The following is a 144,179-nucleotide window of genomic DNA, read 5'->3' on the forward strand; positions in this document are numbered from 1 at the left end:
TTGCTTATGCAAATTCATCACCACTGTTTCCAAAAGAGAAAGCATCTCTTCCCACCTTAAGTAAACACATACCCTTTGTTGGCAAATTCAGCAACTGTTCTTTTAGAGAACAATTAAGATCAGAAACTTTGAAAATTTGTATCATGTGCTAGCATTTGGCCTTTGTTTACTTAAACATTGTTTCACCTAAGTGTAAAACACACTACTGGGGCCCTTTTAATATTTTTTTTGTTAGATTTTAAATTCAACAATAAAGGCAATCCAAGTGAGAAACTTCAGTACGTTGATTTTGTTCTTTGAGTCATTGCACTGTAATTAGTTGAGTTTAAATGCAGCACAAGAACATCTTTCTTGTCTGTTTATGTCAGAAAAAAATGGCTAATGAGCACTTATCAAAAAGATGAACATTTTTTCATTAGATTAAGTAAAATCAAAACAGATTTATAATGTACTATTATGTTTCAGCTTGGAATAAATTGAGTAAAATAGCTAATATCTTCATAGCTTCCTGAGAATTTCTTTGCATGGCAGAATCCTCCTCCACTCCCCTGTCCCCCACACACTTAGACTTCAGAAAAATGCCCATTTGTGGCAACTTTCTTTGTGGCATCAAAGCGCATTGCTAAAGGGTTTGGAATGGCTTTAATGTTATTTGTAAAATCTGAATATTTATGAAGCAGATGTCAACATTGATTTTCGATAGATTATGCCAATGAGCTTTGCTACTTGATAATACAGTTCTTTCAAATAGTTTTAATTATTAAAAAAAAATTGTTTGTTTATTTATTTATTTATTGAGATATAGTCTTGCTCTGTCACCCAGACTAGAATGCAGCGGCATGATCATAGTTTACTGCAGCCTCAAAGTCTCAGGCTCAAGCTATCCTCCTGCCTCAGTCTCCCAAGTTGTTGGGGCTACAGGTGTGCACCACCACGCCTGGCCAATTTTTCTTACTCTTTGTAGAGACAGGGTCTCACTGTGTTGCCTAGGCTGGTCTCAAACTCCTGGGCTCAGTGATCTTCCTGCTCCAGCCTCCCAAAGTGCTGGGATTACAGGTGAGAGCTACCATGACTGGCCTAAAATACGTTTCGAAAACAACCTCCCTCTACTTTCTAATAGTGGTCAGTCAAAATGCCACCCAGTACTCAGCATTGTCCAGAGTTTTCTTTTCTTTTGAGGTTGTTGTATGTGTTCAAGTGGATGAACATGAGCTTATTTGTTACCAAAAGATACAGATAATGAGGGCTGATTCCTTAGGAAAATTTATGGTAAAGATGTAAAAAGTTTAATAAACTTCTCATTTTAAGTGTCCTTTAGATGGCAGGTTATTGCCAGGTCATCAAGGAGTCTTACTTGCTCTTCCACTATGAGGAAGTCAAGTCCGTCTTCATCCCAGCGCCTATTTGTGTCTATATCATGTGTGTTTATCTACAAAGCAACTATTGTAACAAGGGTTTATGTGGATAAAGAAGAATCTTGTCTTCCTCAAGTTTTTTGAGTTTGCATTAGAGTGAATGGACAAGAGATGAATTCCCTGCATATAAAAAATAGGAATGGTGATTGTAGACATCCTTGTCTCACTCCCAATATCAGGAGAAAAACTCACTACTTTATCATTAATGTAATTACTGTAGATTTTAAAAAACATATTTTTTATTAGTTAAGGATGCTCCCTTCTCCTAGTTTGTTAAGATTTTTAAAAATCATGAATGAGCATTGAATTTCATCATATACTTTTTTCTGCATCTATTTAGTGAGTATATAACTTTTCTTATTTAGTTAATGGAATAAATTATACTGATTGATTTTCAAATGTTAAGCCAGCCTTGTATTACTGTTATACATGGACTTGGTTAAGATGTATTCTTTTTATATATCACAAGATTTGATCTGCTAATATTTTTATTTGATTATGGTAAATTATTACATTTTTGTTCATTAGAGAGATTAACCTATATTTTTTCCTTTCTTGTAATAATTTTACTTCAATGGTAAGTTTTGGTATCAAGGTTTTGTGGGCCTCACAAAACATGTCAGAAGTGTTCTCATTTTATCTATTCTTTGGAATAATTTGTGTAAGATTGATGTTAGTTCTTGAAATATTTAAAGAATTTACTGACAAATTCCTTTTGGGCTGGAAGTTTTCTTTGTGGGTAGGCTTTTCATTACTGATTCATATATATAATAAATTTAATGATTTGGATTTTTCTATTTCTCCTTGTATAAGTTTTGGTGAGTTAGTTTTTCTAAAAATGAATTTGTCTATCTCATTCAAATTATAACATTTATTTATCTAAAGTTAGCCATAATATCTCTAATCTTTTAGACCTTTAACATCAGTAGTGATGTCCCTTTTTAAATTTCTTATATTGATAATTTGTGTCTTCTGTTTTTTCTTTACAGTCTTACTAAGTTTTTATCAATTTTGTTCTAGAAATCAATGTGTGGTTTTATTGTATTCCTCAATTACAGAGATTGGCAAAATATTGCTAATGGGTCAAATCTAACCCACCACCTGTTTTGTAATGTAGTTTTATTGAACATAGCCAAATCCATTCATTTATGTATTGTCTATGTCTGCTTTTGTATTAAAATGGCAAATTTGTGTAGTTGTGACAGATTTTATGACCCACAAAGTCTAAAATATTTACCTTTGTCCCTTTATAGAAAAAGTTTACCTATCTCTGCTTGGTTATATATATTTTTCTATTTCACTGAGTTTTGTCTTTATCAGTGCTCTTTTTTACTTTTTTTTTTAGTTTAATTTGCTGTTCCTTTTTCATGCTTCTTGAGATGTATCCTTAGATCATTGATTTCCATCCTTAGATTTTTATTTAACCATTATATTTTCTCTAAGCACACATTAACTGATCCCACAGTATTTATATTCATATTTTCATTATCATTCTTTTGAAAATATTTTCTTATTTCCCTTGTGATTTCTTATTTAACTCATAGATTATTTATACCTTGTCTTAGTCTGTTTGTGTTGCTATAAAGGAATACCTGAGGCTGGGTAATTTATAAAGAAAAGCAGTTATTTAGCTTATGGTTCCGCAGGCTGTACAAAAAGCATCTGTTTCTGGTGAGGGTTTCAGGCTGCTTCCACTCATGGCGGGAGGAGAAGGGGAGCCCACATGTGCGGAGATCACTTGGCCAGAGAAAGCAAGAAAGGGAGGGGAGCGGGAAGCCAGGTTATTTGTAACAACCAACTCTGGAAGGTGCTAATAGAATGAGAACTCGCTCATTATCTCCAGAACAGCAGGAGGAGGATTCATGAGGCATCTGCCCCCATGACCCAAACACCTCTCACTAGGCCCCCACCTCCAACATTGGGGATCAAATTTCCACATGAGATTTGGAGGGGCCAAACAAACCAAACTATAGCACAACTTTATTGATTGAATTATTTTCTGTTGACAATACTCTTTATAACAAGGAGTCATATTTGGGGGTAAATTTTCCTGAGCTCCTTCATCCTCCATTTGCTTTACCATCCTCCCCTCCCTGCACGTATAATCCACCCCCCCCACACACACGTTATTTCTTTCTGAACCATTTGACAGCATGTTGCAGATATCATAACTCTCTGTTCCTAAATTGTTCAGTTTATATTTACTAAAAACAAGAAATTTTTCTTATGTAACCATAGTAGAACTATCAAAATTAGGAAGTTTAATATTGATTCTGAAGGAGAGTAAATGTAACTTTTTTCTCAACCCTCATAAGTTAGTTGTTGGAACAAACTCTTATAACAAAAGACAGATTAACCAAAGAAAAACTAGAAAGTTTATTAACCTAACCTAAGCAGTGCATACCATGTGGGAGAAAAGTTACTTAAAAGTGGTAGCTTAGAGTCCTGGTTTATATAAGATTTTCAATGAAGAGCAATAAATACATTTTAGAGAAGTGACAGGATAAAGAGGAAAGTATTCCCAGGCTTCCAAAGGCAGGAAACCTGTGGGAAGGAGTAAAGTTTGCCACTAGATTCTTCTGACACTGTCTCTGACTTGGTAAGTGCTGTTTGTAATAAAGGAGAATTTACATCCTGTTTTTAGGTGAGAATGGGGGTAAGGTTGTGTGTGTGTGTGGGGGGAGTGTAGAAGGTAAAAAGACCTTTTGTTTTTGTAAATCTCTGCCCTGCTTTTAGCCAAACAGACAGAAGAGGCAAAGAGCTCCTCTGAGTTTTAGTTGTCTTTAGCTCAACAATCCTTCATATTTTGTGGAGAAAGCATTCTGATTTCCTTGGATACAATACCATTATCTGATCCATAGGCTAAATTCAAATTGTATCAATTATTTGAATAATGTCCCCTATAGCTACATATTTTTTCCCTATCACTTATTTCCTGTATGTAATCCAGGATCATTTAGTTGTCATGTCTGTTTCGTCACCCTTAATTAGAACAGTTCTTCAGCCTGTGTTTGTCTTTCATGATCTTGATATTTTCCAAGAGTACAGAACCGTTACTTTATAGAGTGTCCCTCAACTTTCATTTGTCTGATGTTTCATCACGATTAGATTCAGATACTGCATTTTTGGCAGGAATAACATAAAGGCAGTATTGTGTCCTCCTCAGTCCATCCTGTGGGGCTGCACATGATGTTCATGTGATTCATGATTGGTGATATTAGCTTTGATAACTTGGGTAAGGAAGTGTCTGCTCGCGTGCTCTGCCATAAAGTTACTATTATTCATTTGTAATGAATAAATAATTTGTGGGGAGATACTTTGAGACAGTTTAAATATTCTGTTCCTCAGCAAACTTTTCCCCACTATATTTTAGCATCCATTGATGATGCTTGACTGAATCAGTTTTTATTCTGATGTTTGCATTATGATGATAATGATTATTTTCTAAGTCCATTATCCTTTCTACCTCTATTACTTGGCATACTTATGTAAAGAATAACTTCTCTTTCAACCCCATTTATTAATTTAGTGAGTTGCAGGAATTCTTATTTAATTAAAAGGGTTATAATCCATTGATCTCATTTTTAAGTGTGATGCTCAAATGTTCCAGAGGTAGCCGCTGGGATCCCACCTGGGAACTTTGGGCATGCCCCATCATTCTTGGAGCATTTCTCTACTTTCTGGCATGATAAGATATTCCAGGATCATCTTTTTCTTTCTCTGCTCCAATGTTGGAACCAGTCTGAAGGAGTCCTGATTCTTTTTTGTGAAGAATGGTATTCAGAAATTAAAATCTGGGCATTAAGTGTGCTCATTTTGCTACTGGAGTGCCACTATATTAGGCTCAACAGAGCTAGGAAATCTCTGTCTATATCTCTCTCTCTAATCTATGAGTTCATATCGATACTGCCAAATCCAGTCTAACACCAGAAGGTTCATTTCAGTCTTTCTCCTTCCTGTATTTGTAGGTCTCTTCTCCAGGGAAGAAGCCTCCCACTATCCTCATTGTATTTACTCATTTGCCCAGGCTTAGATCCACAGAAAGCACATTGAGAATTGCTAAACCTATCACCATTAAAAAAATACCTACTAACCAGTGTTCAATATTTGTTAACAGATCTTTGTGTCTTTAGACTGTGAGTGTAGAGTCAAAAATAGTAATATTTTCCCCCTTCGGTGTGATTATGTTATTCACTTGAAATATACTTAGGTTTATTTATTTCTGTTTATATTCCATTTTAGGTTCCCCCATCATTATTATTTTAAGATCATCTTTATCATCATCACCTCCATTGTCATTTTTTGTGAGTGTATGAAACATTTACATGGTTCAGAACCTCCAGTCACACAAATAGATACCTGCAGAGGAGTGTTACACTCCTTTCCTCATCCCACCTACCTTGGCAATGCACTCGCATTAGTTTTTGGTGTAATCTTCCTGGGTTTCTTTTTGTAAATATAAATAAATACATTTATATGATTTCCATTTCTTTCTTACACAAAAGTAGCATACTATCTATGCTTTTTTACACTTTTATTTTTTTGGTTGGCAACAGATACCTCCTGGAAGTCTCTCCATATTGCATCTTCTTTAGTTTTTATCTACAGCTGCTTAGTGCTCCATTGTGTGACTGTGCCCTAGTTTATTCGTCCAGTCTGCTATGTATTGTTTGTTTTTTTTCCAGTATTTTTCATTACAACCAGTGATGTACCTTGTCCATAGGTATTTTTGTATTGTTGAGGCTATATCTCCAAGGTACATTCTTACATGTGAGTTGATAAACTTGTGATTTTGTTAGATATTGTCAGATATCCCGTAATGTTGGGGACATTTCTACCAACAGTCTATGAGAGTGTCTCTTTCCTCATGGCCCTATCAAGAGAATGTGCTGTCAAGTTTTGTAATTTTTACCAATCCGATAATTGAAAAATGGTATCTCAGCATAGTTATATTAATAATTTGCATTTCTCTTATTATGAGTGATGTCCATCTTTTTATATGTTTAAAGAGCATATGAAATCTTTCTTTGTGAATTGTCTGCTTGTCATTTTTGCTTATTTTTCTATTGTCATTTTGATCTCTCTCCCTCAATTTTAGAGCTCCTTATGTATTGGGAATGGATATTAGCCCTGTATTTGTGATGCATGTTAATCATAGTTATTTTAAAGTCTAAGTCTAAATCTGTGGGACTGTTTTTATTGTCTTTTTTTAAAAAAAATTCTTTTGGGTTTTGATCAAATTTGTACCCATTTCCTGGTAGGCCTTGTAGTTTTTGATTGAATACCAGACTTTGTTTATAAAATGTCCCAGCGGCTCTGGAGACAGTATTTTCCTCTGGAGATAATTTAGTGTTCTACTGGCTGACAGGTGATTTGGGCAGATCATGTTGCTCAGGGCTGGTCCGTTTAAGGTTCTCCTCACTGTAAAGGAGTAGCCCTCGTTAGATCCCAACTGAAAGTCTGGGGTTTTTGCCTTCCTCCTCGGCAGCCCTGAAAGCTAATATTTGTACCCTGAGCATTATGGGATTCCTATTTTCTTAGATATTTAGCCTCACAGCAGCTGCTTTCTGTTGGTTTCTCTGTCCTAGTCAAAGCAGGTGCAGTTTAGGAGTCCACAGACGCCTTGAGGCAAAGTTGTATTAGGCTCCTTTCTCTGCAGCTCACTGCCCTCCAGGATGTTGGCCTTTCAGTTTTTGTGCCTTTTTCCAGCACAACAAGAGCATCACTAGCTATAGGTTGCTGCTGTGTCTTCAGCCTTTACTTCCCATACAGTGAATTTGCAAATGCCCCATGAGAAAGAGCAGGGGGCAAATGCAAAGCTCACCTCAGTGAGTCACTCTGTCCCCAGGGTCGAAGCCTCTGTAGAGTCCTGGTGCCTCAATTATTTCCTGATACCTTCCAACAGCTCTTCTTTTACATTTTTATCTACCTTTTATAGTTGTTCTCAAACAGAGGAGTTAATTTGATACTAGTTATTCCATCATAGCCAGTAGCAGCCGTCATCTTTCCACTTAGCACATTTTATTAAATTTGTATGGAAATGAGAAAACAGTCAAATTGATGAAGCATTTTAAAATTGACAGGGAAATTGGCTTGCTCATACACTGGTGGGGAAGGGAGAAATTGGTACCACCTTTCTGGAGGGCATTCATTTATATCAAAAGCCTTAACATTTCATTTCCCTTTTGACCCAGCAATTCTGCTTCTAGAAATTTATTCTAAGAAAATAATCATGAATATGTGGGGAGATTTATTTGTAAAAATTTCTATCCCGTGACCAAAACTGGCATCAAAATCCTAAATATGCAACAATAAGGGATTTGATAAATTGTGTTGCTTCATTGCAGTGGAATATAATGGAATTCAAAGTTGGAAATGATGTTGAAGAATATTTAAACATATTGGTGATCTATTGTTAAGTGCAAGAGATTATAAAACAACACATACAGTGTAATCCCATTTCAAAATGTATTCACAGATACATAAGACTAGAATAATGGCACGTGGAAGTGTTAATAGTGGGTATCGTTTAGTTGTTGAATTTTCTCGTGTTTATCCATATTTTTAAAAATTTCTGTAGGAATGATGTTTGTTCTAAAAAAATTAATATACTTTAAAAAAACACTTAGAGTTGGTAGGCCCAGTTGAAAATGTTTTCTGGCAAACATTTTATTTTATGCTTGGTTGCCTAAGCTCTATCTTTATACTCCTAGTAATTTTATATTTCATCAAAAACAGTACTCTCCTTGAAAATACTTTGTGGAATAGAAGACCTCCACACAAACATACTTTAAATGCCCACTAGTCAGACTCAAACAAAGCCTTCACCTCTTCCTGGCAGTCTGTACCAATACCTGTTCAGTAAGGAGTCCTTTAAAAAATATATACATATATATTTGTGAAAAAGACTTGAATTATAAGGGAAGACTTGTTTCTTAGGGAAAAAAATGTAATTTCCTTTTGAAACCAGTAGCCAAAATTTAATGCAGTTGCCTTTGTAAAGCTAAAATCATGATTTCTGAAGAATGTTCTCATCCACTGTTGCATTTTGTATTGAAGGTACTCTCTTCAAAGCAGAGTCAGTAATGATATGACCTCTTGGGTGTTGAGGCGGTTTCCTAGGAATGCCTGTTCCTTGGTTACATCACCAAAGAACCAGCGAGTTGAGGATGGTCATCTGCACCAGGAGGCCTATGGGTACTTCTTGCCTATCCAGACGAGGTGGCAGGACAATGACCAGTACAGCCACGTGAACAATGCCGTGTACTACAGCTACTTCCGACACTGTTATCAGCCACTACCTCATCAGGTAGGCTTGGGTCTGTCGCCCCACACCCTCCCTTTGGCTTTTGGGTGCAGCCTCCGTTGTGAGTTCCTGTAGAGCGTCCTGGGAAGAGATTCCCCCGTGTGCCTCGGCTAGTGTGGCTCTGCTGTTGAGCCGACTGAGCGCCAGAGTATTCCAGAGCAGAACAGGAGAGCTGACCTGTGAGTGAGGAATGGGTCGCCCTGTTGCTCCCGCAGTCTCAGGTGTTCATATATCTTGGTCCTTTGCACTAAATTGTCAGCAAATGTGTAGGCTTTGAATCTCAAGCCCCTACACAGCAAACCACATAATGTTCAGACCCTGTGCAACTTGAGCAGACATGAACATCAACCCTCGAGGCTTTTTCGGGAGAAAAGCAGCTGCTTCCCCCACAGCGGGCTCATGAGGGGGAGGAGAGCGTGCAGATGTAAAGATGTTTATTACATCCTCTGAATGCAGTGGCGACATGATTGCCATCTGATCGTATGTTTGCGAGATTGCTTGGTGTATATTTGGTCAATATAATTCTCTCTATGTAAGATTGTATCATATAGAGATCTGTGTAAATCCTAGCTCCACCTTGCATTAGCTGTGCAGTTTTGACCAAACTGTGTAACCTTATAGAATCTTCTGTAAAAATAACTCACATTTATCAATAGCTTTCTCTGTCTAGCACTATGACGCATTTTACATAGGTTTTCTTGTTTAATCCTAAGACAATGCTATAAGAGGGTAGCAGAGGTTGTCAGTGCACTGCCTGAAATTTTTTGCCTTTACCCTTTAGGGGCACACTGGCCTGACTCCCAACTGCCAGCACTTTGCTGAAGGGCTTTCTCTGACCACCAGAGCCCCTTTTGCAGGCAGGCTGGAAGTGCCAAGAATTAATGCCCCAAGAAGCAGTCTTCAATTACTGGCTGACAGGAGTTGTGTATTGATACCCCAACTTCCTCTGCTCTTGCTTGAGATAATTCTGAGGTGCAGACTTTACATGGGCTCCCAGGTTTCTCTAGTGGAGTTAAGCTCTAGTTAGCCATATTAGTAGCTTTTTTTTTTTTTGAGATAAAATTATAACATACAGTTCAGTATTTTAACCATTTTGAAGTATACAATTCAGTGGTTTTTAGTATATTCACAATGTTGAACAACCATCACCACTAATTCCAGAACATTTCTATCATCCCCCCAAAAAAACACTGTACCTGTTAGTGGTCACTTTCAGTTGTCCTCTCTCCCCCTCCTCTGGCAACTACTAATCTAATTTCTGTCTCTATGGATTTGCCTATTCTGGACATTTCGTGTCAATGGAATCATTAAACGTAATAGTCTTTTGTGTCTGGCTTCTTCCACTTAGCATGATGTTTTCAGGGTTCATCCATGTTGTAGCAAGTATCAACCTTTGTGTGAGTGAATAATATTCCATTGTATGAATATGCCACATTTTGTTTATTCAGTTCATGGACTTTGGGATTATTTCTACTTTTTGGCTGTTACGAATAATGCTGCTGTGAACATTTTGTGTACAAGTTTTTGTGTGGACATGTTTTCAATTCTTTTGGGTATATACCTAGAATGGAATTGCTAGGTCATATGGTAACTGTTCAACTTTTTGAGGAACTGTCAAACTGTTTTCCAGTGGCCGTGCCATTTGTATTCTCACTAGCAGTGTAGGGGGGCTCTGATTTCTCCACATCCTCATTGACACTTGTTATTATCTATTTGATTATAGCTATCCTGAGTGTCCATGAAATGACATCTCATTCTGGTTTTGGTTTGTCAACCAAACTTCCCTGATGACTAATGCTGTTGAGTATCTTTCCATGTTGGACTTTGGACTTTGGTATATCTTCTTTGGAAAAACATCTATTCAAATCCTTTACCTATTTTTTAATTGGGTTATTTATCTTTTTATTGTTGACATGTAAGAGTTGCTTATATATTCTGGATACCAGACCCTTATCATATATATGATTTGTAAATATTTTCTCTCATTCTACGGGTTATCTTTTCACTTTTTTGCTAGTGTCCCCTAGCACACACAAGTTTTAAATTTGAGCAACACTGGTAACTTTTTAAATAACAAATGCTTTATTGGTTACTTTCCTTTCCTGTCCCTCTGCGCTTTCCGTAGGCTTGCTTAATCTGCAATAAGTACCTTTTAGTTCTCACTCAGATTGCAGATTCGCTATGTTAGGCAATTTAAATTTCTTCTTTTTTCTAAAAGATATGTATAAAACAACTTTCATTTTGACAGTGCCTGTTTCTCACATGTGCTATGTGGTCCTGAATCTTTACACTAATTTTACTTTACTTATAACTTCCAGTAATTCCTCTAGAAGTAGGTTGTACTTGCTTACTTATGAATAATAAACTGTCTTTTTCAATCTTCATTTGTGCTTTTAGAAGAAGAAGGTATGCTTTATACTTTGAAATCTGCAGCAGTAGGTAAAAACTGTATCTGAGGTTATTTGTAATTTCCCATCATTTTTCACAGAGAAACATGGCAGTGAATTTTCCAGCTCGCTCAGAGCTACCCACTCTTTCTTAGAAAGGGTCAGCCTGGTACCCTTTTTGGGTTGACTCTTGAGTTACCTCAATACAATTGAGACCTAGTGGTGTTGGCTTTAGTGGCTTTTGATTGTCTCCCATTTATAAAAAGGCTTCTGGAAAGATAATGTGCAGTTAATAATGGTTGAATCCTTTATCTGGTGGAGATTGTGTCTATATGGTCCTAATTTGTTATAAACTGCCTCACCCAAGGTCAGCTTCTGCCAGTTTTGGGGGTGCAGGTAGAGTTGGCAGCATGTAAGGAAGAATTCCTGGCAGAATAATGTCCTGTCTCAGATAGAAGTTTTCGGTTATTACACATGGACTCTTAAGCTGTGGAAACACTTTTGACTATTGTGCCCAAGGACCTTCTAGTCATGATTTCGTAAAGAAAATGTATTTACCTTTTTTTTTGAGTCAGAGTCTCACTCTGTTGCCTGGGCCAGGGTGCCGTGGCATCAGCTTAGCTCACAGCAACCTCAAACTCCTGGGCTCAAGCGATCCTGCTGCCTCAGCCTCCGGAGTAGCTGGAACTACAGGCATGTGCCACTATGCCTGGCTAATTTTTTCTATATATTTTTAGTTGGCCAATTAATTTCTTTCTATTTTTAGTAGAAAGAACTTGCTCAGGCTGGTTTCGAACTCCTGACCTTGAGCGATCCGTCCACCTCGGCCTCCCAGAGTGCTAAGGAAAATGGATTTACCTTTAAACTGTTTCTAAGAGATCTAAGGCTTGTTTTATAGGTTGCTCTTGGACTGGCAGAAGCAAAGCGGCACCCCACAAGGGTGTGAGAAGGTGGGAAGGCCAGACGGGGAGTGGGGAAATTGCCTCATTCCACTGGAGCGCGCCAATGAGAGGAAGAGCAGCTGTTCAGGCCACAGAGATTTGTCCCAGCCCGGGGCACCCTGTAGCCTACTTTTCTCCTGGCCTTCTAAGGGTGGTCAGCACCGTACACGTGCCAAACACCCTTGGGATTATCAACGAGCAGCATCCTCGCCTAGAACATTCCTTCTTTGAGGCGGCTTCCTCCAGGAGAGGGCACCAGGGAGGTGGGCAGGACGCGGCGGGGGAGGGCGAGAACTCAGCGGAACAGGCCGCTGCCCTCCCAAAGTTCCCATCACTTTGACACGCCGAAGGGGTTAAGTCATTCTTGAACAGTTTATCGCTCATCAATTGTAATTAAATATGTTTATATTAAATTATGTTCTGTAATTAATGTAAAATCCTTTAGCCTATGCTGTTATTAGAACCAGATGCTGAAGTACCAACAATATTTCAACATGACTGTGCTGCCTCGCCAGCTGTCTAACTGTAATTACTTTAATCTCAGCTTGTTATCTAATTATCACCTTTGTAAAGGGAAAAGTACTCTCTAATGCTTACTGATTGTTTCAGATGATGATGAAGAGCGGGGAACAGCTGTCAGAGAGCGTGGGCCCTGTTTATCACAACCGAGGAACTTATCCTGAAGTGTATTCAGGGCCAAACTGCTGAGAAAAAAGATGTGCCAGGCGGGAACTGGGGACTGGCCAGCAAGGGGAGACAGGTGGCGTGGTGGCTAAGGGTGCAGCCCCGGTGGGGAAATTGTCAGGTGACACCTGCCTCCTCCAGCCATGCCTGGGGAGCCAGTTTCTTAATCTGCTGAAGACTCAGTTGCCTCATCTGTAACATGGAGACAGTAATAATACTAGAATCATCCTCAGAGGGTCGTTACAAGGATTAAATGAGATAAGGCACAGGAAGCTCTGAGCACAGTGCTTGGCAACATGCACACATTTAATTCATGTTAACTGTTCTTCTTTCTTTTAAAAAGAAATCAATGTTGGTTTCCTCCATTTCCGTCTTAGCCTTGATTGCTAAATCTGAAACAATTAAAATGGGCATCTCAATGCCAGCAGCTTGGCGTTATCACTTTGTTCTACAAACTATGTTCTCTATCTTTGGGATTGAATTTTACCTCCACATTGCTTATTAAAAAATAGTTCACCAAACCAGTTGAGAGTATAAACGAGTGTTGTTAGGGAAATCTTAAAGCTTCTTGGGAGATGAGACTGTTTTGGAATATCCTAGACTGTGTATGTATTTGCATGTCAGCCATTGATGTTGTCACTGTAGTTTGCGCCTAAATAATCATTAAAGCAGATTCCCTTAGGATGTTTACTAAGCTTTTAATATCCTCTCATATTTTACCTCTCAGGGCCTGCACTTCCATCCGAGGGGAGTTGGCACCAGATCTCCCTGCCATGCAAATGGCAGAATGCTAGACCACGTGGAGAAAGATCTGTAAGGGGGAGAGGGGAGAACTAAGGGGAGTGCACTGAGCCAATGAGAAAAAGGACCATGGGAAGTGGCTGAGTTACTGGGATAAGCCAGACTACTAGAGAGGTCTGAGCGAGTAGAAAAGAACTCCCATCTTCAGGAACCAAGTAGTCAGAACTTAGTCTCTTTGAAGGCAGGAAGTAGGGGGCCTCTTTTAAAAGGTAGACATTTTATTCAGGTAATAGAAAGAGAGAAAGGAATGAGAGACAAGAAAAGAGGTAGGAAAGCACAGATCAAAGAGCCTAGACCCGGCCTTTGCACAAGGAGATGAGAGAGGAGAGAGGATGCAGGAAAGTGAAGAGTGTTGGCTGGTGTCAGAGGTGCCTCCGTTCTGATTCAGACTTGCTCCCTTTAACAACTGTGTGACCTCAGCCTTAGGATTTTCAATTAATATATTTAAAATATTGTCTTGCACTCCCTGTGTTAGGCAGGATAAATTATCATTACTCTTAAAAAGAGTAATGTTGTTTGCAAAGTACATATTAATAATAAGTGATCAGTAAACTATAGACTTTATTACTAGGTAGGACTGAAGCTAGGGAAAGTATGCTCAAGGTAGGAAAATCAGGATGGTGAGGAGGAATCAGTGAAAGTCCTGGAAATAACTTTTCTAATAATTATGGATATAAACACATAGAGCCTGTCATTTGGGGTCCAGTCAGGAAAACAGAAGCCTCTCCAGGTCTTTCAAATGGAAGGAATTTAACACAGGGATTTGGCAACACAGGTGTTAGAAGGACTCAGAGCAAAAAGGGGACAATAATATAATGCAGAGATTAGTAACTGCAGAAAATCTTACTTTCAGGATTGGGGGAACAACAGAGAGGAAGTAATATTTCTAGAGCCCAGAATTATAGAGAATGGGAGCCTGGAGGGTGGTGGAATTCTGGAGGGAAGGGCTGTGCCATGCCAGTGCTGGGAATGAGGAGGGGACGGGAAGTGCTGGGGCTGGGATGCAGGGAGTGGTCACGAGCTGTAGGAAGCTGGAGCCCATGGCTGACTACTGCTGGAGGATTGCTGACCGAGCTGGAAGAAGGAAGAGTCCTTTTGTCCCCTCATCCTGCCTCCCAAACGCCCCCCAACGCTTCCTACTGCTAGAACTAAATCAGAAGTCAGCTACAGGGGAGTATATGAGGATCCTAGTACCCCTAAAATAAAAGCAGAGCATGGAAGGGCAGGATGGGGGCTGAGAGCAAGCAGGCAAATGACCTGCCTGTGAAGGGAGGCTGTCTTGTGTCACAACCCTTTCTCTGCTGCAGCTACTCGTAGTGTCCCTGGTGGGTGCTCTCCAGGCACTGGAAGAAGGAGCATACGTTTGTCTTATGTTGCTGAACTAGTGGCTCTTCCAGACTCTCTAGGCCTGCCACCACCCACAGCCACTCCAGGGTGGCCCATGACAGGTTTATTTTAGGTCCCTCTTCACCTCGGTACCCCAATGTGGTACTTTGGAAGGAGGGTCCGTAAGTAGACTGTTACTGATTTAATTAATATCTGCTTGTTTTTATTTTTTTTCAAGTGAAAAGCAAGATTAGGTTTACATTTTCTTTTCACTTGGCAGCAAACAGCAAGTCTTCCTTAAATAAATACAAGCAAATCTGCTTGCTTTATCTGTAGGAAGCAGCTCTGCTTAGTAGTTAAAGAGCATAGGCTGGAACCAGACAGACAAGTCTTCTGTTCCCTGCTCTGTCACTAATTGTGTGACCCAAGTTCCTTATCCTTTCTTTGCCTCAGTTTCCTCATTTGTTTAAAAGAGTGAATGAGTCTTTTCTTGTGAGGGCTAACTGGAATAATGTTCGTATTAATAAATCCCTTAACACAGTACCTGGCACATGGTAAGCAATCAAAGAATGATGGCCATTATAGAATTAGTACTATTCCTGTGTCATATGCTGGGTCACATCCCCACTCCCCCTGGAGCTAGTCAACAAGTCTTTGGGGAAATCTAGAGGGGGAGCAACACTTGATACTGAATTCTGGAGCGTTAGCATCATGTGCTAAAGCAATGTGTAGTATTCACGTGCAGAAAACAAGAAACCTGCCCTGGAGAAGCCCGTGTGCTCCTTGACAGGTGTCAGTTTGCTCAGCATGGTGCCAAGCTCCAGAGAAAGCCAAAGCTTGCAGAGCGTGGGTGCTGGCCTGCTTACCTGGGAGGGGGTAGCCTGGCCTAGTGCAGATGTTTAGATCCACTTTCTTGGTTTCATCTACATATGGGCACAGTAAAAATGGGTTTATCTGAAATCCATCAACCAGAAAGCTCTGCTAACTGTTATTTCCTCATCTATCAGTTCAGTAGCAACTGATGTTTGTGGTAATGAACCTGGCGCCCCTTGAGATCCCAAAATGTGTTTCAGCTTAAGGCATTTGAGCACCCTGGAGTTCTTTGAAAATCAGACAGATGTGTGTGAAGTCTGGTAATTCTCAGGTGAGCAAACCGTCACTCTGAGCATCTCCCCAGGTGAGACGTGTGCTTCTCAGCTTCTCGGCTCTGCACGTGCCTGGACTGCATCGCCCCCAGGGCCTTCTGGGGAAGCTCTCTGAGCATCCTCTCTCCCTTGAAGCCTTCCCTGAGTTTCCCACAGGAAGAGCTGTTCCTTTCCTCACCCCGTCGCTTGATTCAGGGAGCCATAGGCTGGGCAGCATTTACCCCTTGGAGTGTGGGGCTACTTTACATGTCCCCTCCCTCCCCTGCATTAGACTGTGAGCCCCTTGAGGGCAGAACAGTGCCTTAATCATTTATATATCCTGAGTGTATTACCTTGCCTAGCATGTATTTTGTCTTCAGTGAGTGTTCCTTGAAAGAACTAAACAAAGTAACTCACAATCAGACCGTGCCAGGTCCCCCCTCTACCACCATCTCCTAGGGCCACGTGGCAGGTCTCAGTCTCCCATGATTGTTCTGTCACACGTTACTGGATGCTCATGCCAGGAAACCACACATGCAGGCCTGCAGGACAGACATCATCAGACCACCCAGTGGATCTGACCATGATGGTGACAACTTGGCTGTGGCTGATTTAGCAGCAGCAGGAGCAGAAGACAGGAGCTGGCATATCCCAAGGCAGGCGGAGGGGTGAGTCTTTAATGTCAGGAATGCCCAGATGCGAAGAGGGCTGTTTCAGGAGCAGTGGCTCCCACCGCTTATCAGAAGGACATAAATCTGACCAACTTGACGTAAAGTCTCTCAGTAGAAGGGACACACCAGGCTCTGGGGTTACTCTTTATTTATAGCATCTTTGGCTACTGAAGGAAATATCCTATGATGAGAGGAATAACCCAGCAACAGAGACAGAAGGAAATCTCTGCCTGGAGGCTCGTGTTCCATCACTGTTGCCGCAGTTCCTTCTTCTGCAGTTGTCAACTACCTGTGGCCCCTCCCAGGCAGCACGCTGTGCTCACATCTGTGCCCTCAGTTAAGCTATTGCCTCTGTCTGTAATCCTCCCGCTCCTGTTCTTCAACAGCCTGACTCCTCCTACCTTTTTCTGACTATCCCAGCCACCACCCCTCCAATGAGATTTGTGTCCATCCTCTATTTTCCATAGGATTCCGGATTTTCTGTATTAGCAGTTCACAGACTTTTTCAGTAAACAGCCAGATAGTACATATTAATAGTTTGGGCTTTGTGGGCCATAGGTCCCTGTTGCAACTACTCAACTCTATTAAAGTAGAAAAGCAACCACGGACAATATATAATTAAATGTGTGGCCATGTTCCAATAAAACTTTATTGTCGTTTCCTACTTTTTCCACCGTCTCTGAACTCTTGTATTTTTATAGCTTCAGTCAGTCTTCTGGCTAATTGATCATAAATTCTTGTACATTGTTACTGAGTTTTTGCTCTTAGAATGGCATGTCACCCTAGTCTGAACTCCTCAAGCTAGGAACTGTAGTGTCTTAGCCTTGATTTCCCTCAAAGCAGAGCTGAGATCTTGCATGCATGTAGTTTGTGCATTGATCCCAAAGAACAAGAGTGGGGTGATGGTACTAAAGTGATGGACAGTGTGGGCCCCAGGGGCTAAATTCCATTGAGGAGCCGGGTGGAATGGGCTTCAGAATTGTCTGCCCAGAGGACAGAAATGGGGAGCATCTACTACTGGAACCATCCTCCACTGGCCGCTTAGTGTGGTGTTAACTCCCTCTCTGTCTCCTAAGTGTGTGAAATGTCAGAATCATCAAGCAGATTCCTGCAAATCTCCCATGAGACTGAGATGAGACACTCCCAGACAGAAAGCAAAAGATTCTTCATAGTGCTGTGGCCAGGTGCTGTGGCAGGTCTTACCTGCCTAGGCTGGCTGCTGAGCCAACGCTGGAGTATACAGGGGGGTTCAGAAGTGTCAGGCAGCTTAGAAGAGGCCCCCAACACATGTCACATGCATTGTCATTTGCTGGCACAGTATGTTGCATCTGCTGAGAAGCAGTGGTTAAAAGGGCAGGCTGGGCACAGTGGCTCACACCTGTAATTCTAGCACTCTGCAAGGCCATGGTGGGAGGAGCGCTTGAGCTCAGGAGTTCAAGACCAGCCTGACCAAGAGCAAGACCCTGACTGTACTAAAAATAGAAAAAATTAGCCAGGCATCATGGCACATGCCTGTCTGTAGTCTCAGCTACTTGGAAGGCTGAGGCAGGAGGATTGCTTGAGCCCAGGAGTTTGAGGTTGTAGTGAGCTATGATAATGCCGCTGCACTCTAGCCTGGGCTACAGAGGAAGACTCTATCTCAAAAAAAAAAAAAAAAAAAAAAGGCTGTCTTTGGTGCCAGACTGCCCAGGGTTTAATCCTGGTTCTGCTCCTTCCCATATGTGTAATCTTAGGCAAACTATTTAGCTTCTTTGTGGCCTTATTCCCTCATTGTTAAAGTGCGGATAGTAGTAGTACTTACCTCAGAGGGCTGTTGTGAGATACAACTTGCTTAGAAAAGGACCCAGGCCGTGTGCTGAGCAAATGTTAGTTAATAATGGGAAATACTACTGAAGGATTAACAGTGGCCTTTTGTAAGCCAATGCTTCTGACTTTGCTTATTTTAAAAAATAAAATACTCTTTTTATAAATAAAATACTATTTTAAAAAATAAAAATAAAATACTCTTCTCAAATTGAACTTGAAAATGCCTTGCCAAATATTATGCATTTAAATAAAGCCTTTTCACTAAAAATTGACAAATAAGAAAATAGAAAATAAGAAGGAAAAAGACACAAAACAGTAACCTAATGCTGTTATCACAATTGAGCATGACATTAATCTCTGAGCTTCCTGGCACCCAAGAAAACAAGGGGAACAAGATGAGCTGCGTAATTCTCATTATCTGATAGAAGAAAACAGTATTTTTTTCCCAAAGAAATACTTTTCTTTCTTTCTCACATTAAATTCTAAGAGGAATTTAAAAGAAATTTACCAAGAAGTCTTGAGCAATAAAACCAAAAGAATAGAAGGATCCTGGAAATAGGCTTTGTCTGTTTTGTACCTGACCAGCGCTAGGCACATGTAGACACTCAGTGGATGGATGAATGATGGGGAGTGTTTTGAATAGCAGATTTTTTGAAGCGCCTGCATCCTGCTTCCACTGACTAGTATTAAAGAGTGGCTGTAATGGGAAGGTCTGGGGCCAGCGTGGAGGACAGAGGTGAGCTGGGTCTGCCCTGGGGGCATGTTTGGGGACAGGGGAGCAGGGGAACAGGCTGGAGGTCATTTGCTCCCCTGTTTGCTCAGAAAGCTGGTCTGACCTGTGCCAGTTCTATTGCTTCTTTTGTCCGGTAGTGTCTCTGTCCCTGTCCTTCCGTCTCAAACTTAGTGAACAGATTCTTCCTGCAGCCTCCCCAAGGGAGCAAGCGAGAGCCAGGCTGTCTTCCTGTGGCCCTCAGCCAGGGCAAGGTTGTCCCTGCTGGGGGGTCTCAGAGCTGTCCAGCCAGGCAGACACCTCTCAGGTCTTAGTCCTTATTTCTCCTGCGGAGCTGCAGCTCCAAGACCCCACACAGGGCCACACTCCTCTTTGGGGTGTTTGCATCTGAGGACTCAAGGCAACGTATGGATACCCCGTCAGTCTGAAGGCCTCCGTTAAAATAGCGTGATCCTTCTCCTTGAGTCCAAGGAAATCTCATTATCAATAGAGCAATCGCATTTGCGGTTGTGCTCTATAACCCGCAGGCTCAGGAATATCGGATACAGCAGCGTGCCTGGGAAGTCGGGCTGTCACATTAATACACTGTGTGAAAATTGGGGCCAGAGGTCACCAGTCTCCTGATACACAAATCTCCCTCTGAGAACCTCATTTCATTCAGACTATCAGATTAGAAATACCCTAATTATCCCACTGAAATTAAATTACTTTATGTTAGGGTGATATAATGGACAACCATAAAGAGGATATATACAACCTATCATCTTATTAGTCACAGCAAGACCGGCCCATACACTAAAAGGACCTTACTGAGTACTGTCAGCTGTCCCTGTCACACAAAAGAGGGTGAAGGAAAGAGGATAAAAGCTGTCCTTGTGTTTCTCTTGGACAGGTGCTGGCTTCCTGTTGTGCTCTTGGGCTCAGTTGCTAAGTTTCTCTGCAAAGGTGCCGTCTCGGGTCATTAAGAGAGAGAGAGCTCTGAAACATCCACTGTGTCCTTGACCTTATTCACCGTGTTGTCTCATGGGCCTCGTGACTTAAGGCAGTGGTCCCCAGCCTTTTTGGCACCAGGGACTAGTTTCATGGAAGACAATTTCTCCATAGAATGGGGGTGGTGCCGATGCAGCTCAGGCAGCGATGTGTGGTCTGGTTCCTAACAGGCTGAGAATGGCGACCAGGCTGTGGCCCGGGGATTGGGGACCACAGACTTAAGGGCCAGGGCCAGACATCCATTGCCTCTTCACTTGATCTGCTGGGCACAAGTCACATGGCCTCACCTCACTGAAGGGGAGGCTGGAATGTCGTGTCGATTCCTTTTCCTCCGTGTTCCCTGGAGGAAAAGGAAAGGGAGATTGTTGAACATGTGCCATTCCCTGCCACACTGATAAGCCAAGGACAAGCCCAGGATGCACCACAACTTGAGATTTGGTACCTCCCTTTACTGGCACCTGAGGCCTTCAAGGCTGGTTGGCACTGTGGGTACACAGGGGCCTGCCTTTTTGTCTCTCCACCTTCCTTTGTCTCCCTGTCAAGGATCACCTCTCTTGCCTAGCCCTGATTTTTAACAAAATAATCAAATCCATGCTGATGTGGCTCAAGGCTGCTGCTGAGCTCATGAGCACCCCCTTCTGGGTAACATAATGATGAATTTTTTTTTTTTTTTTTTTTTTTTTTTTTTAGACCGTTGCTCTGTGGCCGGGGAAAGAGTACAGTGGCGTCATCATAGCTCACAACAACCTCAAACTCCTGGGCTCCAGCAATCCTCTGGCCTCAGCCTCCTGAGGAGCTGGGATTACAGGCGGGTGCCACCACATTGGCTAATTGAATTTTTAACTGAAGCAAAGGGTTGGTGGGGACGTGAGCCCCTGGTGGATTGGGCAGAGGGGAAGGGGCAGGTCTCTGGGTGTGCTGTATCTGTGTGTCGTAGTTTCAACAGGGTCATGATAAATACAAAAACATATTGATATCAGTTTAAAAATTAATACTCATACCTTAGGTAGATATTTAAATGATCAGCAAATGTGAAGTAACAAAATGAGCACAATGCACTTTAACTCGTAAGTCAATAAATCACCATAGAAGTTGAGGCCTAGTTCTTGGAATGTGTTCAGACAGTTTGGTCCATTGGGTAACCTGCTGTGTTTCTCATCACCAATACATAAGCACATAGTAACCGGAGGTTCAAATTTAAAATTATTATTATTGTTTTTAAGAGCACATAATTGAACTCCTCTCATAGGCAGAGTGTATGTAGACAGAGAGAGTTGGAAAGAGGCCACCAGGTGGGTGCTGCCGAGCCCAGTACTGGAGTTACCATCAGTGCTGTTGCCTGTGTCCACGGGCGGTTCCCAGAGGGCTGAAGGTGGTGCTGCTAGGCTTACCGACTTGCTGCTCAGGTGACAACATCACACCTTGCAAATTATACTACTAGTAGGTGATGCTGTAGGGGAAAGAGCTTTGGAGTAGGAGGCTGGCGCCCTGCATGCGTGAGTTGGCTGTGCCATTGCCCTTGTCATGCTGGGTGTGGCAGGTCACTGCCAGGGCAGGCAAGGCTATAAACACCTACTTTCCTTAATGGGTTTTTGGGAAACAGATAATGGTCCCTCTGCTCCAATGTGACTTCCGTGCTGCAGCCAGAGACATTTTCCTATCGGATGAGACCACCTTTCCACCCTCACCCCCACCTGCAGCTTTTCCATGGCATGTGCTTTGCATTTCAAAGAAAGATAAAACTCCCACGAGGCCCCACAGGATCTGGCCCTTCCCCAGCCTCGCTTCTGCACTAAGCTTACTGTCCAGGAGCCCTGTCCTCACCCCGAAGCTGTTCCTGTAGGGCAGGGGTCCTCAAACTTTTTAAACAGGGGGCCAGTTCACTGTCCCTCAGACCGTTGGAGGGCCAGACTATAGTTTAAAAAAAAACTATGAACAAATTCCTATGCACACTGCACATATCTTATTTTGAAGTAAAAAAACAAATGGGCAAAAACACCCGCATGTGACCCGCGGGCCGTAGTTTGAAGACGCCTGCTGTAGGGCTTTCTTTGCCTATGTTGTATCCTCGGCCTCAGTGTCTGCCCTTCTCTCTGTGTTTGGTCAGCTCTTCCTTACCTTTTAGTTTCAGCTCAGGGCTCACTTCCTCAGGGCTGTCTTCCAGATGCCCTGACAGGTCTAATTCCCCTCCTCTGGGCTCTCTCAGGAACCCTCACTAGTGTAGCATTATCATAATTGCGATTTTACATTCATCGTATTACCTGGCTCCATCATTTGATCGAAAGCTCCGTGGGAGCCATGACTCAGTCCCGCTCACTGCTGTCACCCAGGGCCTGGCATGGTGTCTGGCACAGAGCAGGTGCTAATACATTCTCCTTCCATACATGGATGAATCATCTGGGCTGTCTGGAAATATTAGTCAATCCGGCTTGACACTGAAATGCAACCTGTTTGATTTGCTGAAAAGCTGCAACAATTTGGAATGATGAGTCCCATAGTCACTAAGAGTGCCCGCGAGAAAGCTAAGGTGGTCAGTATAAACAGCGTGTCATTCAGTATACATCGTTGTCAGCTTGACTTCATCATTTCTATTGGAAATCTAACTGGATGCCCCAAATCTCATAGCCATTTAAAGCCTTTTATTTAAAATGCATGTACCTGGGCAATCCGTTAGCAGCTAGCAACCCCTAGGAGCCTGACTGCGGTACAAAGCATGGTTTGCAGGTGACTAGTCTGGGCTGGGGACTCCAGTGCTCTGAGTGGAATAAAATCCCCAGGTTAAGGGATGGGGGTGAGGTGTCTGTGAATTTCTAGATGTGGAAGTCAGAGGATGGTTCAGCAGCCCCACGAGAGCCTCAGCCTCTTATGATTCATGGCATGTGGCCACCTCTCAGCTCTGAACAGAGTGAGGTATGAAGTCATTTCCAAAGCAGCGCCTATGAAATTCCATTACACGGTGCTTTTCAATTTAAGGGGAAAGACCTTTGCTGAAACTAATTTGCAGTTGCTTTAATCACGGAGCTGGAGATGGCAGGCTTTCCCCATTGCTGTGGCTAAAAAGGCTCATGCTGGTTTTGCAGATTGGGCCCCCTTCCCCCGTTCTCACCTCCGCTCCTGAATTCCTTCTGGGGTTGTTGAACATCCCCTAATTTTTGCAATTTTTGAGACAAAAAGGAAGTAATTATATTCAGTCCTTCTGGTGAATGTAAATGTTTTGGAATCAGAGCCCATTTGAAAACATTCAGTTAAATCATGGCAAATAGGATGCGCTCCAAGAGCGGGATCAGCCCGGGGCTGTTTATTCTCCCCTGCCAGCCTCCCAGGCACTTCCTCACTTTCTCCTGGCTTCCTTTGTTCCCTTAGTCACTGATCCCACTGAGACTTTTCTTCATCTGAAGAAGGCAGCCAGGAATCATAGAAAGCAAAGAACACTTGTTTAGGGGTCAGGAAACTGGGTGTAGTCCTACTTCTATTTACTAAATTTAGTCCCTGGACAAGTTCCTGAAGCCTTTCTGGGCATCTCATTTACCAGATGAAGATGGTAACACTTACCCTGAAGATCACAGGGGCTTTGGGGGAAGATTGGGTGGGATAAAGTGTGTAGAAGCCCATTAAGTTCTGCTCAAAGGTGTAGGGTCGTTGTTAGGGACTTGGTGATATTGTTTTATCCAAGGTTATTTATTAAATAGCAGTTGTCTCAGTCAAAAGACCTCCTTGCTGACCCAACCCCCCCCCAAGGTAAATTTCATAGCAGCTTGAAATCCCTTTGGGTGGAAGCTCCGAGGCTTCTGGAATATCCTGTGAAATAGGAAGATTTAGGAAAAGTCAGACCCTGACTCGCCCATTTTCAGTCATCCATATTCACCATGGATTTATCAGATCACTCTTAGTTTCCCTGGGGAGAGGAATAAAAAGAGACTGGGATGTGGGGACAGGCAGTTTTTGTGGGTGGGAAGTTCTGTTGCGGGGGCCAAGTTGGGGAGTGGTCATGAATATCTTTCCAGCATGGTGTTGAAACATGTGTACAACACAGGCTTGGTAAGCTAAGGTACATGGTGAAGGATAACCCATAAGGTACAGGAATAAATATTTTATTTGTTTAGTGAATGTTAGTCATTCTTCGTGCCTGTCAATAGCTGAACACACTTCCTGCCTCTTCAGGATCCTCCTCCACACCAATACTCATGGTGTAGAAGTGGAATGTACCAGAGAATTCGTTTTCCCAGCTTCCTTTGCAGGTAGGATGCAGGTAGGAGCCCCAGGCTTTGCCAACACACCTGTCCCAGGCTGTGGAGCAGTGGCTGCTGATGGGTTGAGGTGGAGACTGAGCAGAATCTATTCTGGCGAGGGTGGTGGGCCTGTGGCAGCCACATCCCACTTGTGGGGGCAGCTGTGACCATTGCCCTGGTGCCAGTGACCAGAGTGTGTCTGGGGATAGTGGCCCTGGCTTGGCAGAGGTCTCTTCAGGTGCTCTGTGATGTGATTTGGGGTGTTATTCCTCCAGCCCTTCTGGAGATCTGTAGGCTCTTCAAAATCCTTTAATAAGTCCTTTCTCTTCCTAAATTAGCCAGAGTTCATTTCTGTAGATTGCAACTAAAAATCCTGATTAAGACACATATATTATATGTTTTAATCATCACAACACCCCTGTAAGGTAATGTAGCCATAGCTTGCATTTTATGATAATGAAACTGCAGTGGAGGGGTGGGGGGTCATGCCAGGCTGAGTGGCAGAGGAGATATTTCAAAGTAGGACTGTTGAACTCCAGCATCTAGGATCATACCTTCTACTAGGGCAGGGTGAGTGTGAGTGAGGGTGCCGAGGGAGGCACTCGTCTCAGCATTAGCACTGGGGTGGCCTGACTAAGCTGGTGCAGGAGGAAGAAGCACTGGGACAAGGCCCCTCTTGTTCCCCCCAACCCCCAGCAAATCCATACGTTCTTTGCATACTACAGAGGGGGTATAGAAATGCGCGGTACATCAAAAGCCATAAAGCAATAGTGATTATGATAGTGTGCAGTTAGGGAGACTAAAGGCCCCTGTTATTCCAGAGCCTCTGTGTTCCTTATAAAGGTACATTCCACAGGTGCTCTAAAGCAGCCAAAATTTTCTGAGTCCTCTCTAGCCATATTTCTCAAGAGACCTCAACTAAGTCCCTCTTCACTGCAGTGGAAATTTCTGCCTTTTGTGTGTTTCAGTGCCAGCAGCAAAGGGTAAGAGGCATTTATTCCCCAGACGGTTTGCAGAGGTGCCCTGCAGGGATAACCTACCGTGTTTCCCCGAAAATAAGACCTACCTATAAAATAAGCCCTAGTAGGATTTCTAAGCATTTGTGCAATATAAGCCCTACACCAAAAATAAGACCTAATGATGGCATGGCTACGCAGCCTATCTGCACAACCCATGCATTTCGACATGGAGTTGTAAAGAAAATGAGCAGCCCTTCTCATCTGCCCCATGAGAGCTCTAGTGCTCAACATGAGAGACTGGGGCCAATGGTTCTGAAGGAAATAGAGTCGCAAGAAATTCAGGATGGAATTAGGGGTTTGGAGAGTTATGATGATGTTCCAGAAGAAGATGACTTAACTATATTTGAATCAGTGTAGATTGTTGTACCGTACTTAATAACACATTCCCTGAAAATAAGCCCTAGGGTGACTTCTTGAGGAAAAATAAATATAAGACTCTGTCTTATTTTCGGGGAAACACTGATATCTTGATTTAAGAAACAGGATTGGTTTGTGTTACTTTAACAGACTTGTTTAGCATGGCTCATGGCAACAATCCTCCTGTTTTCGAGGATTTGGGAGGTGGTTGTAGTGAATGCTGCAGGGGCTCCTTCCTCCCCCCCCACCACCAAAAACATCCCCCCAGAGTTCACATTTGGTGAACTTTATGGCTATGTAATCAAATATAACCAAAAGGAGTTATAAGGAAGAAAACAGCTGACTGCACAACTGTGGCAGCGGCAGTGAGGAATTCTGTCAATTCTGTAAGGTAGGAATGCTTGGTGTGCTCAGGTGTGCTTCTGCCGTCAAAAATTGTCACATGAACTTCTTTAATAAAAAATATCCAAAGAGCATGGTGCTCTTGGATTGTGTCATGTTAAAATAACCAACAGTCTCAGAAAATATAATTGCTTTTTCCTCACTTCCATTAGAAATTGAATTTCATTCCACCAATTAGCCCATGGGGTTTACTTTTAAAGAAAGATCCACTGGTTGGCTTCATGGAACAGCCTCCTTGGCAATGGTGTCCCAGGCCGTCATCGGGGCATTGAGGCTGTGCGGTCCAGTGGTCTGGACTTGTAATCACACTAGCTGCCCGCCCCCCACCTCGCCGTCCCCAATCCCCTGTGCCTGGGCTCCTGAACAGCTTAGACATGCAAAGTTGGGGCAAGAGGTCCCAGCATAGAATAGTCTAAAGAGCCACTTTGGGAAGGGCAGTTTCTATGGCAAAGATGAATGGGAAACAGCCTAAAAGTAACGTACTTCTGTTATTTTCCACTTCCGTAACTGTTTTCCTTAGTCCTCTGTGCAAAGGGGAGCATACAGATGAAAAATGGTTAAGGTTTCATTGCATTTCTAATATGCTCCTTGTGAGCTCTACATTATGAGGGAGGAGTCAGATAGGGATGTGACACCCTGGGAAATGGGGACATCTTTGTTCTCGCTATGTTGGATGATGGTTCCAAGTTCAAATTCTGGAGCGGACTGTCTGGGTTGGAATCATGGCATGTAAGGCAAAGGACTTAGTCTCCCTATGCCTCAGTTTCCTGTGAATATGAGGGTAATGGTGGGACGAATCTTAAGGGATTCTTGTGCAAAGCACTTAGGAGAATGCCTAGTACCTAGTGCTAAGCAAAGCTGAGCTGCCGTTGCTGTTATTACTACTATACTCACTAGTGTGCAAATAGTGCCAGACACCTGCTGATGCAATTTTGGTGGCCTCAAATGTCCCCCTTTCCCAGTTGCAGGTCCTTCCTCTCCCCCGCTCATTGGCCTGGAAACCATCTTTAGAGGTTTCCTAATAAAATTCCCATTCCCCTATGAAAGGGCCCCCTTTTCCAGCTGTTGCTAGCTGACTCTTCAAGGGGACAGCTCAATCCCTAATGACTCTGTGGCATGCAACAGAAGGACCTGGGCTTGGGGAAGGGGAACAGCTGGTTTGAGAATGAGTAGCTAATGCCGCCACCTGAACAAGGCCAGTTTGCTCTGTGGGTCGGCGTTGGGATAGTTTCCTCTGTGTGGTGTCTGCGTTGCTGTAGATCTCTAAGTTTGTCTTTGTTGTTGCTTCTCTTGACATTCAAGTGGTGAGTTTCATTTTCCCACTACGGTGTCACAGGGTTGTTCTGAGAATTCAATGAGATGGGTATTATAAGAGAGATGGGAGCAAAGTTAGGAGGGAGTAGGGTCACGGGGACAATTTCAAGGAGGGAATGAGAGCAGGAGTGAACGGTGCTGTGAGGCCACAGGCAATGAGAATTAGCTTTCTTGACATGGAGGTTGTTGGAGACACCAATGAGGCCTCTTTCAGTGCAGTGTTGGGGCACACCTCCTGCAGGAAGGGGCTGAAGAGCAAGTGCAAACTGAAAAAATAGAGAGAGATGGCACAGATAGCTCTTTTAAGAAATGTTGTTCTGGGAGGCCGAAGCGGAAGGATTGTTGAGGTCAGGAGTTTGAGACCAGTCTGAGCAATAGCAAGAACCCGTCTCTACTAAAAATAGAGAAAATTAGCTGCATGGTAGCATGTGCCTGTAGTCCCAGCTACTAAAGAGGCTGAGGCAGGAGGATCCCTTGAGCCCAGGAGTTTAAGGTTGCAGTGAGCTATGATGATGCCACTGCACTCTAGCAGGGGCAACAGAGTGAGACTCTTTCTAAAAAGAAAGAGAGAGAGAAAGAGAAAGAGAGAGAAAGAAAGGAAGAAAGAAAAAAAGCAAGCAAGCAAGCAATGTTGTGAAGTGGTTAAGAGATTGGGAGTAAGGGACACTGTGATCAAGGGAGGTCTCAGTATATTTTTATTAAGGTGGGAAAGACATGAGCATGTTAAAATACTGCTGTGGTCACAGTCAAGAGGGAGAGGGTGAATTATAAAAGAGAAGGGATGATTGATAATGAGAGTACCCTGAGGGGCAGGAAGGGACCCAAAGCCCAGATGGAAATCCTGGCCATGAGCAGAAGAGGGACAGTCCTGTGGAGTCACAGCAGGGGAAGGACAGGTGTATGCAGAGGTCACCTGAAAAAGTTAGGTGGTGGAAGCTGAGAGCATTCCCATCTGCTGGCTTCTTTTTTCTCTCTGAAATAAAAGATCGAATCTTCTGCTGAGGGTGCAGTTAGGTGGCCAGGGCAAGCCAGAGATTCCAGGAGAGTGGAAACAATTTACGTATTGAATGGAGAAAGCAAGAGTATTAGCTAGGGTGTTGGCTAGGCTGCTCTAGCAGGAGACTCCCTAATGCAGTGGCTTAAACAAGAGAGAGCTTTATTTCCCTCTCACGTACAGTCCGGGGAGAGGGGCCGCGGCTGCCTGAGGATCTCAGCAGTGTTGCCGCCCCAGTCTCTTTCCTTCCTGCAGCTCTGCCGTCCTTGGGCTGCTTCCCTCACCGTGTGGCTGCAGGTGACTGAGGTGCTATCCCATCCTGCTTCCCCTGCAGGGAGGGCAAGGAAGAAGAGCAGGGAAAGCTCCTTAAGCGGCACATTTCACTTACACCCCATTGCCTGGAATTGAGTCCTAGCTGCGAGGGAGGCTTGGAACCGTAGTCTGTAGTGGGGCAGCCGGGAGTCCAGACGGGGAGGATGGATACTGGGGGGACGGCCCTGCCAGGCTCTGCCACACTGGGATGGAGAAAAGCCGTCAGGCACTCTTTGACTATACTTTCTGGACAAGGGATCCTTTCTCCTTCTCCTTCTCCCCTTCTTTTTTGCTTTTCTTCCTCTCCCCCTCTTCCCTCTCCCCCTCCTCCTTTTTTTTTCTTGCTTATTTGGTTAGTTTGAGATGTTACAGTTGTTCTGGATTCATTTTCCCTTGTTCTGCCCAGGCCATCCTGTTGGGGCCTGGCGTGGGCTCTTGACATTTCTTTTCTCTTTCTGCCACCATACGTAGATGAAGTCAAGTAAACATTAGATAAACAGGACAGCTTGTTGGGTGTAAGACTGGAGATGTGTCCCTGTGGGAACAGGAACGACGTTGGCCCCAGCACAGCCCATCGTGTCCTCTGCCTTCCAGATCAGAGCGTGGACCCTGGGTCTGAACTGCCCGCCCTTTTCCCAACTATAGAACTTACCGACTGGTCTCTACGTGACAATCGCTCCTTGGATATTGCTGTATCTGTGCACCACGGGGCCAAATCTTCAGTTCTAGAGCAGTCATTAGTTTCTGTGCTAGGGGGTTTGAGAATCTGTGCAAGTAGATTTGAGGAGTCTGGGGTGGGGAACCAGAAGAGATTACAGATTTGGAAAATGGGAAATGGGAAAACCTGAAAACTCCCAATTCTTTTTCTACCTCAGGAGGACATGCTAAGGACTAGGACTAAATTATTTGTCATCTTTGTGCCTCTCACAAGTTACACAATTAATTCTTCATAAGAGACCAGAATAAAAAGCAAAACACCTGTATTTTAGTCTTTGTTGGGTCCCTAACCAGCTACAGTACCTCGGCAAGCTGCTTAACTCTCCGGCCTCTCTCCCTAACCTGCGAAGTGTGCTTGGATCAATGGCCTCTCAGGCGCATTCCGACAGCAGGAGTTAGTGAGCCTGAGAATATCGGCTTGGAGATGTTTTGCTTTTCTTAGGGTGAGTGGTGTGATGTTGCTTAAACACAAGAGCAGACAGGATTGGGAAGAGGAAGAAAATGGCACTTTTCTTTTTTTTTTTTTTCTTTTTACTATGAAAGTGGGTAAGAAAAAAATGGCACTTTTCTGAGAATTCCTGCTTAATTCATTTGGGTCTAAGAACTCTCCTATTATAAAATGGGGTAAGGGACACAGTCTGGGGACTGGTGCGTGCATGTGACAACACTCATTGGGCATCTGCAGTGGCGAGACGCTATTATACATGCTAAGACCCAGCACCAGGGGGACGTCCCTGCCCTCATGAAGCTCCTTCTCTAGTTGTCGGGACAGAAAATAACATATAAAGACACGATGAAAGATCCGGTGGTGGTAAGAGCTATGGAGAACTAATAAAGCAAGCTCAGCAGCTAGACAGTGGAGGGGCCGAGGGGTGCCATTGGAGAGAGGGTGATCAACGTCTTCTCTGATAAGGTGGCATTTGGGAAAGGTACCTGAATAAAGTGACCCATGTGAAAACCTGAGGAAGGGCATTCCCAGGCAGTGGGAACAGCAAGGGCAAAGCCTCTGAACATGCTTAGGCAGGTCAGCGTAAGGAGAGCGGCATGAACGAGAGCACTTGGAATAGAAAAGGTGAGGCAAGAGCCAGAGCCAGATCATTCAGGGCCTTGCTGGCCAAGAGAAGGACTTGGGATTTCGGTCTAAGTATGATGGAAGCCACTGGAAGGGGAGTAAAGGAGGCAGAGGTGGGTATCACGAAGGGAGTTGGGGAGGGCACTGGGGAACCCATGTCTTACTAATGTGTAAAAAACTGAGAAAGACTAGGCGCGGTGGCTCACGCCTGTAATCCTAGCACTCTGGGAGGCCGAGGCGGGCGGATTGCTCGAGGTCAGGAGTTCAAAACCAGCCTGAGCAAGAGCGAGACTCTGTCTCTACTATAAATAGAAATTAATTGTCCAACTGATATACATATAAAAAATTAGCCTGGCATAGTGGCGCATGCCTGTAGTCCCAGCTACTCGGGAGGCTGAGGCAGTAGGATCGCTTGAGCCCAGGAGTTTGAGGTTGCTGTGAGGTAGGCTGACACCATGGCACTCACTCTCTAGCCTGAACAACGAAGTGAGACTCTGTCTCAAAATAAAAATAAATAAATAAGATAAAAAGCTGAGAAAGTCTGAAAAGGTCCCCCCCTTTGCCCTTTGAGCGCACGTGAGCCATGGGCACTCACTTGCATGCCCTCAAACGTGTGGACATGTTAGTAGAGAAAGAGAGGAGAGGGTCTGGCTTCCATCTGTGTCCTGAAGTTCTTGCTTCTTGGAGAGTTCATTTCTCAGGGAGCATTACTTTTCATGGTAGGTCCTCTACACAAACACACACACATACACACGCACACACACACACACACATACACACACACATGCACACACACATGCACACATACACACACGCACACACACTGGTTAGGGGCACAGGCTTTGGAATCAGGTAGACTCAGCTTTAAATCCTGGCTATTGCACTTACTAGCTAGGTGTCCTTTGGGAAGTGAATGTGCCTTTTGGAGCCTCCATTTTCTCTGCTATAAAATGGTGATTTGAATAGAATCCTTGCCACAGAGCTGTTACAAAGGTCAAATTAGAGAAAACGTGTAAAGCACAGTTCCTAGTGTGTGGTAAGTGCTCAATAAATTGTAGCTATCATCATCATTATTATGCTTAATAAGTAGTAGCTTCATCATCATCATCATTTACCTTCTTCATGAAATTTCCTTTATTTATTGAAACAAAATGCCAGAACAACTCAAAAGTTACATTTGCGCTTCCAAAACACGTCTCTATTTTGAGCCAGCATGTCTTTTCCTCTCCAGGCCTGACCAGGCAGCCTGGAGTCTGGAGAGGAAGTTATGGGTGACGCTTCCGATGGGAAACCACCTGTCCACCCTTTTATATTCTCCTCGAAGAAATCTGTTGTCCTGGGAAGGATTTTCTCTGGATGGCAATTTGGCTGCTGAAGTGAAGGCAGGCTTCGTTGTGTCTGATCGCATACTGGCTCCGGGGCTCGGTGCGGGGGGCTGAACAGCTTGTCTTTAGCAGGTGATGGTGGAATGTCCTGCTGGGGGCCGCTTCTCCTTGCAGAGCCACGAGAATCCGGGCCGGCTGTTCGTGAGCACTGTCGCGTGTGTGCGCATGTGCGCGTGCCTGTGCACGGTTGTCTGTGTGGTGTTCTTGATAGACTTCAAAGGAGCTGGTCTTCCTCTTATCTCCTACTTTGAGATGCTGGGTGGCTGTGTGTCACAGATACAGGCAGAGTCACCTGCTGTCTGAGCTGCCTTCCAAGAGGTTAGGACATTTCGGTTCTCTTTGAGAAGGTCACAAGTAGCTATAGATGAGGAGTTCCAGGGACTTGGTGACTTGCACTTGCAGAGTATGGGGTGCCTTGGCCAGAAGGCTATCTAGCATGGAGAATAAATGCTTACATTTCTGAATCAGACATTATCAGGCTTGTATCCCAGCTCTAATCCCTGGTGGTTGTGTAACTTTGGACAACTCATTTTTCTGAGCCCCAGTTTCCTTTTCTGTACAGTACATCCAGGCACATAGTAAGTGCTCAATGAACAGTAAGTCATTGCTAAGACCGGGGTTCTTGGTTGTGCCATTAACTCGCTGAGTAGCCTTACCTGTGGTGTTTCACCTTGACCTTCTGCTGGGTGGAAAGAGTGAGGACTCAGAAGCACCTTCTAGCTTAAGGTCCAGTGATTCTACGAAGGGCTCCTCTAGGAGCCGTGGTTCCTTTGGCCTTGCCTGTTCCTCTTGAATTACTCCCTCTCCCCTCTCCAGTGGAATCATTCCTGCCAGTGTAGACACACATTCCACTATCTCCCATCTTTAAGATATTTTTCCATCACCTTTTGCCATGTGACTGCTCTCTTTTCCAACAAATATCCTGAATGCTTTATCTGTACATTTCCTCAGTTTCATAGGAGCAGGGATTCTGGGGGAAGCAGGAAAATGCTGTGGAGAAGAGAAGCTGTGCAGGTCTTACTTCCTCCAGGGTCTTGGCCCAGGGGACACACTCAGATGACACCCGCTCTGTTGCTCCTCCCTGCTCATGATGGTTAATTTTATGTCAGTTTGGCTGGGTCTTGGTCCCCAGATATTTGGTCAGAAATTATTCTTGATATTTCTGTGAAGTTGTTTTGGATGAGATTTACATTTAAGTCAGGAGACTTTGAGTGAGTAAAGCATATTGTCCTCTATAATGTGGGTGGGCCTCATCCACACAGTTGAAAACCTGAATAGAACACCATGAGCAAGAAGAATTCTGTACTTCGGACACATGCTGCAACATTGGCTCTTCCTAGGTCTCCAGCCTGGTGGCCTTTGGACTTGAACTTCAGCTCTTTCCTGAGCTTCCATTATGCTAGCCTTCCCCATCAGATTTTGCATTTGCCAAGCCTCTAAAGTCTCATGAACCAATTCCATAATCTTTCTCTCTCTCTCTCTCTCCTCTCTCTCTCTCTCTCTCTCTCTCACACACACACACACACACACACTCCCATTGGCTCTGTGTCTCTGGAGAACCCTGGTAGAGCTGTGTATTAGTCAGGGTTCTCCAGAGACACAGAGCCAATGGGAGTGTGTGTGTGTGTGTGTGTGTGTGTGTGTGTGTGTGTGTGTGTGACCTTGTACACACACAGCCATACCAAGGCATTAGAGACAGATATATGTCCCCCTCCCATGCATGATTTGCCTGTAGAGAAGGAAGAAGGCCACGCTTTACACAAAGCTCACCAAGAATGGACATTCAGGCACCAATGGGGATGCCACCTCAATTTTCTAGAAAGCTAGATCTGGTAATAGACATAGAGCTAGAAAGAGCTGGCCTGCAGTGAGAAAAAGAAGAAAACGTCACCTGCCTGGTCCAGCCTGCTGGAGTGATGTCAAGGAAAAGGCATAGGCCTTGGCATCTGACGGACTCAGGCTTAAATCCTTTGTCTCTGGGTAAATCTCTTAACTTCTCCGAGCCTCGGTTTCCTTATGTGGAACTCGCAGTTTTAGTATGGCATGAGATTGCTATGAAAAGCAAATAAATAAATATATGCAAACTTCCTAGCACATGTACGAGCTAAACCAATGATGGCTTCTTTATCTTCTTAAGAGAGAAACTTATTTGGAGGTAGACAAGGGCAGTGAGAGTTAAACCTGCATGTGAAGTTGCCGCGAGCATGATACAGAGCACGTCATCTTTCCTTGATGACATCCTGTGTTCTGGGTTTGCAGATGTGCATTTAATTGCAGGAGCAGCAAACCTGTAATGAGAGCTGCTCACTTCTGACTCTCCTCCTGCAGTTGTTTCTGGGCTGATAGGAGCATGTTTGTCATCCCTCATAGACTTTGAAGGAGTCTCTTTTCTTTTTTCTCTGCCACGGATCCCTGAGTTCCTGTGGGTCACTACTGCATTGATCTGAGTAAGATCCAAGGTGCTCTTCCTTCTGTGGTCCCCTTTGGGGGAAACGGCAAAGACATTATGAGAGTGAAGAGTCAACACAAGCCTCAGGAACAAAGACAAAAGGAACTGCATCTTACCTTTCTGCTAGACTTAAAGGCACATCAGTTTACGTCTGTGGGCCTGATGGATAGCTTTTGAGAAATTTCATTTGCTCTGGGCTGTCTAATCCTTTTCTCTAATTCCAAACTGTTAGGTCATATTTTTAAAAGGAAATTCCTTTTTTGCAAGTATCTGTGAAAGTGTAAAGATTTCCAGCCATATATTCTGCCTGCTTTTGACAGTCTTCAGAAAACCTACCTAGTTTGGGGAATGGAGGAACTAGCCTCATCTCATCCTACCTTCAGTATAGATCTGTTTTTTTCAGCACAAGGACTGATGGAAAACCCATATTACCTAATGGTATAAGCCTCCCTGTGCTGACTTCTAATCTCTGGTGCGACTCATACAGTTAGTGAGAGGCTGCTATGGTCCTGGATTGTGTTGGGTGCCATGGGGACATACAGAAGAAAAGAAGAGTTGGACATGGCAACGGGCCCTCAAAGAATCATAATTTCGAGGAAACTCATGCCCTTGCAACATTCACCCAAGGCATCCCAGGACCAGGTGGCCATAAAAAGTATTGTCAGTACTGGGGCATGTTCAAGAGTAAAACCCGGTGCTATTAGTAATTGCATTAGGACAACAAACGTGAACTGAGCAATGCTTACTTAGTACTGCTAAGTATTAAGTACTGTATTAAGTATTAATAATTAGTATTAAGTATGATCTTCTCATAGAACTTATTGTTAAGAACTTACTTAGCATTAAGAGCTATCTAGATGCTTTATCAGTCTCAATAGGGTTAATGAATGAAGGCATTGTATTGGTCAGGGTTTTCCAGAGAAACAGAACCAATATCCATCTATCTATCTATCTATCTATCTATCTATCTATCTATCTATCTATCTGTCTGTCTGTCTGTCTGTCTGTCTGTCTGTCTGTCTGTCTGTCTGTCTGTCATGGGAATTGGTTCATACAGTGGTGGAAGCTTAGTAATCCTAAGGTATACATTTTCAAGCTGGAGAACAGGGGAAGCCAGTGGTATAATTCAGTCTGAGTCTAAAGACCTGAGAACCACGGTGGCCACTGGTACCAGTCCTGGAGTCCAAAGAGTTCTGATGTCAAAGGGCAGAAGAAGATGGATGTCCCAGCTCTAGAAAAGAGAGTGAATTCACCTCTTCTCTGCCTTTTTGTCCTATGTGGGCCCACCGCGGACTGGATGGTGCCCACCCACACTGGGTGAAGCGGATCCTCCTTCCTCATGCAAGTCCACTGATTTGAATGCCAGTCTCTTCCAGAAACACCATCACAAACATACTCAGGAGTAACACTTTACCAGCTACCTGGGTATCCCTCAATTCGGTCAGATTTACACATAAAATGAAGCATCATAGACCTGATCTGTCCCACTCTCTCTGCCTCTCTCTTTCTCTTAAATATTTCCCCCTATTAGTCAAAACCTATCAAAAGTGAGATTTTTTTTCCTCTAATTTCAGTAATTAGACAAGTAGGGATAAAGTATAGTCACAAACCTAGGATTTGATCTAACCATTAGGCCAACTACCGTGTTTCCCCCAAAATAAGACAGGGTCTTATATTTATTTTTCCTCAAGAAGACACCCTAGGACTTATTTTCAGGGGATGTGTTATTTTTTTTTTAAGTATGGTACAACAATCTACATTGATTCAAATATAGTTAAGTCGTCTTCTTCTGGAACATCATCATAACTCTCCAAACCCCGAATTCCATCCTGAATTTCTTGTGACTCTATTTCCTTTAGAACCATTGGCCCCAATCTCTCATGTTGAGCACTGGAGCTCTCATGGGGCAGATGAGAAGGGCTGCTCGTCTTCTTTACCGCTCCACAAAGAAATGCATGGATTGTGGAGATACGCTGCATAGCCATGCCCCTCATTAGATCTTATTTTCAGGGTAGGGCTTATATTGCACAAATGTTTAGAAATCCTGCTAGGACTTATTTTATGGCTAGGTCTTATTTTCGGGGAAACACAGTAGCATCACAGATGGACAAACTCCAATCACTACCTATATCATGATGCATTTTGGACCAAATTGTAGCTGAATTGGAAGAAATTATTCCTTAGCACTGCCCTGGCCTAGAATAGGGAGCCCACAATGAGGATGATTAAAAACAGCAGTGAGCTGTTGTTGCGCTGACGGAAGAACATTTTTGCGCCCGTGAGTTCTAGGAGAATCGGCCAGCAGGACCCTACTCCAAAGTCAACTGGCAAAAAATCTCCAAGACGAGCTCAAGACGAGTTTAACGTGCGGCTGAGCATCTCTCCCCCATTTTTGGATAACAATTTTTATAAGGGACATTTTGCTTCAAAGTCTTGTCCATCCATCCATCCTTGTCCATCCTTCTGTTGCCTTCCCAAGTCAGCAGTGTCCCTCTCCCGGCCCACCTGGCACCAGATGTTCCGCCAGCCACCACGGTGCGTCCCGTGTCCTCCGAGTGGCAGAATGCGAAATCTCAGGCGACATTCACCTGGAAGCGCTTAGCCCTCAACAGCTGCAACCCCTTGATTACCTTGCCCGCCTCGGCAGCTCCGTGCCGCCACCGTATCAATTGCTTGTCAATTCGGTTTAGCGATGACTTTGACTGACTGGGATGAGGGGAGTGGAGGTGGGGTGTAGGCGAATGGTTAAAATTAATTGCTACATAAGAAAAAATTGAAAGATAATTATTCCTGCTTTCCTGTCAGTGCTCGAGGGTAGATGACCTCATTAACTTGCAGCTTGTACACAATTCAATTACTAGGAGATGGAAAATACATTTTTAATTACCTCAGTGGCCTGCGTACCATTCATCTCCATTTGCACGGTGGTTTTTTTTTTTTGGTTTTTTTTTTTGAAACTGTTGTGCTCTGAAGTAGCACCATCTTAGAAAGGTTGCCCTAAAAGCCAGTTCCCTGCTTCTATTATTTCTGTTTAAGGTGGGATATAAAATGTGTGAGATTAACCCCTGGATGCCAGGTGAGGTGCAAGGTAACCCTTGCTGTAGTAAAGTGTTTTTAATTAGCTTGGTGTGGCAGAAAATTCCTGGCTCCTAGTGAGAGAGAATTAAGGAGGAGAAAATTGTGTATTTGCTTTCCAGTCACTGAAAGAAGAAATTAAAAGCCGTGGAAAGCATGGAAATCAGGAAGGTAGGCAATACCAAGGTCCCTGTGGATCCCAAAGGAGAATTCTGGGAATTCTATTTTGATGTCTGTTATTTCACTGATTGAATTAAATGATGACTTAATTATCTTAAGTGTAGCCTTTGGAATTTTTTTTTTTAATTTCAGGCACAGTTTAGGAAACTATCTGTACTGTGACAGTTTTGTAGCAGTTCCTGTGTGTATGTTGGCTGCTGTTGCTCTCAGTAGCAGTTGTGTTCTGAGAGTGCACCCCCTTTGTGTCTCAGTCTCCCATCCCCAAAGTGCCCTGGGCTTGGGTTTTCAAAAACTCTGAAACAAGGTAGACGTGACACCCTGTGGATAAAATCGCCCATATGGGACCTGCTCCTACAGCACCCGGCCACACAGACAAGGATAGGTTGTCCTTCCCTCTACTCTATAAACACAGACCCTGAAGAAAGGCAGGTTTCTAGATTGTACTTGTAAAGTATGTTTAGTCCATATATGTGGAGATTTGGGGGTCCTCTCTATAAAGGCAACTTACTCAGGTGAACTGCTTGGTTATTGTTCATTGGTCTTGGTGGTCATGTGCCTTATGTAGCAGGAGTAACAAGTGTATGTAGTATATCTGGAAAAACATGGATGACCTTTTCCGTTGACTTGCTATTGTGGGTATTTGGATATGGTATCACAATGAAAACATTGCTTCTGAGCTGTACAGGAAACACATGAATATTAATAACAGTAAAACACATGTAAATTCTGCCAACACCAGATTTTTAAAGGGGATCCTCCCTCTCTCTGTCTCAATCTCTCTCTCTTTAGGCTTCAAGGACATTGACTGAACTCTGACTGGGTAGAGGATGAATAAAAGACATCCTGTTTTCGTGGCTCTCATGGGCAACAGGGGAGACCAACATATGAGTTGGTAACTGACAATGTCACACAATGGGCACAGCAGTGAAGTACTCACACATAACGAAAAAAGAGGCTGTGATTAGTATTTTCCTAGGTGTTCAGGAATGCTTTATGTCACAGAAAGCTCATTTTGCTTGTAGGTCTTACTCCATGGCAGAGTTTCTAATTTTAGCAGGTGACCCATGGTTAGCTCTCTGGAAGATGGGCCCAGAGTTCAAATGACCTGAAGAAGTTGGGAATTAGGGCATGTGTTTTCAAGAAGGTACCGGGTCTAAAATATCATTCCCCTGGGGGTTCCATGGGATCATTGAGGACCTTGTCCACAGTTCTGGAAATTTCTGAGAATTTGTCACTAAAAGAGTCCTGTAGGTTGTCCATAGTTCTACCCAGTGGTATGCTTTATATGTTAACACTAAATCTCCAGAAAAAAGTTTATTATAAATTTTATTGATATAAAAGATATATATCTCACAACTTACAAATAATATTAAAATACAGCATATTTTATTGTAAATTTCACATAATTAACTGATTATTACAGAATGCTTTCATTTATTTTTACTGAACTCTTGTATCTGTAGCCAACCTGTGGTTGCAATTCAACCGCAGTGTGACAAAATCAGACTACAGATAAACACTTGATTGCAGTCTGATTCAGCAAGAGGTTCTCGTGTCACTGATGAATGAGCACAGTTCCAACAAGAGGGACACATCAGAGATGCATATTAGAACTTCAATCATTGGTCAATGATGTGAGATACTTCTTGAGTGAGGCAGATAATAGTTTTCAAATACTAAAAGAACATTTCCTCAATTTTTTGTGCTAGTCACAACAACATAACAGTTACAAAGATGGCACAGTTCATGTTTAATCTACATTATTAACATTTTTGTCACTTTCACAAGTTTAGACAATCAGCAAAACAATAAATCAAACCCTGATTTGTGGTGTTTGCTGATTTCCAGGGTGTAAATACTCCACCATAGCCAATTTTAAGCTTTAAATGAGATGTTGTAGAACATGGAGTTGGGAAGAGATGTTCAACAGCACACTATTATATAGTATTTCCACCACACAGGTATAAGTGCTTACTTAGTAGTAAAATGAAGTAAATTAATTAGGAAGTGATGAGTTCTGAGTGCTATGTTTATTATCTTATTTTTAATTTAATTTAATTTCCCAGCATTATTGAGGTATAATTGACAAATAAAAATTATTTATAGTTACAGTATGCAACATGATGTTTTGCTATCTGTATACACTGTGAAATGATTACCATAATCAAGCTAATTAGCATATCCATCACCTCACATAGTTATCTTACCTTTGTTGTTAATGTAATTTATTTGGTTTTCACAGTTGCGACCTATGACCTCATATCCGGCAACTTCCTACATGGAGGTTTTCATCCCAGTCCCAGGTCATTTGAAAAGCCTCTTCTAACACATATGCATTCTCTATAAAAGTTAACAAACCAGTCCCTTAGAAGGACAGAACTGTATAGACATAAAGGTTGAAGACTTTGGAATCAGACAGACTGGGGTTTGAAACCTGGCTCTCTCATAGACTGGTCATGAGTGACTGGGCTGGTAGCTTACTCCTCTGAGCCTCTGTTTCCTTGTCTGTAAAATGAAAATAATGGTACCTAATTTTCACAGTTGTTGAAGGATTAAATGAGATAATTTGAAGGTGCTTAGCGTAGAGTCCTACATGCAGACAATGCATAATAAATGGTAGCTCTTAATATTAAATAATAGCCTACCACACTAGGTAGGAATTGAACTCAAATGCTTTTTTTCCCCAGTTAAATGAAATAGTGATGATGGAGTGGAACAGTTGCGAGACATGTGTTCCAGTGGGCAGGTTTCAATCTCTGCTTCTGATACCTGACCTTTAATGCCATGCCTGGGCATGAGCTGGGCCACTGGAGTCACACAGCCAGCCATGATCTTTGATGCTGGGTGGAAAATTGACTTCTTGGTTTTGTTTTATTATTTCATTTCAAAAGTCATAAATGTTTATTGTAGAAACTTTAGAAGATATATATAAACCCAGATCTCCAATAATTCTACACTCTTCAATAATCACATAACCTCTGTGAACACTTTGGTGTTTTTCTCTGCAGATTTTTTTCTTTTGTAGGGATTGAGTAATACCTACCACTATTTCGGAATTTACCATACTCCCCCGCTTTGGGCTGTCGCTGTTCAGTGCTGTCCTTCTCTCCCTGACTGGAACGTAGAAAATGTGAGCAGGGCTGTGTCTCGATATCTGGTTTGTTTTCATAATGCCGCTGCTAGAACAGGGAGCCTTGCACACAATAAGTGATTAATATGTGTTTATGTAGCAGAAGCGATTGATGGTTGGGGGTAGGTGTGGAGCAGATGTGGTATGGTGCTGTGTTTTCAAATTTGGGGTTTTTAGCAGAGGAACCCTTTGGTTCCAACAAACTCTTACCTGGAGCCTCACTTTATAAAACAGATCAAAATGGATCAATGGGCGACAGGAGGTCGGAACCAGAGCCTCGCTCATAAGTCTGCTCGCCACCCCATCCAAGCGTATCCACAGAACGCTGAGATTCTTCCTGGACATGAACCAGAAGACCTGGCTGTCAAGCCACGCCCTGCTGCGGTGTGACCTTGCACGAGTGTCTCTGCAGGGCGGCTGTGTTAGTTCCTACCTCACAGGGTGCTTGTGAGAACTGAGTAATACGACTTACCAGAAACACGTAGCCCGGAGCCTGGGGCACAGTAAGCACTCGGAAAATGTCACCCGCCTTATTTATTTCTCTTTCTCTCTTGCTTGTATTCTCCCCTCTGTCCCGTTCTCTTTGCTTGGCTGACAAAGGGTCTTAGTGTAGGTTTCTAAACAGAATGTGCCCACCGGATTCAGGTGCTGCCGCTGGCTGGCTTCCTCTCCGCCTCTGCTGCAGGACAGTCCACCACCCACAGGGCCACTCTCCAGCCCATTCTGGTTCAGAGACTCTTCTGTGTCTGATTCGGGGGGTCAAACCTTGTGGTGGAAGCATGCAGTTTCATCTCGGTTGCTTACTGTTTTTAATTTAAAGGCTTACGTGTCCTTTCTGACTTAGAGATCAAGGCCTCCTTAATGGGCCTTGTGTACCAACTGGTACTTCTCTTGGGGGACACTAAGTGTCCCTAACAGTGGCTCTTGTTACTAGCAGGTTGGTGTAGTGGTTAAAGATGGTTTCAGATTGTGACCACCCCCCTTAGATCTGTGTCTTTGGACACATGCCTCAGTGTCTTCATCTGTAAAGCATGAATTAGAATAGTAATGGTGCCAACCTCATGAGATTGTTGTGAGAATAAAATGAGAAAACGTATGTAAAGTGTTTAAAAAATATTAACATTATTTTAAAATTTAATCATGGTTTAAACATGCTCATATAGATTCCTTTTTTTTATTTTAGCGTATTATGGGGGTACAAGTGTTAAGGTTACTTAATATTGTCCATGCCCCCTCCCCCCTCGAGTAAGAGCTTCAAGCATGTCCATCCCCCGAACGTTGCACATCTTACTCATTGTGGTTGTATACACCCATCCCCTCCTACCCCCTCCCACCCTCCCAACACCTGATAAATGTTATTCCTATATGTCTACTTAGGTGTTGATCCGTTAATACCAATTTGCTGGTGAGTACATGTGGTACTGGTTTTTCCATTCTTGAGATACTTAACTTAGTAGACGGGGTTCCAGCTGTATCCAGGAATATACAAGAGGTGCTATATCACCATTGTTTCTTAAAGCTGAGTAGTATTCCATGGTATACATATACCACATTTTATTAATCCACTCATGAATTGATGGGCACTTGGGTTGTTTCCATAGCTTTGCAATTGTGAATTGTGCTGCTATAAACATTCGAGTGCAGGTGTCTTTTTCATAAAGTGACTTTTGATCTTTTGGGTAGATGCTCAGTAATGGAATTGCTGGATCAAATGGTAGATCTACTTGTATTGCTTTGAGGTATCTCCATATTGCTTTCCACAGAGGTTGAACTAGTTTGCAGTCCCACCAGCAGTGTAGGAGTGTTCCTCTCTCTCCCCGCATCCACACCAGCATTTGTTGTTAGATTCCTTTTTGAACCAAAAGAGATCTTTCACCTAACCAGTAGGGGACAGGAGTGGGAGAAGTATACCCAGATGCCTGAGAGGAGGTAGGTCCACGCCAAGGTGTGCTTGGAACAGCGCCTTGCATGTAGTCAGTGTTGGCTATTATTACTCTGCAAATGTTTATTAAGAAATTAATAAGTAATTATATAGTGTAACATAATAAATGAATAGACAATACAATAAATTATTATACTTTATATTATTCAAATATATTTAATAAGATGCAAATAATTGTATAGTGCAGCATTGTACAATAAATAATTGTATGATTGGATTTACCAAAAAGATGCCCAAACTCATTAGTTTAAAAATGGAAATAAAAACAATGAACTGATTTTTTTTGTCCTTTCCCTGTGGCCAAGATTAACAAGGTTGATAGTACTAATGTGGGTGAGGACCAAGAGAAATAGACACGCTTTTGCATTGTTGCTGGGAATAACTAAAACTGACATTAAGTATACCCTTTTGAACTCGCATACTACTTTTTAGAATTTATCCTAAAGAAATGATCATTTTTCTAAGCTGTGATTTCAAGACTTCTCATTGTAGCATTGCGTGTGATTATCAAAAACATAAAACAACTGAAAGGTCCAACAGTAGGAGAATAATTAAGTAGATTTTGATTTTCTAATATCATACTGCCACTAAAAATTATAATGTGAATCTATATTTCTTTATGAAGAAGATTGCATGATTAAGTGAAAAGAGCAGGTTTTAAAACAACATGTTGTGGCATGATTCTTATCTGTTTAAAAATGTATCTAGGGGCATATGTATGTATATGCACATGTATGAACATGCATATGTGCACATAGTAACAATCCTGGAGGGTATATGCTAAAAATTTAATAGTGGGGGAGTTTTAGAAGGTATAATTTATTCTTAAAACATTCCTATAGAATTTGAATTTTTATAATAAATATGTACTATTTTTATAATCAGGAGAAAAGAATCAAATTATTTCCTCTTAAGCATTAAATTAAAAAGGAACTTATTGTTCACGGAACAAATGCTGCCATGTGTGGGTAATTAAGACAAGGGCCTGGCGTCAGGGCTAGAGAAAAGCTATGAGCTATATAATACTCCTACAGTGAGAGCTAAGTGATGAGAGATTTATTCCAACTGTGTGTCTATGGTGGGTAGGCTTCATAGAGGGAATGAATTTGAACTTGGCCTTGAAGGAAGAGACTCAGTGGGACATAGGAAAAAGCATCTGAATTGATAAAGCCAATGGTACATAAACTGTGTATAGTCTGAACTTAAAGTATTGGGTTTTTCCTCCAGAATTGCCCCTCAGAAAAGAAGGAGTTGCCTTATCTTCAAGTTCCCTCATATGATGGGATTCATTTTCAATTTTTATTTTGAAAAACCACATTAGCCTGAAACAACCTAAATCAACATTAGTTTTCTTTTTTTTTTTTTCAAATTAATTTTCAATGGTTATAGAGGTTCCCAGCACTGATTTAAGGATTATTTCTTTGAGCATGACTTCACAACGCCAAGTGTTAGATTTGGTTATAAATGTGCCTTTTAGAAATCATGTTACAAAGCAACGCAGTCAGTGGTTACATAGTGAAGATCATGAATATACCTGTAAGTACAAATGAGGGAAAGACAAATTATAATGGTATGTGAAAATAATATTTGCAGCTTGAGATAAAATTTTTATGTTAGCAACACACAGATTCAAAAGTGCTACATCTCAAGTAACTTAAATGGAGATGAAGATGAAGTTCTTGGGAAAACAGACTCAAAAAGGGCTCTAGAAATGATAAAAACTGATATTAGAATAAAATTACTTCGTGAAAAATAAAAATGGAAAAAGCATGACTTCTAAATCAATATATGCTTTTGTATATACCATGTGATTTTACATGCATACATGTAACTAAATTAAATATTTTAAGTAGACATTTGGCTATTTTGTTTGTATCAGGTTTTTTCCCCTGCTTTTCTCATTGGAAAAACAGGAGATTGGCATTTAAGGGGTTGCATTATATTTGATGGTATGGTATTTCCTGTATTTAACATACATGTGTCTGATATCTCTGTGATGTTCAAATTGTGATATTCTAATAATCAATAGTAACAATAGCTGCCAACTTTGCCTACCTGCTATGAGCTATGGAATGTGTTTTATGTCTTTTAAACTCTATCTTTATTCCTTTATTTTAGCCCTACAAGACAGATATATTAGTTTGTCAGGGTTGCTGTAACAAAGTGCCACTAACTGAGTGGCCTAAAAGAGACAGAAATTTATTTTCTAACAGTTCTGGAAGCTAGAAGGCTGAGATCAAGGTGTTGGCGGGGTTGGTTTCTTCTGAGGGCTATGAGGAAGACTCTGTTCCAGATCTCTCCCCTAGTTTCTGGTGGTTGGTTAGCCACCCTGGGCACTCCTTAGCTTGAGGAAGCATCACCCTGATCTCTGTTTCCATCTTCACATGGCATCCCTTGTGTGTGAGTGTGTGTGTGTGTGTATGTGTGTGTCTCCAAATTTCCCCTTTTGAGAAGGACATCAGGGCCCTAATGACCTCGTTTAAACTTGATTACCTATGTAAAGACCCTCGCTCCAAATAAGGAGGTTCCAGAGGTCAGGATGTCAAGTAGGAGTTTTGGGAGGGACACAGTTCCACCCATAGCAGCAGGTATACTGTTGCCCTTTTATGGATGTGAAAATTGAGAGTTGAAGTTGCCCAACTAGAAAGTGGTAGAGCCAGGAACCGAACCCAGCTTGGTCTGGAGCCGGCTGTTTTGCCTTCTTTCTTCAGCCAGCCAGCCTGCTTCCCCATGGCTGTTGTGTCCCCCGATGGACACCACCTTCTGGAAATTCTCTCAGCAGCCCTGAGGTCCACAAGGTTTTATGTGAAGAGTCGATGCTACAATGAAACCCTTTCACCCCGATAGCTGTATGTTCCATTATGACCCAGAGTACAAGCAGATACTCTTGTCATGTTTGTATAATTAGTCTTCACCCTTAGAAAGCCCAGTAACTAAAACCTAAATTCTTTCCTTTGTTCACTTACTATATATTAGGCACCTGCAGTAGGTAGGTAATGCTGAGAAAATTAAAAAAGACAGGATACTGGCCCTCACCCATTCCTGTTGCTAGACTGAGAGGTGCACAATCAAATTAAAATTTAAAATGAGAAGCCCATATGTGAGCATAAACTTGGCTTGGAAATCGTGGCAGAACTTCGAGTTTTAATTACTTTTAGAAAAACAAACCCAGTTTCTCAGTGCTTTATATTACAGCTTCCTCTGCCTTGATAGCGCTTCACTGAAGAACAGAGATTTGGGGAGAAAATCGTGGTACCTTTCTGGGTTCTGAAACAGCCACCGACTTTTAGTAGTTGTAAACATGGAGGGATAGCAGCCGTTTATTGAGATGCTTGTCCAGTTCTGGGCGTGGAGTTTGATATACATGGTCTCATTTCATCTCGTTCTTGCAACAGCCTGATTTTCTAGGTGCTATTTGCTCTGTCTTATAGATAAGGAAACTAAGGTTGCATGAGGAGAAACAGAGAGTGAGTGTGTTCACTCATTCATCCCACAGCTGTCTCCTGAGCACCCTCCCTTCTCAGGCACTGAGTGTGCAGTGATTTATGGAATAGGCCTCCCCCGAAGCCGAGAGTACAATCTGGCCATGGCCTCCTCCAAAGCCTGTGCTCTTAACCAACATGAAGGGAGAAATGTCGTTGAGGTTAAAAAGAAACCGAAATAGGACCAATCCAAACGAAGCCCCATAGACTGGACAAAAAATTGTCAGACTGGCCAGAATGGCATTAGCTTGCTCACTGTCTCTGCCAACACTGTGACACTACAATCACACACTGCTGCAGTGATATCAGTGGGGTAAAAAAAACTCCACTCTATAGAATACATGGTCACATTATTGCTAGTGAGAGGTGAATGGAAGGCCGGGGTGAGTTTGCTGCCAATTGCTGGTTGCCTTATATCCAAATCAGTGTTAATATGGGACTCGCGACTAGGGTTTCACTGTAATAAATCTAAAATCATGAGCAGTGCTCAGAGAAATATGCATTACCCCTTCAATTTCTAAGACTGTGTCATTGTTGTAATTGTAGTCCCTATATCTTGTTTCTTTTACATTTCCTTACAGGTATAGCCCAGAGTCTCTCAAGCTCAGCACTGTCGACGGTTTGGGCTTGATGATTCTCTGTTGTGGTGGGCTGTCCATGCACGGTAGAGCAGTTAGCATCTCCCTGGCCTCTACCCACTAGATACCAGCAGCACATCCCCCTGCAGCTGTGACAACCAAAAATATCCCCAGACATTGCCAAATGTCCCCTGGGGGACAAAGTTGCCCCTGGGACTGGGGGTGAAGAACTACTGCTCCAGCCCTGTGGTACTTGGCGTTATCAGAAGGCCCACCAGCCAGCCCACGGTTATTGGGTACGTGGTAGAAGGTACTAGCAGCCCACAGCGTGGTGGGAGCCATGTTGGGACATGTCTCCATCAGCCCGAAGGTGAGTGTGGCTGGGCTGAAGGGTTTGGAGGTGAGGGAGAGAACGCTCACGGCCTGCTCGGGGCCCAGGAGCACCGTGTGTGGAGCGGAAGTGGCTGAGAAAGCAGACAGGTGGGTTGGCATTGGAGTGTCTCAAATGGCCACACACAGCCGGAGGGAGCGGAGACTCTCAGGAGCTCTCTTGGGTAACAAGGCGTCTTGTCAGGACTTGGGGTCTGTAGATGGACAGGGACACCATGGGGCTGACCCTCATCCTGGGTGCAAGGTCTCTTCCCCCGCACCTGGGCTTTGCCGTCTTCCCCTCTGTGCTCGCCGGCAGTGCAGACGCTGCTCCTCTCGCGCCCCCCGCCTCTCTTGGGGTGCTTGCTTCTCCCAGCTCCTGGTTCCTGTTGGTTTGCTTCTCTCTGAAGCTTTCTCTTTACATTCTACAGGGAGACTGAGTCTGACTGGCTTAACTAGGCGCCGTTATCCTCACTGGACAGAGCGTTGGTGCTGGCCACATCGTAGGTCACACTCCGCCTGCAGGTGGACGGCATTTGGGTCAGGTGCCCAGCCGTGGTCCAATTCTGGGCCCTCTCTTGCTTGTGGATCAGCCTGGGGCTGCTTCCCACATTAGGGATTGTGACAATGACTGGTACTATGGTTGACATGTCTGGAATGACAACCTGAGGAGTTCGGATTCCAATTCTGTAAACATGGAGCAGGGTGCCCAGGATTCTGAAGGAGTGAAAGCTGACGCCCGAGGGCGCCGTGTTGGAGAGGGGTGGTCCCCTGGGTAAGCCAGGGCTGGTTCAGACCCCAGTTTATTCACTTACCAGCACGTACCTTCAGGCAGATTTAACCACTGTAAGCCTCAGTCTAGAGATTGGGATGATCGCGGCACCTACGTCTCCAGAGGACAGGGACTTTGCCTTTTTGCTGCTGGGTCCCAAGCTCCCAGCACAGTGCCTGGCACGTAGTAGGTTCTAGTGTCTGTTTATTCAATAAGAATAGCAGCATTTGTTGAGCATTAACAACATCCCAAGTGCTGTTCTAAGCACTTTACGTGTGTCAACTCCGTCCTCACAGTGGTGATAGGAGGTAGAAACTGTTATTATCCTCCTTTTACAAGCAAGAAAATTGAGATCCGGAAAAGTTAAGTCATGTAGTGGAGACACCTATGAAACATCCAGGCAGCTGGCCGTGGAGTCCGAGCTCTTTACGGCTGTGTCATGTCCCTTCAAGATCTGTGTTTATACTCTATGAAAAGATAAGCCCTTAACAGATGGCAGCCACTTATAAAAAAATAAAACACTCCCCATTAAAAGGTAGGTCCTAACAACAATGGGAAGTACCTACGAGGTATTACACAAACACTTTTCAGCTGGGCAGTCTGTCTGTCCCTCTGTCTCTCTGGTAGGTTGGTATAGTTCAAAATAACAGTCAATGATGACACAGAGTTTACTGTGTTCTAAGCACTTTATGTATATTAACTCAATTTTTCTAAAGATCCAGTGAGGCCAGCATATAGTATCCTTTCCATTTACAGAAGAAAAAAGAAAAAGAGGCGCAAAGAAGTTAAGTAGTCGCTCAAAGTCACACACCCAGGAAGTGGCAGTGCTGGGATTGAACACGGGGGTCTGGCTCATAACTGCTGGGTATGCTACCTCAGGAGAGTGCCCTGCATGATTATGATGATATGATCTACCTGTCCCGTGCAACTCTGTGAAGACTTTCCAGAGTCTCTCTTTCTACAAGCAAAGGTGAAAGTATTTTAAATCCCAAATGTGTGATTCAGAGTCATGGCATGAAAATGTGCTGCCTAAGTTGGGTGCAATCTCTTTTGTGGCTTTTCAGTGTCTGGACATTTACCTAGATTATCTTGAATACACTGTGAACTCGTTAGGAGCCATTCTCTCATCCAGAGCTGCCTCATACCAGGATCCTGACCAATGGGGCTTCCAAACCCATATGAACCTATTTAAACATGACTCAGAATTGCTTTGATTCACTGTGCTCAAGGCAACATGGAGGGTTCCAGAGGGGGGTGAGGCAAGCTTCTCGGCCTTGAGAACGTGTAATCTGGCAGGGCCAGTCCACTGCGAAAGCAACCAAATGTGTGATAGTAACAGGCAGAGTAAAGAAGCGCTCGGTTAAGGCATAAACTGTGTGTCATGAAAATGCTGCAGATGGAGGGATTAATTTGGCCTGGGGAGGGGGAATATTTCACCTGGATTGAAAGGAACAGTGATCATTCTGTTGGAAAGGAGGGCATGGTGCTTGCAGACAGGTGAGGCGACAAAAGTCAGTTGGGATTAAGTTGTTAGGGGGTCCTAAATGGCAACTGAAGGCGTTTGAACAGTTTTCTGCAGGCAGTGGGGAGCCACTGAAGGATTTAGAGCAGGAGAGTGACATAATCAGCTTATGTTTTAGGAAGATAAGTGGCTCAATGTGAAGGCTGGACGGGGAGGGAGGGACTGGCTGCTGTGAGGCCATCTCTTAGGAGGTCACTCCAGTAGCCCGGATGAAGGATGGTGGGGCCCTATGGGGTCAGTGGACACAGGAATGGGAGGGGGAGACAGCTGTGTATGATAGTGACAGTGAGACGACGTGATCCGGTTCCTGATCAGTCAGAGGCGATGGAGGGGCTGACGTGTGGTTCCCATCAAGACGAGTTTGCCTTGACAGAGCAGCAACAGAGGGGGCCAGATCCTGTCCTCCTTTCCCCTGACTCAGTAGCACTACATAGTAAAAGCCTGAAGCCACACAACCTACAAGTGAAGTATTGGTCCTATCTCCCGAAGAATACCTGATACCTAGAGATCCCAGGCCTTTTCTTCTGGAAGTTGAGTTAATCAGAAGCGGGGTGTTATGCCACGTTTAATTCTACCAGCACCAAACCCACAGCCAGGAAGCAACTGGGATTAGGGGCCGTGTGCGCAGGTCAGGGGGGAGAAGATGTTTGAAGAAGCAAGTTCAGAAATGGGAGAGCCGTGACTCAGGAACATGTGAGATCTGACCCAGGGAACGTGGGAAGGCGCTGAAGTTCAAGCTCACCCATGAGACTTGTAATCCCCCAAAGACCTACCTCTGGTGGGGGGCTCATGCCTGAGGTGTCTTTTTCTGGGTGTCTCAGGTGAGTTTCCCTCCTTCACCTGAGCCTGGCAACTAGGTTAGTATCTGTGCCCGCCGTCCACACTTCCCCTTTACTGTCATTCATTACTCAAAACTGCCCAACCCTACATAGGACAGTGCCATTATTAGGCGCTGGGGATACATGAATGAATTCACACTTAGGCTCTGGACTCACAGACCTCCTAATCCCTTGGGGGTGGAACGAAAGAAATCAAGGGCTGTAAAATTCAAAGGAGAAAGTGATTCATTTAGCCTGGAGGAGGCTAATGAGGGTATACTTTGGTGATCTCCACCCCAGGAGGGACGATGTTGAACTGGATGGATTTTGAAGAATGAGGAGCAAACCAAATGAGGATGTGGGGGCAACAGCTCAAAGCCCTGAAAGCGTCAACGGGGTGTGGTTCTCAAAGGGATAGAAAACAGAAGTAGGGCGAGGAAGGAATTGTCAAAGTGAGGATGAGGATGGAAAAGTAGATCGTGGTGCTGAGGAGTTGAGTGGTGGGAGAGACTCGATCCCGTCGTGCTTCAGGGCTGCAGGGTGGAGGAGAGATGAGGGAGGAGGGGTGGGAGCTGCTGTAGTGTCCCAGAGCAGAGCTGCTGAAGGCTGGCATTCCCAGGCGGGGCACACGGAGGAGGCTGGAAAGCAGCTGTTGCAGACACAGAATTTACGGAGCTTGGTGACTGTGGATGCAATGGGTTTCTAGAAGGAACACACCAAGGAGGTGGTGGGTCTCTGGCCCAACCTGCACCTGCCTGGCTGGGGGTAGGTCTGTGTGTCTCCAGTCTGCCTCGTTCCTCTCAGGATGCCGACATCTCGCAGTGGTCACTGGGAAGACTGACGGCAATCCTGCTCTGTGCTTGATGCGGAGCCGGACAGCTGCCCACAAACACACAACCTTAGCAAAAGCAGCCTCAGGAGACTGCCAGAGGAGGGGGGATTTCATTTTCATTTCACGAATCAAACTTGCAGTTTCAGGAAGGCCAGGTTTTAGTCTGTGGTTGAGTGAGGAGTCAGGGACTGCTTTCGTAGCAAAAAGAGGGCAGCCGTTCAGGACTGGCCCCCTCCGGCCCCTCACGGGGCCACAAGGGGAGGCTTTTAAGAGGATGCTGTTTGGAAAAAAAAGAAATAAAGCAGAGAGTAGGGTGGGGGAGATGTCAAAAATCAGGAACAAAAACGCTCAGGCACAACTCCAAGCCCGGCTGAGGAGTTGCCAGGAGGCCAGGTGCTGCTGCTGGAAGCCACACTTCCCACTTGGCACTGCCGTCTGTCATGGCGGCGTTTCCTGTGCTGGGCCGGAGGCCGTCTCCCCACTGGGGGGGGGCTCGCCGGGGTGTTTCAGAGAGAGACAGACAGAGACAGAGACAGACAGAGATCAGAAGGCCCCGTGAAGTTGTTCCCTCTGAGGGCTCGAGGGAGAGGTGGTGATGGGCCTGCCCTCTCCATTTCTCCCGTGAATTCATTCTCCTGCCCGGTTCTTCCCAGGAACGCCTCACGGTGAAGCTGAGGAAATGCCTTCTTGGTTGGGCCCTTCGCGGCCCCGGCCCAGGCAGATCTCCCCTGCAAGTCTCAGAGCCTCTTCAAGGACGCGGCCCAAATCCTGTTCTGGGACTGGAGCTGTTGTCTTCTAGAATCAGAGCACAGGGCTGTCCAGCCTCCAGGGTGCTGTTCCTTACACGTTTTCCAGCCTCTCCTGGTTCTGTTTCATTCCTGTGGGGAATCATGAGGGAGAAATGTGGAAGACACGTGTCTCTCGACACTAAGAATGCGTCTTTAAGTGGTTGAAATGGGCTTCCTGCTTCTTCCAGCCATGGAGACTAATTCTCACTTTCATCTGGTGATTTTTAACCCAAGTCTATGCAGTTGGATAGGAATGAACTGAAACTAGCCCAGCCAGTTACTCAGCTGACATTTATTGAGTACCTACTGGATGCTGGGCACCGCAGAGGGTGGAAAGCACGCAGTGTAATGAGAGACCACACTGGTTTCCAAAACAGTGTGACTTGGCCTCTAGGGTCAGAGGACCTGGGTTTGAATCATTACTTCTTCTTTTACCAACTGCAAGGCCTGGGGCAGGTTGTTAGCCTCTCTAAGCCTCAATATTCTCATTTGTAAATGAGGAATCATGTACCTACTTTTTAAAAAATTTTTTTAAATTTTTATGTTTTAGCATATTTTAAATTTTTATTTATTTATTTATTTATCTATTTTTAGTGTATTATGGGAGTACAAGTGTTAAGGTTACATATATTGCCCATGCCCCCCTTCCCCCTCGAGTAAGAGCTTCAAGCGTGTCCATCCCCCAAACGCATGTACCTACCTTATAGGACTATGAGGGTTGTATGAGATAGTCCACTTAAAGCACTAATTAGCACAGTGCCTGGTGCATAATAAGGACTCAATAGGTGGCAGATAGACTCCTGAAAGAGGTTAGCACTAGGTAATGTGGGAATGCCAGAGATGAGCCCTGATTGAGCTTTGCCTGGAGGAGGGGACACCTGACCACAACCTTAAAAGGCAAGTAGGAAAGAGGCAACAGGGAGGTAATAGAAAGCTTCAATTTGGGAAAGGTTATGGTTAAAAAGCCACCTTGAGCCCGGTGCAGTAGTGTGTACTTGTAGTCCCAGTTACTCGAGAGGCAGAAGTGGGAGAATCTCTTGAGGCCAGGAGTTCAAGACAAGCCTGGACAACATTGTGAGAGCCTGTCTCTAAAAAATAAAATAAATAAATAAAAATCAAAAGTTTAAAAAGCCACCTTGGAAGCCTTATGCAATGTCAATATTACACTCACTGACCAGGTCTGAGATGGGCATGATGATTAAACATTCTCCAAAGGGTCTTGGGAGTTAAGCTTAGCCTTTAGGGGTTGCAGCGTTTGTAAAATAATGAAAGCACTAAACTGGCACAAAAGCAACAAGCTTTGTGGTGGTATTCTGGCTTGTAATTTGCATTAGACATAATTACATTTCCTAAGCATAAAAGGAAATATTTGTGATCTGCAGAGAGGGGGCCCGAACACACAAAGGCAGGTCTTTCTTGGTTCCCTGACCCATTAAGTGACAATTATGGTACCTGTGTTAAACGTCTTCTAAGTGAAATAACTTGCCATAGCTCTGTTCCGCTAATGCTTGAGTAATAGCATTTCCTCCCTCAGTTGCGTAAATGCCAGCATTTATGATTTTAAATAATAGCACATAAAAGCCCAGAAGGAATCTCTGAAGTATTTGCTGGCTTTCTTTGCCACCCGATTTAGAATTTCAAGTCCTTTTCCTCCTTTATTTTCTCCTCCTAAGAAACTGTTGACCCCACTGTAGCATCAAGGAGTAGGAACGGCTATGTATAGCAGGAAATTCCAAATAACAGGGAATTAAATCAGATTGCAATTTTTTTCATATAAAAGAAGTCCAGAGGTAGGCAGACATGGCTGGTATGACAGGGACCCAGGCTCCTGCTGTCTTTCTGCTCCACCACTGCATGACATGGCTTCCATCCTAAGGCCATGCATGCTTCAGGACGGCTGCTAGGGCTTCACCCATCGTGACAGCAGGAGGAGGAAGTGGGGAAGGACAGGTGAGCAAAACTTGCGGCTGAGCCAGCTTCCCTGAGGAGTTTTTCTGGAAGCCCCACATAATACTTTTGCAAACCACTCACTGGGCAGCACTTAGTCTCTTGACCACACTGTCTGCAAGGGAGGCTGGAAAATGTAGTCTTTTAGTCGAGCCAGTGCGTTGTCACCTGGGATAGCATTGGGGTTCTGTTATCAAAGAAGGGAGGATTGGACACTGGGTAGTAATCACAGTCTAGTCCATACTGTCTTCTTTGAGGCATTTTTATTTATACCACTTGCCTGTAATTTTATGTGTACCTTGCTCAGGAGGGTATCTGTGGTCTCTGTGGGGAAGTGACTATTTTGTCCTCATTTTTGGTCTGGCCCCATGAGGCATCTCAAAGACTGTCTACAGCCTGGAGAAAAATGCCAAGGCTTGTTTAAAAGGAATGTGAGATGGAGACCCAGCATTTCCTACTTTTTTTTTTTTTTTTTTTTTTTTTTTTTGAGACAGAGTCTTACTCTATTACCTGGGCTAGAGTGCTGTGGCATCAGCCTAGCTTACAGCAACCTCCAACTCCTGGGCTCAAGCAATCCTTCTGCCTCAGCCTCCCGAGTAGCTGGGACTACGTGCCACCATGCCCGGCTAATTTATATATATATACTTTTTTTTTAGTTGGCCAATTAATTTCTATTTTTAGTAGAGATGGGGTCTCACTCTTGCTCAGGCTGGTTTCGAACTTCTGACCTTGAGCGATCCTCCTGCCTTGGCCTCCCAGAGTGCTAGGATTACAAGCGTGAGCCACCATGCCCGGCCCACTTCCTATCTTGAATCCCAACCCTTTGAACTTCATTCTTGACTTCATTGTCTTAACTGCCTTCATGTCAGCCTGTTACTTCCTATTATTTAAACAACCGCCTTGACTCTCCTGTTTGATGTACCCACTGGCTACTTACACTACCCAAGCTCTGTTTTCTTTACTGCTGGACTCCCCTATCTCTGAAGCAGAGACATTCCATGGGTAGTCCTTTGGGTAATGTCTCCAGAAGCCCCCTTACCTGTGCCCTGTTTTCAAGTTGGATTCCCTGGGAAAAACTGAGCCCTATGGGGACACCCAGACATTCAGAATGAAAGGAAAGGGTCAGGGCTGTCAGAGCAGCTGACTGTGACCAGGTATGGGGGGAGGAGAGGGCAGAGATGGGGGTAAAGCATCTCAGCTCAGACAGGAAACTCAAGTAAGATAACAGTTCCCTAAAATCTGGAGATCGCATTTGTAATAAAGAGTGGGATAGCCCACAGCTGCATGGTCGAGTTTTTAAAGAAAAAATTAAAAATAACTCCTATTGCCTTTTTCCTTTTACAAAAGCAACACAGCTCTATTGTTAGAAATTTTTAAATTGTGGATTAGTGGAAAGATTGCAATTAAAAAGCACCATGATTCCATTACATAATGATAACTACTGTGAACAAGGTAAATATCCTTCCAGACCTTTCTCTGTACATTCATGTATATACAAATACAGTCATGCACCACTTAATGATGAGGATATGCTCTAAGAAATGCATCAATGGGTGATTTTGTCATTGTGCCAACATCATACAGTGTACTTACACAAACCTAGATGGGGCAGGCTTGCATACCTAGGCTATATGATGTGGCCTATTGCTCCTAGGCTACAACCCTGTACAGCATGTTACTGTACTGAATACTGTAGGCACTTGTAATGCAATGGTAAGTATTCGTGCATCTGAACATATCTAAACATAGAAAAGGTACAATAAAAATATGGTGTTATAATCTTATGGGGCCACTGTCATGTATGCGGTGCATCATTGACTGAAATGTCATTATTTGGCACATGACTGTATTTTTAAATAAAATAAGAATTATATTGCTGATAACTGTTTTTATTCTATGCTATTTTGATTTTATAATATAGAATGGACATTTTTTCCTCTGCCAAAAAATATAATTCTATTTTAGACTGCTGATATTCCCTTGAATGGGTACCATATTTTAATGAATTAATCAATTATTGAGCAACTTTTCACTAAATAATATTAATACTAGGAAGAATGTCTATATAGCTAAATATCTGCATGCATCCCCCTGCATTTATTTGGCATAAATTCCTAAGTAAATTGAGAGCCTCAATAATGCACATATTTTTAAGACTTTTGGTCAACACGCCCAGTGGGTTTCTCCCCAAGGGGCAGCCAGTGCAGTAGCCCAGGCAGCCATCTTGCCTTTGCATCTCAGATGAAGACTGCCACCTTTGGTAGCTTTGTAATTACTTCCGCCCCAAACCACACATTCTGCCCAATGGCAGCAGAGTGCACACACACTTACTCTGTAGGAAAAGAGTACAATGAAGAGGGAAGGGAGGGATCGGAGTGTGAACTCCCAAGGCATGAGAGGATAGGATTGGCCCTTCTGTCGGATGGTTTGGGGAAGCCACGTGCCCCAGAGGATGAGCCCAGCACAGAGACTGAGCTAGAAGAATTCAGTGTGTGCCACTGAACAGCTTTTGCTCACACTCCCCTCAGCCACTAGCGGGAAAAACCTCCTCACAAACATCATGGCTTGAAGTATCTGCATCTTCTAAGTCCTGTGGAAAAACAGTGGAAACCAAATGGTTGACGGAGAACAAGAATGTGGAGGAGGAGACGCAGGCCAGAGTCATGGAGCCATTCAGGTGCCATCTCCTCTCTGACAGGGACCTGCTGCCCACCTCACCCAGCCTGGGGCCAGTTGGTGAGCCCACCAGGAGCTGTCCCCAGCCCTGAGTGATCCTGGCACAGCTGTAGCTCCCAGGCTCTCGGCTCTCCTGCTCAGGAGGCCCAGCCCTCTTTCCCTCACTCTGCCCTCAGCCCGTTGAAGTAAGCTGCTTGCTCGTTTTGCTAAGGAACTGAGCTCAGAACCTTTTGACCTTGAGCCTTCCCTGGCTCCAGGGGACTGAGGCTGATGGGGCCAAGGCAGCTCTGAGGGGAGAGACTGTGTGTCTCTTATGTTCTGTGAGTCTCTCAATCTGTCTCTTTTTCCTATCTAGTTGCACGGATATGGTTCCCTTACCTCTTTGCCAGGCTTCTTTGGTGAATAAAACCACTGAGAGAGGAAGACAGGCAGACAGACAGACAGGGAAGGGTCTTCCTACAACAGCAAGCAGCTGAGAAGCAGCACAAAGGACACAGAGAAATGGGCCCCTGGTGCCACTAGCCACAGGAGATTTAAGAAAAGAAAAAGCCACTACAACTCCCAACCTGCTGTCAAGGAGCTCCCAGCATGGCAGGGGAGATGGACACCAACCTAAATGTCCACAGTGAACTGTGACCGGTTAGGGAAGAGGTATGGACGGGGGCTGAGGGAGCAGAGGACAGAAGGAGCCTAACTCTGCCAGGACCCAGCGTCCCAGAAGGGTTTCAGACCAGTGGAGTCTGGGGCGGGAGGAGTTTGCCAGGTTGAAAGCAGAGGCTGGACAGCAAGGCATGGGGACAGTCTGGGCAGAAGCGTGGAGAGCTGAATGCTGAATGCAGGGAGTCTGGAGAAAGGAAGTTCTGTAGCCTGGAGGGCCTGGGTTGTTGTGTTTGGGAGGAGGAACATCATCTTCTTGGCAGTTTGGAAGCCATTTCTCAGGAGCAACAAAAAGGTTGCAGAGACAGGGAAATTAGTCTTGGAGGACAGTGGGGAAAGGTTTGAGGGAAGAAGAAGGATTTGAAGAGGGGGAAAGACAGAGGACAGGCATCCCGGGGGGATGGGGGACGGCATGAGCATTGGAGGTGGCTGAGGAGAGGCCAGCCTGGTCAGCGGGAGGATTGGTGTGGGGTGGTGTTGAGAGTTGAGGCTGCAAATAGATCCACATGGGGAGCAAGGAGGTATCGGAGGATTTGGGGCAAATACAGGTGCATTAAAGTAAATATTTTAGGAGGAGTCATTTCTTGGCCACTTATAGATGTTTGAGTAGGGAAGAGACTAGAGGAATCAGGCCAGTGATGAGGTTCTTGTAGAAATCATGTAAATTTCCTATAAATTCTGTCTCCTTTGCTTCCTGCTTGTGGGGGTTCTAGAGGTACTGTTACCCCAGGGATTGAAGAAAAATCATCAGAAAACATCTGTCTTAGACTGTGTTATTTTAGTTCCCTGCAGAGATGGCTTTTTCGGTTTCAACTTGAAGCTTTGTGCTTGCCTGACATAAGAAGTTCTGAAGAACATTTCCTTATCTTTTGCTAAGCTGCAATTAAACACATTGACAGTCTTCTTACTTAGTGACCTTTTTGTAAGTAACCACACAATCAGTTGCTCTCAGATTTAGCATGAGAAAGGAAATATGTCTATCTACTCAAACTTACATGTTACCTTAAGGGCATTAGGTGAGAACCGTATATCCCAGTGCATTTAGCACTTTTCCCTTGGCTGCCAGGAAGCTCAGAACTACATTTGCCTAGCAAATGTGGTGACTACTTTACTCTGCTGCTCTCTGTTCTTTCTTATTGACTCCTTATCTTTCTTTAAAAAAATACATTTTTCTACTTATTCTTTTTATGTTTGAATAATGTAATCTACCTCAGATACTTCTGGGAGATAGGCTGGTATGTAATATGATTAAGTCTTAAATGAAATCATTTCCTCTTCCCTGGAAAGGCGGCTCTTACTGAGCTTTTGCAGGTAGCTAAAAAGCCTCTCTCTGCTCCCGTTGGCCCTGGCTTGTGTCTGCTGGTGGTGCCCAGCCGGCCTCTGGATCAGTTAGTTCATCCTGGCCAGGCTCCTTGGTAAGATGCACTCACTCCGAGCCCATCCGCCTCTGTTCGCTGGCCTTTTTGGCTTGAGATGTTTTCTGTCTTTTCTATATTTCAAAGCTTTGTGGTAAATAATCAATTCAAACCAGCACTGAGTCTCTCTTTCTGTAATTCTAAAAACCCATTAAATTATATTGTTGGGAGAAAACAATAGCTGTGCTAATCATGCCCTGTGCATGCGCATCTTAATTTCCCCAGAGGCCTGAATATGAATTTTTACTAACATGTTAATTTTGTGTGTTAATCAGTAGCTGTAGGCCGAATGAATGGATTGACTATGTAAAACTGTTTGATATTGAAACAACTCCTTTTGACCCCCTCAAATTGGCTTCATTCCCCTAAAGACGGTTAAAGTTAATTAAGCACTCAATAGGTTTATGGTGTTTAAATTAAAATATATTACTCCTCATTGTGTAGTCATCAAGTGAGAAAGACATCCTCCTCCTGGCTGCCTGGCTGGCTAATGGGCTTATCAAAATTCATGATGTAATAAGAAGGCGGACAAGTGCATGAGAGGCTCTGGCTGTCACTCAAGGAAAAACACTGACCACTTTTGCCCACTAGAGGGCAGAAGAAAGCCACGAATGCCCGCGGTTTAGCGGGTTGGTTTTGGGGATGGAAGTAGGAAAGGCCCCTTGTAGGCCGGTTTCTGTCATTTGTAAAGAAAGCAATTTATTATTCTTTTTTCCTGTAAGTGTGAAGCTCTCCCTTGATTTCTTTAATTCCCTTCTTTCCTTCCCTGTTCATATTTTATACCCCTCTTCTCTCTTCTTGGAGTTGTCACTGTGTTCATAACGGTCATATGAGGCCGAAGCCAGCCCATGAGACTCTCAGAAAAAAAAAAAAAAAACACAAAAAAACGTTGCCTTCTTTAATCTGGGTAACTTTTCCATGAAATTTTCACTGTGTGTGTAGGGGGGTGGGAAGCCAGAGGTTTGTACTTCCCGAGAAAATCACTGACATGATACAGAGAAAATACATAAAATAACACTTAACTCTTCTTTCCAGAAAGACACATGAAAGCTATAATTGTGCCTGCTGGTTTTCTCTCTGGGCCTCCCAGGGGCTGGGGGTAGGGAATGTGGCTTTGCAACCTGCCACACAGTTAGCATTTAGATCTGGAAGAAGAATCGCTTAATGAAATCGGCAGAGTGCAAACGGGGGGAGGCACGGCTGAGTCCTGCAGGAATACTTACTTTGAATTAAAACAGGACTGCGTTCCTGTGAGCTGATCAGAGCTCTGCAAACTCATATCAGATCCAAACCTGCCAGCCACTCTGCTGTCCAGCCTTGGACTCCAGACACATGATTAGGTAGCTGAGGACGATTTCTGAGGTCTCTTTTGGAAACGTAACTGGTGGTAGAGATCATTGGGAGATTCAAAAGGGTTCTTATCAATGACTCTGTAGCTATTTTTCTTAGACGGTTCTATCTAGCTCTATAGTGTTTGTGTGTGTGTGTGTGTATAGGGGTGAGTCACAAAATAGACAGATGATACCTCTTTTAAAGGATAAATAGCCGCCAATGTCAGACAAGGAGGAAGCAGGTGAGATGACAAATGAACTAGGAGTCATCACAAGGAAAACTTTAAGGATGCCAAGTTATTGTAATAAGTTTGTATTTAAAGAGTCAGCTCCACACCCTACAGAAAGCCATCAATGTGGACAAACATTCCAAGGGTATTGTTTGGCCATCTTTCATCAGTGTTTTTAGTAATGACCCAGGGTTTTATTTTCAAAATACTTTTGATTGATAATGATTAATAAAGAATATTACTCAAGGGCAGTGGAGGGGGTGGGGCTCTGCCCCTCTTTCCCCAGAACACTCTGCCTTCCCTCTGTTTTACATTTTAGGGCTCCACTTAAGATTTTATTTAGGGAAAAAAGGGTTCTACTGCTGAAAGAGAAGAAGAGAGAGAGGGAGGAGAATTTAAAAACCTCTGGCGTACTGCCTTCCAGTTTGCGATGTTTCTCGTGCTCTCATTTGAACCTCACATGGGGTTTTTCTCTGTGATCTGTTTTCAGAAGAGGAAGCCAAGTTCAGCAAAGGCAAGAAATGTATTCATTGTCACACAGTGCATGGCAGAGCTTGGACTTGAGCCTGGATCTTCAGAAAACAAATTCAGGACTCCTGCCCTGCAGCAGGGTAGGGTAAGAGCCTAAGTTTAAGGTCAGCGTGGAATAGTCAGGCAGAGGCAGAAACCTGAGACTGACTGGGCAGGACGGCAGGAGGCAGCAGTGCCCCAGAAAGGGAAGAAGCCTCCAGGAGCCTCTGGGGCCTGGCTGCTGGTGGGCCCCCTCCTCCCTGCTTCTCTGTATCCAGTGGGACCAGGGGTCCTGCCCCTGGACATCTTTCATTTGGAATTGTCATCATCATTCCAGTCCTTCGGCAGGTGGGGAAACTGAGCCACAGAGTGCCTGAGCTGGCTGGGAATCAGCCCTGCAAATCTTAGGGCCCAGGCCATAGAGGCACTTATGTCTTTCTGGGGGAAATGATTGACTTTGGGGGCGTGAGATGGGAACAATTGTTACTCATCAGCCCCATGTGTTCAGGGACAGCCCCTCCCAGCAGCCTCCTTTCCAGAATAACTCCCACGGACTCCTTTGAGCACAAACCCGTGCACAGGGCCATTTCATTCTCCGGATTAACAGGCTGTCCTTCCCCCTAGTGTGTCCAGCCCTTTCTTAAAGTTAACCAGTAACTGGCCTTTTTGTTATCCCATTTCTGTGCAAGGAACCCTTCCAACAATTCTCACCGAGGGAGCACTTCTAATTTTTGTTTCCTTTCTCTTTTGGGTCTGCAGAAAACCTTTCATGTCCCTTTGTGTCCTAGAGAACATCAGGCTGCCACCCAGAATGTGCCAACCTGCTTCACTTTTCTCAGCACCGCTGATGGTGTTCTTGACCATCCCCCTAACAGCATCTCTGCCGATCAAACAGGCTGGGGGTGGTGGTGGTGGGTTTAGGATGCTTCGAATAAGCTGTGCTTTTTGGAGACTCTTGGGAGGAGTGGCAGGGAAGAAAGCAGGAATAATGACATCTAAAGTTTGCTATTCGTGCGTGCAGTTTTCTTCCTTTGTGTGAAGTTTATTCCCCGAAGCCCGAAGAGGGGCCCGATAAGCAGCAGAAAGCCCACGGAGCCAATTGGCTGGAAAAGAAATGACAATAAAAGTCGCACAGAATGAAGGCTTCTGTCAGCACCCATTTAAGTTAAACAGATTTACAAGTTGCAGCAGAGAATTAACTGTTTGATTTGCTAGAAACGAAGAGAATTTCCAGCACTTAGAGTGAGGGGGAAAAAGTGATTTTACTTTTAGTTTATGTCTTGAAAGGCCCCCTCCCCTCCAAAACCAGGACCTAATTGCAACATTTTCCCCATCTGGGTCAAAAGGATCACTGGAAAGTCCAAAACCAATGCCCGCGGGCTCTAAGGGCCTGTAGTCTGCAGCCTCGGTACGCTCAGCTCCGTTATAGAAAGCTCTCTGTGTCATCTCTCCTAATTTGTGCACGTAATTGACAGCTTGTTAACAGTTCATTAGGAACACTGAAAACCATGTGGCAAAAACAGATCTATCTAGCAGAGAGGATGTGGTCCCTTCTTCTGAACCAATGTTTATTAAAAAATTTGCCAGAAACAAAATAGCATGGCAGGAAACAACCCACTGCCTCCGTTCAAAACAAGGACCTTTAGTCCCTGTCTGCTAAACTTCTCATTTCCTGGGACACGGCATTGTCTCCTGGCTGGCGCTTTGATCTAGCAGAATGGGAACCCGTGGGCCTGTGGTGGGGACGTACTCAAGGGTCTTCGGGGCTGCAACGGGAAGATGCATCCATCCGTGAAGACAGACTGGCCACTCTTTCAGGCTCTGAGGATTGGGACTTACAGGGCACCTCTGATCTTTCTGCCCTCCCACTCATTCCTTCTCTGGGGCTCTGCAGATCTTAAATATTGTCTTTGTGGAAGCTTCTGGTAGAACCAGTTGCAACCCCAAATCCTTCCCTATAATCCTCCCTCATTCCTTTAGGGAAAAATCATTGCCTCTTCATCTTTGTGCCTAAAACACTTTACTTTTACACTTGCTTTTGTTATATATGGACACATTGTGCTATTGCCACTCAGCTGACTCTTTTGCCCAGAGCATCTATGAGCTCTTGCGTTTTCTCCACCTCCAGCCCCTCACCACTGGGGAACCCAGGGTGGAATTGTTTCCTTTGGGTCATCTTTAAGCATTCCATTCTCAACCAACCCCTCACTTCAGTTTCAGCCGTCTACAGGACTCCTGGTAGAACATGAGGAATAGTTTTCAGGCTGAGCCTGTGTGTTAAAATAGGTTGGCTTCTAGAAAATGAATTCAATCTAATTTCCTTGCATCAAATACTTGACCAGTACCTACTATGTTCTAAGACTTGGGTACATAGTGGTAAACAAAACAGATACAGTTCCTGCCCTTATGGAGGTCACTGATTATTAATTATAGTAATTGCTATAGATTATAAACTTTGGAGGAACATTCTATCTTTCAAATGAATGTGATTTTTTTTTTTTTTTTTTTTTTTTTTGAGACAGAGTCTTGCTCTGTTGCCTGGACTAGAGTGCCATGGCATCAGCCTAGCACATAGTAACATCAAACTCCTGGGCTCAAGTGATCCTTCTGCCTCAGCCTCCCGAGTAGGTGGGACTACAGGCACATGCTACCACACCTGACTAATTTTTTCTATTTTTAGTAGAGATGGGGTCTCACTCTTGCTCAGGCTGATCTTGAACTCCTGAGCTCAAGCAACCCTCCCACCTCGGCCTTTCAGAGTGCTAAGATTGCAGACATGAGCCACCATGCACAGCCATGAATGTGATATTTTAAAGCCCCCTGGGGCAGAGAGATACTAGGGAATACTTTAATTGTAAGAATTATTCTTTTTCAAAGTACATCCCTTGCTTCCGTAGCCTCGGAGTCCTTTACACATATGGTACAGTCTGGTCACCAAAAGGAACTTAAGAAAAAAATTATTCGTAGAACCTTTCACAGCACAAGTTTCCTCAAATCATTTTACTAAATGTTCAAAGATTTGCCAACCTCATGCTTGACCCGGCTTTGCTAACTGATTAATATTTGAGCTTTGTTCATAAAATATTTCTGAAATTTTTAGCTCTTCTGAGGTGTCTATGTCTTAATAGCCCTGGGTTATATTCAGGCTTTCAATAGAGCAGTCAGAGGAAGTCCCACCTAGGACGGGAGGCTTGTTTTCTTCAAAGCATTGTGCTGAGGTTTTTCTCCAGCGAAAGGAGACAAGTGGTTGTGACAGTTCTCTGAAAGGATTGAAATTAATTTCATGTGACATAGTTGAAGCTACCAGAGAATTCAGCAATTCCCCAGTTGAATACCCACGCATCAGGCAAGATAAAGTAACAAGCTTGGACGAATTATGTTGATTGTGGTGGGCATTTGTTGGGGCCTCTTCTCCCAGGAAAGGACCTTGATTTTTGTTTTGGAGAATTCATCCCTTTCCATTTTCAACCATACAGTTTGGGTGGGACGGACCCCTCTTCCAGCTCCTGCGATGGGTTCTGATTGGCTTAAACCAGTTGGAGAAGCCAGCGGTCACTTGCAGTGATTGGTTCAGAGATGGACATGCGGCCCAATTCTGGCCAATGGCAGAGAACGAATCCTAGGATTTGTGGGGAGCTCGCGGAAGGGGCTCTTTCCCATCTGCTGGGTGTGAGATCTGCCACTGCTGAAGCTGCTCTGAGACCTCAAGGGGATTTTCTGGAGCTTCCAGAGACCACACTGTGAAGCTTAGAGATCATGTTGATGTGGAGGAATGCAGAGTGGAGAGAGCATGAGATAAGGTCTTGGTAAGGCTGATGAAGCCTTTCCCGAAGCTTACTCTCTTCTGTGCCTTCTGGTTATGCGGGCTGACAAGGCACAGACCTTCACCTGTTGCTCGAGTTAAATGGAATTGGCTTTTCTATCACTTGCAACAGAGGAGTTCCTAACTGATCACTTTACTAACATCCGAAGTGTCTTATACATTAGAATCAATGGATCAGGCATGGATAATGGAATGGAATTTAGCCAAAGGCAGCAACCGTGAGAGGCACGGTGTAGGGTAGCACAGCGTGGGAACGTCCACAGGCTCTTTCTACCCTTCCTACAAAGCAGCCACAGCAGGAACCCAAGGGTGGGCATGGCTTCGGGGGCGGGCAGCCTGGGGTGCTGACTGTGCCTCACACAGCGCAGGCGCGTTCCACTCTTTTGGGTCTGTTCTGTTGCCTGGCACAGAACAGTTCATACATGGGTGTTAAAGGGTAAGGAAATTCACCTGGAAAAGTCCTGGACCACTGTCCCCTGCGTAAGGGAGGGGTCTGAACATCACTTTACGTGGAGAGTCCTTAGAGAAAATGGGGGCGTCTTCTAGCTCCACTAGGCTGGAAGGCCCTAGAGCCACAGTGTCCGGTACAGTAGCCAGTAGCCACCAGTGGCCACCGAGCCCTGGGAATGTGGCTCATCCGAATTCAGGTGTCCTGTAAATGTAAAAATGCACAAAGGATTTTCAAGACTTAGTACCAAAAAAAAAAAAAAAAAAAAAAAAGTAACATAGCTCATTTATAATTATTCATATTAATTACATGTTTAAATGGAATTATGTTGAATATGTTGGGTTAAATAAAATACATTATTTTTATTAATTTTACCCGCTTCCTTTTACTTTTGTTAATCTGGCTACTAACGTAGAAAATTTAGCCTTGCGTTTGTGACCCACATTATATTTATATTGGACAGCACTTCCCTAGAGGACCGAGATCACATTTTATTTGCTTTGTGTGTCAATGACTGGCCCCGATACAGTTTTCTAAGTTGTTTTTTGAGTGAACAAATTGTGACGGAAAGCAGCTGTTGAGAACACCAGTCAGCAAATGCCCACAGCCCCTGCTCCCTCTGTGTGGGGGGCCTTTCTGTAGATGTCGTGCCCTGCTGTGGTGAGGTCTGAGTAAGACACACCCTTGGGAATAAAAGATAACATCTCCCCTGAAGAAGGTGACCCTCCCAGAGTCAAAGTTCAGGAAAGAGGTGGCCTCAGACAGGAAAGGGGGCCTTGGAAGACAGTCCTTGGCAGGTTGGAGAAGGGGGTCCTATCTGTCCCTGGACTTCAGCCCTTTGGATCTGGACAAAGAGGGTTCTAGATGTGTCTGAGGACACTTCTGGAGTGGGATTAGGGAATGTGGCTTCTGGGACACAGAGGCAGGCTGGAAGCAGGTGTGCGAAGGGTCTGAGGGGTGAGACAGCTAGAGCTCACGGTGCAGACTACCCAGGTGTGTGTTACTCCTGATAATGTCCTTGAACAAAGCCTGAATCACATGTGGCTGCCTGGCTTTGGTTGAGTGGGGACTTCTAGTCCAGGCTGGGTTGAGCCAAGGTGGTGTCACAGCAGCAAAGCTCAGTGAGACCAGGCTGCCCCTCTGTGTGTGGAGATGCTTGCCACGTGGACAACCTCAGAAGATCAGGGTCTGCTGCTTAAGGGAGTTATTTTTCAAGCAACATAACTCTGAGGCATGTCTGTCAAGACCACCCCAAACTGGTGAAAACTAAAAGTGATCAGATGTCCTCCAGCCTGGGTTTGCTTAGCTTGCTTTGCTGAACAACCTCCAGGACCTGCGTAAACCCAGACTTCCACTGACACAATGCCAGGAGTCCTTTCTAAGGTGTCCCCTGACTGAATCTCATGGGACAGAGAGGTACGTTCTATATCTCTGCCTTCTATACCTTGTATCTACTTCAGTTACTGCATCTACTATTTGCTAATGCATTTGTTAGTGGCTCTCTCTCTTCTACCAGACTGTGTACTTCTCGAGGGCAGTGTTCGCTGTTACACCTCCTGGCCCTGGCATAATGTCTGGCACAGAGTGGGCATTCAAGCATTATTTCTTAAAAGAAGGCAAGCAGGTGGTTAAGGACATGGGCCTATATGGGTAGATATATATGGACACAGAGTTAGCCCTGAGTCTGAATTCTAGCTTCACTGTCTGCTAGCTAAGTGACTTCTGTTCACCACTCTCAGCCTCATTGTAAACAGGCATAATGATACCCCTAGAGCCTTATTTCATTCATTCATTCAACATTATTGAGCATTTTCTGTGTGTCAGGCTCCATGCTAGGCACTAGTATCCAAAGAATGCAGATAAAGTTCTTAGCGTCTGGAACATAATAAATATGTATATACATTATGCATAATATCCATATGAATATATGCATTGATGGCCATATTGTCCTTAATGTTCTTGGTCATGTGTTCAATTCTTGTTGAAGAAATGCTCCCTTACTGCCTCATTGGAACAGAGTGAGGAAACTCTGTGTGTAAATATATTTTTCTTGCCCAGCCCTAAAATACCAATGAGGGGCCAAATTTAGGATTCTGTGAGTGGTGCAGACTGTTGGTTGAGGCTGGAATCACAGCTGAGCACGGACTTTACTCTGCGTTGTCTGAATCTGCCTACATTTTAAAGCTTGGTGTAGACCAATGAGTGACCCAAGTCATTGCATGATCCTGGGAGCTATGCAGTCAAGAAATTTGCCATGTTTTTCCCCTAAAAGAGGAATCAGATTTGAGTCCTTTTCCTGTTGTCTCCACAGCCCTCAAGGCGCTCAAATTGGACAGATGACACAGGAATTATCTTGTTAGGGAGAAAGGATTAAAACAAAGTTATTGATTCTTATCAGGGTTTTAATTAATACATTTCCAGCTTGCCAAGATAGCTATTCCCACAATTCTCCAGGGACAAAAATGCAGGGCTGGGGATGGTGGGGACAAGCTTTAGTTTTGGGGGGGGGGGGCTCTGTGGAAATCATTACCAGCCTTTTATTTTAAAAACAGTTTTCGATATTAGACATTTTCTGCAAATTATTAATAAAGTAAACAATTCAGTGTGGTTTCATAGGAGTGTCTGTGGTATTGTTGGTGTCTTAATCAGTATCATGGTGGTGCTAATGGTGCCAGAAACTCCAGAAACTCTGAGTAAGAGCCTGGTGTTTACTTTTGGAGGAGGACTGTTGAAACTTGTAGCTTTCTGGTTCACTGGTACCTTCACCGAATCAAGATCTTTAGGGATGACACTAAGAAAGATTGACAGTTTAATAAGGAATTGGCATCGAGTCTCAAGATCAAATCGAGCACTGCTGTCATTTTTTATTGATGCCAAGAGACCTAAAATCAACCCATGCCCCAAATTTATTTTAGAGACCCATTCTTCTCTTGCCAAAGGCTGTCCATCTTCCTTGATTTGGTGTTTTAGCCTCTGTCTATTTCTCATTCAATCTGTCAGTTTCTAGCTTTATAACTGGGTAGGCCCTTTTCCGCCTCCACTGAATCCCATTGAGAAATCTCAATGACATCACTTTCTGGAATAAATGACCTTGTTTTCTGATCTCTGATTTACAGCCTTAAAATCCTGAACTTACTTCCAAACTGATATTATCTTGATCCTATCCTAATGTTTTCCTCTATTCTCCTTGGACTATGTGGTCTGGTGTCAATTGTGGGACGTGATAAACCCAGTGCTGCTCATGAAGAATTTCCCCAGCCCTTTGGTCTCGGTTGCTATGTAGAGTCTTAAGTCTCAAGTATCAAGCACACTTTCTAGGATGAAGGACTGGGTAACCTTGATCAGTTTTTAGTGGTAGCCCAAGAATTTCAGCACTCTTTTTTGTTTTGTTTTTTTTAGGAGAGTGTTATTTTCTCTCTCTGACTTCACAATTTCTGCTTGCCATACTACTAATAATGCATGACCAGAAAATGGAAATGTTTACTGTATATATAGTCTCTATTTTTCACTCTTCTTTATTTTTAATATGCTCCTACCTCCCTCAAACCCTATCTTCTTTGGAGTTATCAAACTGCACATATTAATTTTTGAGAACTACAGATGAGTGACAAATTCTGCACTTTTCTTAGTGATTCTCCTCATATATACTTTAAGTGAGAATGGTTGTGTGTATTCAAATATTTAGTGGTCTAGCATAACAGAATTGATTGGACTCCATACTTGTTCAATTACTAATTAGTTATATAACTTGACATGGGCTAGTTACTTTGCCTCTCTGAGCCTTGATTTCCATAGCTATAAAATAAAGATAATGGTATTTACCTGATAGAATTATTCTGAGGTTTACATTAGCTTCATATTAGCAAATACTTGGGCCAGGTAATCAATAAAATTAGATCTTTTCACTCATTTCATTAATGCTGTTGTATTGATAAGAAGCTCTAAGATGAAATATACAATGATTAAAAAAGGACTCCAGTCTTTACAGAAATAACTACTTTGTGAAATCTGTAAACTTTTGATTACTGAGTTGAAAGAAAATGAAAAAAGAAAGCCAGATATTTTAGATATTTTTATGGAGTTTGCAAACCATTTTGGATTGAGCTGTGCTACATAAATTAAAATTTTAAATCAAAGAAAAATTGGAAGAGGAATTTGTATGAAAATTTGAAATGTTTAGACAAAAAGCCAAACTATGTACCATTTTGCAAATTTGAATTTTTTTTTAAAGACCTACTAACTTACTCCCATAGGTTGGAATCATTGTTTTGGAAGGCTCAGGTTCACTTCAGAGGGCTAGCAAAGTATTGCTAATGTGCTTCCTTTTTAAAAAGAAAAATAATATCAAAGCATCTTTTATGACAGTGTTTGCCTGCATCGTAGGAGGAGAATCACCCACTGACACCGTCACTCACAGTGCCAGCTGCTCACTACCCAGTCTGATAATATCAGGCATTTGTGCTCTCACTGAGTGCTCTGTTGTGAAGGGACTCAGGCAGGGCTGGCATTTTGCTATCCATGACTTGGCTTAGATGCTGAGGGTCATGCGTTAGCATCCCCAAATCAGGGGCAGTTTTTGTGGGGCTTGATATTGATGCATTTGGGAGGACCTATTTACAAAAAAAACCCCAAAACATAAAAATTACTAATATAAAATTATGTCCAGGACTTTGAAAAGGGCCCCAGCCCATGAAGGGCCCTGGAGCTGGGGCTTCAAAAGCCTCATGTAAATCTGCCCCTTCTCCCATCCCGATAGTCAGCCTGAGACGTGCAAGGAACTGAAATCCTAGAGACTGATGGGCAAGTTAAGTTCAAGGCTGGCAATGGCTGATTGTCCCTCATCTCCAGCGCCTCAGCGGTTGTCAGAAAACCGAGAATTGCAAAAGATGAATTTGAGAATGAGCACCAAGATTTTTTTTCTAATTATAATTTGTGTTTCATTACACTGTGCAAAATGTCAATGCTAAAATCATTTCTAAGCTAATAAAAATGCCAAGGACTACTACATGATTTGTTTTCCATGTGTAATTTATCATACTTCTATAGATGCATTTTAGTGCCATATGAGGTCTTTTAAAATAATTTGCAAACTATGCGTAGTGTAATAGAATATTTCACTATAGATCATGATTTCGGGGCTCATTGTGATTTCTAAGCTATGGAAATGTTTTTATAGAGGGTACAGCATAATTATTCTTTCAAATTCTTATATTAGCATAAATATCAGAAAGCTGATTTTTAAAGTTTCTGTTCAAACTCAGGTTTCAGAATTTATTATCTGGTTATTTTAATCTTCATGATTAAATTGGTTTGGCAACTATCATTGAAGTCTTTTGACTGTTTTTATAATTTAACTTGTTTATTTCTCTTTTTTAACATTCTTGAATATACTCATGTATGGATTCTAGAATCTGAAGATTTAGGTTTATTTTGTGTACCTTCATAGGATTTTTAAAATAACACTCATTTTTCTCTTTTATACATTATCATGGTGGAACATTTTGCTAAATGCCCTGAAACAGTTAATTCAGCCCTCAGGGCAGCACAAGGACCTGTTTTCAGAGAACTGCAAAATAAGGTTGTCCTCTTTTCTCTTTCCCTTTAGGTATCTCTTCCTCTGGCCCTTCCTTGCCTGGATCCTAAGGAACAGCAGCTGTTCCAACCCCCCCACTCTCCTGTTTTGCTTGCAGGCTGCCTGCTTACAACCATTGTAATGTACAATTAGCGCTGAAGCACATGCAGATAATAAGAGAATCATCATAAAAGCACTAAACAGAGCAAATAACATTTCAGGCTGGATTTAATCCCAAATACCTGGTGCTCTGAAGCAAGGAGGTACAGAAGCCAAGACAACACTCCAGTTAGGTGCAAAGGATTGGAAATATATATATATATGTGTGTATATATATATATATATATATATATATATATCACACACACATACACACAAACACAGTGGTCAAATTTAGATATTAATCAGGACTGCATGCAGAATGAGTAAATGTTTTAAATTCAAAGCTAAAATGGTCTGAGCTAAGGTAAGCATTTTAGGCTTAATGTAGCATGCAGTTCTTCTGGCCTAAGGATGGCAAGAGAGACACTCAGATTCGGTAGAAAGAGGATGGATTAGGGGGAGGGAGGATGGGACCCTGGGGTTTTGGACAGAACTTTGAACCACGGGGCGGAGTTACCATCTTGACTGTTGCATGGGCATTTTCATCCCTGTGCATTACTTTCCTCATTAAAAAAAAAAAGTAAAAGTAGTGACTAAAAGTAAAAGTTGTGACTAAAAGTAGTTGTGGGTATTTCCTGAAGGTGAGATGCTGTTGCTTCTATTTTAACTAATAAGTTCATCTTAGTAAGAGCTGATAGTTCAGCGCCTACTCTGAAGTGCAACTGAGGTTTAGAGAGGTTAAGTCACTTTCCCAAGTTCACACAGCCACTAGAGGCTCAATTTGAATCTCTGAAATCTGATTCGATTTAAGGATGCTCTGCTGCCCCAGGACCTGAACCTGTGGCTCCCCCCTGCTGGGTGTACTCCTCCCTCTGGCTTTCTCATGGTTATCATCACAGAAGGGTGCCTTCGGTCAGGCGCTGTTCTTCAGCCTCTCCCTCCAAGCTTCAAGCCAATAAGTTTGAGATGTGTGATAAATCCAGGCGGGGAGATTAGAGGGCTGGAAAGAGCAGGGGTAATTCTGTGTGTGCAGAGGAGAGTTTCCCCATGTAAATCCAAACACCTTGTTTTCCAGGGGAATTTAAGACAGCGTTGCGAGGCAGGGCTTGGACTGATCTGTAATATTAATAACTAGATCTTCTTTTTCTCTTCTCTTTCTTGTACGCTGTATAAGGCAGTGTGCAGAACTGAGAACTGATGATTTATTAATTACATTTTCCAGATGGAATGGCAGCCTAAGGGGTGGTTTTCTACCTAAAATAGAAACTGAAAATGCAGAGATGCTCAAGATCTAGTAACTGACCGTAATGTTTCCATCTTTGCAGCTAAGCTTGCAAAGGCTGCCACGTTGAAGGGAATTGTTCCCTTTTCTGAGAGGTTGGTTTTACAATATGGATAAAATAGTTCTTTATGAACAATCTCCATCCTCAAAACTTTAATTTTTACAGAATTCAATCAAAAGTCTAAATTATATTAACAACTTTCTATTGCGTTTATATCACAAGGTCTTTCCAATTAATTTCTTTTTATAATATTCCTTCTTTTTAAATTTTTTTTAATATTCCTTCTTATATGTATCAAAACTCATACTGAACAATGAGTTCTGGGTTGCAAAAGAGGATTTATTTTTTGCACCTGTCTGTAAGTTTTCCAATCAATTTTTAACAAAGCTCAGTAAGAGTAAGATGAGGATGGAGTCCTTTGTTTCGGTAGAAAAATTATTTGAAAATCTGCATTACATTTGGTCCCTTAAATGCCCAGAGGAATAATTTTGCCCAGACAGCTGCCTAAAACCTGTAAGTTGGATCTGACTTCAGCAATGGTGTTTTTATACCCAAAGTAAATGGGTATCTTACAAAGCTTGAGTGAGTGATTTTTTTGTTTTTGCATCATTTAAAATCTTCTAATAAGGCTTTTGAACCTAAGAAAGAAAAATAAATCACTGGCCTCCAAAGGATGCTGGAAGTTATTATTTTTGTTTGCTCAATGTGAAGAGAGCTAATCCTCCAACATATCACATTGTGTGTGTTTTTCTCCTCGTGGCATTAGAGTATTAGTCCTCAGCACAATATATACTTATCAGCTCTTTTTCCACTTTTCGTGGTGTGTATTTTAATAGCAGAAGGGGATTTGCTGATGATTAAGAAGGAAAATAGAGGTAGAAAAGTTCTTATTATATAAAACGATTCTTCGCTTACATAAAGAGGATTCTCTGGGGCTTAATTGGGAAAAAAATAAACAGGAGGTAAGTCGCCTAGATGTTTAGAGGTTAAACATTCCATAACTGGCTCTGAAATCAGCCTTTCCTTGCAGTCTCGAGGTGGCTAATTGCTGGAGCATCAGAACCGTTTGAGCGACTTCATTTTCCCCGGGGATCGACACTCACAACAGGATAATGCTTACCCTGATAGAAGTGTCACAGTGGGACTCGGCATAATTTGCTGATATGATATCAAAAATAGCATTAACGTAATTACATTTCACACTCGTAATATTTCACAGGCAATAATACAGTAGAAAATTACACTTTTTTTTTTTTTTTGGTAACCTGGTCATTTAAAACTTTTTTTTTTTTTTTAAATGGAGCTGCAATGAAGCTGACATATTTGATGGGTTGTTGTTTCTTACATGTGTGCTCAATTTATAAATGCATAAATGCAGTCATTAGTCCAACCATTTGCCTGGGGTTAAAGGACCGAGAGTAGTAAATGGGAACTGTTTCAATGGAGATCATAAAATGTGTCTTTTTTAATTGTAGTAGCAGAGGAGGGATAAGAAGCTCCTTTGCCCCGGCAGCTGGTTATAATAGAAACTCTGCCTTGAGAGGCCAAAGATGTGGGATCTACACTGCCTTGCTGTGTGACCTTGTTCAAGTTACTGAAACTCTCTGAGCTACTGCTTCAAAGAATGGTGCTGGAAGGACTGACCTCTTGCAGGCCATCCCAGTTGTAATATTTATAATATTCCAGCAAGAATTCCAAATTTTTCTTTTTAAAAATGTTAGCTTTGCTAAACATTGTTAGGGTCATTATTTTTAAAAATGCTGGATTTTATTTTACCACCGAGGTAAATTTTCTTTTTGCCAAGGAAGCATCACAGCCCTCTGAATATTGAGGCTTACGCTACTTTCTTTGTACTATTGAAATTTCGCCAGTGGGTTCTGGTGAAGAAAAGGTCACTGATTTAATTTCACCACAAAAAGCCCCGTCTTTCTGTTGTTCCAGATGGACTCGGTGAGAAATCTCAAAGGCTGCCACTTTCTTAAACACTCCTTTCACAACTTTCTCATCCATGCAGCTGCGTGGCAGATCTTTATTGAGCAACTACTATGTGCCGACACTGTGCTAGGTTCTGAGCATGTAATAGTGTGTGAGAACAAGCTTAATCACAACAGGATATTTTTAATTGCAAAAAACAGAAATCCACTCATTAAAGCTAATTTAAGCAACAGGGCATTTATTATAAGGACACTAAAGCATCTTTTACAAGCCACAGGCAGTGCGTGGAACTGGGTGTTGTAGGGACTGGAACAAAGGGCATAGAAACTGTCAGAACAGCAGTCAACTTCTCTCTCCATCTCCGTCTTTCTTTTTCCCTGGGACGATACGTCTGGCATCCTGGCTGCCCATTTCCTTCATTCTTGTGTCTGCAGGCCATCTCCTCTGCACACTCATCTGCTTGTGTGTGGGAGCCACTGGCTGCCCATGTGACAACTTTGTGCAAGTTAGGAGAACATGGCAAACTGGATTTCCAAGCTCTCTTGCCACTCAGTTGAGTGCCCTTGTACATGGTGGCCTGGGAATTCCAAAATTGCATCCTTGGCCCCCAATTTCATATGACCTTCCAGCTAGGCTCTCCACAGGTAAATGGCTGTGTCTTCGTGCCCCAAATGCAGTTTCCTCAGAGAGAGACGTTCATTGGGCCAGGTGTCTATGCATCATCCAATCGAGTGTGTCTGGGATGGCCAAGGAGCACACCAATGATAAACAGGGCTCTGGAAGGGCATTCTAGGAACCACGCCTCTGCCTGGGCTGGGGCATTCCCTAGATGGGAGACACTATAGGGGAGGCATGGCCTCTGAGTCAGATGGAACCAAGTCCTGGGCTTGCACCTGAAGCACTCAGACTCAGTGGGTTTGGAAAATCAAAAGGTTGGATATTGATGACAGCTGTGCTCCATCCACTGCCAGAGAACTTCAGGGTCTGCTGTGGTTTTGATTTTCCACATTCTGCTCCTTTAATCTCATTTGAGACTGAGATGTCTGCCTTGGCATTTCACAGTTGTCCCCATTCCATATACAGCAGCTCTCACTAGGTCACCAAAACACAAGGAAGCAGGGGCACAAGTCACAGGGGAAGGAACCTGTGCCTGTTGCAATACAGTCTTCAAAAATCTCCACCTCACACCCCAGCATCCTGTAAACGTGGGAGATGCTCCAAGGAAATGTGAAGGATCCACTGGGGTGTCTTTTTACCTCTGCCAGATGCAAGGCTTCTAGATCTTTTTAAAGGCTTTTTTGAACTGAGAATTCCCTGAGAACAACTCTGAGACGATTCTGTCTAGAAAGTATTATCTCATTATACAGTGAGTTGTGGGAGGGCATATTGTAAAACATCTGATATTTTTATCTAAAAAAAAAAAAAAAGAAATAAAAAGAAGAAACAAAGAAATGGTTGGATCATGTAGACTTGCCTCATTCAGAAGTTGGCTTGGGTCAGGGTGTCTCAGTGAGTTCAGGCTTTGGCATAATATCTTTGCTCCAAACATGTAGTCATGCGAGATGAAGTATTAAAGTAGAAAACTAAAATGGTATAAAAGGCATAGCTCAGAAGTAAGATGATTCCAGGGACCAGAAATGCCACATGAATAGAGCTGGATCCTTGGGCCTGTTGACTGTGGGTCTGGAAGCTGACAATGGTGATTAGGAGGCCACCACTGAGGGGTGAAGAGGATTAATCATGCTCAACAGGCCACACTCACTGCTGCTGGGCACTGGGCTGTAGCCCCCAAAGTTGTGAAAGGAGGCTGAGAAGTGTTGATCACTACCTGGGGCTGTGGCAGAGTTTCTCCCCCTCAGGGCTGTTGTCATGTTAGGCTAGAAAATTCGTTGTAGGGAAGTTGTTCTGTGCACTGTAGGATGATTAGCACCATCCCTGGCCTCCGCCCACTAGATGCCAGTAGCAACAACCCACCCCCTCTAGTTGTGACAACCAAAACCATTGTCACCAAACACTCTCAGATGTCCCCTGGGGGGAAATCAGAACCCCCGGGCTATGGCTGTAAGAATGATGGGAGCCAATGGAGGCTCAGAGAACACTGAGTCTCCAGTAGGAATTCAACCAAGCTGGCCACTGCCTCGTGATTAGATCTGTGATGTTCCCAGTGATATGTGGGACAAAAGTCCTGAAATGCCATTAGAAGATCTGATTGGGGGTAATCTTTGTGGAGGTATTTGCAAACCTGTCAAATAAGGGAAGTTGAACAAGTGATGAAAGGCAAAATAAACCAACAAATGAAATATGAGCCAATTAGAAATCTTGAAAATAAAAAAATGTAGTGACAGAACCAAAAAAGCAGTAGGATAAACTACAGATTATATGTAGTTGATATCAAAGAATCACTGGATTAGAAGATAGCTCTAAGTTAACTCAGAATGCAGCACTAACAGAGAGGATATTTTAATAAAACAAAGCAATAACATTTGTTTTTAAAGTTAAGAGACATAAAGGATAAATGAAGGACTCCAAGGTAGGAAATAGCAGAGAAACAGTATTTGACAAGAAATTGAAGAAAAGCACAATCCCCTTAAGTACAGTGCGTGTCAAATTCCAAGCAGTAAGTATAAAGAAAAATTCACAACTAGACATGTCATAATAAAACTTTCATACATAAAATATAATTTCTTATCACCAATAGTAAAGGCCAACAGACACTTAAGGGATATGTTCAAAGGGTTGAGAGAAAAGAACTGTCAACCTAGAATTTTTCCACCACGCAAAACTATTATGCTATACCAGGGGCCTGCAGACTTTTTCTTAAAGGGCCAGAGAGTAGATATTTTAGGCTTTGGGGCCACATGGTCATTTTCACCCCCTTAGATTCCACACTTGATCTTAGCCAAAAGGCTGAGAAGTGATTTCCACCCACTAAAATTTATGTCACATTTGGAAGGAAGATAGAAGTAGAGTAATTTGAGACTTTGGTGTACAAATATATAATTAAGTAGGTAAGTTAAAATACTAAGGATGACCACTAGAACAACAGAAATACACTCTAAAACTTCCAAACCAACAATATAAACAAGAGAATTATAGAAAGAATTATAGAAAACCTTATCAATCCAAGAGAAGTCAGAAATTGAGGGGAAATAAAGAAGCCAAGAAAGGGATAACTAGCGTCTTGTGGTTAGATAAATTTATCTAGTCCCTTTCATGAACTGATGGGTTGAAAGTGAGCACATTGGACTGGAAGCTATCTAAGGTCTTTTTAAAGGCCTCTAAAATTCCAAGATTTAGTGTTTACTGACATTCAGGAGCATCAAGGACATGGTGGTTACTGCCGACCACTTGATGGAGACTGGCCTCGTCACTTGGGCAGTTGACATTTGCAACGGTATCTCAATTTTCATGTTGTCACTTGCCTATGTTACGGAGCCTCTTGCAGACGGACAGATGCTTGTTATAACCATCTGCACAGGGGCAACGTGGAGATTGGCCCGGGAGAGGCAGGAGAGGGCTTTTTGCTCCTAATATGTTATGAAAGTTTAATCAGAGTGGGAATTTTCTGTCATAGGTGATTAGTATGAGCTCCGATTAATATTCACGTTCCCTAATTCAGTATGAAAAGGGCCAATATAAGAACATTTTGCTGTGAGAGGGAGAGAGGATGCAGAATGATGCCACATATAGGTTCTAGTGTCTCCTTTGTGAAAGATGAGTGGCTCCTTCCAAACCTGCTATCTTGTTTATTCATTGCCATGAGAGTTTAGCCTCTTTTTTTCTACCTTGAAAATAATTCCTGAATTCACTATCCACCCCAAATCACAGAGGAATGGCAGAGTTCCTCCACATTTCCATTCACAAATACATAATAATAGTAACGGTAATAATAACATTGATACGTAACAACTATGTATTGAGTGCTTCCTATGTGCCAGGCATGGGGCTATGCTCTTTATAGCTATTAATTCATTGAATCCCCTCCAACACCCTTTAGTATCCCATTTTACATATGTAGAAACTGAGGCTTCGAGGGGCTGTACCTTACCTGAGTTCCCACAGCCAGCAAGCAACAGTGTAGGACCCCAACTTGGGGGGGGGTGGGACAGGGGTTCAAATATGTGGAGCAGTGTTGCCCCTGTTGTGGAGGAGAAGATCATATATATACATATTTTTTGAGGTTTAGTCTCTAGACTAGGATTTCTCAATGTCAGCACTATTGACATTTTGGGCTGGAGCATTCTTTATTATGGGTGGAGCTGTCCTGTGCATTGCAGGCTGTTTAGCAGCATCTCTGGTCTCCATCCACCAGATGCCACTTGGGGGCAGGGGGACGGTGTGCTACTACAGAAATTATCTCCAGAAGTTGCCAGGTGTCCCTGGAGGGCAGAATCACCCCTGGCTAAGAAGTGTTGCTGTAGGCCAGGCTCTTCAACCCTCTGCCGCAGTGTCTCACGCAGGAAGGAAGCCCCCCTCCCTCCCTGCCCCAAGAGCTTTGACAGGAGCTGCTGTTTGCAGAGATGGAGTAGCTCTGAGTTATATTTCAGGTGAGAGTGGGTTTCTTGAGTCCTGAGCTGTTTCTGTGATAGAGGCATCTGGGCTTCTACTAGTCCAGTAAAAATGAAAGACTTCCTTGAGTCTCATGGCAGTCCCATTGGGTTGTTTGCCCAGCTCCTCTTCCCTGCTAACTGCTCAATGTGCCTGGCCAGAGCCAATGGGCCCAGGGTAGATTCTGACTCCACTTGGGCCAGTAAGTTCTCTCTCCCTGGAAGTTGGAAGTGGGACCACAGTGCATCTCTCCTGGTGGCTAGAGCTATGACCTGCCACCATAGGCAGCTCTGGCGGCCATCTTCCCGGCCATCTCTCTGCCCCAGGCGCTAAATGGTGTAAAGAAGTGGTTGGCAGAGTTGGTGCCCAGATCCAGCAGTTGCCTGGAAACTGGTTAGAAACACAAATTCGGGGTCTATGGATTCAGAAATTCTGAGGAGGAGCCCAGCAACCTCATATTAACAAGTCCTCTGGGTGATTTTGGTGCTCACTAAAGTTGGTATGGAGGGTGAGAAAGACTTGAGAGAATATGATTCGTGGGACGGAGGGAGGACACCTGTGGAAGAGATAACTTCCCAGTTCCAGTCCTTCCTGATGCCTGGCCGAGTTTCTGCCCTTGGCTTTACTGAAACACTTCTATGTCCTAGTAACAAGATCGATTTCGGACTCTTTTTTTCCCCCCTTAAATTGACTGAAGTCAGTTTCTGTTGCTTGCAACTAAAATATCCTTACTCATTCACCTCACAATATGACTGTATACAGTTCACATAGAGAGGAAATTATATGGAGCAATATCACCCCAGCTGCTCAGAAAAAGACTGTAATTTTATCAAGGGCTTTTGAAAATATTTAAAAGCTCCAGAGAAAATATCCCATGGTTTTTTCTTATTATCAAGACCAAGAATTGGGTATGGGTGCGTCTATTTAAAGAAGCTTGTCTACTGAGAAGAACAAACCCTCCCTCTCCTTATCTCTCTTTGTATTTTTTATTTTTTAGTGCTAAAGGCTTGGTGTTTTCTTGGCTCTTCCCTCACTTGTTTCTTCCAGGTTAACCTAGAATTAAGATAGATCTCAATCAGCCAGCACATACTTATTGAATGCCTATGATGCACCAGGTGTTTGGAGGGTCAATTGGTCATTGTTCCTACCTACTCTCTCCTCAAAGAACCTACAGCTTTGTAGGAGAGAACACAATTATCTTATCCCCGTAAAAGAAAGACACACAGTGTGATAAGTCCAGGATTAGGTTTGTGTACAAGGTTCAGGGGAAAGCCAGGAGAGAGGGTGATGGGTTGTGAAGGTAGGGAAGTTCTGGGAAAAGGGGAAGCAGGGGAGGTAATCAGGGAAAACTTCCTGGAGGAAGTTTCATCTGAATTAGACTTGGAAATATGATTAGATGTCCACCAGGCAGATGAGGCAAGAGAAGGAGGGTGTTCAATTTGTGGTTAACAAGCACCACAAGGGAAGAATTTGATTTTGTTCATCCTCTTCTTGATTCTGATTTGGTGGACTACCGTATCATATAAACATTGAAAATTAGGTTAAGACTTCTCTAAATTTTTTAAAGCCTCTAGAGACTGTCTCTGTTATAGCACTGACAATTCCTTTATCTGGGCCTAATTTATTAACTGCACTTTCAAGATGACGTGGTTGAACACAACTGGCCTTTAAAGTCATCCTTGTTAGGAAAAGAGGCTGTATCTGTATGTTGGTTTATCTCGTCTAGGAGAAAAGTAAAGGGCATGAAGGTGAAAAAATCCTCTATTAAGTTTTATAATTATAATATGAAAATTCAGTTAATTTCTTTTATCATAGTGAGTCATTAAAGGCTGAAGTAGGTTCCCAGCCTTTTGTTTCCAGAACAATCCCCCAGAGGCTTAGCGCACTGTCATCAGAACGGGTCTGATTAAAGCAGGGAACCTCTATCTTCAGATTACTGCTCTTTGTCATTAGCATTACGTTATCTTGCTCTTCAGACTGATTTTTAATTTTTATGCTTGCAATTATAAATGATTTACAGGGACATTCATCGCCCGACCTGTCCTGAGTCATTAAATTCGCCTAGGTTGAATAGCCTGATGTGCACCTGAAATTAACCAAATCAGTGACATTATCTTGCTGGATTTTTCAGAGGCTTTAGAAATAGGGAAGAGAGTCCACTCTCCCTCTCAACTCCTCAGCTTAATGGGAAAATATTTTTAATTGATAAAAGAGGTAATTAGCCAAGGCTAAGAGGTGCGCGCTAATTGTGCAGTATATCTTGCAGAGTTAGTTTGGCCACAGTTTTGGAAAAGAAGGGAAGAAGGAAGATGACCCAAACACAGACGTGGCTGCAGCCAGTGGGGCTAGTTTGGCTGTGTCTTACCTCCCTCGATCAAGCCCAGGGAAAGAACCATGCTGATGTCTGCTGAGCACTTAGTATGTGCCAGAAACTAGAACTCTCCCAACAGTCTCTTTGCTCCTCTCAGTGTTTTGCATTGTATCATTCTGATATAAGGAATGGACATTCTAGGAGATTGTGCTCTCATTCAAGCTAAGGAAGAAGGAACCAAGGGCAGGCTCATTCTCTGTCATTTAGGAGCTACGTTCCTGTTCTCATTCTTCTTCTCTCCTTTTCATAGCATCTGTTTTCCTTCCAGAGCTCTTTTTTCTTGGCCGGCACCCCTTGGGCCCAAATAACCACTCCAACCCCATTCTGCCAGGTCCTGTCACCTCAAGCACCTGCCACTGCCTGGCAATAGTCTATACCTTTCTTAGTTGACATTCTCTATAGAAAATTAGTGGTTTCTGGTCAATTAGTGGGTTTTCTACCCTAGAGTTGGGAAAATGTCCCTTGTCTGCTAGGGCCAGAGGGATAGGAGTTGTGGGTAAACAAGTAAAATGGTAATAATAGTATCTGTTTGTTGTGTCTTTAAAGCAGGTGTGATTTTTCCCACTTTACAGATGAGGAAGCTGAGGCTAATAGAGGTTAAGTTATTTGTTAGAGGTCAGCTGGCAGGTGTCAGCTGGCAGGAATTAGGATCAAGTGAGACGAACTCCATTCTCCTGCTTCTGCTTGATGCGCTAGCTCTGTGACACCTGACGCATGGACAGAGGAAGCTCAGCGGCCAGGCTGATTGCTGGCCAGTGTGGTTGGAGATCCCGTGCCTGGGCAGTGTAGACAGCCCCAGGTTCCACCCTATCCTCTTACCTCTTTCTGTGTCAGTTCAGGGACATTGGAATAGCACATCTCACCATCCAAAAATCAGAGATAAAAGAGAAGACATCTTGCTTCATTTTGAGCTTTACGAAGAGTCCAAAGAAAATCTGATTGAAGGGTCATAAAAATATTTTTAAGGCTTTGACAGGGAGGCCTGGTAAGAGAGGAGACCGGAAATTAGCCCTTTGCTCACTGCCAGAGGATAGAGACCTGTGCCTCCCTTTCCCTGCTCTAATACTTACTAGTTAAATGACTTTGAGGAAATTACTTTATTGTCCTGGTCCTCTTGTTTCTTCATCTGTAAAATGCAGATGGTATGGTTACAAAAATCAGACCAGGTAGTGTGTGTACCAACAAGTCCAGTCCCTCAGGAACTGTAGCCATCTGAGGAAGATTCATTTTCCCTGTCTCCCCGTCTCGTCAAGACACTCAGGCCCTGGCCCCTTAATAATTGTAGCTTTGGTGTTAGCAGTTGTTCTGAGTCTTAGAATTCCCTGGAAAATGCTACTAATCAAGGGACTATAGCTTTTATTTTTCCAGCATCCCTTCCCTCTTTTAGGTAAAATAGAGCCCTCACTTGGAGGACAGTGCCCCTTTCCTCTAAGGCTGCCAGCTCAGCACCACCCAGGCCTACAGAGTCATAACACCCAGCTGCCTGGCCTCCCTGATTGGACCAGAGATGGGGACATGGCTGAAGAGAATTTATGTTCAGATGCTGGTAGACAGGAGCTCTTGCTCTCTTGGGGGAGTGTGAAGCTGGAGTTGCCTTGGTCATTCCTTCTACTTGCTGCAGAAGGAAGTGTCTGTAGGAGCAAAGAGAAGCAGAGATAGGGAGGAAGCAGGACAGAGCTAATTTCTGAGGACATCACTTTAACCTCAGAGTTCCTGAGGACACTCTTCAAGTGCCCAGTTACATGAGCCAATAGAGTCTCCTTTTCTGCTTAAGCCTTTTGAGCTGACTTTCTATCCCTTGCAACCAGAATAGCCTTGAAGAGAAAAGAGACTCAGTTTCCCCTAGTCAGGTGCTTGGTGAGGCATGATTCAGGTCCCAGCGATGACATGACCCCTCCCAGCCAGAGCCACTGGCCATCAAAGACAACAGAAGGTTCCTTGCAGGAGTGACACAATGATGTTCTAGTTTCCCTTGCTAGTGGTCTTCCAGAAAGTAGGCACGAGCCCTCTTCCTTCCTGTCTCCCAAGCTGTAACATTAGCACATACACAGTGTCCCTTACGATCAACTGCCACCATTCCCAGCCACTGCCTAGCACCTCCAATTAATCCCTGACTGGATACTGCTTGAAAAGCATGCCCCATTTCCTACCATGAAACCATTTGATTGGATTACAGATGCTTGTACTCACAACGTCTTCATCAGCACAGACCATCACTGATGAGGTGAAATGTGCTTCCCATTGCAGCCCTGACACAGGAAGTGCCCCATCTCCACCCCCACGTCCAAAGGTTTGCTCTCAGCCACATCTATAATCCGTCCCTGTGGGTGTGCTTCCATCGTAGCCTCCTACCTCCTGCAGGCCTGCGGGTCTGCACTTGGGCATTGACTCATCTGGAACTCTCCAAGCCTCCTCTAGCCCATTTCCAAACTGAGCTTCCTTAACAGCTTCCCGATGGCTCAGGCTCAAGGGATGGATTTTGGAGTCAACTAGACTTGTGTTTGGATTTCAGTGCTATCGATAACTAGTTATACAACTCTGGACAAGCCCGTTTTCTCATCTATAAAATGGAGATGTCCTAGGTTTCCCAGGCAGGCCTGAGAGGAGATTCAGATATATTTGGCTTGTGACTTTGACAACAGCTCCCTCCCTTTGGATCCATTTGCATCTGCTATTTTGCATCAGGATCAGGTGACTTCCATGTAGTGGTGTGCAGGTAAAAGTTTTTAACAATTAGCATATCTCATTGTATGTCTATGCATAAGTTCATTATAAATGTTACTGATTAAAAGAAAGATGCTTGGCACACAATTTACAAATTATAATGAAATATGCAACTGACTCTCTTTATTATAAATTCCATACAGCCCATCGCTTCTCACAGAATGCTTTTATTGATTTTTGGCTGAATTCTTCTATCCTTAGCCAACCTTTAGCTGCAATTGACAAACAAGTATACTTCTGGCATGAATGCTGCTTGATACTTCTGTTTATGTTAATGAGTAAGAACTATATTGTGAGCTGAAGATAATAGGCTTTGAATACTTAAAAAATATTTCCTCCATTTTGGGGGCTATTCACACACTGCAGACATGATGTACTTTTAAACTTAATCTGCATTTTTGACATGGTCTTAAGTCTTTAGTCAAGCCCAGAGATCAACAAATTATGGCCTGTGGACCAAATCTGACCTGCTGCCTATTTTTGTAAATAAAGTTTATCGGAAAACAGTCACGCCCATTCATTCAGGTATTGCCTATGGCCACTTTCATGCTACAAGGGCAGAGCTGAATAGCTGCAACAGAGACCAGAAGGCCCACAGAGCCTAAAATATTTACTACCTGGCCCTTTAACAGAAGTTTTCTGATCCTTTCCCTGTCTCTATAGTCAATAAAAGAATAAATTTGATGAATAAATCAAAATAATAAATTTATAGTGTTTGTAGATTTCCTTGCTATAAATCTTCCCACGTGGCCAATTTCAAGCACTAACTCCATGTTAGAGAGATGGGTCTGTTGCAGCCAGATTAGCTGCAAGGCTCTCCTCATCCCCACCATCACATCTGATTGCACAAGTGGCTCTAGTCAGTCTCTCAGGGCTTTTGAATTAGGACTAAAAGTTCTTGAATAGAGAGAAAGTATAACTTGAGCTGGGAGTGGCAATATTTCTTCTCTCATACTGACTGAAAAGACAGAAAACTGGTCCACAAAGAAAGAAGAAAGAAGCTGTGATGGACATGTTTTGACTACCCAGTATCTCTAGGAGAAACCACCTTTCTCTCATTCTCAGTCCCTGGTTCAGGTGGGGCTGGCTCCACTAGGTAGAGAGGTATGGCCAGAGAACTCTGCTCCCCTGGCTACAGTGATTGGTTCAAGGTTGGACACATGATCCAGGCTTGACCAATCAGAATACTCTGCTGCCTGGCTGCAGCGATTGGTTCAAGAGTGGTTTCATGACCCAACACCAGGCCAATCAGTCATCCCCAGAGCTTCAGCAGAAACTATCAGGCAAGAGATCTTTTTCTGGCTGTAGTCATTAGCTCTGGGAATGATTTAAGAGGAGAGTGGCCATCTTTGCCACCAGGTAAAGAGAGTCTTCTTGAAAATGAAGCCAAGAAAAAGGAAAGTAGAACGAAAGAGTGATGGGATCCCCAGGATGGCCCTTGAATTCCCACATCTAACAGTGCCTGGAGCTGTATTTACTTCTGGACTTCTCACTTGTGTGTGTGTGTGTGTGTGTGTGTGTGTGTGTGTGTGTGGCTACATATACATAATATAAAATTTACTGTTTTAACAATTTCTAGGTGTACAGCTCAATGGCATTAAGTATGTCCACATCGTTGTGCAATTATCTCCACCATCCATCTGCAGAACTTTTTCATCTTCCCAATCTCCGCATTCCTCCCTGGCCTCAGCCCCTGGCAACCACCATTCTTCTCTTTGTCTCTATGAATTTAACTACTCTAGGTATCTCCTACACGTGGAATAATACAATAGTTGTCCTTTTGTGACTAGCTTATTTCACTTAGCATAATGTCCTCTAGGTCCACACGTTATAGCATGTGCCTGGACTTCCCACTTTTGAGAGCCAATAAATTCCCTTTTTGCCGTGTACTGCTTTGAGTTATATTTCTTTCATTTATGACCAAAAGGATCTGGCTAATATAAAATAGATGTGGAGAGAACAAAAATCCCAAGATAAAAGCTTCCCAGTTTCAAATACCAGCCCCTTTTTAGGTCTGACTGCATAAAGCCCTTCACCCCTGTGAAGATTGAAGATCATCTTCCTCTCTCTTAGGCCAATTCATTTGGTTAAAAACAAGAGTCATAACCAACACACCCCCTCATCCCCTCTAGGTTAAAGCCTGAACTTCTCCAGTGTGGACTTAAAGAGCCTCGATCTTCTTCAGTTCCTGTCCCCTCCTGGTGAATCCTGTTCCCCATCCTCACTGAAGCTCTTGCCATTTCCCAAATGATTCTCCTTTCTCTCACCTCTCAGTCCCATGCCATCCTCTCTGCCTAGAATGTCTCTCTTTTCCTAATCAGAAAACTCCTACATAGCCTTCAAGACCCTGCTCAAGTATTACCTACTCATCATAGGCTTCTCTGACTTCCTTTTCGCTCTCCCAAGCCAAGGACATGCTGCACTGCAACTGTTGTAGGTTTCTCTGTCATTAGACTAAGAACTCCATGGGGACATGGGTTGTATTTGCTTCTTTGTGTCCCAGGACCTAGCATGGTTGCTAATACTTTCTGATGAATAAATGAACATAAAAATTACTTGATAGGCCTCAATACTTGATATCCAAATAATTAATGCACTGAAGGCTTTTAAAAGTATTTTATCATCTAAGTGGATTAAACATTGTCCCCTGAAAGCTTTTTAAAAATTACTACTTTTACTATTAATAAAAATTTCAGAGTGAACCCTTAGCCCGGTGCTGACAGATTTAGCGAACACTTCTAGTAGTAGAAACCCAGATTCATGAGACTTGACCATATTTAGTCAGATGCAGAGTAGCATTTTCTGTGCCCTAACTTGTTCTTTCCAGAACGTATTCTTTTTAAGGACATACGATGTAGGTCGCTTGCTAATTATATTGTATTATCCCTTAATCCACTCTTGGGTGAACTCCAGAAATGATGGGTCCTGACATTGTGTAAAAATTCTCCTTCCCTTGCTGCCTGGAACTGTCTCTTTCTTTTTCCTTTTTGCTACATCTGTCTCTTATTGATGTATCTGAAAGTCATTTGAGCTGGACAGTGCAGCTAAATGATGCATTTTGTTAATATGGTGCCCTCTCCGTGGATTGCTTTAGATTTAGTTGTGTTTGTTCCTGTGCAATTTATAAAACCCTCTCATAGTGCCCTGTGGCCTATCATGGCCATTGAAAGAATAGAGGATCTTTGTCATTTGAAAAGCATCACGTCTTTGATTTTTTTCACTCCCTAGTCTTAAGGCTTTTAAGTACAATTTCTTCACATTTCTGTGTTCACCTAATTATTTTTCCCCAAAAAAGTAGTCTTATGATCTTGATAGTGTTGCATATTCAGTTTGGGAAATTCAGAAAAAGATAAAGGAAAAAAGGATCATCCCTAATAATCCCATGGATTTTGTTAAAATATTGGTATATTTGCTATTTGCTAAGATATTGGTATATTCCTCTCCAGTGTGTCCTTTCTTTAAAATAACTTTATTGAGGGGTAACTGACATAAAATAAGCCGCACATATTTAAAGTGTACAATTTGATGAATTTTAGCATATTTACATTCTTGTGAAGCCTCCACAACATATTACCACTACCCCAAAGTTTCATGGTGTCCCCCCTTGTCATCCCTGCCCCCTGTTCCACCCCCAGGTAACCTCTGACCTGCTTTCTTTCACTAGTGATTAGATTGTCTTTCCTAGAAATTTATGTCATTGGGACCACACAGTATGCATTCTTTTTCTTTTTTTTTTTTTTTTAGTCTGGCTTCTTTTACTCAGCATAATTATTTTGAGATTGTCCATGCTGTTGTGTGTTCATGCCTCTTCATTGCTGAGTAGTATTCCACAGTGTGGATATATCAGAAATTGTTTATGGGCCTGCAGCCCAACATTTGGGTAGTTTCCAGATATTATAAGCAAAGCTTCTGGGAACACTTGGGCATAAGCCCTTGTGTAGACGTAAGCTTTTACTTCTCTTGAGTAAATATCTAAGAAAGGAGTGGCTGGGTCATATGATAGATGTATTTTTTACTTATTTTTTTAAGGAAACTGCCAAAGTAATTCTCCAAGGAATTTGTCATTTTACGTTCTTATCAGCAGTATGTGAGATTTCCATTCCTTCACATCCTTGTCAACACTTAGCATAGTCCACTTTCTTAGTTCTAGTCCTTCTAGTGGATGTGCAGTGGGTTTCTCATTGCAGTTTTAATTTGTATACCCCTAATGACTCATGCTACTGAACATATTTTTACGTTCATATTGCCATCTATATTCTTTGGTGAAGTATCTATTCAAATATTTCGTTCCCCCCCCCCCTTTTTCTTGAGACAAGATCTCGCTCTTCTGCCTGGCTGCAGTGTAGTGGCACAATTATAGCTCACTGCAACCTCGAACTGCTAGGCTTAAGTGATCCTCCTGCCTCAGCCTCCCGAGTAGCTGGGACTACAGACATGTGCCATCACACCCAGCTAATTGTTTTAATTTTTGTAAACATGGGATCTTGCTATGTTGCCCAGGCTGCTCTCAAATTCCTGGCCTTAAATGATCCTCCCACCTCGGCCTCCCAAAGTGCTAGGATTATAGTTGTCAGCCACCACACCCAGCCTTTTGCCCATTTTTAAATTGTGTTGCATGTCTTCTTATTATTGAGTTATAAGTGTACTTTATGTGTTCTAGATCTTAGTGCTTTGTCAGATATGTTTGCCCACTATTTTTTCCCAGTCTGTGGCTTGCCTTTTCATTTTTGTAATAGTGGGTTTTTAAGAGTGTCTTAGTCTGTTTGGGCTGCTATAACAAAATGCTTTAGACTGGGTAATTTATAAACAACAGAAATTCATTTTTCATAGTTCTGGAGGCTGAGAATCCAAGATCAAGGTGCCATCAGACTCAGTGTCTAATGAGGGATTGCTGTCTGCTTCATGGACGGCACCTTCGTGTTGAGTCCTCCCAGGGCAGAAGAGCAAGGCGGCTCTCTGTGCCTCTTACATAAGAGCACTAATATCATTCATGAGGGCAGAGGGTCATGACGTTATCACCTCCCAATGGCCCTGTCTTCTAATGACATCACCTTTGTAATTAGGATTCAACTTATAAATTTGGGGGGGGGGCAGACAGAAACATTCAGACCATAGCAAGGTACAAAAGGAAGAAAAGAGGAAGAAATCAATTCCCAAGTTTCCAACTTTTCAGAGAAAAAAATCACAAAAGATATTACTTATCTCAAGTTGATTGTTATGACAACCTTGTCAGATAAATAGGGACAATAACTACTATTGCCATTTTACAGATTTTTAAACTGAGATTCAGAAAGTCAAGGTGACTTGTAAAAGGTCACACAACTAGTCAATGGTGTTGATTTTGGTGAAGTCCAATTTATTGATTTTTTTCCCTTTATCCGTTGCACTTTTTGTGTCCTATTTAAGAAGTTTTTGCAAAACTCAAAGACGCTAAGATTTTCTTGTATGTTTCCTTCCTTTAAAGTATTAGCTCTTACATTTTGATGAATGATCCATTTTTAGTTAATTTTTATATATGATGTAAGGTATGGATCCTTACATACCTTACATGTAAGGTATATGGTTCTCTGGTTCCAGCATTTTGAATAAATTTGTGTCATCTATTATTATGCATGATAGGATCAACTTGGTATCTGCTGGGCCATTGACTAGTTGTGGACCTTTTACAAGTCACCTTGACTTTCTGAATCTCAATTTAAAAATCTGTAAAATGGCAATAATAGTTATTGTCCCTATTTATCTGACAAGGTTGTCATAATAATCAACTTGAGATAAGTAATATCATTTGTGATTTTTTTTTTCTCTGAAAAGTTGGAAACTTGGGAGTTGATTTCTTCCTCACCATCACCCCCACACTCAGGCACCTTGTGTAGACATTTGTTGAATCTGTTGTCTCCTCAGTGTTCCTGCCCCGACTGTCCTGGTTCAGATCAGACTCTTGTCTCACCTAGGCGGTTGCACTGTCCTGCTAACTGATCTGCTGCCCTCAGACCTGACCTCCCTGCTGCTGCCAGGGTGATCCGTCAAACCTTACTGGTCATGCAATCTTCAGCTTGCTCTGCCTCGTCTGCAAAGCCACGTCCAAGCTTAGGTCTCGTGTCCAGGCCCTCGAAGCTACAGCCCTGCCTCTCATCCAGCCTGTTCTCTCACTGCTCCCTGCCTGGCATTGTACCTGCAGGAACACACTCCCTCCACGCCCCCTACACACACGCGCACGCACACACACACATGCACACACAAGCACACACCCTCGGCATTGTTCACCTCTATGAATCTGGACTCCAGCTGTGAGATTTGCTACTTCTCTGTGAAGACACTGAAGAGCTGTGACAACTAAATGTAATACATGATCCTGGATTAGATTCTGCACTGGAAAAAAAGAAATTTCTTGCTTTTTGGAATTTCTTTTTTAAAAATAAAGCACTTTATTGAGACCACTGGCTAACTTGGGATATAAACTATAGATTAGATTAAAAAATATTAGACCACTGTTAAACTTCCTGAATCTAGTAACTATACTGTGGTTATGGAAGAGATCATCCTTGTTCTTAGGAAATACACACTGAAATATTTAGGGGAAAGTGGCATGATATGTACAACCTACCCTCAAATAGTCCAGAAATAACAAAAGTTACTGAAAAAGAACATTTTCTTTTTTTATTTATTTAATTTTTTTTTTGGTCTTGAATTTTTCATTAGATCGTTTAACGTTCCATTTCTTGAGACACACTTGGAAGTTTTTGTGGTTATGTATTGTGCCTCTTGAGACATGTTGGATTTTCTTGTCATTTTGCCATGAAAATGTTAAAAATGGATCACTGTATAAAAGATATACAGGAACCCACTGTACTATTCTTGTAAACTTTTGTGTAAGTGTGAAAGTGTTTTAAAACAAATTTTTTTATATTGCCTTTGGGTTGATTAAATAAATGTTGCTATACCCACAGAAGGGCATACTTGGCAGTCATGAAAAGAAATATATTTATTGGCATAGAAACACGTTTATATGACTGATTGAAGAAAGCAAGTTGCCATATGATCTCAGTTTTATTATAATAGAACAAAATAAAAATCTTCTTCCTAAAACAAAGTATGGAAAGATGTACACCAAAATGTTAATTCTGGTAATTTCTGAGTTATGGGATAAAGGGTGATTTAAATTTTCTTCTTTTTATCTATACTTTCTGTTTTTCTATAGTATGTACACATTAATTATGTGATAAAGATTAATTATTTAAAAACCATGAAGAAACAAATGAGAAAAAAGCTTTAAAACCACCTTAAATGTTTGGACTGACGCTGGGACCCTGCGAGCTGGGGTACCTGCCTTATTTAGTAACCTCTTTTTTGGGCAGAGGCTTCAACTTCTTTCATCTTCTAACATCATGGTGTGGTGATTAAAAAAAAAAAAGAAAAACTCTTTATGCTCTATCCTCTGTTTCCTCCAGTTTTGCCTTCTCTGGATATGAAGGCTTCAGAGAGCCGTTTCTGGCACATTTGGTATTCTAAATTGTTTTCCGTGTATTTAAGTATTTTCTGCCACTTTGTGATTTAAAATAGGGTTTGAACTGCTGCTCCTCACAGTCTCCTGGGCTTGGCCATCACCAGTTAATAATTGCAAAATGCTGAACGTTAGGGGCTTCACTGGGTGCTGTGGGTGGAGGAGGCATCACCCAAGCACTTCTTAGCCCCTTCTCACTTTTCCTCAGCAGGCCCAGGAATGACTGCTCTATCCTGGACCTGCTTCATCATGAAGCTTGAACTATCTAATAGTCATTTTTAAGAGAGGCTTTCTTTGAAATCTGTCCAGAGCAAGTCCAGAGAGGAAGAAAGCACACCAGTTGCGATGCCATGAGTGTGTAGATTCTGTTTCTATCTAATCTGATCTCTTGCAGAGCCGTCTTTAACGGTTGATTCTGCTTCTTGATGTCTGAAAAAGCGGATCATCATCTACCACATTTCCCCTTTAAGATTGTATTTTCCTGTTAATTGAGCATAATGTCACGGTCTTCCTATTCTTACTCAAAATGTTTTAATGAGTTGGCTTCACGTCCTTTATTTCTTTATTTTTCTTGTTTTGTCTTGCATTTTTCATTAGATCCTTTAACATTCAGTTTCGGAACACAGATTTTAAATTTTTTGCTGGTTATATATTATGCCTCTTGAGACATGTTGGATTTTCTTGTCATTTTGACATTGATTTACCAGAATGAACTTCCTGTGAGAACACTGTTGCAAAGAAATTGTTCTGCTCTGACAGTAGGTGATTTTCATGATTATTTCCCCCAGTTTGGGAACCCAATGCATGCACGCTGAAAATTGCAATAGCAATGGTCTGCAGCCAGCCAGGTCTGGGCATTTTCCTAATGTGAACTATTGCTAGCTCATGTTATTAGCTTTTAGATTCAGAGCTTGGCAACTTGGTTTAGAAATATCATTTTTTTATATTGGTATATTGCCAAGTGGCAAGTGAACATGGTATGGGCTAAAGGCTTATTTAGATATTTGCTCAATCTCACATCTTAATAGAGTTTTGAGAAATTTTTCTTATTACCTACCATATCATTTATCCCTTAAAGTCAAAATGTGGCCCGGCGTGGTGGCTCACGCCTGTAATCCTAGCACTCGGGGAGGCCGAGGCAGGCAGATTGCTCGAGGTCAGGAGTTTGAAACCAGCCTGAGCAAGAGCAAGACCCCGTCTCTACTATAAATAGAAAGAAATTAATTGGCCAACTAATATATATAGAAAAAATTAGCTGGGCATGGTGGCACACGCCTGTAGTCCCAGCTACTCCGGAGGCTGAGGCAGCAGGATTGCTTGAGCCCAGGAGTTTGAGGTTGCTGTGAGCTAGGCTGATGCCACAGCACTCACTCTAGCCTGGGCAACGAAGTAAGACTCTGTCTCAAAAAAAAAAATAAATAAATAAAGTCAAAATGTGCTAAGAAACAACAAAAAACTAATCAAAGGAAAAACTCAGTATTCTTTAGGTCATGGTTGTTCAAAATATGAGATGGTTAGAAAACTTCCTTTCCATTTTTATCTTAATGGTCTTCCATCCATTGTGGAAACAAAATAGCTTATATATGCAAAATACATTTATTTATCTGTGTGGTTATTCCCTCTAGGTTTGGGATTATATTCTTCTTAAAGTGCTTGAAAATCCTAGACCTAAATTATAGTAAGATAAAAAATGGGACACGCTCACAGTATAGCTCAAGCTCATGCAGAACGATAGTTTACTGAGGCAGAAGTCTACCAAGAGAGTGTGGTGTTCCTTTATATGGCTTCAAAGACTGGAAGGAGTTGGTGGGGTACCTGCTTTTCCTGTAGGTGCCATTAGTATGAAATACTTTGTGAGAGGTGGAAGTCAGGCAGCCAAGGAAGGTCCAGGTTTCCATCCTGTGTGCCCTTCCTTGAATATCTCTGGAAGCCACAGCATTCATCTCCACTGCTGCCACCCAGGCCAGCTCTCATCATCTCAGTCACCTCCGAACTGGTGTCTCTGCCCTCACACTTGCCTTCAGAGCCCGTTTCCTAGAGCGCCAATCTTGAAACGAAAACATGATCATGCTGCTGCCTGCCCTGGACAGAATGGCATCCCATTCTCTTAGGATAAAATCCAGTTCGTACATGATGAGCCCAGCCTCTCTCTCTCTCTCTCTCTCTCTCTCTCTCTCTCTCTCTCTCTCTCTCTCTCTCTCTCTCTCTTGCCACATTCATGACCTTTCTCCCTTCTTGTCCTCTGGTCCAACCACAAGGCCTCACTGGCCTCCTTTCAGTTCCTCAGAAGCTCTGTGGTCTCACCTGCCTTTGTCTAGGTGAGGCCCCTTTGTTATAGCAGCTCATATAACCATATGCATTGTCCCTTGGTATCTGTGGGGGATTGGTTCCAGGGCCCCCTGCAGTTACCAAAATCCAAGGATGTTCAAGTCCCTGATATAAAATGGTGTAGTATTTGCATATAACCTATGCACGCCCTCCTGTATATTTTAAGTCATCTCTAGATTACTTATAATACCTAATACAATGTAAATGCTAAGTAAATACTTGTTATACTGTATTGCTTTTAACATTTTTATTATTTTTATCACTGTGTTGTTGTTTTATTTATTGTTCTTTCTTTTCTGTGCATAGTTTCTATTCCAGGTTGGTTGAATCAGTAGATGCAGAACCTGCAGCTATAGAGGGCCAACTGTATATCATTTTCCTGCAGAACACTCATGTTTAACTTGTAATAAAGTATTCAACATTGTCTTTCTTTCATTAGTGTAGTATCTACCAGAAAAGAGAACCTATTATTACTCTGTTAGTACCAGCACCAAACCCTAAAATATGGTTAAATTAGTAAAACTTAAGATGAAATCTAGATTAATTTATCAGTTTCTTTTGAGGATATCTTAGCTCCTCAAATTGGTTATGCTTGAATCATTGCCACCAAGAGACCAAGAAAGACTTCCATTGTACCTTGTGAGTAAACTGTTATGACAATATAGTAAAAATTAGTTCCATTCTAGAATAGTTACTCTGCAAATTGCACTGGCTTAATCTTCTTCTGGCTCAATTGCTGGACCCATCCCCCCTCCCTCCAAAGCATCCCTCAGCTCTCCCTAGAAGTTCCTAAAGTGCAGCAGTTGCCCCTCTTCATCCATCTGGTTCTTTCCCTCTTGTCCTGCTGCCCTGGTTCTGATGTCCATGACCTGAAGGAATAGTATAGTGGCCTTCATCGACAGTCACCACTGTCCACACCCCAAGTTGGTTACCAGAGTCCTGACACGAGGGATCTTCTTAACATAAGAGAAACATCTGGCCCGAAGGCAAATATAAATTAGTTAGGACATATAAAATACCCATTGCCTTATTTATCACATAAATCCTCAGGTCTATGTTACTATGTCCATTTTAGAGATGAGGAAAAGCTGAGGCTCTGGGACATTGAATAATTTATTGAGGGCCAGACATCGAGGCTCATGCCTGTAATCCTAGCACTTTGGGAGGCTGAGGTAAGAAGATTGCTTGAGGCCAGGTGTTTGAGACCAGCCTGGGCAACATAGCAAGACATTGTCTCTTAAAAAAAAAAAAAAATGAATTAGCTGGGTGTGGTGCACGCAGCTGTAGACCAAACTACTAGCTACTCAGGAGGCTGAGGCAGGAGGATCACTTGATCCCAGGAGTTCAAGGCTGCAGTGAGCTATAATAGTGCCACTGCACCCCAGCCTGGGTGAGAGAGTGAAACCCTGTCTCAAGGGAAAAAAAGGTATCGAGGTCACTCAGCATCGGGGCCATGATTCAAACCCAGATCTAATGACTTTAAGCTTTTAACCAGTATTCTGTACTGCATGATGACATTAATAGAAATGGCTGACATTCAATTTATTTCCATTAGTCCTCCTGGGCTCTATAGACCCAAATCATTCTGTGATGACCATATCCAAATAGGCTTACTTGGAGATAAATTATTTACATCAAGACACACAGAGTATATTCTTAAGTGTTAGTTTCATCTTTTCTTAACTCTGTACATGTTCCCATATAAGGTATTCTTTCCCCAGGTCTCTATTTCTTTTCTTTTCTTGGAGACAGAGTCTCGCTCTGTCACTCTGGCAACAGTGCAGTGGCATCATCATAGCTCACTGTAACCTCAGACTCCTAGGCTCAGGTGATCCTCCTGCCTCAGCCTCTGGAGTAGCTTGGGACTACAGGCACAAGCTACCATGCCCAGCTAATTTTTCTATTTTTAGTAGAGATGGGGGGTCTTGCTCTTGCTCAGGCTGGTCTTGAACTCCTGAGCTCAAGTGATCCTCCTGCCTCAGCCTCCCGGAGTGCTAGGATTACAGGCGTGAGCCACCTTGCCCAGCCTCTATTTTTTAATGTATGTATTTCTCATTATAACCACATGACCTACTAACACGACACAGTCAGAGGCCTCCTTGTGCAGGCTCCCAAGGCCTGATTTTACCCTTCAGCTGCCCGTGTGACGCTCCTTGAGGACTCAGCACAGTCACAGCTTCATGCTGCCAAGCCTGTGTTTATTCTTAGTTGAGGGGAGTGTGGGGATGGACTTCCTGCCAGAATCCTGCCCTGGCATTCCAGGTTACTCACCACAAGCTATGGCCCATTCTCTGCTATTTATAGCGAGTGGCAAAAATAGCCTCCCCTTCTGAAAGGAGTACCTATCTGCCCACGGCCATCTGCCCACGGCCTCCTACCTCCTGACAGGCGCTTTCTCTCCTGACCTCAGGAGGAGGCAGGGCGTGTCCTTACCCAGACCCAGAGGCGCCTGGTCCCTCATGTACACACACATACCTCCTGCTCCGGAGGCACCCAGAGCTTGGGTAGGCTCCGAGGCAGGGCTTCAGCACAGGGATCCGGGCAGAACCTAGTCTGGCCCCAAGGGAAAAGGCGGGAGCCTGGGGAGAGGGGAGAAGATAAGACCAGAGTCCCATTGTTGGAGCTGGGTACAAAGTCAGGCTGGGGTCCTGGGTGCTGCTCATCTGATTTCTGAGCCTTGAATGCCTGAGAGACTCACTGGTCCTCCAGCCTGGGCTGGGGCTGAGTCTGGGGGTGGGGAGGCGAATGGATCCAGCTGCAGGGGCTGGAGTGTGGGGCAGAGTGTAGACACCTGTGCTGCTTTCTAGCCCCGTGACCAAGAGCAGCTTACTTCCTCTCTCCAGGCTGTTTCCTTATCTAAGGGGTTGGCGCTAGAGGAGAAACTCCTGCTCAGGTGTGTGCGTCAGAGTAGCCTGGGGAGCTTGTTAAAATAGGGGTGCCCGGCCCCCTCCTTGCGGGTTGATTGGAAGGCCTGGGAGGATGGCGCAGGGGATCTGGGCATTCCCCAGGCTCCCGGGGAGGAATCTGATCCCTGTCAGTGTCGGCAGCCCCTGCCCCAGGGGCCTTCCAGCTCCAACATTCCTTCACTCGAGAGTTTACTACATCAGGGATAAGAAAGCGTGGAAGACAGGGTTCACCTCGCGTGATGATTGGGCAGAATGAGACACTTTCTCAGGCGCTTGTTACATCCCAGGAAATCGGCTGGGAGCTTCTTCAAGCCAGTTTTCTGTGTGGAAGCTGAAACTCGGGGCTCGAGTTCATCCCCTCCTATCTTCTCTCCTAGGCGGTAGCTCCCTCTCCCTCGGTTTAACTGTCATCTCTCTCAGAGTTCACACACCGAAAGACAAACCTAGACAGGCTTCACGTGAGTTTTATTTGGCCTGCCCAGTATTTTTTATTATAAAAGTCTGAATTGGCGCGTTCACTTTCCAGCTCACCCTGGGCCCACCACTCCCGACTTTTAGACCAGCCAGCATCAGCCCTTGGCGTTGCCTCCTTGGACTCTGATTTTAGACTGAATTCAGTCTCTCGAGTCTTGTTTCTAGCTCAAATATCTCTTCTGAGCTCTCGCTCCATACATCCAAACGCCTCCTGGTGAGAAAATGCAGTTTGTGTGGTTAGGGAAGGCCAGGGTGGTGGTGCAGGGCTAAATAAATGTTATTAGTGATATCGTTATTCCCAATGTCCACCTCTTCTTAAAATCTCACAGGCACCCAGCTCAGCCTCTTTAAAATTGAACTTGTCACATTCCTTCCTCTCTGTCGCCCCAAGCCTCTCCACCACATTCCCTCGTTGCTCGTTGCCTGAGAATGGAGCCGTCCTGGCTCCTTCCCCTCCTTCACTCTAACTTACCGCCAGAACTTCTGCAGAATCTCTCCAGAATCCATCCAGTTCTTTCCATCTCCGCTGTCACCACCTAGTCCAAGCCACCATCATCTTTGCCAGGACTGCGGTACAGGCCTTATTGTTCTCCCTGTTGACATTACTTTTCCATTGTAACCCATTGTTCAATTTGAGGCCACAGGTTATTTTACTAAATAAACCAGATCTTGCTTGCCTGTGCATACAAGCCATTTATTGGCTCCCCATTGCCCCAGGATAAAATCCATTTTTTTTTTTTTTACTGTCACACTGTCAACCCAGGCTACAGTGCAGTGGCATGATAATAGCTCAGTGTAGCCTTGAACTCCTGAGCTCAAGCGATTCTTCCGCCTCAGCCTCCCGAGTAGCTGGCATGTGCCACCCTGCCTAGCTAATTTTTTAAAATTTTTTGTCACGATAGTGTCTAGCTATGTAGCCCAGACTGGTCTTGAACTCCTGGGCTCAAGTGATCCCCCTGCCTCAGCTACCCAAAGTGCTGGGATTACAGGTGTGAGCCACTGCACCCAACCAAAATCCAAATTCTTTAACAAGACCCTTCACAGTCTGGCTCCCGCCTCCTCCCCAGCCTCCTCTAGTGGTGCCTGTTCTACTCATCTGGGACTTCTGTGTCTCTGGGGTGTACCAAACTCTCTCTGGCCTCTAGGTGGGCCCTCACACACTCCATTTCTCCTCCTGGAAGACTCCTCTTCCTATTATTGTTCACTGGAGAACGCCTACATTGTCTTCCTGTCGCAGTTTAGCTGTCACTTCTCAGAAGGTCTTCCCTGATCCCCTAGACCAAGTCAGGCCCCTGCTAGATCTTGCAGAGCCCCTGTGCTTTCCCTGGCATTGCTTTTGCCACACTGCATCACGACTGCATCTGATGGTCGCTTCCTCTCTAGCCCAAGGCTACACGTGGGCAGGGACCATCGCCATCTAGCTTGTTCACGGCTCTCTCTTCTATGCCTAGCACATGCTTGGAATATAGTAGCTAAACAATAAAGGTTGAGGACAGGAAAAAAAGGACAGAAGAAGAAGAAAGAAAGAGTGGACTCCTGATTTTCCTCTTCTCTGCAACAAGAAAGGAACGCAGCTAACATCTTCTAGCCAAAGGAGAGAACAAGAGCTGAGAACAAGAACACATCCCCACTGCCAACCCCTTTATTGAGAACTCCTGAGGGCAGGAATTCTCCTTTGTTCAAAGACGTATCCTCAGCATCTAAGAAAGAGCAGGTGTGCCACAGAGGATGTTGAATGAATGAATTCATTCGAAAAACTTCTTGACCTAGACTAGACTGTAACCAAAGATATAACCAGCAGGAAACTGCTGTTTTTTTGTAATAAGCCTTAAGCAACTACTTGACTTTTTAAAAGTAGGTACACATATATAAACTTTTATAAAAATTAAAACCTCAAAAAGAAAACAATGGAAAAAATCCTCACCGGGGACCCTATTGTTACCACCAATCAAATCGGGGTTATGAACTTGCAAACTGGGGTGTATTGTCCAGATGTGATGACACTGTTCCAAAGTCACAGAACCAGCAAAAGAAAATGCAATCCATCCACTGGACTCAAACGAAGATTTTGTTGTCATCATTTAGAAATCCAGAAGGGAGGAGAAAATGTGCACCCAAGTTTGGTCCAAGTCTACCACTAAATGAGGGCATGCTATTGGAAACCTTACTCAACCTCTCTGCTTTATTTTTTCCCTGTGAAATAGGGGAAATGAGACTTGCCTTGCAGAGTTGTTTTGAACTGAATATAAAATGTGAAGCGCCTGGCACAGTCCTGACACATACCAGGTGCTCATTCGAGAGCATCGTTTAAACCAACTCCTGCCTTTTAATTATTTAAAAGTATCATGGCTAGGCTCACACAAAATGCAGGGAGCTCATGAAATATTGCTCTCCTGGTGGGAAGATGCACTATTTATTCACTGTCCTCTTGCTAAAAGAAAGAAGATGACAGTGGCAGAGAACAGAAAAGTATTAGCAACAGAGAGGCACAGGAAATGAAAACAGAGGAAGCTGATTCTCACTGGATCTTGGAGTCATGCTGAAAAACAAGGTTTTCATGTATCCCCTTTCCCTCTGCTATAAACTGAATGTTCATGAGCCGCCCTCCCCATTCATATGTTGAAACCTAATCTCCAAAGTGAGTGTATTTGGAGGCGAGTCCTTTGGGAGGTGATGAGGTTACATGGATAGAATTAGCACTCTTACAAAAGAAGCCAGAGAGCTCCCTCCCTGCCTGCTGTCCTGTGAGGACTCATGAAAAGATGGCTGCCTATGAACCAGGAAGTGCGTCCTCAACAGCTACAGATCCGCTGGCACCTTGATGTTGGACTTCCCAGCCTCCAGAACTGTGAGAACTAAATCTCTGTTGTTTATAAGCCCCCCCCCCCCAGCCTATGGTATTTTTCTTATAGCAGCCTGAATACTGAGACACACTCTCACAGAATGTATGAGGAAGGCTCCTAAAAGAGCCCAGCCAGAGGTGGGGTTCCGTGGGCAGAAGAGGGAGCCTCTGTTTTCCAGCCTGCTCATCTCTCCAGTGCTTTATTATTATTTTTTTAATGAAATTCACATTTCATCATTTAAAAAATAATATTTGTTCTTCTAGGACAAATCATGTTCATTTGGGACATATATGCGAAAAACGAAAGAAAGAAAAGAAAAGGGAATAAAAGGAAAAAGAACAGAAAAGAAAAAAATTATCTGAAGTTCCACTGCTAGATAATGCCTCCAAACATTTTGCAGTCTATCTCTTCAAAGTTATTTTTTAGGTAATGTGTACATAAAATGACATGTTCTTGTATAAGAAATAAGGTCACGTGGGGTAGAACGGCATATTGTTCTGTAATCTGATCTTTTTTATTGAACATCTTTCCATGTCAGTACGTGGATGTATCTCATGGCATCATGGGTGACACTGGTGGGCTCTTCAGGGTGCCTGGTCACAGGACACTCATGGTGGGTGCCTTCCCTGCATGGAGAATTGTCGTCTGTTTCTGTTTCCCCTCGATGAACAACTTTGTAGTCAAATTTTTACCCAACTCCTAATTGCTCCTTCACAGTGAGTCCACACATTCAATCTTAGTTTTTTCAAGTAAAGAAGACAGTGGGACAATGTGATGAAAATGTTGAAATCATAGGCGGGCCTCTTTGGTGCTGAGGAGAGGGTGGGCTGTAACTCAGCCCTGTGCTTTTTATGTCCAATTCTGTTCAACCTCCAGGTTTTATCTCAAGTGCCACCTCTTTCCTATTTGGCAAACTTAAAAAATGAGCAGGACACAGCCCCTGTCCTTAAAGAGATTAAAATCCAATAGCAGAAATAAGAGACACAATAATTTATCATATCCAATAAGTGAGTTTTCTCTCTCATTTAACACAGAAATACCTGTCTTTTCATCAAGAGAAACAAGGACAAGATGGACATAATTATATTAATAATAGCCAATGCTTAATGAGAACTTACTGTGTATGTTTAGGAACTATTAATTATTAAAGAGTATGCATTCATCATTTAATTATCACAGGAAGCCTATGACTCGGGTGCTATGGTTACAAACATTAGATTGTTGGAGAAACTGAGGTTCAGGGAAGTTAAGTAACTACTCAAGGTGATCCACTCGGGTACCATACGTGATGGAGCTGGATTTGATTCAAGGCGCTTTGAGGCGAGAGCCGTCTACCGCTGCAAGTGACATGGAATAAGGCTGTGATTTAACCTTCTAGGTACTGTGGCCTGAACACCAGCTTGCTGACATCCCCCATGGTGGAGTTCATAGTGACCAATCAGTGCACCTTCCACACACCCGTCAGCTTCCCTGAGATCCCGGTGGCCACCTTGGCTGTGGGGAAAGTGGGCCACGCCAGTGTGCATTACTGGCTTGCTCTGTTTCTGCCCAAGCCCTCCAAGGAGCCACCTTCTGTAGATCACCATGACCTCTGTGATGGCTTTTTCCTTGGCCACCCCAAGTTGGCACAGTTTGAGGCTTCGGCCTGTGCCACCAGGTCTTCAGTTCATGTCTCTGTGAACCCAGCCACCGGCAAGCCAGTGGACCTTCCGGAAGACTTCAGGGCGGCCCTCCTAAGGCTGATGAGCCCGGCATCCATGTGAGTCACATATATTGTACTTGGAATTGTGCATGACATAAAATAAAGTTTAGATTATTCTCTAAACCATTTCTTTTGATTCCCTTGCATATAGTTTTGCTCTGAAAATGACTGTTGATTCTTTATTTTTATAACAGAGTTTTCTAGCTCCATTGAGCAGGGGTCTCCTTGCATTGGGTCCAGGGCTCTGTTTCCTCCCATTGGTCCTCCCAGCCACCTAATGAGGCAGCTGCTTCTTGACCTCTCTTTTACAGAAGATGTGACCTTTGGTGCTGTAAAGCCACCTTTCTTTCATGCATCTAAAACAACAAACCAATAAACCTTTGACATTTTTCTGTTAAATCCATAGCTTCAACCAGTCACCCATGCCATGGGTTGAAGTCTAGAAGTAACTATGAAGAAAATGAATCTTTGATGCTGAAATACATAAGGACCACACTTTGGGGTCGTAAATAAAAATGACTGCGATTTGCTGAGTGCTGACTACATACCACGTGCTTCACGGTCATTATTGCAATTGGTCCTTTGACTGCCCTATATGGTGGGTGCTATTATCACCATTTTTTAGATGAGAACATTGAGGATTTAAAGAGGACAATTCAAGTCAGGGGAAGGGGTTCTAGGCCAAGGTCCATCTCCATCTCAATGCAACAGTGAAAACCACTGGTTTAATTTCTCCAGGCCTCAGTTTCCTCATCTGGAAAACATGATCCCTACTGAACTTTTTCAGTTGGGTTCATGAATGCTTTTGGGGTATAAAGAGACTCTTGATCTTCTGTGGAATTGAGTTCCAAATCCCTGCCACATATAAACATCTTTGGGATACCCTAACCATGGTACACACAAATGCCAATTGCTATTCCTTTGCCATTAAGGCCATTCGATTTGGCCCAGTAATAGATCAGTTTTGAGGGTTTAGAAACACTTCACACAACAATTCTAAAACTTGGAAAGACTATTAACCAGCAGGCTGGTGTTTGCAGGCATTGATCCGTCTGACCTTTGACACATGCTATGCTCAGAAAGGGCAACAAGGAGCAATCCTTTCATTTGTGTGTCACTTTTAAGTCCTTGAGATTCTTGCACATTTATTATCTCACCTCATCTGCCTAACTGCTCTGAAAGTTGGCCATTATTATTATCCCCATTGTACAGTCAGAACAGGCCAAGATCAGCACTCTTCATTGGCAGAGCTAGAACTCGAACCCAGCCAGGCCTTTGGACCTGCCTGTCCCTGCCACCAACTCTGCATCTCATCACAGTGTTCTGAATTTTTTAAAGACACCATTGTTCTGCTAACAGTTTTTTAAAAATTGTGGTGATAGCAGTGTGGTTCCATCGAGAGTCTCTTAAACAGGAGGCAGTGAAGTGGGGTGATTATGAGATTGGGGTCCACTATTAAAGAGATCTAGATTTGTATCCTGGATCTGCCATTTCTAAGGAGGGGAATCATATGTCTCTCTTCACGTAGGGAAGCCCTGGCTGTCCCAGCATCATGGCAGGCCCTCCCCCAATACTTTTTAACTTATAAAGACTAGAAATTCATTTCTCACACAGGCTGGGAGGTCCAAGATCAGGGCTCTGACAGGTTCAGTATTTGGCGAGGGCTGCTCTCTGCTTCCAAAGTGGTGCCTTACTGCTGTGCCCTCACGTGGCAGAAGGGAGGAAGGGCAAAAAAAGGGCCCAGCTAGTTCCCTTGAGTCTTTTTATAAGGGCACTCATCCCACTCATGAAGGCAGATCTCTCGAATTAATCACCTCCTAAAGACATCTTAGTACTATCGCATTGGGTCTTATGTTCCAGCATATGAATTTAGGGGACACATATGTTCAAACCATGGCAGTGTGTGTGGACATCCCAGTCTGCATGTTTAAACTGAGTCCACCTCAACAGCTGCCCATTGCCTATCCTTTGGGACTAGAGGTGCATATACCGGCCACGTTGCCTGCCCTTTCGAAGATGTAGCTGGGGAAGAGGCCGACCCAAGCTCTGTACGAGGCTTGGGTCACTTGGGCAGGGAATTCTGGGGTCTTATGGGGACCTGGAGCATGGTCTAGAAGGGAAAGGCACTCTGAGTTAGCAAAACTCTTTGGCCCCTGGGGAGGGGAGAATAGCCAAAGCAAGAGAGGAATGGGTTTTTCTGAACCCCAAAGTGGGCCGAGCTGATTGCTCAGGATTTTAGGAGGATATTGATTAAAGCTGCCTCCTTTCATTGGCAAAGGTGTCCTGGTCTGGACAATCAATTAAATACTCTATGTATGTATGTTTTAAGACAGAGTCTCACTCTGTCACCCTACATAGATTGCAGTGGCATCATCATAGCTCACTATAACCTCAAACTCCCGGGCTCAAGCGATCCTTCTGCCTCAGCCTCTGAGTAGCTGGGACTATAAGTGTGCACCATGATGCCTGGCTAATTTTTCTACTTTTAGTAGAGACAGTGTCTAGCTCTTGCTCAGGCTGGTCTCAAACTCCTGAGCTCAAGTGATCCTCCTGCCTCGGCCTCCCAGAGTGCTGGGATTACAGGCCCGAGCTACCTCACCCAGCCTAGTTACCTAAGTTAAGAGTTGTATGACTTTGGGCATTACATCCCCTTATAGTTCCCTGATTTGTAAGATGGGGTAAAAATACTCTGGTATCCACAAGTACCACTGGTGACAGTGTTTCCAAACTACCCCTGCTGAGCAACAACAGTAGGATTGGACTTCCCTGCTCCGTCGAAGTTCGATGTGGCCACATGACTTGCTTTGACCATTGTCAGTGAGCATGAGTGGCAGGGGTCGCTTTCAGGAGGCGGCATTTGATTGCCTGTGTCTGGCTCTCCTGTGGATATGGGTGCACACGGAGATTCCCTGCTGAACCCCAATAGCGCAGCTGCCACGGACAATTGGCTCAGGCTACAGATGGTTTTGCAAAAGCAAATATTCAACCTCTGTTGCTTTAAACCACTGAGATGTTCAGTTCCTCTAGTACTGTAGCAAAAAAGCAGCTTATCCCCTCTCCCTTACCAAGTACCAGCCTCCTAGGGCTGTTGGGAGGGTTATGTGAGAAATGTATGTTAGTACGTGGCATAGTGCCTGGCATATGGCTATTAGTATTTATCCTAGGAGAAATGAAATGCTTATGTACACCCATTCTACAAACACCTTCAAGGCAGGAAAGTAGCTAATCCTTACACTCATTTTCTTTGATGTGCTTCTGTGCAGTTTCTTTTTTATGTGAGAGAAATTATAGAAGTGCTCAAAGCACACAAGAGTGGTGGGACATATCTGACGTAGGGTATGTGTCCCCAACCACGGACCCTGGGACTGACCAGAATTGAGAGTGGGGTTGGCTTATTTGGAAATAGCCCCAAGTTCATGTAAATCCTCATGAGTTTAAGAACTTAGATGACACGCTTTTTCCAGTGCTCAAATGTTTAATACTTCAATGTGAACTAACTCAGTGAACATCATAGCACTCATTGGTTTTTAGTGGGAAATCCTAGCACTATAAACATCATTTTAAGACTAAAGAGAGAGCCAAATCTCAATTGCATGATCTTGGAGGAAACTGGGATTTTATTATAAAAGTTGCAAAATAAATCTAGATGGACTAAAAAACAAAAAAAATCCCATCAGCCATTCTATTTCAGTCCACAAGATGTTTCAGCTGAGCTGCTAACAAGTAGCTACATAGCTACTGTTTGCTGGGTACTTCTGAGCAGACATGACTAGTGCATTTGCTAACAAGGGAACAGCTACAGTCATCCAAGCAGGAGAGGAAAACCTTCAGGTATCGCAGGTTTTCTAACTACATTTTTGTCACACTCGAATTCATTCGAAAACTTACAGCAAGAGACAAGAGGTACAAAATGTGTGCTCATGTTTTGCTTGGACAGACTATGGCTCCTAGCAATTAATGCTTTTAGTCACATTAAGCATTAAATAATGCTTTGTGACATTACAGTATTTCCCATTACAGATCAATTTTGTAGCATTTGTTCATAATCAGACTTGAAATGTTACCTAGAAACAAAATATGTTTTCCTTGAAACAGTCAGACCTTATTAGAAATCTAAGGTTTTACAAATCACCATGTTAACAGTTATGTCCCCTAGCTAGGGTTTTCTTTCTTTAAATAGTGTTAAATTCAGCCCCAGAAGCTCTAGTCTCTTTGAGGGTTACTCTTCTTATGTGCACTGACTCGAAAGGAAAAACTTAATGCTCCAAATACATCTAATGTCTTACTAGGAATAACTTAATAAATCAACCAGTATTCTCTTCTGGGGGTGGAAATAATGTTAGCACCTTTTTAAAAGTGTTATGCTTATAATCCGGTTATACAATATTATTTTCTCATGTTTTAAAAGACAGATTCTCAAAAATAAAAAGCTTAAAAAATAAAAAGACATCAGCCTATTTCTAGGTAAAAGGAGTTATTCCCATTTCCTGACCACATAATCATATGCTGTGGATGAGCAAAGTAGAGATATTCATAAATTTGGAGCAGTACAACTTAATTCTAAACAGAAGAGATTTTGGAGTAGGAGCACCTGGAGTTGAGTTTTGGCCTTGCCATTTGATCACTAGAATAGGGCAAATTGCTCAACTTCCTATTCAGTAAATGTTAGCTATTTTTCTATTTTTTTACAGAATTATTTCCCCCCCCCCCCCCGAGGGATATTCCCTTTGATTAAAGCCATCAGCCTCTCATTCATTCAGCAAATAATTACTGAGCACTTACTGTATATGCTAGACTCTACTGTTCTAGGCCCTGGGAAACAGCAGTAATTCAGAGAAACCAGACTACAGCTCTCATTAAATTTCGATTCTAGCTTAGGAGTGGTGTGGGGTGGGTAATGTGAACCCAAGATAACGTCAAGTGGTGCAGCAGGGTAGCTTGAGTGGAGGTCCCCCGAAAGATATGCCTACCTTCTAGCCCCTGGAACCTATGCATGTGACCTTATTTGGAAAAAGGGTCCTTGCAGATGTCAAGATGACATCATCTTGGCTTATGGTGGGGGGAGACCTAAATCCAACGACAGTTTTCCTTATAAGAGACATGCTGAGGAGTGACACAGAGAAAGGAGGAAAAGGCCCTGTGAAGACAGAGGCAGAGATAGTGCAATGCAGTGATGCAGCCACAAGCCAAGGAACTCCTAGAACTCACCAGAAGCTGGAAGAAACAAAGAAGGTTCTCCCCTGAGCTTTCAGAAGGAGTGCAGGCCTGCTGACACCTTGATTTCAGACTGCAGCCTCCAGACTGTGAGAGTACATTTCTGTCACTGTCAACCACCCACTTCATGGTAATTTGTACAGAAGCCATAGGAAATGAATAGAAATGGTAATGTGTACCAAGAAGAAAACAAAATGAGGACAGGAGAGAAGGATTCAAGTTGGAATTACTTTAAATAGTGGGATCTGGAAGGCTGCACTGAGGAGGTAGCAGGAGTTACCCAAGGAGGTGAGATGGGTATTCTGAATCTCAGGGGATAGCAAGTGCAAAGGGCCCAGTCGGGGGATGACCATGCTGTTTGAGGACTAAAAAGAAAGTCAGTGGGGCTAGAATATTGAGGGGAAGGGGAGGGAGAGTGAAGGGAAGTAAGGGATGATGCTGTTGAGATAGGTAGGGACCAAAGACTACAGGCCGACTCCTGTAGGGCCCTGTAGGCCCAGGTAAGAAGTAGACCAGAGACTATAGGCCGACCCCTGGGCCTGGGTAAGAAGGCCCAGGTAAGATCTTAGAGTTGACCTGCAGATTACCTAACTGCATGGAGAAGAAAAGACTATATATATATATATTTATTAAATTAGTAAATATGGGTACATTCTCAACATTTCTAGCAACTGGATTTAAAAAACCAGAACCTTTATAATCTTACTCCTGGAATCCAACGCCACAGTTTAATTCAGTATGAATAAAGATGCCACAAATGACATCTGTGAAGTCAACCACAGGGCACTGTAGAAAATCCTCAGGAAGATTCTTTATTTCATTCATTTCCTACTTACAAGGTGAAATTCCAAACTGTAACAGTTGTTTTTGCCAGTTCAGCCAATGGCTCAGAAGATCACCTTGTCCTAATTCCATAGTAGAAGCTATTCCAGGGGCAGGTCCGAGGGTTATGGACTCACTGGACTGGAAGGTGTCGTTCTGGAATCCGGCTACATTCCACCACTTCATTCCGGTTGGTGATCATCAGGGAAACAGATGGTATTTCTAGTCACTATCACAAAGATCAGAACTACCTCATTTGCATGTCAAGAAAATTTCCTCAAGTTTATTTTAAGTATTTTTATCATTTCCCTACAGTTGTTCAAGTGTCTGACATTCTTTCCGCTACCTCTAAGTTCCTTTCTTTTTCACATTATCTTTCTTGATTGCTTCTTCTTATAAAAACAAACAAACAAAAAGATGTGGATTTATTGTGCACATAAGCAGGTCCATACAGAAAAACGCACAGTAACAGCTCAGAGTATGAAGTCAAGAAGGAAGAATCTGAGATATCAGACTTGCTCTGAAATAAGCTGCTAGGGTAACACCACGTTAGCTTAATCAGAACTTTCCCTTACCGACTATTTAACAGTGGCAAATATAAAAATTCTGGTAGTTAAAATACATAGCAGTCACTCATATACTGCCCCCCACCCACCCAACTTCTGAACAGAGCTTTTTCAAGTTTTATCCTCCTTTTGTTTTAATTTAATGGAAAAAAACTTAAAAAGTCATGTTGTAGCAATGTATCCCCATAAAGATTTGCAATCTACCAAGATTTTAATGTGTTTTGAGAGAAATCTTACTGAAAGAATAGTGATAACCATTTCCCAGTAAACACTGAGTTAAAAACAATTTTTATACCCCAATCTGAGGTATAAACTTGCATTTTGGGGAACACAACTGCTGTAAATTAGACAATTATAGCAACCACCCAAGACAATAAAAGAAAGCTTATGACAACAGTCTGCCATATTATGGTGAGTGTCTATCAAAGTTCATCATGATTTTTTGTGAGATCTTCCCCATAATTGGTAGCTTGGCTTCCAACAAACATGTTCCAGTTCTCCAAGATCTCCTCTTTAGTTAGCTTCTCATCCTGTAGAAGAGAGGAAAGAGGTCTCTGATAACTGTAGTAACTCAGTGTGATGCTCATGTTATTTCACTGATGTGCAGCACTTTCAATACTGCCTTTAATAATTCAGCAGCTGCTGGGTACCTTCTTCATCTGCCATTACTGCACCACAAAACTCCAAACGGGAACAACCTCCTGCGATAAAAGCTGTGCTAACGTACATCACACAAGGCCCCTGAGTAATTTCAGACGCTAGAATCCACTTGTATCTACAGGCAGGGTGGGTATTTCCAAAACAGGCCCTGAAGAATTCCACTTCCCTTTTGTGGCCTGACCACATAACCTGAGAATTTCGGACAATTAGCCAAGTGGGAAAGAGGCAGAACTTTTTTCTAAATTTATTTATTTATCCATTTGGATAAATAAGCGAGTCCTAGGGCAATGTAGGTTATACTTCTTAAATCCATGGCCTGCCCACAGCTAAGCTACTGGGTCTCCAATCCTAGGAGACGTCATTTAATGTAAATCTGTGGCACTTATCAGACTATCCAGGAATGTCTGGGCCTAATCACCTCATTGTGGGTTATCAGGGTATTGGCTCAAGTTCACAGGTCTCCACTGTAGGGCAAGAATGAAAAGTCAACAAGGACAGGGCCACACAGGCCAATGCTATCACCAAAAATGCAAACAAAACCAATCTTATGTAATTGGTCTCCCTTCAGTCAGTGATTCCAGAAGAATGTGAATACCTTGTTTGTGTCTGACTCATACACCAGGTGCCTGGCCTCGGCCTGTGCGTGGTCATAATCTTGAGGGAGGATCCAGTGGCGAATCTCATCTTTGTCCAACTTCCCGTCCTTGTTCAGATCCCGGAATTCATTAAACTGCTCCCGTTCCGACACCACCCAGTCCGGCTCAGGGCCATTCTCCTCGTGGGAAAACATATCCGCTAGAAGGGAAGGTGGTTCTTGGTTATGAAGACAAGTGAGAAGGTAAAAACCAAAAAAGTTGGCCTCCTGAGTTTGGAAAGGTGATGACCAATCAAGAGACCTAACTCGAACAGCTGGTGGGCAGTTTCCTGGGGACAATAATGTGATAGTGTATCCACCATGAAGGCCACGTGGTAGAATAGAAAGACCTGAGCTTAGGAGCCAGAGGATGAACCCTGGCTTTTGACTTAGTTCAGCAACTGGGATTAAGTTACTTAGTTCAATAACCCTTAAGTTTCTTTATCTGTAAAACGGGTATAAAAATTGATAAAGCACAGGGTTATTATGAAGATCAAATGGACCATTTATGTAAAAGCCCTCTATAACCCAAACTGGCACTATCTAAGTGAAAACTAATATTAATGACCAACACTGAGCACCTTCTATTGTCCAGATACCATATAAAGTACTTTACACACATTTTTTTTTCACTTGAATTTCACACGACTACTTTATGAACTAGGTACTCCCATTTTACAGATGAAAACAGTGAGGCAAAGGCTCACCCAATGACCCACAGCTAGTATAAGCTGGAGGCTGCACAAGAACATGCTTTCAACCTATGTTCTTAACCACTGTGTTTATTATTATTATTGTTTATATAATTTCCAAAGGGCTTTCACATGTCATTTTATTTCATCCTTATAACAATTCTGTAAAATAGGTCATTATCCCCATTGTACAAAATGGCAAGGAAAGGACAAAGACAATGTTTATGCATTGTGTGTTTCATCACTAGGTCTTCTTGGAAAAGAGAGGTACCCTGTGGGTAGTTTCTCTTCAATGGGATCAGAGCTTGGAGATGCCAAGTGGTGAGAGAGCAGGTAGTGAAGGAAGGAAAAGAGAGGCAAGACCCTTGGCTACAAAGTAGCTGCAGGTCAGCCCCACAGCTGACACATGCACATAGTTTTCTGACAAAGAGCTATCCCATATATTAATTAATTCGAACTGCATCCAACCCTGCAAAGACGGGTGCTATTTATTCCAATTTGACAGATGAGGAAACCGAGGCATAGAGCTATCACATGACTCCCCCAGGGTCACATGCCTAGTCAGTGGAGAAGTCAGGGCCCCTAATTCCAGTGCCTTTCCTACTACCACACCACCAGCAGCTTTCCACTCGTCCCTGCCTGAGCAGAAGGCTCCCCTAGAAATGACAAGTCGATACATCGGGTCTCTCTGGCTGCAAGCCACTCTGCATCTGATTTGCAAGCACAATGCCTCCGCCTCTCTCTCTCTGACCAGCATAAAGAATGCAACGCTTCTTTTAGGCAAAGCCACGCAAAGACTGTTCCTGACTTTGCACCATTTCAATGCAGAGTTCAGGAGGGCCAGGCAGAGCACACACTCTCAATCAAAAGCACTGCATTGTTTGTTTTAATCAGGCAGCCTCTGCTGTCAGTCTCATTTCATCCCCCGTCACTGCGAGACGTCCGCAGCTTTGAGTGCTTTGCTCGCACGTGCACCCAGCGAGAGGAGGGCTCTTCTGCTTGCTCGGCCGAGGGAGCTGTCAGCATCTCTTATTCTACAAAGGAAGTGCCACCAAGATCACTTTAATTACTACAGCGAGAGCTACCTGTCTGTTACCAACGACAGACAGGGAACAAGTGTTTGGTTCTCAGGATCAACCATAATTTCTAATGATTAGAAGAAACTTTGCTCTTCATTACTAAAGGCAATTGCTCTCATTCATGGGGTAGCAAAAGAATACAACCACAGAACCAGAGGCTGATGGCAACTCGGGCTCTGGTTTTACATTTAAAGGTAATTAACTGCCTAATTAACTGTCTTGTACACATTAAAGACGTGCACAAAAATTACATCCATCCCATCCCTCTTTTTCTAGGTTAACACCTAAATCAAATGACTTTCCAGCTTTTACTTTATTGAGACTTGTCACGAAGAGCTGTCGTGACAAGGCAGCCTGTAGTCGGAGCCTTGTGCCTTAGCAGCTGGTAAGGATCAAAAGGAAATTTCCTTGTTGCCTGCTGCTTCAGTCCTTTCTGCATGGGAGGCTGGAGGGGCTAGTGGGCTGCTGGGAAGGGCTCTCACCAGCCAGGGTGGGGGGTTTCTGACCCAAGTGTATTGAGTTGACTCTCAGCCAGCCAGCGCTCACAGATTCCTGAAAAGACACTTCTTGCTGTTGCTTCAGTGAAGTCCTTCAGAACAAAATTCTACATATGGCACTCCCAACTACAGGAAGGAAAACTAGAGGCACAAATGGCTATAAACTGGGCAGTTGTGCGCTTTGTAAAAGCATTTACCCAAGAAGAATGGCTTTCTGCAGAGAGCCAGGCACATAAGCAGGTCTGTCAACCATAGCTGCAACTACTCGGAGATTCTTTCCCTGACACTGTCTGCTCTATCTTCCCTGTAAATCTAAGGGATTGCCAATCCCACTGTGCAAAAGTAAAACTAGGCAGTGTGATGAAGGGTACCTCTCAGAGCCGTGGGGCCAACTGCTGGCCAGCCTCGTGGCAGGGCTAGTCTTTTCATCTCTTCTCCACTCAGTGAAGTCTAATAATGCTTCCCTGATACTGCACCACTCGGGCTGATGTGACAGATGGGGCTGGAAGGCCTCCCCACTGGAAATGCACAGGAGTGACACTTACAAACTTGCAGCTGTTGTTAAAAGAGACGTCTGGGGAAAGTAGCCAGACGTGTGGGTGGAGGAATGTGGCCCAGTTGGGACAGCTGAGCAAGCACTCACCAATGTACTCATCCTGATCCACAAACCCATCCCTGTTCTTGTCAATGTCCTCCAGAGTTTCCTAGGAAGCAAAGGGGAAAACAGAATGCGAGATGGCCGTCTGTTCTCAGGGTGAGAATGCTATTGTCCTCCTTTGTCCCGCTTTTACGGCTGAATGCTTGGTGACTTCTGGCTCATCTCCCTACCTCCCTAGGCGTTAGTTTCTTATCCGTAAAAAACAGCCAGTGGCTTCTGTCCCTACTTCCCCACCCCACAATTTCAAAGGCAGAATGCTCTCTTCAAAAGAAAATGTACCCAGAAGTAAATGTAAGAAAATGTAAACCCAGAAGTGCTCTGATCATATCACAAGCCCCGCCAGGTCACCCAGCTCCACCATCCAGCCAAAATACCCTCGGAGGACCTGCGAGGAACCCAGTGTGAGAACCACTAGATGAGATGATCACAAGAGTCCAGTGCTAAGTGGACTATGAGCACTGAGTTGCTGTCAGAGAAATATGAAACAGTAGACAATTAAAATCTAAAAGTATAGCTGACTTATTAATGTATTACACTGTATATTTAATACATTTGACTTAATGAGGTTTTTTGCAAGGGTCAATAATTAAATGAGTTTACTGTCTGTTGGCAGAGCAGCTCAAAGGCATCTTGGGTCAAAGAGCATGGCTCGCCTGCCAGCAGAGAGCCAATCTTGAAGGCACAAGATCCACTTATGGATAATTCTCCACCTGTGCCATCTTCTGGCAAGTTAACTATCACTAAGTAGATGCTGGGTGGTAAAGAGAAAGTATTCTTGGCACCTGTGTCCAGTCCTTAGGGTCATGGTGGTCATGAGGATGAAGCATGTGGCAAGAGTGGCACCAGCCACCAAATGGATAACTGCAATCACCCAGAGCTGATTATAAACAAAAGCTTGAGCACTTGTTTCCCAGCATTAAAGCAGGTGGAACCGGCTGGGGGCATCTTCCCAGGAAACAAGTGATGGCATTGATTTGATGGTTGTGGAAAATGAAGACATTTGGGACTCCATAAGACACTACTGTGAGAGCAACGACACTCTGAGGCCTTGCAAACAGTCGTCCTTCAGGGGCTGGGGGCTGGGCCATTCCCCTCCAAGGACCCACCCTCAAGGGCGGCACCTTTTCTAGCCATACTTTTCACCTTAAGTTCCTATACGGGTTTAACAATCCCACACACTCTATTTTAGTCTTTTTCCAATGCCCTTGAAGCTGAAAAATGGGGCAGAGACTAGCTGGTTGCTCCCTAAACCCACGTGCTCTTTCTAGATAATATCTAAGCTACATTTCCCAGTGTCCTGAGATTTAGGAGGGGCCCATGAACATAAACAGAAGGGATGTGTCATTTCCTGGCCAGAACAGTAGAGACAGACTGTGTCTTCTCATTCCCTCGCTTTTCCTTGGTCTGCCAGCTGGGTGCTGCCAGACACGTGCCTTCAAGATTGGCTCTCTGCTGGCAGGCGGGCCATGCTCTTTGACCCAGGATGCCTTTGAGTTGCTCTGTCAACAGACAGTAAACTCATTTAATTATTGACCCTTGCAAAAAACCTCATTAAGTCAACTACTAAATATACAGTATAATACATTAAAAAGTCAGATATACTTTCATGTTTTATTTAATAATTGTCCACTAAGTCATATTTCTCTGACAGCAACTCAGAGTCAGAGAAGTCCCAAGATGGCGGAACACAAGAGGGAAGTAGCCTGGCTACCCGATAGCACCTACAGGAGAGCTGCCCAGGAGATCCTTCTGGCTGGACTAGCTTTGGCTGGTGGCTAAATGGCTATGAGTGGGGGCTATTTGTTATAGCAGCTAGCATGCCCTGATTAATTTACTGGGTAGATAGGTATTCCAACACATTCTACTTCAGAGTCCTTCTATAATTCCCTTTAAGCTGAGAAACATTCTCTCTTTGGAAGGAGGGACAAGAGTTGGGGACAGTTTTCCCCCTGATCTTTTCCCACCCCAGGATCTTGGTGCATCTTACCAAAACCACAATTTCCTTCATATGCTCAAACTCCTCAGGGTGCAGAAAGGCGGTAAACTCCTCCCGGGTAGCTGTCAGGTCACCATCCTGGTCCGCAGCCTTGAACCTTCTTTCATCACGTGGCAGCATCTTTTTAAAAGTTTGATGATCTGGAGAATCATCAAGCTCTGCGGGGTTTCCTGCAGGACATACGCAGAAATGTTTAAACCACGCTACTGAGAAAGGTGTTTCCTTCTCGATCACTCATCTTTTGTGCCCCAGTGGTACACATGGAACAAAAGGTCATGGCCTATTGAGTTCTTTAAAACATTTTCTTTTAGAATGCCTCTAGTATCTGTCCCTTCAAGCTGACCCATAATCTAGGCCCTCATGGCTTATTAGGGGCATTGCCACAGGTGGTTAAGAACACAGGCTTTAGACCATACTAATGCCCAACTTCTCTTCACACAATTCTGCTTTCATCCTATCAGTCTTTGATCTAGAAAACAGAGCTCCCGAATACCCACAACATCTAGTCTCAGTGCCCCTGCCAGGCCTTTCAGATCTTCCTTATTCTGGCTACGTGTGTGCAAACAGGCTCCCCTCGGGCCTGTTTCTTTGCTATTAATATCTCTACCATGCACACAGCAGGTCTTCACCCTATTCCTCTGAACCCCACTTTCCTCTTCTTCCCCACAATCCTCCCTCTCTCCAAAGATAAATTCACTCTTCAAGACCCAGCTCCCAAGCACCACCCACCAGGAAGCCTTCCCTGACTGCCTGGGCCCACTCAATCCTTGCTGTCCAAAATTGGGCAGCAGTTTGAAACTGTACCACAGACAGCATGTCCCCTCTGCTTTCTTCCCAGTGTGCTTCTGAGATGTAAGTTGAAGTAGGGCAGCAACCTAAGGGATTTTTTTTATTAGTCTCTCATACCCCCCACCCTCCTATCTATAACTTCACTCAGAGTAAGCAACTCCGTACATTCTGAGTAAGCAGAGGAGGATGTTACACAAGCACGCTCTACTTAGGAGGTTGTGACATCTCCCCCAGGGAGCAGATACAAGAGAGTAGAGAGTCTCCCACAAGAAGCTTGTGACCGGGCCCTGGCTGTGTAATCGCTCCTGCAGCACCAAGTCTTACCTAGGTAGTAACCGTACGTGGCTTGTTTGTATTCTTCCCAGGAAATTTTCTCATCTTTGTCCCTATCATAATCCTTCCAGACTTTAGCGACATTATCGTAGATGTATCTTTTCTGCACCCGTTTGATCCAGGTTTTTAGCTCCTCGGTGGTGACAAAGCCATCCCCATCATTGTCAATTCGATCAACAATCTTCCTGTATTAAAAAACAAAAAAACCCACAAGGCTGTTAGAAAGGCTTATCGAGGCATGTGTGATCCTGGTCCAGCAAAAGATCAAACACCTGCATGATCTAAAAATGCACAAACAACTAAAATGGAATCAGTGATCCGATGGCGCTGGAAAGGATCTTACAGTTTATCCTTCCACGGTTGACATGCTTTCCCCTCTGTCCAGTGCCAAGGGCAGACACTACTGATGTGATGGATCATGCCCCTCTGTCCCGAAAAACCTGGAATTCTTCATAGCACAGTGCTCTGGAGACGGCCACTACTAATGGATGCAAGCTGATCTGTAAGATGAAGCCTATTGCTCTTCCCTGATGTAGTCCAATGTCCTCATTTTACAGTAATGGAAGCTGAGGCTCAGAGAAATTGAAGGATTTTTTCAAGATCACATAGCTAGTATTCGGTACAACCAGCCTAAGAACTCATGTCTTCTGGCTCTGGGTCCAATGCAAAAAAGTACAAAATTCTATGTAACCCAAAAGATGAGTGAATTGTTTTTTTTTTAAAAAGAATCCCACCATCGTGGATTCCAAGATTTGAAACTTAAAGCAGAAGGTGACCAGATCTTGTTAAACGAAGCACTAAATGTCAGAGTTGAAAGAGCCTTGACATCATGGAATCTATTCGAGAAACTTGACCAGCTTAGCAGCTGTGGGAGCCTAAACCCACTACTGTCAGGGTGAACACCCCTAAGCCACGGGTGTCACCATCTCCACAGCTGGCCCAGGTTCCAGAAATTTCCCACTGGACTCCACTAAGGAACTCACCATTGTCCATCTCTAGGCCAGATGGTCCCAGGGTAGGGACACCATCCCTGTAGAGAAGAACTTCAAAGACACCCACCAGCTATTTCCAATGTTTAAAATAGTTTCACCTTAAAAGTCCATTTACCTGGGATGAGGTTAGACAGACTAATTATGGATTGATTTCTTTGTTTAGAACTGGAATTCTATTAACTTAAGTGGTTAAACTTTCTTACTTTTCAACAGAAGGTCTCATTGGCAGTTAATCTTTAATTAAAACAGGGAAATGAATTCATTACCTCTTCATGGGTACAGTTGGAAAGTTTGATGGAGAAAATCTATAACTTTTTTGGGGAGGACGAGAAGGGGCAGAGTAAAACATCAAAGTCCCCACCTGCTACTTGAACCTGGGGAGCCCAGGCTCCTCTTTGACAGGAAGGAGTAAACACCGCTCACAGCCCTTAAGTGTCCCTTCATTTACAGTCTGAAGAGGTCTCAAGACTAAGACTAAACCTCAAGTCTCTTCACGCTTCCCCCTAGAAAATCACAACCAGACACAACAGAATTCTTTCAACATCATGCTATGTTCAGCCCACCTACTATGTGCTGGGCACTGCTCCAATCCTGGGGATATGGTGGTGACATCCCAGTGGGTTACCCAAAGCCAACAGAGGAGCAGAATTCCAGGCCAGAAAAGACCTAATGACACCAGACTGTACAACCCTCTTTTTGTGGAAAGGACAGCACCTAATCTATGACAAACATCCAAGAGATAGCTCAGCCTGACAAATGGTAGGGGCTCAATAAGTATTTGTTGGACAAATAAATTGACCTTAACCACTCTCTCTAAAAAATTCAAGAGTGAGATACTGGGAAAGGCAGCCCAACCCTTTAACCAGAACCCCTGGGTCCTCCTCCTGGCTCTGGTCTCCATTACCCATGTGATCTTGGGCAAGTGACTTTGCTCTCTGAGCGTCAGTTTCCCATGTGTAAACTGGAACACCTACTTTACAAGGAACGTGGAGGAATAAAAGAGAGAACCTGTGCCTTTCCCCACTAAAGATCGGGGTGGATATGGAAAACTCAGCACTCAACAGGCAGCAGAAATAAGCAAAACCTTGAGGGGGCCGAGGGCAGCTCAGAGACCCCCTGCCAGCCCACCAAGCAAGGCTGCCCAACTCTGCTGCAGATGAGGACTGCTATGTAGGGACAAAGGTGTCAAGAGAAACCAGAAATTGGGGTCTGTATGTGAAACACTCAAATCTTCCATGTTGGCAAGTACACTTTTTTCTAAGACAGTGCAGCATGTTTGTGACTGTGTGTAGTCTATGGGTCCCCACTTTGCAACCGTCTGCCCTAGGTATCTCTAGGAGTGTTAGAGCAGTCACATTTTAAGAACCAATGGTCAGGCAGTGGTGACACAGTTGCCCAGATCCAGCCACACTCATCCCTCAGCAGCCCAGACTTGGAGGGGACTCTTGAAACAAGCTGTGACTAGAGGAGTGGCTTCTCACACTCAGCTCCATCCCAAATTGGATGCATAATTTCCAACACCCTCTGCGCCACCTCCACTCCAGAATGGTGCAGCCACTACCTAGCCAGTGGCTCACGCCAGAGACCTGGTGTCACCCTTGATTCCTGCCTCCCTCCTCTCTGGCATTGAGTCAGGAGCAACAGCTGCCAGTTCTACCTCCCACTAGTGTCTGGATTCATCTTCTCCTGCCATCGGACAGGCCATGCCTTCTTCTGCATTCATCGCCTCCCCCCTGCCCCTGCTCTCCCTGGCTGTGCCTCAGTTAGTCTGACTTTCAAGCCCATACAGGATAATATAAAATCTCTATCTCACGGAGGTCCTCCCTGCTCTGCCCTGGGATTCCCCTTCATTCTTGCCTCTCACTTCTCACCGCGCCCCCCCCCCCCCCCCCGGCCCCTTTGCAGACGCAACATGTCTCATGCCCCAGAACAGGTTTCAAAACCTTTATAAACGGATTGTTCTCTCTTCAGGAATGCTTTCCTCTGTCGGACACCTGGCAACCTCTGAATCATCCTGCAAGCTCTGATACGGTGACATTTCCAAACCTCCAAGCCCCTCTCTCTAACCTTAGGGGTTCCTCCTCCTGGATGTGCTCACTGCCCTTTTGACATGCCACCATCACGACAATCATGCATAGTGTCAGTCTGTGCCACTCTCCTCCACATTTAATTATAAGCACTCTGAGGCTTAGAGCATGAGGTGTCATCTTTGTACCTGCCAGGTATCTGATGTGCCTGGTACATGTTAGCCATTCAAATGTTTGTTGTATGAATAAATGAATGAAGTCAAGGTATTGACACAAGGCCCAAAGGCAGACCAACTCCATGAGCATCTGTTCTCACCACTAGGTACCCTGTCATGATGAAGGCATTAAACTGGAAGCTGAAGGACCACAAACTATACAGTTCCCCTAACTCCAAATCTCAGAACTTCTCCCCTGCCTCCTCTCCAGTGACAATGTGGCTGCCACTCAGGACCCCAGAATAAATCAATGTCCAAGTGCCTCCAAGCAATACAATAGACTGAACTCATCAATGGCCCTCATTGTTAAGTCCTAAACAAGAAGAGAAAGTACTCTGCAAGATAAAAGGTAATTGTTAGGAGGTGACTCTGAAGTTCAAAGATCTTTTTATCAGAGCAGGCAGATGGTGCACCTACACAATAGGTATAATTTATCCTGATCTTCTAACTAAACATGTTGGCCTCTAGCAGCCCCCAGGAGCACAGGGATGGCTGTGTTCTTTTTAATGTAGCAGAACCTGAAGATCCTCCGCCCCCAGGAACCAGGTTCCGGGAGCCCCGGTGCCCAGTAGGCAGGGCTGCTGGGTCCCTCCAGAGCCCTGCCTCCATCTGGGGCCAGGCTGGCTGCTGTTTCCTCTGGAAGGATTTCCAGATAACTCTGCACAAGGTGTCTCTTCAGGGGAGCCGGGGAGGGTGTACTGGGATGTACCAAAGTTTCGTTTCCCAGGTTTGGTTCCTGACTCAACTGCCTTCGACAGCGAAATTCAAAATCCACCACCATGGCCACCCTTAAGCTTTTTGCCCCCAACACATCAGTTGCCAAGGAAGTATCTCTGCAGACATCTGCTGGAAACACAAACTAGGAGACCAGTTTCCACTCTCGCCCCCCACCGGCTCGCATCCCCAGCTGCCCCTCCCTTCTTAACAACCGGATTTTTATATCCTTACACCAGATTTCCCGGGCGATTAGGTAAAAGACAAGAACACCCCAGCCTAGGCCAGGATCACGCCTCTCCCTTCGCCTGCCTCCTTTATCTTTTATCCAATCTGTTCATCCTCGGAGACCTCCTTAGCAAGTGTCCCAACCCCCAGTCTCCGGAGTGGGGTAAGAGAGAAACTTCGAGAGTGGCTTAGAACTGAAGTCATTAAAAGGCCACTATGGACAAACTCTTCTTTTGTACATTCTCTCCCCTCCCTTCTGATGCAACCAAGGGGAGGGGGCGGGCCCCGCCGTCCTGGCTCCCGCGGCCGCTGCCACGTTCTCTCCTCCCCGCGGGGAGCCACCCCGGCCGGCCGGGTGCGGCTGCGATCTCCACGCCGGGGTCCAGCGCCCTCGGGCAACTTTGCCCAGGCCCAGGCGCCGGGCCGGGCTGGACCCGCCTTCGGGTCCGCGCGCGCGATTTCGCTTTCGCTTTGCCGCCGGCGTCCCGCGTGGCTCCCGCCCGGGTGGCCCCCGGGCACCTGCGCCGCCCCTGCGCGGCCCGGGCCGCGGCCTCACCCCAGCCTCTCCTTGCTCTCGTCCGGGGTGAGCTGATCGAAGGTCTTGGAGTCCTCCTTGCCCAGGAAGGCCTCGTGGTCGTACTGGAAGCTCTGGTTGTCCTCGGGCGGCCGCTCGCCCAGCTCCGAGTCGGGCCGCACCACGCGCTCCTTGCGCACCGTGGGCTTGGCCCGCAGCGCCCGCGGCGCCAGCACCAGCAGCAGCAGCCCCAGGGCGAGCCCCAGGCGGCGGCCGCGGCCACCGCGCGCCATCGTCCGGTGCAGCGGGCGGCCGGGAGGGTGGCACCGAGCGAGCGGCGGGAGCGGCGGCGCGGGAATGGGGGCTCGGAGCGCGGCGGCGGCGGGGCTGGAGCCGGCGCGGGGGAGGGGACGGGCCAGCCCCTCCGCCAGTGCCCGCCCCGTGCCCGAGCAGAGGGGCGCGCCCCGGGCCTCGGGCTGGGGAGCTTCGGGCGGCCCGGCTCACGCGCCCATTGGCCGCCGCGCTGCCGGGGGAGGCCGGGGCCGCCGAGCCACGTCGCCGGCCCGGGTGGTGGGCGCAGGGCTCGGGTTTCGCCTCGGCCCCTCCCCGCCATCTCGTCGCTAGGGGCGGGCCCGGGCGAACTGGGCTGGGGACTGGAGGGCTCGGAGGAGAACTGGGAAGAAGTTCTTTGTCAAGCAACAGATGTTTAGGATAGAGTTCCCTTTCTCCTCCCCCAGTTCCAGAGCACTGTTAGGACGGAGGCGCCACCCCTGCCCTCCGCCCCATCGACTTCCAACTGAATGAAGCCCCAGCCTCCGCCCCAGACCCTGCCTTGAGATGCGCTCTTAAGCCCAATCCAACCCCACTTGGCGAAATTTGAAGTCTGGTCACAAACACAAGAGACCGGACCAGTGTGGGCGAGGTCCTCTAGAAGCGGGGGTCGCAAACTCAGAGGCCACGGAGGGCCCATGTAAAGGGAGCCAGCCCTGTGTGCGTTCCAGCTGCCAGGAGGAATGCAGGCCCCGCGCTGGCAGTCCTATTTCCTGAAAGAAATAAAGGTTTCAGGTGTTTATGTTTTTATTTCTAAATGTTGGCAACTCATTTTACAAAAGCACTCCGTGAGTCAGAACTTATCTGTACATCATATCGCGATTGCTGCCAATACAGAAAAGCTCTGTTCTATCAAACTTTCTGCAATGATGGAAATGTTCTATTAATATATCTGGGCTGTCCTATAGGTAGTGGCTACTGAGCACTTGACATGTAGCTTAAAGTAACTAAGGCATTGAACTTTTAATTGTGATTTAAACTTAAATAGGCAGAGGCTACTAGTGGCTACTATATTGCATGGTGCAAGTCTAGAGCAATAATTCTTTCTGTGTCACAGCCTTTGGAAACTCATTGATGACCCTTTTCCAGAAAAATGTACAAACAACTACTGACCAGATGTTTGATTAAAGTGTCATAAGAGTTCCTGATCTGAAGCTCCACCCATGAGCCCTAAGTTAAGAATCCCTAGAAAACTAAAACTGTGGTTGAAGAGAGAAGCCCACCCTCACAGACCTGGGTAGCTGGACGCCCAGAGGTGTCCTCTATCTTGCTTTGTCCTCGCCTCCATCCCTGATATTCTAAAAAACGTCCAGGCTGTGCTTCTTGCCCTTTCAATAAGGATGTCAAGACATTGGCAATAACAGCTTAGATGCAAGGAAGGTCTTGCATCTTATGAAGGTCTATGTCAATCGGTTAATGAATAGTTACTGTTTGACTACCACAGCCTAAGCACTGGACTGGGTGCTGAGGGTACAATGGGAACAAGACAGTCATAGTCTCTGCAGAGCTACATATATGTGTATAGATGTGAACATCTATACATATATATGTGTGTGCATGAACAGATATTCATTCATTCATTCATTCAATAGACTGAGCACCTGCTAAATGTCAGGGCTGTGCTAGGTACTGGTTTACTGAGCATGTATGGACTGCAAATCAACATGACAAGTGCTCAGAGAGAAAAACATTCAGTATTATGGGGATATATCAAAGCAACAGGACCCAGACTTGGGGATCCATCAGAAAAGACCTCCTGGAGGAAGGAACATCTACACTTACCCGTATAAGTTAGACGCTGGGGTGTGGTTATATGAGAGGAGGATAAGGTCCTGCGTGAGCTGGCAGAGAACAGTGGAGTGTGGAGTAATGTCCTTATGACCCTGTATATCCCCATGGGCTGGCAGTGAGTCCTTGGAACCTCACCCTACCTCAGCTGACTTTGAATGGGGCAAGAGGTGCTATGCTTGAGGCCAAACATGTCCCCCACTGCCAGTCTAGAGGCTTGAATTTCTAGCAATAGAGCAAAAGAGAATTTCTAGCATTACTTTGGGCGTGTAAGAGCTCCCTACTGAAATGCAAGTGTCCTGAGGTAGGCGGCTCAGTACCTTCTGTGCTCATCAGGCAAGCAGAATATGAATTGCTGAGTGAGGGAGGAGAAGGAGTGGGAGCAGGCACAGGGAATGAGATCAAGGCTAAAAAAATAAAGAAGATTAGCAAGGGAATGAGAAAGAAAGTGTGACAGTCTTTGCTTATTCACAGCTTTTGCTATGCGCTGGCCTGGGTCCCTGGGACTGATCCGGGCTCTCGGCAATGATGATGGCATATCCTATGCCCTTGTTAATAGTTGGCTTTCTGCCAGACACGAGTGGTTTCCAACAGATTGTTCCAGAGGTAGTCTTGGCTCCTGTGGGAATTGCCAGAGAATTCCAGCACTGCTGTGAATCCGGAAGAGTTTACATAATTTCCCCTGGGCTTGCCTCCTCTTTCTTCCTTTATATTTATTTTTATCCCTCCAACCTCCCATGAGAGTTCAACGAGTTCTCCCAGCTAAAGGATAAGGAAGGGTGATGATACAAAATAGTCAAAGTATCGCATGCATAATTGCTTTCTTTCATTTTAAAAATTGCTTTGCATTTCTCCCCATGTGCATATATGGAAAGACTAAGTACTTTGTCATCTCTTAGGTTAACCTCCATTCTTGATGAGGCAAAAGAACCAGAGCAAGAGGAGTACATTTAGCAGAGGGTTGAACCAGTGAAAAGGAAAAGCAAGTTTCAGATAGGTAAATTGATTAGTGTATGCTGCTCTGCTACGGCTGGCTACAAATAACATTGGCAACTACAACAAAAATCTAACTGGAAGTTACTAAAACAATAAGAAAACATTATAATCTCATGTAACTAGAAGGCTTAAGCTAGATCAACTGCAGCTTGGTTAATTCCGGTGGCTTGACTACGTCCTCAAGGAACCAGGATTTGGGTTTTTGTTTTTCTCTCAGAAGCAGGGGAAAAAAGGAATATTTTGTCCCTTTATTAAGAAGAAAACTTTCCTAGCAGACTTCCCCTCACATCTCATTGGCTAGAATTGTGTCACATGCCTATGCCTGATCCAATGACAGGGAAGGGGAATTGAAGGTCCATGGTTGATTGAGACCAATCAAGATTCATTCCCAGGGACTGGAAAATGCTGTATGTAGCATCCTCTGAAGCACTTTATTAGGGTTCTGTTGGCAAGGAAGAACAAGCAGGACCGCTGTTTCTGCCACATGTTTAAAAGCACTTTGAGGCCGGGCACAGTGGCTCACACCTGTAACCCCAGCACTTTGGAAGGCTGAGGCAGGAGGATTGCTTGAGGCCAGGAGTTTGGGACCAGCTTGGGCAACATAGCGAGGCCCTGTCTCTAAAAATAAATTTTAAAATTAGCTGTGATCATGCCACTGCACTTCAGCATGGGTGACAGAGCAAGACCCTGTCTCTATAAAAAAAAAAAAAAAGAAAGAAAAGAAAACACTTTAAGTAAGAGATACTTAAAGTATCTCTACCTCCTTTCTACTCTCTACCATTCAAAAGTATGCCAACACTTCAAGGCCCAACTCAAATGTCACCTTCTCCATGAAGTTTTTCCTTATACCTCAAATCAGAATTAATTACTTCTTCATCTTTACTTCTTCATCTATATGCCCAGAGCCTTTGTATCTTACATATAACACTTCTCATAGTTTGCTTTGTATTAACAAATTTGCTTTTAGTCTCTCCTAATTCTAAATTCCTTGAGAAAAATGATCACATCTGATTCATGTCGATATTCATAAATCCAGGGACTAGCACATTTATTGCTTTCTCACCAAAGTTGATCAGCATAAGACAGATTTGCTATGAGGCCAGGACCCTATATCTTTTGGTTCACCACTGTATACTCAATACCTAGCATAGTGCCTGGCTCGGAGTAGGTGCCCAAAACATATCTTGAATGAATAATAAAATAATTATAGCTACCAACTTCTGCTTCTTGTCAAGATGGAGTAAGGGAAGGAGTGGATTTATCCTCCCATTTGAAACAAACAAACAAATAAGCAAAAATAGACAAAATATACGAAACAACAATTTTCAAGACACTGGACATCAGGAAACAAAGGGCATTGGAAATAAAGTGAATGCATGTGATTACCCTGGGCCACTGTGCAAAGAAGGAGAACTAAGATGGATCCTGGAAGACTCCTTGGGTTGAAAAGACAGAGGTGAGTGTCCAGAGAGACCACATCAGCCATAATTCTTAGAAGAGAGTACCTGAGAGGAGATAGCTGCACAGACAGAGAATCCCCAAAAACCTGCAGAGGGTCCCCTTAAGCATTTGGCAGAGCACTGACAGGTGCATGCAGGTGAGGCCGAGGAACGAGCCATCTGAAAGGATTAGGTGGAACAGTGGATGCCAGGACCAGTACCTGTTCCCACCAGTCAGACTGGAAAACTCGCAATTCCTGGGGCACTGGGGAGAGTGCTCAGCAAGGTCTTGCCTCAGTGGTGGGGAATAATTAACCTCGGATTGAACAGTGCTCTAGAACATGCCTAACAAAACATTAATAAAAGCAAGATAAAAAAAAAATAAAATTGTTTCTAAGTAACTTAACTTCATTCCAGAAAAAAGCTCAAGAAAATTTACAAAAAATATCCAGCCCCTAACAAGGTAAAATTTACAATTTATGGCATCCAATCAAAGACACAACAAGGCAGCAAAACACAGCGAGAAGAAACAATCAATAAAAAATTGACCCAGAACTGACACAGATGTTAGAATAACAGAGACGTACATTAAAACAGTTATTACAATTGTATTCAATATATTTTAAAAGTTCAGAGGAGACAAGGAAGATATAAAAAAAGAAGCAAATTGAAAGCCTAGATATCAAAACTATGATATCTTAGATGAAAAATATATCATATAAGATTAGTAGAAGATTAGATACTGCCAAAGAAAACATTAATGAACTCAAAGGCATAGCAATAGAAACTAACCCAAATAAAACATACAGGCAAAAATGAAAGAGAATCAGTGATCTCTGGGACAACCTCAAATTATATATATAATACAAGTCTGTAAAGGGGAGGCAGAAAAAAACATTTGAAGAAATGATGGCCAAAATTTTTCAAACTTGATAAAAGCTATAAGCCACAGATCCTAGAAGCTCAATAAACCCTAAGCACAAGAAACATGAAGAAGACTCCATTAAGGAGCATCACAATCAAATTGCTTACAACCAATGATAAAGAGAAAATCTTAAAAGCAGCCAGAGAGTAAAAGATGAGTTAGGAGACTATTACCAGTGTAACAAAGATATCACCTTTGATATCTTAAATCAAGTTATTTTTATCTTTGTTGCTACAGACTGAATTATGTTCCCCTGAAATCCATATGTTGAAGTTCTAACCCCCAATGTGACCATATTTGGAGAAAGGATCTTTAGAAGATAATTAAGGTTAATGAAGTCAGAAGGGTAGGGCCCTAATCCAATAGGACTGGTGTCCTTATAGGAAGAGGAAAGAGGTCCTCTGAATGCATGCACCAAGGAAAGGTTACATGAGCCTGTGAGGATATTGCAAAAAAGTGCCTTGCAAGCCCAGAAGAGAGCCCTCACCAAAAACCAGCCATGCTTGCCCCCTGATCTCAAACTTCCATCCTCCAGAAGTGTGAGAAAATAAGTTTCTGTTGTTTCCACCCAGCCTGTGGAATTTTGTTATGGCAGCCCAAGCAGACTAGTACACCTGGTAATTATATTTCATGCTTGTCCACGGCCCTGGTACATCCAGGCTACGTGTAGATGGAAAAAAGGGTACCAGTTGAAAAGAGGAGAGCCTAAAGATGCAAGAAAGCGAGGATAACCGATAAAAGTCCCAAATCCACAGAGCCCTTTGGAAATTAAATAAAACCTAGGGACTCTCACCGAGAAATTGATACAAGGGCAAAATACTACATTGATTTTAGGAGATTCCTGGAGCATCTGGAGAGCCTCATAGACTCTTGCTGGTCCCCTGAACTCGACCTTAAATAACCTCTGTCATGTGGAAAACCAGTTGGGTTGGGACCAAGAAACTTGGAAGGAGATTGTGGGGCGGGGGAGTGATAAATGGGAAACAGGACAGCAGGGACACATTTTGAGGCAGAGACAGAGCAGTTGTTGGACCTCAGGTGTTCTGAGTCAACACCTCTGTGGAGTGCAAGAGGGGTGGAGCAGGAGTCCTGGGGCAGAAAAATGCTTGAAAAGGTTAAGATCTACTTGAATTAGAGAAAAGGATGAGGAAAGAAGGAGGAATGATTACAAGAATCCAGCGTTTTAGGGACAGCCAGATGAGGGCAGATGATATGATTGCTGTAGAACCCACCAGCCTCACGTGTAATTCTCACCAGCTCTAAGAGGAAGGTTTTAGCGACAGCAGCAGTAGTGGCAGAAAAAAAAATGGATTAGAGATTTATTGCAAGCTGAAAATTGGCAAGGAGAGTGCAAGGATAGATCTATCTGCTTTAAACTAGGATTTATTTTAAATGAAAACCTAACTGCAAATGTTGGATAAGGAAGGAAGGAAAGAGGAAGAAAGAGGGGAGAAAGAAAGAGAGAGAGAGAGAGAGAAACAGAGACAGAGAAAGGAAGGCAGGAAAGCAGGCAGAAAGGAAGGTAAAGAAAGCAAGTCCTTTTATCCTTGGAAGGATTAAGGTGTTAGATATACTTATCTGCCCTGGGGCATCGAATTTCTTGTTCTGAATGTATGAAATCTGACACCCTGTTAGTAGGAAATTAGAAAAAAGTTCTCTATTGTTTGCCCAAGGGTTATAACTAAGCCCTGTAGGCAGGTAGTTACTGGGAGTGCTCCACTCTGCTCTCAATAGAGTAGGAGCCACAGTTTCCTCAGTACAGTAGGAGATGGTGCTTTCTCCGCTGGGGTGGAGCTCTAATGGTGGTCTGGAAGGCTGAGGTTCTTCTAACCCCCTGGGATGGTTTGAAACCAGCCCCATCCACAGAGCTTCTCAGGTTTGCCGGTGGAATTGGACAAGTGTGTTCTGCTATGGGCAATCCTTCGTGAATCCAGGAAGAGGTGAAGTTACCAACTCTTGCAGCACAGGAGGCTGCAAGAACAACTGATGACGACCTTATCAACAAAAAGTGCTTGAAACACATTCACGATTGTTACTGACAACCAAATACTGATATTTGGTTACTGATAAACCAAAGGACATTTTTTTAAAAATCGTGTACTCTATAGGAGACATTTTTTTCTCCCCTTTGAAAAATTACATGCGACACATATTCTTATAGAATAACTATAAAACACAGATAAACAAAAAATGAAAATCACCTCAAATCCTACCACCCAGAAATAACCACATTCAGCCTCTTTTTGTATATCAGACTTGATGCGGTCATATGCAAATATATAAATGTTATGTTTTATGAAAACGCTATCATGTTGCATACATTGTTTTGCAACCTGCTTCTCATTCCTTCTGCAATTTATGGTCTATTGTGAACATTTCAAGTCATTTACATCTACATCAGCATTCCTTTTCTTTCTTTTCTTTTTAACCACTCAGACTACATCCTCTCCCTATTTCTCAGGAAGGGAAGAACAATCATCAATGGCAAATGGCTGTTGCAGTGACACAACACGGAGAACCAGCTTCACACTCAGGAGAGAATGTTGCACCTCCTGCTCACGGTGCTTTACACACCGAGAAACTTCCTCAGTAATGAACTATAGAGATGTTTCCTAAACCTATAGTTTTAATTTATTTGTTTAGAGGCAGGGTCTTGCTCTGTCACTCAGGCTGGAGTGCAATGGCATGATCACAGGCCATTGCAGCCTCAAGCCCCTGGCCTCAAATGATCCTCCCACCTCAGCCTCCCAAAGTGTTGTGATTACAGGCATGAGCCACCTACATCAGCATTCTTAATGGCTGCATTAAGTATTGCATTGTTCTTCAATTGTTGGAAGTTTAGACTGCAATTGTTACCAGAATTCCATTGACATACTAGCTCTTTGTAATGAGCAATGGCAACATCTCCGTGGCATGCAAGAATAAACGGTTTACAAGTGTGTAAGGTTTTAGCTGATCTGGGCCAGCTTGGCTGATCTATGCTGGGCTGGGCTCACTTGTGTCTCTCTGGTCAGCTGCTGGTTAGCTGAGCAGTCATCTTCATTTTGACTGGGCTCACTCTTATGCCTGGACTGGCTGGCTGTTGGCTCCTCTAGGATGGCCACAGCTGGGACAACTAAGGCAATTGGCTGTTCCAGGTGGGTAATCCTCCATGAGGCTAGCCTAGGCATGTTCTCATGGCTACTCAACCCAGCAAGGGCTAAGCAGAAGTGTGCAAGCACTTTTGCAAGACTCTGCTTGTATCACATTTGCTCACATCCTGATGGCCAAAGCAAGCCATGTGCCAAGCGCAGAGTGGACTTACAGGGCAAACAGTGTGAATACAGGGAGGGGTAGAGAATTGGTTGGTTGTTTCTTTCTTTCTTTCTTTTGCAATAAACTCTTGTACACATATCTGTGGGTGCTATCTCATTATTCGGTGGTATGAATTCCTAGATGTAAAATTGCTAGGTCAAAGGTATCTCCTTTTCAGAAGACAAAATGCCAAATTGCTGTCCAGAAAGGTGTACCAGTATACATTTTCATTAGTAGTATATAAGAAAGCTCATTTCTTATACTCTTGATGTATAGGAAGATATTATGCAACCTATGGACACTCTAGGGCAGGCGTCCTCAAACTACGGCCCGTGGGCCACATGCGGGTGTTTTTGCCCATTTGTTTTTTTACTTCAAAATAAGATATGTGCAGTGTGCATAGGAATTTGTTCATAGTTTTTTAAAAACTACAGTCCGGCCCTCCAACAGTCTGAGGGAGAGTGAACTGGCCCCCTGTTTAAAAAGTTTGAGGACCCCTACTCTAGGGGTTTGTGCTCGAGTTGCATGATGTGCCCCAAAGCTTCATAAACATAAACCAAGAAAAATAAGCTTACCTTGGAAATTCCAAGGACCCTAGTATGGTCCTTTGGAAATGCATGTCCTATCTCTCCTCAGGAAGGATTGGAACGACTCCAGGGTAATGCCAAGAGACAGAGGGAGTGACCATATATCCTGGTTTGCATAGAAATGTCTTCATTTCTATGTTGTTGTCCTGGCTTAATTATTAAAAGTGCCCCCTTTCACTCTCAAAAGTTTCCCATTTGGGGCTATAGGTTATATGACCCCCAGGTAAAAGTCACCTAGCTTTGATCCCCAAACTCCTTCATTCATTCAACTCATGGTTTTTGTGTGTGTGTTTTCTTTTGAATGTTTATTACCTGCCATATACTGTGCTAAACACTTAGAATACAGCAGCGAGCAAAACCCAACATGGTCCCTGCCCTCATGGTGCTTGCAGTCTAATAATGGGGAGAGGTTAATGGAATAATCACACAAATCCATGTAAAACCTCAGCAGTGGTGACTGCTTCAAGGAAGAGTTTCCCAGTGCTAAGAGCATTTGTGTGGTAGGGATCTTACGTGATAAGTATGATCTTATCACAGAGATCAGAGAAGTGTCCAAGAGGAAGTGATGCTTCAGCTGCTCGGCTGTGACTAGAAGTGAAAGAAACTAGAATATGTCACCTGCAAATAAGCCCCTGTCTTGGTCCCTTTTGGTGTTGCTATAAAGGAATAGGTGAGGCTGGGTAATTTACAAAGATAAGAGGTTTATGAAGCTCAGTGGTTCTGCAGGCTGTACACGAAACACGGCACCAACACAGATCACTTCCACTCACAGTGGGAGGGGGAGGGGAGCCAGCGTGTGCAAAGGTCACATGGGGCGAGAGCAGAAGCAAGAGAGGGGGAAGGCGCCAGACTCTTTTTAACAACCAACTCTCCAGGAAACTCTCCCAGGAACTAATAAAGTGAAAACTAACTCATTACCAAGAACTGGCACCAAGCCATTCCTGAGGGATCCACTCCCAGGACCCAAACACCTCCCACCAGGCCCCGGCTCCAACACTGAAGATCAAATTTCAAAATGAGACTTGGAGGGGCCAAAAACTCCATCTCCAAACCATAGCAGCCTCTTCGACATAAATATTTTCGAGCTAAAGGCAATGAAGAAACAGCAAACAGAGGAACAGCTCTTTCTAGCCTCCCTGCCTTTCCACTGGCAGACAGAACGTAAATCCTCCTTTACTGGGGCAGCTCCTGGTAGCTGAGACACGGCACCAGAGGAAGCCGCCAACAAACCCCACTCCATTAGTTTACCTCCATGTATTTACCTTCCCACAGTTTCCCACCTCTGGAAGCCTAACACCGCTTTCCTCTTTCCTTTATTTTGTCACTTTTCTACATTTATTGTTCTTTGCTGAAGATGCTACTAAAGCCAGAGTTCTAAGCCACTGCCTTGAGTTACCTTTCCTCCTCCAGGTTTTTGAAGTGCTGTGTGCACTGCACGTGTTCCTAAACTTGCTCGTCTTCCTCTTGTTAATCTGTCTTTTGTTGCAGTGTTATATAGCCGAGATTCACAGGGCCTCGGGACAGAGAGACAGAGTCACCAAGGCTGTAATTATGAAAAGGAGTTTTATTGTCTAGCTCGAGCTAGGGTCCGAGCCCCCAGAGTACCAGCGCAGTGGCCTCTTCTTCGGGCAGGGACCCCCCTTTGTGTGCTAGTGAGCCTTTTATACCCAAGCTGTTTACATGCTGATCATGCATCCGCCCCCACAGTGATTCTTACTTCATCCTGCCCCTGATAGGCTCCAACCTGTTCCAGCTCCTAGCTGAGAGACTCCGGTTTCCTCGTTCTTTGTCTTTCTCCTCTGCATCCCATAATGTACTCATAATGCCTTGCGGTTAGCAAGCAAGCAGTAAACAGAAGCTAGAAGGTATCCATTGTCCTTGTAGCCCAGTATCTTACAACAGAGGTCTATCTTAGCTATGGATTTGAGGAGAGATTATATTTCCTCCCCAACAGAAGGATGAGTTGGATTTGCCTAGGCGAGGGCATTCCTGGGGCAGAAGGAACGTGTGCAAAGGCTGAGATGGAAGGAGGCGGGTGCAGATGTGGAGAAAAATCTAACCTGCCATTCTGCTTCTGTAAATTCCACTCGCTCAACCCTACTCCCTCCCCCGCCAGCGCCACTCTGTAACTCCCCAGCCTTTAGTCCTTGGAAACTACTGACCAAGATTAGAAATTAGACATGAGCTCATCTGGTACATGTTTGTGCAAGGTCGAAGCCCATGAAACTTTCCCCCCACCCTGTGACCCCTAGCCACCTGCGTGTGGTTTCTGTCTATAAAAATCCTAAGGAAAAAAGGGCTGGTGCGACAGCCTCACTGTACGCCCCTGCGCGCGCTGGTAAATGAATCCACCTCATGCTATTGCATCAAGTCTCTGGACTCTGAGTTTTTTTTTTGAGCGGTCGTCTCTCCCCCACACGGGCTGTACATTTCTGCGGCCCAACATTTTGGGGGCTCGTCCGGGATCGGAGAGGTGACCCCTCTTAAAAGACCGGCAGCACCAGGCTTGGAGGTAGGCAGACTCCGGAGTCATCCTTTATGTTTGTCTCTGTGTTGTATGTGATGTGTCAGTTTTGAAGTTTGAATTTGGAACGACAGGGTACTAACTCCGTGAGGAGGAAGTTCCTCTGGACCAAGATAGGGTTCTTGGCGGCCAGAAAAACTGTCGCCCTGGAGGACGCTCCAGGGATTAGGGGTGACCAGGTGGCCTTGGTTGACTCCATTTGTTTGCCTGCAAGTTGTTGCAGGATTGGGCAAAAATAACCCTAGGGTAAGGTATCGTTGTTTGTTTGTGTTTGTGTAAAAAAAAAAGCAAGTGGCTTCAGTGTTTGTCTGCAGTTTGTGTTGTCGCTCTTTCCTTCTTTGTTCTCCTTTTTACTCATCCAGGAATTATGGGCCAAGGGAAGAGTACTCCTCTCTCCCTCACCCTGACACATTGGAAGAAAGTACGAGACCGGGCCCACGACCTGTCCGTCATCATCCGGAAGGGCCCCTGGCAGACGTTTTGTGCCTCTGAGTGGCCCTCCTTCGGTGTGGGGTGGCCCTCAGATGGAACTTTTAACCTCTCTGTTATTTTTGCAGTGAAGAAAAGAATCTTCGCGCCACACCCCTAAGGACACCCGAATCAGGGCCCCTACATCGTTGTGTGGCAAGATCTCGCCCAGAAACACCCCCCCTCGGGGAAAGACTGCGGGTTTCCCCTCTGGCCCTAGTGGCCCAGACGACTTCGGATCCAGCCCGGCAGTCTCGGCCATTGACTGACCCGCAGGCTGATTCCCTCCTCCTTGATTCTCCCCCACTTTACCCCCCTCTTCCACAGGTCGCCCCTTCACTATCAGGGCGCGCCCAACCCTCGGCCCCCTTGGCTGAGGGACCAGCTCAAGGCACCAGGAGCAGGAGGGGTTTTCCTCCGTCCTCAGATTCCACTGTGGCTTGTCCCCTTCGTCCTGTGCCGATTCCCAACCATAGTTCCGGGGAGGGTGACAACGCAGCCCCCCTTCAGCCCCTCTCCAGACCCTTTTCACCACAGAGGAACGGGAACGAATCATCTTGGAAGCACGGAAGAATGTTCCCGGACCTGATGGACGCCCTACTCAGCTTCCTCCCGTCGTCCCAGAGGCCTCCGGCGGCGCGGGCGCCGCCCTCCTCCCCACTCCCCGGCCCGCTCCCGGGGTCCCCGCGGCCCGCCGAGTAGCGCGTCCCGAGTCCGGGTGCGGGGCCTGGTCGGCGCGGTTCCGCGTCTCGGCCGTCTCCCCCCGCTGTCCCCGGGGTCGCGGTGCGGTCGAGGGGCGGTTCTCTCGCCGCCGCCGGCCCCGGGTCCGCGCCTCACCGGTCCGTGCTCCCCCCCTTGATGGATGCCGCTTTTCCTATGACTCGGCCTGGCTGGGACTTCAATATGGCAGAAGGTAGGGAGCGACTGACCGTCTATCGCCAGACTCTAGTGGCAGGCCTCAGAGGGGCGGCACGACGCCCCACCAATTTGGCTAAGGTAAGAGAAGTCCTTCAAGGACCAACTGAGCCCCCGTCCGTCTTCCTTGAAAGACTGATGGAGGCATTCAGACAGTATACCCCCTTCAATCCAACCTCTGAAGGACAAAGGGCCTCGGTAGCCATGGCCTTCATAGGCCAGTCGGCCCTAGACATTAAAAGGAAGCTTCAGAGGTTGGAGGGGATGCAGGATTTTACTCTACTAGAGTTAGTTAAAGAAGCAGAGAAAGTATATCATAAAAGGGAAACAGAAGAGGAGAAGGAGCAGAAAAGGGAAAGAGAGAGAGAAGCAAGAAAAGATAAGAGGAAAAAGAGACAGGAAAAAAAAGATTAACACGTATCTTGGCCGCAGCTGTAGGTGATAATAGGCCAGCACCAGTGTATAAGAATAAAAAGCCGGGGAACTCGAGTACTAGGCCACCGTTGAGGCCAACTCAATGTGCTTTTTGCAAAGAAGATGGACATTGGAAAAAAGACTGCCCTAAGCTGCGGAATAAAGATAAGGTCCTGGCCCTTCAGGAGGACAGTGAATGAGATAGTCGGGACTCGGCCCCCCTCCCCAAGCCCAAGAATAAGGGGGTCAGAGGTGGCTCACAGAGGCCCGCAAAAACACGGTCACTCAGATTCCGAGGCCCCGCTCCCCCCGTCAAGTACGAGAATGAGAAAAAGGGGGTTGCTCGGGGAGTATTGACTCAGACCCTGGGGCCTTAGAAAAGACCGGTAGCTTACCTGTCCAAGAAATTAGACCCAGTGGCTAGGGGATGGCCGCCTTGTTTAAGGGCCATAGCAGCCACTGCCCTGCTTGTAAAAGATGCAGACAAACTTACTCTGGGGCAAAAGCTAACAGTTATAGCCCCCCATGCGCTAGAAAGCATCATCCGGCAACCCCCCGACCGGTGGATGTCCAATGCCCGGATGACCCACTATCAAAGCTTGTTGCTGGACAGCGAACGGGTTTCTTTTGGAGCCCCGGTGGCTCTCAACCCGGCCACACTGTTGCCGGAGAAGCATCCAGAAAACAGAGAAGTCCTTCATTCCTGTCATGACATTCTGGCAAAAGAGACAGGGCCACGTAAGGGCCTCCGGGATAAGCCGCTACCCAACCCACACTGCACCTGGTTTGCCGGCGGGAGCAGCTGCATCCATGAAGGTAAAAGGGTCGCAGGGGCGGCGGTGGTCAGCAAAGATCAGGTCATATGGGCTGGTAGCCTACCTGAGGGAACCTCTGCCCAAAAGGCAGAGTTAGTTGCCCTGACACAAGCCCTTGAGCTGGCAAGAGGGAAAAGGGTCAACATTTACACAGACAGCCGTTATGCTTTTGCAACAGCCCACATCCATGGAGCCATATACCGCCAGAGAGGCTTGCTCACCTCCTCGGGAAAAGAAATAAAAAACAAGCAGGAAAGTTTACGTCTCCTTGAGGCTGTTCACGCCCCCCAGGAGGTGGCCATTATTCATTGCTCTGGGCACCAGAAGAGAACTTCCGAGGTGGCCCAGGGGAATAAAAAAGCTGACTTTGAAGCAAAACAAGCAGCTCTAAGGTCAAGAACTCTGATTTTTGCCGCCAGTCCCCCGGTGGCCTCACTGACATTCCCCCACTACTCCTCAGAAGAGGAGGAGAGCCTGGCAAAAAAAAACCTGCCAAGTTCTCTAAAGATCAGCAAGGGATCTGGAAGACTAGAAAGGGAAAAATTGTCCTGCCCAAAGAAGCCGCTCAGGCATACTTAAAGCAATTGCATCGTCTTACTCATTTAGGAGCAAAGCATCTACGCTCCAATTGCCAGTCTACAAAATACCACATCCGGGGACTCAGTCGCTTAACTGAGGAAGTAGTTCACCAATGCAAAGCTTGTCAACTAGTAAACTCTCACCCCTCTCAGGCTAGCCCCCGGCGGCGCCTAAGGGGAGAGCGTCCTGGGGACAATCGGGAGATAGATTTCACAGAAGTAAAACCAACCCGGTATAAATACAAATATCTTCTAGTTTTTATAGACACCTTTTCAGGATGGGTAGAGGCTTTCCCCACAAAGAAGGAGACAGCAACAGGTGGCCAAACGAGTCCTGGAAGACATCTTCCCCAGGTTCAGAATCCCTAAGGTAATTGGATCTGATAACAGCCCAGCTTTCATTGCACAGGTAAGTCAGGGAATGGCCAAGATACTAGGGGCGGATTGAAAATTGCATTGTGCCTACAGGCCCCAAAGCTCAGGTCAGGTAGAAAGAATGAATAAAACACTAAAAGAGGTCATGACTAAATTATCCTTAGAGACTGGCGTGGCAGACTAGACAGTCCTCCTCCCCTTCGCCCTCTTCCGAGTTTGCAATACGCCTGGCCCTCTAGGAATAACACCGTTTAAAGTTTTGTTTGGGGCCCCACCACCTCCTTTCATGTCTAATCCATGGTCCATGCCACCTGACACTGATGCTAATGTTCCCCATTCCCTACTCGCCAGGTTAAAAACCCTTGAAATTGTTCACAGGGAGAAACAGGACAGCTATTAAATTCTTTGACCTTGTTTTTAGCTATGGTAACCCTGCTATCGACGCCTACCCAGGCAGCCACCTATTAGACTTATATACCAGACCCCCCTCTGCTCCCCCCGGTGGGCTGGGGAGAGGGTGTTGTTCCTGTCTATGTCAGTGATCCCAGGGCTCTGGGAGCACCCGCTAATGATCACATCCAGCATGCTAAGTTTAGACAGGCGATTTTCTGGCTCTGCACCCTCTGATTTGCCGCCGCCGCCCAACATACTTCCCTGTGAAAAGGAGCTGGTTGTTTCTACTCTGCACGTGCCCTGGAGACGTTGCCGTGAACCGACTGCGACTAAGATTCCTATTCTTGGGACGACTCAGAGCATATATGATTGGACCCCAGCAAAAACTGACAATGAGTATTTGGGAGACAAGGGTTTTGTTGAAAGGCTATGGACAACTACTTCAAAGGTATACCAGACTAGTATCTGGAAACTTGTTGCAGGAACGGGTCAATTCTCTGCAGAGTGTGTGGTAGACTCTACACCAAAAATACGCCTAAGGACTATTTCTGCCTGTGTCCCTGAACCTTTTGTACTCATAATAGGCAAAGTGAATATTCACACTGTCACTCATGGTTTTAAAATATCATGCCTTAATTGTCAACTAACTAATTGTATAACAATCCCTTGCCTATTCTGATAGAATGGTTGTGTTATACCACCCTGCTTTTATGGTGGTCCCAGCTAATGTCTCTGGTCCATAGTATAATGATAAAGGATTGCAAATGTAAAAAGAGGTGAACTCTATTTTGCTAAGGACTAAAAAATTTATTGGGCTACTCATTGTTGGAGACTCCTCCCCTTGATACTAGCATTGCTACGGAAGCCCGAGATTTCCTCAATCAACTCTTAGGGCATGTTCCATCTTTTAGAAATTTTAAAAGCTTATTCTCTATGATTATTGGGGCTCTTGTTTTTCTCCTGCTAATTTTGTGTGTTACGCCTCTGCTACTGCGACTGATTGTTAAGAACATTTTGGCTGTTAAAGTTGCCATATACTCCACTAACTTGCAAATGAAAGCTTACCAGTGACCCTCCAATTAATTATAAAGGGAAGGGAGAGATGTTAGGAGCTGTCCCAAACACGGGAGAGTTAAAGTGTGGTTGCTGCCCAGAACACTGGGGTCCTAGAGACACAGCACCTGGCGCCTTAACTCATAGCTCTGGCATTCTTGGCCTTTCTTCTAGCTCACGGAGGGTGCTAGAGATAACAATAGCAGTTATAGAAGGTCACTAAAATAAGCTGACTAGTGACATTCATCCAAGAACAGGTCAGCACTGTCCGGTTAATGGTTTTACAACAGCAGTATCAGCCACTCGCTATAGATGATAACCTATAGTTTTAAGATTAAAACTCTCAAAAAGAAAAAGGGGGGAATGTGGAGAAAAATCTAACCTGCCATTCTGCTTCTGTAAATTCCACTCGCTCAACCCTACTCCCTCCCCCGCCAGCGCCACTCTGTAACTCCCCAGCCTTTAGTCCTTGGAAACTACTGACCAAGATTAGAAATTAGACATGAGCTCATCTGGTACATGTTTGTGCAAGGTCGAAGCCCATGAAACTTTCCCCCCACCCTGTGACCCCTAGCCACCTGCGTGTGGTTTCTGTCTATAAAAATCCTAAGGAAAAAAGGGCTGGTGCGACAGCCTCACTGTACGCCCCTGCGCGCGCTGGTAAATGAATCCACCTCATGCTATTGCATCAAGTCTCTGGACTCTGAGTTTTTTTTTTGAGCGGTCGTCTCTCCCCCACACGGGCTGTACATTTCTGCGGCCCAACACAGACAGGGACGTGAAAGACTCACGCAGCTGTGGTGGAGAGAGTCGGGGAACTTGGAGTGAGGTGACTCTGAGAGGTACTAGGTAAGGGATACTAGGCCTGCCTTCCCAGCATGCCCCACGCCCTTCTTCCTTCCCAAAGGAACCCCCATTCAGGAATCCATATGTCTCCGAACACAGTTTTCTGCCCCAGGGGACAGTAACTTCACCCAGAGTTTAAGGGAATAATCCCTTTCCCAGCGATTGGTTTAGTTTTAAGCATCGGCCCCATAGGAACTACAGAAATAGGGTATTGGGCAGGTGGGAGGGGGGAAGAGGGTGGGTCGGGTGTATACATACATAATGAGTGAGATGTGCACCATCTGGGGGATGGTCATGCTGGAAACTCAGACTTGTGGGGGTAGGGGGAAAAGGGCATTTTTTGAAACCTTAAAATTTGTACCCCCATATTATGCCGAAATAAAAAAAAAAAAAAAACTCCAGTGAGAATGGCCTTTATCAAAAAGTCCCCAAACAATAAATGCTGGCATGGATGCGGAGAGAGAGGAACACTCCTCCACTGCTGGTGGGACTACAAACTAGTTCAACCTCTGTGGAAAGCAATATGGAGATACCTTAAAGCGATACAAGTAAATCTACCATTTGATCCAGCAATCCCATTACTGGGCATCTACCCAAAAGATCCAATGATACTCTACAAAAAAGACATCTGCACTCGAATGTTTATAGCAGCACAATTCATAATTGCAGGATTGTAGAAACAGCCCAAGTGCCCATCAATCCAAGAGTGGATTAGTAAAATGTGGTATATGTATACCATGGAGTACTATTCAGCTCTAAGAAACAATGGTGATATAGCACATCCTGTATTTTCCTGGTTAGAGCTGGAACCCATACTACTAAGTGAAGTATCCCAAGAATGGAAAAACTAGCACCACATATACTCACCAGCAAACTGGTATTAACTGAGCAGCACCTAAGTGGACACATAGGTACTGCAGTAATAGGGTATTGGGCAGGTGGGAGGGGGCGGGTATATACATACATAATGAGTGAGATGTGCACCGTCTGGGGGATGGTCATGCTGGAGACTCAGACTTGTGGGGGGAGGGGGCGAAAGAGCATTTTTTGAAACCTTAAAATTTTGTACCCCCATATTATGCCGGAAAAAAAAACAGAAATGAAAGAAAGTTTCCCAGGGGACTTCCAAAAAGCGTTTCCTCATGTGTAAGAACAAGTCACAAGAAAGGATGGTCCCTGTTTGTTCCTGTGACTGCTGTGAAATCCAGATGTGAAGACTGGAACCACTGCAACTGTATCCTCTCCTCTCAGGACGAAGCCAACACCAAAGATGGCAGAGCAGAGATTCGGAAAGAACCCTTTTCCTGGATAAAGGTTGAGTTGCAGAATCAACCTGCCCTGGAGGCCATCCTCCCTCAGGACTTCCTGTTACATGGGAGACTAAAGTTCCTTATTGTTCAAGCGAGATTGGGTTTGAGTTTCTGTTACTTGCTGTCCAAATGCTGTAACAATAAAGACGAGGATAGATTGTGTCCCCTACTTATGTTTTAAGATACTCTAGGAATTTTTTATTTTTTTTGCCTTTTTCTAAGATCAATGAAAAGTCAATAGAGTTTTAAGCAGGGAACATAATTCATATTTTCATTTCTCAAAAGATCACTCTTTTTGCCGTGTGGAGCGCAGATTCTAGGGGGCAGGAGTGGACGAGGGAAGACCAGGTATCCTAAGGAAGGGAATATGGGGTGTCTGCCTCGGGCCCCACACTTGAGGTGGGAAGCAGCAGCATGAACATCACCTTAATGAACCATCATTAAAATTGCATTTTTTTGGTTTCTGTATTTAACAAGATCTCAAGGGACTGATGAAAGATGCCAGCACAGAGTGGCTTCCTTTTAAGGGCCAGAGCTGTGGCTGGAACTCTGCACTGGCTTGAGTAACCTGGGGGCTCAGCCTCTTCAAGGAACAGCCCTAGAGGGTGACACAGGAGAGATAGAAGGTGGGGGGCAGTGGAGGTGGCAAAGAGTGGGCAGAAACATTTTAGAAATAATATTTTGGTGATAGAATGAATAGATCCAATGAGAGAGAGAGAGAAACGGAGATGTCAAGGATGACCCTCAAGTTTCTGTGTGACTGGAGGAAACAAATGTGCCATGAGATGACATAAGAATTCTGGAAGAGGCCCAGTTGGGGGCAGTGGTTGACTCTGGGTTTAGTCAGACATGCTAAGTTGGATGTGCCTTTGGAACATTCAAGAGGAGGTTCTAAGAAGGTGGAATATGGTGCTTGGAGGATAGGTTTGGGCCAGAGTTATTAATATTTTAGTCATGTGCACTTTAGGAATTAGTTGAAACTGTGGACGTGCACGAAAGGGCTTTGGGAGAGAGAAAACCTAGGATAAGGCCTGGAGGACTGGGCGGAGGAAGATGGGGCCTTACAAAGACTGCAGAGAGGCTTTTGTCACAGAGATAAAAGGGAACAGATCAGTGGCATGTTATGGGAGCAAGGGAACAGAGTGTTTTAAAAAGCAGGTAGTTCATGGAGATGCTGGTAATTGTTGAAAAGTCAAAGAAGAACTGTGATAGCGAGTCTTCAAAGATGGCCGCCCAGCCAACTGTCTTCCTGAAACTCACACCTTTGTGTGGTGCCCTCCCACACCCAATGGGGCTTGGACCTGTCCGGCCAACAGACTGAAGCAGAGGGGACACTGTGTGACTTTCAAGGTCATATGAATCCTTGCAACGTCCATCTTGGTCTCTTGAAATAGAGAGAGAGAGAGAGAGAGAGAGAGAGAGAGAGAGAGAGAGAGATATGCCTGGCTAGTCCCCAGTTGTTCCACCAATCCAACCTGGACGCAAGCCGTGTGAGGAGAGAAGCCATCCTGATGTGGAGCCTTCAGATGACTCCAGCCCCTTGAGCGAGCTCAAGTGAGAACCGCTCAGCTGATTCTGGTTAATCATGAACCATGAGAGATAAAAATAAATTCCTGTTTAAAGCTACTGAATTTTATAACTGGAACAAAAAAGAAATGTCTCTTTGATTTGGAGGTATGGAGGTCATGACTGTTTCTGGGAGAGACAGGGGCAGAAGCCAGATCTGAAAGGGTAGAAGACTGGGTGAAAGCTGAAGAAATTAAATTAAGGCAGGGAAGACAGCTACGTTCTGGAGATGGCAAGGAGACCATTATAGGATAAAAACAACTTAAGAGACAAAACAAAGAGATACAATATGAGAACCTTGTTCGAATCCTGATTTGAACAACCCAACTATAGAAAGACATCCATGAGATAATTGGTAAAATGGAATGTGGACTGGGTATTAGGTGATATTAAAAATCGCTATTAATTATTTAGCTATAAGAATGACCTGGAAGTTATGTTTTTAAAAATATGCCCTTATCACCTCAAGGTGCATACTGTGATGACCTGACATATGAAATTTTCTTTAAAATATGTACATTGGTAAATTGGTAATAACTGTTGAGGCTAAGTAATGGGTAAGTAGGAGTTCATTAAACTAGTTTCTCTGGTTTTTAATATATTTAAAAATTTCTATAAAAAAAGTTTTTAAAAACTATATAGAAACATTATTTTATTAAGGATTTATAGGGAACAAATGTTAACATGCATTTGTGGTAGTCAAATATAGAGTATGCCCTTGTTGATGTAATGATTCTTCTCCTGGGATATTGGAGAGAACACCCATACTAATTTGTCACTCTAATGATACTCTACAAAGGGAAAAAGAGCCAAAGGAAGGATTCAATTGAGAGGAAAATACTGAACACACAGGAGAAAGGAAGAATAGTGATAATGTAAGGTTCTGAAAAGGAAAGGGGGGTGGGATCAAGAATCAAGGTGAAGGTTGGAGCCAGTGTAGACAGGTGTGTATGTGTTGGTGTCCAGGGGAGGATGGAATTCATATTTGGCAGACTCTAAATCCTCAGAGAATTAGAAGCGAGGTCAGGCGCTAGAGAGTTGGGGTGTTGGTAATTAGGAAATCATACTTTGAAGAGATTTGACAATGTTATTGAGGTGGGTGAGAAGTGTGCTTACTGGAAGAACATAGTGGAATTGCAGGGCACAGTAGAATTGCAAGGAAGTTTAGACTATTAGCCAGATTATTGAAACATGGACCAGGGACCTTAAGCTGGATAGGTTGAGAACAATGCCAGGAAAATGCCTATGGACTGGGAGGAAAAAGAGGCCTTGCTGGTCCAGCTGCCCTGATAGTGTGGAAGAATGGAACCTGCAGAGATTTGGACTCAGCAAGTGTGGGAAGGGTACTGAGCATGTGTGTATTTAACAAGAAGCCTGGGTGGTTCTAATGCAGGTGCAGGCGGTTCTTGGAGCATACTTTGAGAAACGCTGTCCTAGTGATTGGATAAAGAGTGAAGCCAGCTTGGGGCTGGAGGCCTGTCGTGTGCCAGTGGGGAAGCAGGGGGGACAGACAGGAGAACGTGGGCTCCTTTGCTGTTTCAGATGGCTCAGTAGCTTTCTCGACCTGATGGATTGCAACTTGAGAGCCCAATTTGTCCAACTGGGCACCTTTCCCAAAGCCCTAGTGGGGCTCAAACACAAAGGTAGGGGGCCTTCAAAGTAACCCTGTCTGCGCTTGCCCCAGGGGCTTCTCACCCAAAGACTTCAAATACTGGGGGTTTTGTTGTTTGTTGTTTGTTTTTGCAATTCTTTCATTCTAGAAATAAAATCGAGCTTTCAAAATCAACCAACCAACCAGTCAGCACTGTTGAGGTTTGCACATTTGGGCTAATTGTTTTCCTTTTCATTTAGACTTATTTCCCACTGAGTGTGAGATAGCACTTGCAAGTAAATCTTTAGTAATTCCCAGGCATAAAGTGATTGCCTTCATTTCTCAGTGGGGCATGCGAAAGTGGGCTCATTTGCAGAGAGAACAGGAATAGCAGTTTTTCTAGCTTAAGGCCTGGAAGAAAACTGCTTTCTTTCCCTGACAATCATAATCCGCTCCTGCTTTAAAAACGTGTTTCAAAATCGAGAGGACTCTGAGAGCCTGGAATATGCTAGAAGGATGGATTAAGACGTCGCTTGTTTGCCAATTTATCTCCAATCTAGACGAATGTCCCTCTTATTTCTCCTCTCTTGCGACTTTCTCCACCACAGACCCTGTGAGTTGCCTGGATGTCCAAGAATTAAGCCTGCCTTGAATTAGCAGAAGCAACAGGAGAGGGGAGGGAGCTTTCTTTTCTCCTGGTCTCCACCGCCATTCTCGGATTTGAATTTGCGGTGGCAGAAGGAAGGAAAGGTGGGTGCTCTGGGGGGGCAGGGAGATCACAGCCCAGAGGCGAGCTGGTCCTGTGGCCACTCTGTCTGGACAGCCTGACCAACGCAGAGCAGAAGCCAGGCTGGCTTGGTATGGGGCGTGGAGCACAGGGGCTTTGAGTGGTGTCTGGGGAAATCCTGAGCCACTTAAATGAGCCGTTTAAATCTGACAGACAAATTGGTGTTTTAAGAAGATTTACCAGGCAGTGATGTGCGGAATGAGGTGGGGGTGGGGGCAGGGCGCTGTTAACAGAGGCGGGGGAAGAATGAAGCTGTGAGAATAGGATTCTGCTTTGAGTCAGCAAATACTGAGCGCCTACTGTGTACCTTGCCTTGCACCAGCACCACCTCCAAGCACGCTCCCTCCCCAGGAATAGAATCAGCATCTGCCCTTTTGTCCAAGCCAGAGCTCTAGTTTCCTTGCGGATGCGGTTCTCTGCGTTTCTCCCCAGTCTATGGCGTGCTCCTGTCAATGCCACACCTCTTACACCTGCCTGCTACGCCCGTCCGCACCCCCTCTCTCCCATCTCTTCCTGGAGCCCGAGCCTCCCTGCCTCCCGCCTCCCGGTTGTAACTCCTTCTCCGCCTGGCAGTCCTTGGGGTGGGGTGGTGGGGGCGGCCTTTCTAAAGCACATCGAATCAGGCCACCTCCCCTAACAGAAACCCTTCTGCAGGGCCCCCACTATCCTCAAGGACAAGTCCAAATTCCTAACAGAACAAGAAGGCCCTTGGTCCCTGGGGTCTGCTTAGCTCTCCTTTCTTCCGTTCCACTCCTCCCCTGGGACTCCTTCAGGGCATATTTAGAGATCCTTCCTCCCAGAAGCTCTGTCTGGGGCAGGTCCCTTCTACAGGCTTTCAAAGAACTGTCTCTGCGGCTCTCCCAGGGCTTATCTTGCTTATCTCACCACCTCATCACTGGCCTTTCTCTTCTCTCCACGGCAGATGAGCTTCCAGGGCACCTTCCTCCTCACCCAGCACCCTCCTGACACATAAAACATGCTTAGTAATTATTCACCAAACGTGAATGGATGAATTTATAAGAACCTGGGATAGAGGCGGGGGAGAGGTGTTAATCCCATTTTACATATTAAAAAACTGAGGCTTAGAGAGCGACTTAATAATTTGCTCAAGGCTTCTCAGCTTCACAGCCCAGAATCCACTCCAGGGTGCTGATGTCCTGTCCAGCGCTTTTTCCTCTTCCTTGCAGCCACAGAACGGAGGTCACCAAAGAAAAGAGTCCTGCACAGTGTTTTCAATTCTGGCTGGTCATTCAGAGAGCTTCCAGCGGGGCCCACTGAGGGGACGAATGCGACAATAGATGCAGAGGCTT

General features: G+C 44.3%; 1 protein-coding gene, 1 non-coding gene and 2 pseudogenes across 2 annotated transcripts; 1 reads left to right on the forward strand and 3 right to left on the reverse strand.

Moving 5' to 3' along the window:
* Nucleotides 1–8,505: 8,505 nt before the first annotated feature.
* Nucleotides 8,506–101,306, forward strand: LOC142870535 (uncharacterized; annotated as a pseudogene).
* On the reverse strand, nt 72,188–72,313 carry LOC142870841 (small nucleolar RNA SNORA40). The gene has a single exon (XR_012919168.1). It is a non-coding gene; the product is annotated as a small nucleolar RNA SNORA40 (small nucleolar RNA).
* A 5,949-nt stretch (nt 101,307–107,255) lies between the features above and the next one.
* Nucleotides 107,256–120,305, reverse strand: RCN1 (reticulocalbin 1). Its single transcript, XM_012739843.3, has 6 exons — nt 119,918–120,305; nt 115,177–115,370; nt 114,055–114,233; nt 112,053–112,113; nt 109,103–109,302; nt 107,256–108,377 (listed from the first exon to the last, which is right to left on the reverse strand). Exons 1-6 carry the CDS (start codon nt 120,166–120,168, stop codon nt 108,270–108,272), a joined length of 993 nt encoding a protein of 330 aa, XP_012595297.2. The 5' UTR covers nt 120,169–120,305; the 3' UTR covers nt 107,256–108,269.
* A 7,475-nt stretch (nt 120,306–127,780) lies between these two features.
* On the reverse strand, nt 127,781–127,986 carry LOC142870692 (uncharacterized; annotated as a pseudogene).
* Nucleotides 127,987–144,179: the final 16,193 nt, after the last annotated feature.

Source organism: Microcebus murinus, chromosome 4 (assembly GCF_040939455.1).
Source record: "Microcebus murinus isolate Inina chromosome 4, M.murinus_Inina_mat1.0, whole genome shotgun sequence".
In the NCBI taxonomy this organism is placed as follows: Eukaryota; Metazoa; Chordata; class Mammalia; order Primates; family Cheirogaleidae; genus Microcebus; species Microcebus murinus.

Bases quoted from the DNA above. Each gene is read 5' to 3' on its own strand.
- RCN1 (XM_012739843.3), bottom strand. From the start codon at position 120,168: ATGGCGCGCGGTGGCCGCGGCCGCCGCCTGGGGCTCGCCCTGGGGCTG. The intron at 112,114-114,054 runs GTAAGATGCACC...TTTGCTTCCTAG, and splicing joins TGAAGGAAATTGTGGTTTTG to GAAACTCTGGAGGACATTGA. The intron at 109,303-112,052 runs GTGAGTGCTTGC...CTTCCCTTCTAG, and splicing joins GGATCAGGATGAGTACATTG to CGGATATGTTTTCCCACGAG.